The sequence below is a fragment of the Pinus tabuliformis genome, chromosome 8 (genome assembly GCF_031772625.1).
Source record: "Pinus tabuliformis cultivar Carrire ecotype Pingquan chromosome 8, CPIR1, whole genome shotgun sequence".
In the NCBI taxonomy this organism is placed as follows: domain Eukaryota; kingdom Viridiplantae; phylum Streptophyta; class Pinopsida; order Pinales; family Pinaceae; genus Pinus; species Pinus tabuliformis.
The window spans coordinates 93,368,892-93,513,070 of record NC_142294.1 but is presented as its reverse complement, the minus strand read 5'-3'; positions in this window follow the sequence as shown (position 1 = coordinate 93,513,070).

Below are 144,179 nucleotides of genomic sequence, written 5' to 3'. Positions count from 1 at the left end.
GCTCATCAGGCAGCAACCCGTTCACTCCAAAAACTATGCAAAGCTCTATGTTCCACGTCGAATAGTGTGCAAATCCTAAGTTCTGTTTGTTCCATGAAGAACATCACCCCAAGAACTCTCATTTAGATTGGAAGTGAGTCGCAAGCTCTGTATGCAGTCATACATTCGATGCGAAAAATAGTATGTAGGAGTATCCAGAAGACACTGATAATGATGAAGAGGTTGCACCTGATGAAGCATCAAGTTTTGGGCATGTGGTGAACACGTATCAGTGCTCGCAAGCAAGGCCCAAGATGAATACCGAGAAGCAGCCCCAAAATAAAAATGATCGTTACAATCTTAGGAGTAAAGGGGCTCCCCTTACACTTGGGGAAGCATACGAGAAGATGAGACTGTTGTTGAGGAAGGCTAGTCCACTGGCCACCCCAAAGCAGAAAACACAAAACAAGTCCACGAAGACAAAGGCGGACAAGAGTACGTCCATGAGAAGCAAGCTGCAGAACACTCCGTCGGACAACATGAACACCAATTCTACCCCAGACACCTCAGTGATTCTACCACCCCTAGACTACAAAATTGTAGATGACATGAAGAAAACTCAAGTGAACATCAGTTTGTTTGAGCTAGCTGAGATCTAGAGTCAGCGAGACATCCTGTTGCACACATTGGGATAACATCGCAGCCTCTACCAGCAAGGGAGGAAGAAAACCTCCCAGATCACTTTCCATTGTGCTTAACACACTCTAGATAGAAGAAGAAAACTTAGGCTTCCCTCCATTCCTACTATCATTTAAAATTTTTAACTACAATGTTCACAACTGCTTGGTTGATTGTGGCACGACAACCAATGTCATGCCACTCTTGTTATAGACATTTTTGTGCCTCACAGCATGGAGCATGAAATGTCGATAATTACAGGGATCTAAAGTCCCTAAACATGTTGTTCTTACCCCTAGAGGAACAAGGTCATCAAACCACAGCACTTCCTATCAGTTCTCCACCTGAAAACACTCAAAAACAGGCTATTTTTGGATCATGTCAGCTGCTCCACTGAGCATCTGCGCTGAATGTCAACTGCTCCTCCTTGTACCTGCGCTGAAAGTCAAATCCAATGAAGGCTACCTGCGCTGGGCGAGATTGGCCAAGTGGCACAGTCATTCTGCAAGGTGTCAACTGCCCAGGAAGCTTCCAAACTGACACTTGGTTCAAGGGATTCGCCCTGTGATGAGTACTTGATCTCCATGTGTAAGCAAGGATCTCCAAGTGGACTCAAGAACTGAAGTTTAACTGAAGAAGGAGAGGACACAAGGCAGCTTTATGTCAGTCTCAAGCTGACTCATCCTCTCTTCTTCTCTCCTATATATAGGGCTCTTCTATGAGGTCTGAGGAGGCTGGAATTTTGTGCAAAGCAAGGAAGTGCTGTTGGTTTACAGTTAGAGCTATTGGGTGATTGCTTTTATAGAGGTGAAGAGGAGATTTCTTGCTGCTGGGGAGGTGCTGCTGGATTGGAGCCATTGATGGTTGTAACCTTCTCAGAACCTTTTACTTCTATCAATAAAGCTTTGAATGTTCTCCTATATACTTGTATTGCATTGATGTATTGTATTTACTTGTATATCTGATTCACTCTAATCCATGCATCAGTTATGAGTACATGTTTCTTGTAGTTTCCCTCTCTTGTTTGTGCAGGATCTTTGTGTAGCTGGGCCGGCAAGGGAACAAGGAGCTGGGAGCAAGGGACGAAGAGAGAAGACAAGATCGACAAAAGCGAAGGATATTGGTTGGTCAATCTTTTCTTCCTTCTCTGTACTTTCATAAAGGAAAATATCAAAGCTTTACTTTCAGTTGTTGCTAAGGAACTATCGCCCTTAGAGTAGGGATAGGGTCATTCCGAGTCGGATACTTTTCCCCACAACAAACTGGCGACTCCACTGGGGAGCCTAGTATCTTGTTGGTGTTTGTAGTATCTTTGCTATTCATTTCCTGAACAAAAGAGTACCAAATCGAAAAGCTTTTGACTATATCAAAAGCGAAGTAGAGGGGTTGCTACTCTTGCTCATTTTCTGAGCAGATTCATGATTTGAAGAGCTGATCTACAAAAGACTCTTGTACTCTTTGTGATAGCTTTTCATCCTCTTGATCATCCCTTAGCTTGTACTTGACCTATAGCTTTTTATTTCAGCAAAAACAGTGAATTTTTGAGCTTTTTATGACCCAGAAATCCTTGTAAACGCAACTCTCGTGTCTCAGTGCAGGCTGTCCAAAGGCAGTCTGCATTTTAGCGTAGGTACTCCCTTTGGGAACTACGCTGAGAGTCAGTTTGACAGACCAGAGCCTGCGCTGAACCAGTTAGGCTATGTCTTCCTGAGGTTTCCCACTGAGTCTTGGCCCTGTTTTCACTGTTATTTTGCTGCTGATTGCTTGTCATTTGTACTTGCTGTAAACCAACTTTCCTTGACATTATTCCGCCTCAGTTGTGTGATGAAACTGTGATTTTTCTTTCAGTATTTCTTGTTTCAGTTGCAGTTTCCCATTGTGAAAAGCAAACCAGTATAGCTGTGGCCTCTTAGATCCTGAACTGCAAAAGTGTCTTTGTGATCTTAAGAGCTAGTTTTGTTACTGTTCATGGCTGTTTGAGTTTGTTTGTTTTTCATTTTGTGGTTTGAATCTATACATTTCCAGTGTCTAAACAAGTCGATCTTAAGGTGTCTTTTGATTTTGGACAAGCTTGTTTACTTTCGCTTGAAATTAGATTCAAAGTTATACAACAGTTTCCTTTTTGTCTTACATCAACATTAAGGATAAAGAAAAGAAATATCTGCATTGTGCATGTGCATTATTGATAGCTTGCATGTTGATTTAGGAAAAAGTGCATTTAGTGTGTGTTCTATGATCTGTGTGAAAAGTTGATGTCTTTCTTTTCCCTCAGTAGATTAAGGTTTTCAAAGTTGAAAGATTGAAAAGTTTTGCTTCTCATCTTAGATTGCATTTAGGAAGTTGTATATATACATCTCGTGGTGATCCTTAAAGGCAAACTGCTAAGCAAGATCAACATTAAAATAAATCCAATTTACATAACAACGCTTTGTAACATAACGCAAACATCTAGAGGTCTAGGTAGAGACGTGTTCCGGCGTCGTTAAACATAGTGACTGTCGATCTCTACGAAGGTGGGTGATTCCTCCTGAGAGTCGGTGGCACTAATACGGACTTGTGCTCCCACGTACCGTCGAGTATATATTGGGAGACCCCTATAGGAAATTATCCTTTATCCATAGGAAGCCGTGTCGACCACCCTACTGATCGCGATGCAGTGAACACAACATTCACGAAGATCGACCACCCGTACCGTAAAACGTATTCTGTGGTTTCGCGAAAGGTTTGGCACACCCTCTGCCTAGATCTCCAGAGCAGTTTCTTTTGGCCTTTTTCAAACTCTATAACTGAAAAAGTCCAACCGAGCATTTGTCACTTCGGGCTCGTTAAAACATCGAAGGCGACTAGAGTCATCCTTAGCTTTTTCTTGACTCTTAAAACATGAAAAAGCAAGTTTGTGTCTGAAAGCGTCGTTAATAAAATTTATTTTAAGCGGAACAAAATCACCTGTTATTCCCACGTTGATCTTTCAGTTGAAAAGTATGGAGCCCACCAACCAAGGAGGCAACCTTGGCGGAAGTCCAAATCCCTTCTCCTCTTGGGGAGATGTTGGTGCGCCTCATATGGCAACATTGTCACTTCCAGGATTGACAATCGGCCTCCCTGTATGGCTCTTTTCAACTAATGTAGTCCAGATCGCCACTAATCCTGAGCAGTCGAATCAATAGTCAGAACAGTCTAGAACTACCCACCAGCCTTCCACTTCTTACAATACTTCCTCTGATCCTTCATCTTCGCAAGGTAGAGTTGGCAAAAGTCAGCCTCCCAAGGAGAAGAAGGAAAAGAAGAAGAGAGAAAAGAAGAAGAAGGAGCCTAAGGCGACTGGGGGCAAGCAAAAGACATCTGACAAAAACCCACCCACTGCACAGACCGGGCCTAAATCGCCATGTGTCGTATGTAGAGGAGACCATTTCCACAGATATTGTCCCTGTATTCCCCGGATACTAAGGGACTGGTCCCCTCGTCTGCACAATTCGGGGGCATCAACCTCTGACAATCAGGTTGATGGCTTTCCGTCAACCAGCGAAAGTGAAGGATCAAGACAAAAAAGGGGAGTAAGATTCCCCTGTAAGTTGTGTGAAGGCAGTCATGCCATCCACCGTTGTCCCTTCTTAGACGAAGCGAAGAGAGTTTTGGAAGATCGTCCGGTTTCACCGGTAAAACTTCCTCCTGGATACAAAAAACTCGTGCCAAGTCCTTCGTTGGTTGAAAATACAGCTGGCCCGCTCAAGTGGTCGGCTGAAGCGTCAGTCACTGAAAATGAACCTACTGAATCCAGACCGGACGAAAGTCCTAAGGTCGATACGGCAGTTGACCCGGTTCTACCTTCAAAAGTTTCATCTTCAAATGACATCGTCGCCGAAGAGTCATCTTCATGCGACACCCTCACTGAAGAGAATAAGGATGACACCATCCAGGTTCTTTTCATCAGCACCGACTCTGATGAGCGTCAGGGCAATGCGCCCATTCCTTTATCGCAGGAAGGAACATCATCAGGGTCATATCCGGCCGTATATTCGGTCCCACCACCAAGCAACCTGGTTGTATCCTTTGATTGGAATCAACTAGGCAGACCTCGGTTACCAGCCAGTGTACCATTCAGAATCATTGTCCAGATCTATAGAATGATCATGGCTGGTACTATCATTGATGAAGGGGCGTCTGTGAGTATCCTTTCCTCTGTTGCTTGGAAAGCACTGGGTTCCCCGGCGCTTTTACCTGAGTTAAGAAATCTCTCAGGTTTTGATAAAGGAACCAGTCGACCATTAGGAATCCTCCCCAATGTGCCTGTTACATTGAAAGGGAAGACTGTTAATTTGAACGTGATGATCGTCCAAGGACCCTTGGATTATAACCTACTCCTTGGACGTGACTATATTTATTGCATGGGAGCGATAGTCTCCTCACTCTTTAGAGTAATGTGTTTTCCACACGAAGGAAGGATGGTCAAGCTCGTAGACCAACTTTCATTTCTGGGATCTCGCATCGCAAATAGTCAAATACCATTCCTAAATGGTCTGTTCACACAAGATTCGCCTCCACCCCCAGTCCTCCTTCCCGATGAGTGCGAGTGATTCGGAAAGAAAGACTGGAACCCAGGGGGCATGCACCCTAGTCTGCTTCGGGCAGAAGAAACCCTGGGTATAAGGTAGAATTTCCGCAGAAGAATATGACTAGTCCGTACCCCGTCCGTGGATGGAAGAGGGGTTGTTCTGGAATAGTATTCTTTTGTTAAAGTTATGTGTTTGGCAAAAGAGTCATTCACCTTTGTCTAAAGAGGTGGGCACTGCCCAAGTAGGAATTCCCTTATTGCAACAAGCAGTAACCATCTTTGGGGAAAAGCAAGCCTCACCCATCAAAACAAATGTTTTGAAGGATAAGTAGGGGCAGCCTCCAAAGAAGGAGATTCTGTTGTTGTGACAGAGGGTAACCATCTTTGAGTAACCCAATGATAGACATCGCCGAAGAAAGAGATTGATTTGCGGCAGCAAATAGAACCCTCTTCGGATAATAAGAAAGAGACAAGCCTCCCTCAATAATACCAATGTTTTGTCTTTGAGTAGTGTTCTTCTCTTGTCACAAATAGCTGTTCGTTAAAAGTTGGGCCGACGGGAAGACTGAGTACCGCGTAAGACCCCTTAAAATAACGAGAAGACTAGTATCGTTAACATTAGATTGGCAAGATGACAAGTAGCTGTGAACACCCAAAGAAAAGCAGAGGTAGGGGAGAGGAGGGGCAGCCTCGAAATTCTATCCTACGTCTGGGGGCATGCAAACTTTTGGAATGTGAGCGAGGGACGGCTATTTATTTTTTTAAATTTTTAGGTCCTCCCTTTAAACCTGTAGGTCTAACCCTTTAAACTCGTAGGATTAGCCGATTCCGACCTTGCATGAAGAAAGTCTGTGGGGCAAAAGTAAAAACTTGCCAAAATTGGAGCATAGCTTTGTGAGATAAAGCTCCTTAAAAAATAGCTATCTCACAGGAGGCGTTCTTATTCTATGACTGGTATATCGAGCAGTTTTAGCACATAGTTCATGCTCGTTAAAAAATAAACGCAAGATCCGAGCAGTTTTAGCGCATAGTTCATGCTCGTTAAAAAATAAACATAAGTTTATGAGCAAGCTTTCCTTTAGAGTTCAAGCTCATTCAGAAAAAATGAACCGGTAAATACCCTTTTGAGATCGTAAATTCATCAGCCATAAAAGCCTTGGTCGTGTTTGTGCACCGTCACCTCCACTTTTCATTTGACCGATCATTCACTTCCATTTGTGTGTTTACCTATTTTGAGGAACAGCTGCGAAGAGTGATTTCACCTAGCCATCCTTGTGACACTACCGTGATTGGAAAATTCCAACTTGTACCTGGAATCTGCTGTTATCCCTGTTTATCACTCGTTCCTCAAAAGACGAGTCTTCCTTGAGCTCTTTTCACTGACTCGTAAAATATGAAAAGTTTGCCGAGTTTTGGCCTTCCAGCTCGTTAAAGCGACCGGAGAGCTATCCCTCCTCTAGATTTTAATCTTTTTGGACCTGAGGGATTATTACACAAAAAGATCGAGCGCTTGTCTCGTTCGGCTCGTTAAAAGTACCGAACACCCATCCCTTCTGTATTGTTTTATACTTTTTCGGACTTAAGGGATTAGATGACGAAAAAGGAATTATGGAGTTAACTTTCTGTACCTTTTCAGACTCTCTAAAAATGAAAAGGACCGAGTTTTCCTTGTCGTTAGACTCGTTAAAATGATTAAATAGCGACAAACTTGTCTTTAGATGAGAACGAGTTTCCCTATCGCTAAGCTCGTTAAATCATAGCGATGGGCTTGCTCGAAGGGCAGGTTATAGAACAAGCATATGTTATCCTCCTCAAGCTTGACAAAAATAAAGAGGTACTGGTCAGAAATGACTGGGGAAAAATTGGGAGAACATCGAAGCTTAATGGTAGCAAGTCGCTCTTGAACATGACACTTTTCTTCCGTACCACATCGGGTTGGGTTGTTTCATTCACCGGTCTCATCACCATGGTCTTCGCCAAACCATCCACATTTTGGGGTAATGCTACCGATCCATCGCATCAGTGTCATTATATGTTCAAGAGAGGTCATTCTGAAAGTGTCAACCGTGTCCCATCCACTGCCATACATTATCTTTCATCCATTCATGATCGCCACCCTGAATCATATATCACAGTTTGTTTTCACCTCCACTAAAATCATTAGCTCCGTTCCGTGTCATTGATGTGGGATTCATTAAGGCCCTCCTTTGACGGATCGCTTCTTGTCGACTTCAGCTCATTATCCAAGAAGTTGGTCTAGGAACAACCCCATCAGTACTTTGAAGCTTGCATGCCTCAATGGAAAGTTTCTCACTTCCGGCGACAGGTATACATCAATGACCTTCGACCAGAAGATTTTGCGTGGCATTCGACGCCAAGTCCTTTATTCACGCCACGTGAATTGTACTGCAGTACCTTGAGGGTCATTATCATTATCGGTGATTCCTCTCGCGCTTGTTAACGGTTTTCATCATTGACCGGTAATCAAGCGATGTCTTTCCATGTTCGACTTCAGCGAAATTCTCACATGGATCGACTTGTACTTAGAGTGAAGATCGAACGAGTTTGAAGACCCCGGATCTAGTTTCATCCATCCGGGCTGCGATACATATTCAGGAAATATAAAAGCATTTGTCATGTACATCATTGCAGCAGATGATCATCCTACTCAAAGGATGATAATTTCAGCAGAGAATTATCAGTCTACCATCAGACGATCGTCTGTTCTATGTACCAAAATGTATTTATAAAGCTGAGCATGGGAATGCCCGCCTCAGCTAGATCATGAAAACAGAATGAAAAATAATGTATTGTATTGTATTGTATTACAGGGCACCTCTCAGCACTTGAATGAACTTCGGACCCTCTGGATAAAGCATTTCACCCGATAAACGACCTCATACTTTAGGGGGCAACTGTTATAGACATTTTTGTGCCTCACAGCATGGAGCATGAAATGTCGATAATTACAGGGATCCAAAGTCCCTAAACATGTTGTTCTTACCCCTAGAGGAACAAGGTCATCAAACCACAGCACTTCCTATCAGTTCTCCACCTGAAAACACTCAAAAACAGGCTATTTTTGGATCATGTCAGCTGCTCCACTGAGCATCTGCGCTGAATGTCAACTGCTCCTCCTTGTACCTGCGCTGAAAGTCAAATCCAATGAAGGCTACCTGCGCTGGGTGAGATTGGCCAAGTGGCACAGTCATTCTGCAAGGTGTCAACTGCCCAGGAAGCTTCCAAACTGACACTTGGTTCAAGGGATTCGCCCTGTGATGAGTACTTGATCTCCATGTGTAAGCAAGGATCTCCAAGTGGACTCAAGAACTGAAGTTTAACTGAAGAAGGAGAGGACACAAGGCAGCTTTATGTCAGTCTCAAGCTGACTCATCCTCTCTTCTTCTCTCCTATATATAGGGCTCTTCTATGAGGTCTGAGGAGGCTGGAATTTTGTGCAAAGCAAGGAAGTGCTGTTGGTTTACAGTTAGAGCTATTGGGTGATTGCTTTTATAGAGGTGAAGAGGAGATTTCTTGCTGCTGGGGAGGTGCTGCTGGATTGGAGCCATTGATGGTTGTAACCTTCTCAGAACCTTTTACTTCTATCAATAAAGCTTTGAATGTTCTCCTATATACTTGTATTGCATTGATGTATTGTATTTACTTGTATATCTGATTCACTCTAATCCATGCATCAGTTATGAGTACATGTTTCTTGTAGTTTCCCTCTCTTGTTTGTGCAGGATCTTTGTGTAGCTGGGCCGGCAAGGGAACAAGGAGCTGGGAGCAAGGGACAAAGAGAGAAGACAAGATCGACAAAAGCGAAGGATATCGGTTGGTCAATCTTTTCTTCCTTCTCTGTACTTTCATAAAGGAAAATATCAAAGCTTTACTTTCAGTTGTTGCTAAGGAACTATCGCCCTTAGAGTAGGGATAGGGTCATTCCGAGTCGGATACTTTTCCCCACAACAACTCTCCATTGTTAAAAAGATCAATGTAAAATGGAGCGAGACATCCGTGCAAATCATCCAACTTGATTGAACATCAGTATCAGCCATCGGTGAACTTCAAGACGTGATCATACGACTATCTCATGATAGTCGAGTCCACCAATGCATAAACATAGTGGTTGTGGACATACTGGAAGCATATGGTCTACTACTCAGTAGAGACTAGTCCAGAAAGCTGGATGGATATTTTGCTACAGACTGGTCGCACATGTGGCTTCTGTACAAGGGAAAATGCAACCAAATCCAAGTGTTATCCGAGAGGTATATGAAGCACAATGTCACCAGCCTTAACGGCGAGAATGAGTCACTGGCCTTCGCAGAACTCATGTTTGGCAACTGCCTCTTGGAACCAATGTTGGGGTGTTATCCTACATGGCTAGCTCCAACCCCCTGTTGCAGCTTCAGATTTCTACTACCCCAACATGGGGGATAACCACCTGGTCCGAACCTTAAGACAGCTCCTTTTCCATTTAAAGTGGTGGCTCCAACTGGGGATAATGGGACCAGTTTCCCAATGTGGGTTTTAAGATGAGAGTGGGTGGTTCATGAGTGATTGCAATAGAATAATGATAATCTAAATGATCTATTCTATTATGCAAATATCTAACTAACTTATTCTAATATAAAACCGGGAATTTCTGTATGGTAGGTGATCTACAAAGATATCTGCTTAACATCTGATAATAAAGATCAATCACGCATAAACAAAGATGATAACATATAACATAATTTATTTGACTAAATAGTTAGCCAAAGAAATTTATAAAATATATCGCACATATGATGAATTATATGAAAATCAACAATTTTAGCTGGGCATCATACAATAGTGAAATTGATGCTTAATCAGAAAGGATAAATCTCACATACAATTCATGAAAGTAAAGAGATGTCACTAATTAAATAAAAATAGAATCAATCATACAAGATAATAGTACCTTAAGTGCGAAGTTTTGCTCATTTGACTAATGACATGGATCAACTTCTTTCTTCCAATCAAATTATATCCCAAGAACACAATAGTGCATAAATAAAGGAAAGTAGTCTGATATCTAAAAGAAACGACCATGTTCCATAATTTCACCAAAGCATTCACAAACTTACAATAGTGCATTGTTTGCAAATTTTTTTGATAAAATTTTGGACCCTTCTCTAAATGCATGAGAAGGGTATAAATACTATTCTAACTAATGTGAAAAAATAGATTATACAAAATTTGAGGAGGTTTCAAATAACCTTCCTCCTAACAAGTTAACTAACTCTAAAAATAAACAGTTGGTTGATGAGAAAAAATAAGAAGATGATTTGCTGTCTTCCAGCTTGTCCTTCAAATCACATATATCGGTCACTGGTTTTTGTTGAGGAGGTGCCCTGAAATATGTCTTGAGCTATCCTGCGAAAATCACATCGGTGAGAGGTGGCAGCATTCGCTGAGATGACTGAATTGAGCAGTTAAGGGTCATGATTTGACTATGCAGCTTCATGAGGTATTGCCAATACGAATCCTAATCGATCTTGATCAATTTTGCAATTGCCTATATTTGAGCCTTTGCCTTTTCCTACCAGCTTTTATGCAAAGAACCTAAATCACGCATTTATTTTAGATTGCCTTCTTTTACTAGGTTGGTGGTAAACAGAGTATGGTTGACTACCTTGATTATATTCTTTGATACGCTGAATGCCCTTGCCACCGCTAGCTCAGCTTCCTTGATTCTTGCATCCCAATCCATGAAGAGAATGTCTTTGGGTGTCTCCTCTATCTCAGGTAGATTAGCTCTCCTTTCATCCTCTGTCTCCTGCTGTTATAGGGAAAAGTATCCGACTCGGATGACCCTATCCCACTCTAAGGGTGATAGTACCTCAGCAACAGCTGTAAAGAAAACTACTTAAGGTTTACTTCTTTATGAAAGCAAGAGAGAATGAAGAAATGCACTAACCGTTGCCTTGCGCTTAATGTTGAATCCAAACTCTTCTCTTTGCTTGCTTGCTCCCAGCTCCTTGCTCTTTTGCTGGCCCAGCTACAATGAGATCCTGCAAAATAACAAAGAAGGAAACTACAAGAAGCATGCAATCATAACTGATTCAAGGATTAGCATAAATCAAATATACAATTATCACAATATATCATTGAAACAAGTGCATATAGAAGAACCTCAATAGCTTTTATTAATAGAAGAAGTAAAGTTCTGAGAGTGTTACAACCATTGAAGGCCCCAATCCAGCAACACCTCCCAGCAGAAAGAATTTCTCCTCTTCACCTCCTTCAAGCAATCACCCAATAGCTCTATAGTGAAACCAACAGCATATCATTACTTTGCACAAAATTCTAGCCTCTTGAGCTCATAGGAGGGAGCTCAATATATAGATGAATTGAGAAAGGATGAGTCAGCTTGCAACTGATGTGTAGTTGCCTTGTGTCCTCTCTCTCTTCAGTTGATCTTCAGTTCTTGAGTCCACTTGGAGAACCTTGCTTCCACTTGGAGAAACAGAGCCTCTGATTCATCACAAGGCGAAATCCCTGATCCAAGTGTCATTTTTGGAAGATTCCAGAGCAATGACTCAGTGTGCCACTTGTCCCATCTCGCTCAGCGTAGGTGGGCTTTGTTCTACCTGCTTTTCAACGTAGGTACACCATGGAGGAGTTGGGTTTCAGCGCAGAAGCCTAGTGGAGCACCTTCTTTGATTTCAGGATTGCTTGTTTTTGAGTGTTTTCAGGTGGAGCACTGATCTGAGAGCTGTTGGTTTGCTGACCTTGTTCCTCTAGGGGTAGGAACATCATGTTTAGGGACTTTGGATCCCTTGGATTATTGACAATTCATGCCTGATACTGCAAGGCACAAAATTGTCTATAACAGATGCCCCCTAAAGTATGAGGTCGTTTATCGGGTGAAATGCTTTATTAGGAGGATCCGAAGTTCATTCAATCTGCTGAGAAGTGTCCTGTAATAAGATACAATACAATACATTATTTTTCATACTTTTTCATGATCTAGCTGAGGCGGGCATTCCCATGCTCAGCTTTATAAATTCATTTTGGTACATAGAACAGACGATCGTCTGATGTTAGACTAATAATTCTCTGCTGAAATTATCATCCTTTGAGAAGGATGATCATCTGCTGCAATGATGTACACATCAAATGTCTTTATATCCTGAATATATATCGCAGCCCGGATGGATGAAACTAGATCCGGGGTCTTCAATCTCTTCCGATCTTCACTCGATGTACAAGTCGATCCATGTGAGAATTTCTTGAAGTCGAACATGGAAAGACATCGCTTGATTACCGGTCAATGATGTAAACCGTTAACAAGCGTGAGAGGAATCACCGATAAGGATGATGACCCTCAAGGTACAGCAGTACAATTCACATGGTGGGAATAAAGGACTTGGCGTCGACCACCATGCAAAATCTTCTGGTCGAAGGTCATTGATGTATACCTGTCGCCGGAAGTGAGAAACTCGCCATTGAGGCATGCAAGCTTCAAAGTACTGAAGGGGTTGTTCCTAGATCAACTCCTTGGATAATGAGCTGATGTCGACAAGGAGCGATCCGTCAAAGGAGGGCCTTAATGAATCCCACATCATTGACACGGAACGGAGCTAGTGATTGTGATGAGGTGAAAACAAACTGTGATGTATGATTCAGGTTGGCGGTCATGAAATGGATGAAGGACAATGTATGGTAGTGGATGGGACACGGTTGACTCTTTGCAGAACAACATCTCTTGGACATATAACGACACTGATGTGATGGATCGGTAGCATTACCCCAAATATGGATGGTGTGGCGAGGACCATGGTGATGAGACTGGTGAATGAAACAACCCAACCCGATGTGGTACGGAGGACAAAGTGTCATGTTCAAGAGTGACTTGCTACCATTAAAGCTGTGAGGTTCTCCCAATTTTTTCCCCAGTCATTGCTGACCAGTACCTCTTTATTTTTGTCAAGCTTGAGGAGGATAACATATGCTTGTTCTATAACCTGCCCTTCGGGCAAGCCCATCGCTATGTTTTAACGAGCCTAGCGATAGGGAAACTCGTTCTCGTCTAAAGACAAGTTTGTCGCTATTTAATAAATTTAACGAGTCTAACGACAAGGATAACTCGGTCCTTTTCATTTTTAGAGAGTCTGAAAAGGTACATAAAGTCAACTCCAGAATTCCTTTTTCGTCATCTAATCCCTTAAGTCCGAAAAAGTATAAAACAATACAGAAGGGATGAGTTTTGGGTACTTTTAACGAGCCGAACAAGACAAGCGCTCGATCTTTTTGTGCAATAATCCCTCAGGTCCAAAAAGATTAAAATCTAGAGGAGGGATAGCTCTTCCAGTTGCTTTAACGAGCTGGAAGGCCAAAACTCGGCAAACTTTTCATATTTTACGAGTCAGTGAAAAGAGCTCAAAGAAGACTCGTCTTTTGAGGAACGAGTGATAAACAGGGTAGCAGCAGATTCCAGGTACAGGTTGGAATATTCCAATCACGGCAGTGTCACAAGGATGGCTTAGTGAAATCACTCTTCGCAGCTGTTCCTCAAAAGAAGGTAAACAATCACATGGAGATGAACGATTGGCCAAATGAACAGATGGAGGCGATGGCATATAAACACGACCAAGGGCTTTTAATATGGCAGTCAAAGGTTACATTTACCAAGGTTATTTACCGGTTCAATTTTTCTGGGTGAGCTTGAACTCTAGGGGAAGATTGCTCACAACTTATGTTTATTTTTTAACGAGCATGAACTATGCACTAAAACTGCTCGGATCTTGCGTCTATTTTTTAACGAGCATGAACATTGCTAAAACTGCTCGATGATGGCTTCATTTTTTAACGAGCTTGAAAGCGATCAAACCTTGCCCAATGATGGCTTCATTTTTTAACGAGCTTGAAAGAGATCAAACCTTGCTCAATGATGGCTTCATTTTTTAACGATCTTGAAAGCGATCAAACCTTGCTCAATCATATGGTTTACTTTTGATTTTTTACCATAACTAGCTTCTCTTTTTCACTGATAGCACTACATTTTCAAATTGCTGCAACAAACTAGTTAGAAATGAGTAATATTTACTTGAAAATGAGATTAACACATTAATATTTACCTTGAACTACGTAAAAAATCAAATAAAAAGGGTTTTTACCTCTCACTTTACCATTTCATTTGTATTTTGCTTGTTGGAGCTTTGGAGGAGCCTCTTTCCCCTTGATTTTCACCAGCTGATTCCGGAAGATTCTGTGGACGATTTTCGGCGCCGTTTGGACCAGGTAGGAGCTAAACCTTAGCTCTTCATTTTCATGGTTTCATTTTCCTGTTTTATGCTTGTTTTGCTGTTCTATTGAGCCTCTGGGGTTTTGCCAGGGCACCCTCTGATCAACGCAGGTTCCCCATTCGAAAACTGCGTTGGGATTCAAGCTGCTTGAAGGCAGCTTGTCCCCCAACGCAGGTAGTACACTGGGCACCTGCTTTGGGGCATAAAAACAACAATTTTTCACAGATTTTGATGAAATTTTCGCCAGTTTTTCATCAATTTCAGGAGCTGACTCATTCTCTTGTTTGTTTTGTAGGGATTCTTGATCAAGATGGCCCTCACATGGCGAGAACGAGAACATGAAGAAGAAGATATGATTGCCCTTCATGATCCTGTTACGGTCGGCGTGCTACGAGATTGTGGTATGCTGAAGTTTTTCCGTATCTCAAGCATGAGAGCACAGATTTCATTACTGCAGTATATGCTTGATGCTTGGGATCCTGTTAACCAAGTATTCCAGATCAGGAACAAACCTATTCCATTGACCGTGACAGACATTTACTTCTTGACTGGCTTGTCAAGGCGGGGTGCCCCCATTTCTTTATCTGGTACAGTTCGGGGGAATGATTCCGTGAGAGACTATGTCCGCCAGTATTGCAGGGAGGGGTCCCAGCCGAGCAGAGACGGCAAGGTAGTCATCCGTGATGTCACTAGCAGGCCTCTCAGGTCTATTCTATATACTCTTGGTAGGATGGCCGGCAGCGCATATTTACATGTTGCCAACAGGTCTCATATGCAGCACGCCTTGGAGTGTCTCCAACCGAAGATCTTCAACTAGAGTGATGTAGTGTTTACCCAGATGAAAAGTCAACTGAACAAGGTGAAGGACGGGAAGCTGAAGAAACTTGGTTTTGGTTCGATTCTGACTGCCTTCGCCTTGGAGAAGATCCCTCTGATGCAACCTCAGTACATTGATCTCGGAGTGCCTTTTCCTACCGAGCCACGTATGCAGCGCTGGGTTGATCACATGTCCAGACATGCAGGTTAATTCCAGATTTCTTTCAGTGCCGCTTTCTTCAGGTGGTTCGATCGCCAGGAGATGGCTTTTTCCGAGTACCCATATGTTGGTATGGATTTCCGGGGTGATCTGGATATGGTACTGCCAGACGGTGCTCAGTGGGATGCTACTGGTAAGAATTTCAACCATATTACTGTCCATTGTTTTCATTTATAATGCTCTTGTGCTTTATTCTATCAAGACTTTAATTGAACTCATGTGTGCTTGCAGATGTCGGTCCTGTTCGTCCGACAGTTCGTCTGAGACCACCTGTTGCTGCTCCGGCAGAGGAACCTGCTCGGAGAGTTATTATCCGTGATCTTAGCGATACCGAGACCCTTACAGCTGTGCAGGGGCAGGTTGAGAACCTTACCCGTGGTCTTCCGGATGTACAGATTGACGAGTTACCATTACCGATGCAGCAGCATACCATCGGCGTACCTAGACGATGGACCCGTCTTCTGCGTATGATAGCACAGACTGTGGCTTACTATCAGGAGCATCAATAGGCTAGGGTGCCCCCTAGCACTTTTTGGGTTTTTAGGTCGCATGACCAATTTTGTCTTGGTTACAGAACATTATGTATAAACTTTATAAACAGCTTATATGTATTTTGATTTTCGAGTTTCATTCTGGTTGATTTGGATGATTCATATGTACACTCTTTTATGAGGTGTCCCTTTTATAAATGTTGCAAATGTCTATCTAACACATAGTTTGCTAATGAGTCAGTTAATGTGTTTAAATTTCTTGAAATATGCTGATATTGAATTGAATCAAATCGTCTTTCCAAGATCTTTACTCTTAGGAACATGCGATAAATAGCTGGATTGCGAACAGAATATATACCATTGAGTTGTCGTATTACGAGCTGTGAGTCTAGCCTGACAATTAGTCGGCATATGCCACGTGTGATGGCATCAGAGAGTAGTTCTATCAACGCGCTATACTCAGCGATGTTATTCGTTGATTGCCCAATACATACACCTCTGAAACTTACTAACTCACCGCTTGGATCAAAAATGGCCCAGGCTGCGGAGGATAGGTTTCGTGAACTACGACTTGCTCCGTCGGCATATCCAACACATGTCTCCATAAGGTTTGACATCTGCAACGAATGGAAAAAGGGGAATCACTCAACCAGAACAAGAACTTTGGCGAAAACAAAATATAACAAAAGCATGCAGGTTACTATTTAAGCATAGTAACGCTTGAGGTACAGCCCGTTCCGGGGCTGCGCCAGTGGAATTACGTCGTAATCTATTAACTCGTAGGCTCCTTTTGCTAACACTCTTTTAACAATATAGGGGCCCATCCATAAGGAATTGAATTTACCCGCTCCTAATTTATCGGATTCTTGGTCATAAAGCAAGACCAAATCACCTTCTGAGAAGACACGGGGTTTGACATTTTTGTCGAACTGAGCCTTGACTCGTTTCTTATGGGCTTCGTTAGCCAAAGCGGCATCACGACGGGTTTCATCCAAGTGGATTAATTCCAAGAAACGAGCCTCTTCTTCCGAAGTTCCGGGGAGGAGATCAATTGCGAGTTTAAGCGACGAAATTTCGCACTGGATTGGTAAGGCTGCTTCCAGGCCATACACCAATTGAAAAGGTGTGAACCCAGTTGCATTCTTTACCGATGTTCGGTAAGCCCACAAGGCTGAGTACAGGATTAGGTGCCACCTTATTTTATGAACCCCGATCATCCTTTGCAACATACGCTTCAGGACTTTGTTGATTGCCTCAACTTGTCCGTTAGCTTGTGGATAATATGGGGTAGAGCTGTCGTGAGATAGCCCTAGTTTGGCAGCCAATTCGACCATCATGTGATTGAGAAAATGCGATCCATGATCCGTAACTATAGCCTGTGGTACGCCGAACCTGGCGACTACATGATTGAAAAAGAAAAGGGCAGCTGTTTCGCCAGTGTTATCCAATGTAGGCATCGCCTCGGCCCATTTGGTAAAATAGTCAACAGCGACTATAATATACCCATGCCCCCCGGTCGAGGTGGGGTTACATTGCATGAAATCGATGCCCCATTTGGCGAAAGGCCCAACTGCAACTATTGGTTGCAGTGGTGCGGGCGGTCTTCTGGTTTTGCTATCAAAGATTTGGCAGGAGTGGCAACTTCGGACTGCGATTATGCAATCTTTGAATATTGTTGGCCAAAAATATCCTGCTCTTAATATCTTTTGGGCTGTAGCGAAACCTGATTGATGCCCCCCACACGCGCCTGAATGACACTCATTCAGGGCTTTTTCGGCCTCTTCATGGGTGAGACACCTCCTCAGAACTGTATCGATACCACGACGGTAAAGAGTATCACCGACGATCATGTAATCTTTTGCTTGGTATCGTATACGTTTCTGTTCGGAGTGTGAGGTGTCTGGCCGAAACTTTTGGGTCTGGAGATAGATTATTATATCTCCATACCACTCATCGCTTGCAGATATCAGAAACAAAGTCTCGTCCACGATTGATTCCTTGGAGGTTTCATCGTTGGACGACGATGGGAGATCGCATAATAATTCTGCGAATACCAGAGCTTTCTTTGATTTGGATTTTACAAATTCCAAATCAAACTCTTGAAGGATCGCTATCCATTTGGAATACTTGCCCCCCAGCAACTGTCGCGACAGTATATAAGTCATGGGGTTGCAATCTGACAGAATGGTAGTTTTCCTAAAGAGGATATAATGTCGAAATCTCTGTACCGCTTGAACAGCAGCAAGCGCTAGCTTTTCAACGTAAGAATATTTACTTTCTGTATCATTTAAGTTTTTACTTAAATAATATACAGGATGTTCAACTCCATCGACTTCTTGAACTAAAACCATCGCAATGGTCGTATCCGCTGCAGCTAGATACAGGTTAAAATCCCTAAGATAATCCGGGGCGTACATTAATGATGCTTTTACTAGAGACTCTTTCAAAGCGTCAAAGGAAGCTTGCGCAACTTGGTCCCAGTCGAAGGGTACATCTTTTTTCAAAAGACGTGTATAACCTTTAGCAAGTTCTGTGTAATTTGGAATGAACCTCCTCAGAAAGTTTGCTTTCCCTTGGAGTTTCTGAATCTGAAGCAAATTCGAAGGTGGAGGCAAATTGATGATTGCCTGAACCTTACAGGGGTCGAGACGAATCCCATCTTTAGAGACTACAAAGCCAAGTAAACGACCAGAACCGACGCAAAACACACATTTGTGTGGATTGAGTCTTATCTTGTAGTGTCGGCAACGTAGAAATATCGCTCTTAGATGCTGCGGATGATCAGTCCGCTTTCGCGAATGAGCTGGAAGATCGTCGAGATATGGTTGAACAATGCTTTTGATGTCATGGAAGGCATAATTCATAGCCCTCTGAAAAGTCGCCCCTGCGTTCTTCAAACCAAAGGGTAATTTTCGATAAGCGAATGTGCCCCATGGACATATAAATGCAGTCTTAGACTGGTCCTGTGGGCGGATATTAATTTGATTATACCCGGAGAATCCGTCCATAAAGGAAAATATTTCACATCCGGCGCATTCATCAATTATCTGGTCGATGAAGGGTGTAGGGTAGTTGTCCTTTGGACAAGCTTGGTTTACATCCCTATAATCGACGCACACTCGTATTGTTCCTTGTTTTTTCATAACAGGAACAATATTCGATACCCAATCGGTTAGAGGAACCGGGTAGATGAATCCAGCATGGAGAAGTTTCTCAACTTCTGCTTTAATGGCAGCGGCTTTCTTAGGATGCACCTGTCGAAGCCGTTGTCTTACTGGTTTGACATCAGGATACATTTTAATTTCATGTTCAACGATACTCGAGTCGATGCCTGGCATTTCATCATATGACCAAGCAAAGACATCTCTAAATTCGCGAAAAAGAGCGTTATATATTTCCAGTTCTGAAGGGGAACAACCTTTGCCAACATGAATATTCTCTACAACATCTGTTTTGGTCGAGATATTTATGGCTATAGTCTCTTCAATATTGGATAAGTTCCGCTCGGAATCCACCGTGTTTACAGTATTTGTTAGGAATTCAAAGACTGAAGGGTGGTAAAGATCTTTTTGAGTATCTTCTTCGTATTCCGGAAGAAGGGAACGATGGTGGTGATCTTTCCATGGTGCCCCCTCAATCATCATTGATTGTAAGATTCCTTCGTCAGTCCCATGTACTTTCGACCAAGGATCTAATGGGGTACCATATTCTCTAGATCTATCTACCCAAACGCTCGAAGAGCGCTGATTAGGGTTCGCCTCCCAGGCATGAAACATTGATTGCTACAATATTTCAATGGGGCTTGGTGGCAAAACCATTGTATGATCCATAGCGACTCTGCCTTCTGTGACTTTCAAGGTGGATACCATATTGCATGTTGCTACAAACGGTACATTTCCTATGCAAATAGGAGGTGGTAGCGCGAAAGTTCCCATCATGGTGGGATCTTTCAACAGACCTACTCCAATATCTTGAATCGACCGGTCACTGCCATGGATCATAGGAACGCTTCCTGTAACTTGTGAACCATTAGGGAGGAAGTTTTTTTGATCGACGACCGTAATCCTTCCTTCAAAGGGGAATGCGATCTTCCTAAAATAAGTCGACACAACAGCTTGCATGGCATAAATCCATGGCCTTCCTAGTAGGATGTTATAGTCAAGATTGCCATCGATGACTTCAACATCTATTTCTACTGTTTTGCCCCCTAGTTCAACTTTCAGGTTACTAAGGATACCGTAAGGGGTATATATCCTTCCATCGAATGCTTTTAATGTTGTTGATGATCGCGACAAGGTTGGAGATCCTAAAGTTTTCCAGCAACTCATCGACATAATACATGTCGATGCTCCCTCATCAATAATCGTTCGATGAACTGTTTTGTTGAGGGCTTTCACTTGGACGAGGAAAGCTAGTTGAGCTGGTAACTGAGGATCATACCCTTTGTGATCAAAGGATACCAGATTGGAATCTTTAGGATCCACCCCATCAATTGCTGATAACAATGCCTGCCTTTGGGATGGGCAATGTTGTAGTACCTCAAGAGTCGACATAGCAGATGGCGATTGCGCCAAATCTTCCACTATGTTATAATGCTGGGCCGCTCTGGCACGAGGATTAAATGTCGACTTGTGTACTACTCCCTTCGGCGGTTTTATTGTTAATTCATGCGTGATGGGGGGTACAACTTCTGATGAAGTTGTTGTCGAACTGCCAAGCTGATCATTGCCTTTATCATTCGACACCTGTGGATTTCCGTAATCTTTGTTCCTTGTCGAAATCAAAGCATCATTTTGCTGTTTTGAAACCGACAACATAAGCACTTGAGACGGGGAAGTGTTTCTGCTATCAACCAGATTTTGACCTGGGTTAGGAAATGGATCATTTGACACAGCTGAGGTATGTGGACTTTTAAAGAACCTCTTTAGCTCAGCTTTGAATGGGCAATTCCTAGTGTTATGATCTTTGTCATCGCATATTTGACATGGATTCTGTTTCCTATTCCCAGGGGGGTTTGAAGAATTTTTTCTAGGCGATGACTCACCTTGTTTTTTCTTCTTCCCTTGATTTTGCTTCTTCTTGCTTCCTGGTTGATTGGTTTCTTTGCCCTTATCTGTCGATACGGCATTTACTTCCGAAGCAAGAATTTCCTCATGCGCATTTTGATTCGAATCCTTACGGGCTTTCTTTTGATTGGCCTTTTTCGGATTCGAGTTTGCTGTGCCAATCACGCCATCGCCGGCATGAGAGTCACTGTTCGATTTAGGAGGAGGAGGGATTGAAAACTCTGGTCTAGGGGCATCTGGTATCTTGTCATAGAGCGTGCCGGACTGAGTATATACTAAGTCCAAATATTGCGCACGAGCAATAACCTGCTCTTCTGTTACGACTCCCCCCTTCACCACATCTTCCGTTATGGCCAGAAGTAACGACTTTATAAACCACTCAGCTAGAAGCTGATCAGGAACGTATGTTTTAACCATTCTTCGTCGGCGTCGCCACTCATGTATATGATCTGATATATGAGTTGCGGTTGTCTGTTTGAAGTTGGTCAATATCTCTGTTCCCGTTTCATACCTTATCGGTAATTGAAAGTGGGTTAAGAATGTCGTGGCAAGGGAGCTAAAATTGTCGAACGAAGCTCTTGGCAATTCTATATACCATTTTGCCGCTGGACCTGTCAATGTCCTCTGAAAGAGGCGAAGTCTTATCGAATCGTCATTTAAGGTGTTCGATGAACACCATAGATGAAATGTCATCACATGATTCGACGGGTCTTCACCTGGATTTCCATTGAATTTAGGAATGTCGGATGGAAGTTTGTGCGGAATCACTGGCCACCATGGGGCGTAAGAAATTGGATCATTGGTTAACCGATGTAGATCAGGCAACTCTAAAGTCGCCACGAATGGTAACTGTTGATTCAAGTTAGGTGAAGCGTAACCAGGATACGATGGAATCGCTTGAACAGTTGGTCTTTGCATGCCAGCATAATGGAGTTGATGCTGGTATGACTGATACGGTTGGTGGACACTACCGCTATAAAGTGGTTGATTTTGACCATTTTGGATATATGGTTGTCCACTATTCGCAAAGATTTGCTGTTCAGAACCTTGGTACACTTGTTGGAATTGTGGTTGTTGGTACTGCACTAGCCACGGTTGTGAGACCATGGGTTGTTGTGCTATACTAACCATTGGACCAAGATGTGGGGTAATTGTACCCGATTGTACTTGTGTCGCCCCACCAGTAGGCGATTGAGGTTGGGTCGCAGGGTCAAGGGGCTGTTGCATGAGAACCTGAGAAATCTGAGGTTGACATACAACAGGCATCGTTTGAACTTGCGACACGGTTACAATAGCCGGTGTAGTTGGGATGTTCGTCACAGGTACACACTGTTGCATAGAATATACAACTCTTGGTTGTTGGGATAGCATGGTTATCCAACTACTTGTTGCAATTCCACCATAACTTGAATAAGGTTGAGAACTCCCGTATGGGTACCTTCCCGGAGGGGGTAATGAAAGGGCATACTGCCCCCCATACGGTGGTAATCCAGAACTCAAGGAAATTGATTGTCCTGGAGGACTGGATGGCCTAAATTGACCTCCAAAGGGGTCAATTTGTTGAGTCTCACTATAAGAGTTACCAGATATTACTCCGGAAGAACAAACAGGAACAGACCATACCGTCGCGATAGTCCCTGGGTGGACTCCTTCTAGCGGTTGAGAGCTAGATGGGACAGATGGTATGCCGGCGAACATTGTCAGATTTGCAGCAGGTAATTCTACTGTCGTCGTGTCATTTGACACAGTCCTAGATGTCGACGGTTGTTTAGACATTTTGAGTCTATCCAATTGATTGCCTAGTGATTCTACAGGAACTTCCACTGGTGATGGACAAACTTCTGTTGTAGCAGGAAATAGAGTGACCCCTACTCCAAAATGAGTTGGAGTGGATACTTGCGGTTCCTCTATAATTTCCTCTATCGCAATCAGACCAGGTGGAAGAGGAAGACCGTCAGGTCCGTAAAAGATTTCCGGTGCCGAAGAAGGGGTTGTATCGACAACGACAAATGTTTGAGGAGCAAAACTCTCCGGACCGGTTACAGGTGGAACTGGTTCAGTTATACAAGTATTTGCCCCCAGACTAGGATTAGTATTACTGTCCTTCTTCTGCGGTTGAACTTCTTCTATAGAGGCAGGGTTTTCGGAAATGTTTGGAGTCACCAGAATCTCAGATGTTGTTGGAACACTTGTTCTAACTTTTAAAGGAGATTTTGAACTGGTTCGACGAGCTCGCTTTGCCCCGATTGTTTTCGACTCCGGAGACAAAGACGGTTGACTCGCAAGCCTCCGCGAATGACGGATATTCAATTGACTTTCTTCCACAATTGCGGATTACTCGATCAACTAAAATATAAAGGGGAAAATTTGTGTTTCCGATTTGAATGAATTTTATTAGACGCTTTTAGACATAACTTTGCTTTTTCATGTTTTAAGAGTCGAGAAAAAGCTAAAGATGACTCTAGTCTCCTTCGATGTATTAACGAGCCCGAAGTGACAAATGCTCGGTTGGACTTTTTCAGTTATAGAGTTTGAAAAAGGCCAAAAGAAACTGCTCTGGAGATCTAGGCAGAGGGTGTGCCAAACCTTTCGCAAAACCATGGAATACGTTTTACGGTACATGTGGTCAATCTTCGTGAATGCTATGTTCACTGCATTGCGATCAGTAGGGCGGCCGACACGGCTTCCTAAGGATAAAGGATATATGCCTATAGGGGTCTCCCAATATATACTCGACGGTACGTGGGAGCACAAGTCCGTATTAGTGCCACCGACTCTCAGGAGGAATCACCCACCTTCGTAGAGATCGACAGTCACTAAGTTTAACGACGCCGGAACACGTCTCTAGCTTAGACCTCTATGTGTTTGCGTTATGTTTCAATGCGTTGTTAGGTTCATTCAGTATATTTTAAGTTGATCTTTTTAAAGTTTGCCTTTCAAGGTTCACCACGAGATGTATATGACAAATTCCTAAATGCAGCCTAAGATGAGAAGCAAGCTTTTTCAAATCTTTTTGACTGATGAAAATCTTAACTACTGAGGGAGAAGAAAGGCATATCTTTTCACACAGTTCATACAGCACAAACTAATGCACTTTCTCCTAAATCATCATGCAAACTTTTTCAAATGCAAAATGCACAATGCATGTATTTTCTTTTCCCTTTCTTAATGTTGATGTATTACAAAAAGAAAGTTGTTATATAACTTTTGATTTCGATTTAAAGCGAAAGTAAACAAGCTAGTCCAAAATCAAAAGACACCTTAAGATTTACTTGTTTAATCACTGGAAATACATGAAATCAAACCATAATGACGAAAGTAAAAAGACTAATCAGCTATGGACAGCAAACAAGCTAACTCTTTAGACCAGCAAAATGCCTAACACAGGTTCAGATCTAAGAGGCCAAAAGCAAGACTAGTTCACTTTCGTTATGGGAAATTGTAAATGATGTAAGAAATACAAAAGAACAAGTACAATTTCGTTATATAACAGAGGCGGAATGATGGCAAGTAAGGTTGGTTTCAGATAGGTACTAAGACTGACAACTGACTGCAAAACTATAGTGAAAACAGGCAGGAAAAAGGGAGGAAACCCCAACTGCACAAGGCAAAATTGGGCCAACGCAGGTGCTGCACAGCCAATCTGGCTCTCAGCGCAGGTAGCCCCTTCGGGACCTGCATTGCAAAGCAGGTAGCCTGTGTACTACCTGCTTTGGAAAACGAAAGTTTCGTTTTCTCAGTTTCCGGGTCACAATTTTCTCAAAAATTCACAGTTTTTGCTCAAATCAGAAGCTATCAGTCAAGCACACACTAAGGGATGACAAGGAAGGTGAAAAGCTATCACTAAGAGCTTACAAGGATCCTTGTAGATCAGCTCTTCAAATCATGAACACGCTCAGAAATGAGCTAGAGTAGCTGCCCTCTACTTCGCTTTTGATATAGTCAAAAGCTTTTCGATTTGGTACTCTTTTGTTCAGGAAATGAATAGCAAAATACTACAACCAATCAAACAGATACGATCCCCAGTGGAGTCGCCAGTTTGTTGTAGGGAAAAGTATCCGACTCGGATGACCCTATCCCACTCTAAGGGTGATAGTACCTCAGCAACAACTGTAAAAAAAACTACTTAAGGTTTACTTCTTTATGAAAGCAAGAGAGAATGAAGAAATGCACTAACCGTTGCCTTGCGCTTAATGTCGAATCCAAACTCTTCTCTTTGCTTGCTTGCTCCCAGCTCCTTGCTCTTTTGCTGGCCCAGCTACAATGAGATCCTGCAAAATAACAAAGAAGGAAACTACAAGAAGCATGCAATCATAACTGATTCAAGGATTAGCATAAATCAAATATACAATTATCAAAATATATCATTGAAACAAGTGCATATAGAAGAACCTCAATAGCTTTTATTAATAGAAGAAGTAAAGTTCTGAGAGTGTTACAACCATTGAAGGCCCCAATCCAGCAACACCTCCCAGCAGAAAGAATTTCTCCTCTTCACCTCCTTCAAGCAATCACCCAATAGCTCTATAGTGAAACCAACAGCATATCATTACTTTGCACAAAATTCCACCCTCTTGAGCTCATAGGAGAGAGCTCAATATATAGATGAATTGAGAAAGGATGAGTCAGCTTGCAACTGATGTGTAGCTGCCTTGTGTCCTCTCTCTCTTCAGTTGATCTTCAGTTCTTGAGTCCACTTGGAGAACCTTGCTTCCACTTGGAGAAACAGAGCCTCTGACTCATCACAAGGCGAAATCCCTGATCCAAGTGTCATTTTTGGAAGATTCCAGAGCAATGACTCAGTGTGCCACTTGTCCCATCTGGCTCAGCGCAGGTGGGCTTTGTTCTACCTGCTTTGCAACGCAGGTACACCATGGAGGAGTTGGGTTTCAGCGCAGAAGCCTAGTGGAGCACCTGCTTTGATTTCAGGATTGCTTGTTTTTGAGTGTTTTCAGGTGGAGAACTGATCTGAGAGCTGTTGGTTTGCTGACCTTGTTCCTCTAGGGGTAGGAACATCATGTTTAGGGACTTTGGATCCCTTGGATTATTGACAATTCATGCCTGATACTGCAAGGCACAAAATTGTCTATAACACCTGCCATTCAATGAACTCTGAGATTATGGTGTTTAGATCAGTGAACTTGGTTCTCTGGTCGATCACCTTTTCTGTTAGTTGATTGCTAGTAGCCAAATAAGGAGTAATACGTGACATCTTTTGACAAAAGTATTCTTGTTGTTTCATAATGAGGGAATTTAGTTTCAGCGCCTCTTTAATGAAATCCTCAGTAGTAGGGACATCCTTATATCTTTCCATGGCTTACTGTAATTCTTGGAGTTGGCTACTTTTAGTCGATATATCGGCTTCATGGCTTATTTTCAGGGCCTCCATGCTCTATTGCAATTGGGAAAGCTGCTCATCTGCTTGCCTATTCACAATGTCCTTCTCTTCTTTGAGTTTTTCCTCGAGCTGTGGAATCCTCTTCTCCTTTTCCCTTAATAAAGTAGAGACTTCAGTAGCTTTTTCCATGGTGGTCGTTCCATATACTCCTATGAACTGTGACAATCTAGTCAAGTTCTCAGCTAGGATGAAAGGAATGTCCCTCCAAACTGTATCCATTGGCTTGTTTCTAGGTGGGAGCTCTGGTGTTTCTACCATTTTCCTTTTCCTACGTCTTCTTATCACAACCTTATGGAGCAGGCTGTAGAACACATCAAGTGGCAGAATTCCAGTCACCTTCAAGACAATGTCTGATGTGGGCAGAGCAGGGATAATCTCAATTTGTTGGGATGTTGTTGCTTGCTCATCCATAGGCTGGGACTGTTCGTCCATAGACTTGGGCTCTGTAAGCTCTTGAACATGCAGAGGATTTTTACACTCCACTATTTCTTGGGTATTTGTCGTTTTGGGAGTGTCTTGCAGTTTTTTATTAAACTGATCCCACTCCTACTCCAAACTACTACCTTTGACCTTTGGACTAATTTCTTTAGACGGGGTGCTCATAACTTGTTTCTCAGCTGACATCCTACTGGACTCAGCTGTATTATCTATGTCTTGAGCCTTCCCTGTATCTGGTATTTTCTCAGTATTTACCTTAGATTCTACATGAGAACTAGGTCCTTCACTATTAACAGTCACATTGGGTGTGGGCTTATCTTCAACTTTCAACAAGTGCATTTGGATTACTTCGAGCCTCTCATTTCTAAATTCCCGAAACCTATCAAAACCTTTAGGACTCAGGTTCGCTTTAGCCCATTCGAACGCTTGTTCGAAGGATTCGACCAACTGTAACAAGTCTTCAAAATCGTTATCATCATGGTTGTATGGCTTGAGCTTTACTGTAGTAGTGATGTTATATGCCACCTTGTCTGGATCAAATTTCCTTTTCAGAAATGTATGAATCCTGACGGCTTCCATGTTTTCCGACTCCTTAGTAGCATGAAAAAAATTTGCTAAAGCAAAAGAACCACACTTGACAGGAAGAGAGGGCCATAATAACTTCTTGCTGTCTTTGATAAATTTAGTTAGGCCTTTTCCCACAGTCTGGTAGGCAATCTCTCTTGCCAATAATTTATTAGAAACATATAAAGGAAGGACATGTGGATTGGCTATGCTACCAAAAACCCTAATATAGGTGAACCATTCTTCAATAAAATATTTTCCGACAGCTAGCAGGTTTGTTGCGGCTTCTTGGGAAAACCTGGGGGCTTTCTTATTGAAAATTATTTGATGCAGGGGTAGAATAACAGCATGACATATTTTATAGAAGTGGGGTATATAATGCGATTCCCATATTTTCTTATGGCTGAGATGGATTGGGTAGGGATTCTGTAAGGTCCATTTCCAACCCACGGTCGGAAATGTCATGCAAAAGCAGATGGTGTCCATAACGTAGGCACTAAAATAGAATGGAGGAAGGTTGTCTGGAGAGGAGGCTCTTTTCTGTCGATATTCAGTAATGATGGTGGCTAGGTTATCAGATAGGATGGAGGCCCAATTCATGATGTGGGATTTAACGCAGGCATCAATCAGAGGGATCCATTCTATGGAAAACTTAGTATTATTGGGTAACCCATATAATCTACATAACATAGTTGTTGCATAGTTGTAGGGGTTTTCCAAAGAGGCTATAGCATACATACCCGATTTGTCATATTTGAATTTGTTGTCGAATACTCTCCAATCCTGAATCAGCTTGAAGGGGTCTGGGTTCTTCTTTGCGAAGTTGGCCATGAATGTCTTGTCATAGATATCTTGAGGGTCAGGTATGTGGTACATTTTCTTCAGGTCCTCTGCTCTGAATGACCCTATGAGTTCCATTCTTGAATTCCTGAATTGCCTATCTTCAATGGTGATATTTTCAATCACCCACCTAATCATATCTGTGTATGGGATGATTTTAGCCCTTGCTCCTATCCTATGAAGGAAAGAACAAGCAGCATCCCTGAATTGAAGTCTCGAAGGCCTTGTTGAGTCAGTTGTTTCTCTCGTGACAGTGATTTTAGGACATTCGTCCTCAAGCCTATTGTATATGACCTCCCAAGCTGTTGCATCTCCGGCAGCATCGTAGACTATATCAGAGAAAATAGGAGCCATCTATGTAAACTCGGATTCAACAATGCTCTACTTTCTCTATATCTGCATCACCTTCCTTAGTGACATGTCTTTTGTAGTGTTCTTGAAATGGACAAGATATATTAGCGTAGACGCTATCGGGCACTTAAGACTGAAATCTTCTCTGAAATATCTTTGGATCGTGAGAAAGGTTTAATGAGATACTCAACGTTAACTACCCATAACTTGGAAAATCATTATCTTTCCTGGGGCCGCTAAATATTTATTAACCTGTCAATTCGTTCGTTTTGATATTAAAACATAATTATTTCACATGCTTTACTGCTCTTAATCACACATCGTAATCTTTAAATGGATGCAATATAGCATTACCAGATCTATAAAGCAAAATGCAATTGCAAATATTGCAATATCGTATTTCGCAAATCACTAATGGACATTGTAAGGGCATAGTTGAATTACTTGCGAAGTTTGCGAAGTGTGAAGTGCAATTTGTGAAGTGACAAGGTGTTGTTGATCGGGATATCGCAGCAGGAGATTTAATCACTCATCGCAATTGTTTAAAGGTGTTTTATGACAGTCACACAGAAAAGTGCGATTTGCGATTTGCGATGAGGATTTCATCCTTCGTTCGTTTTGCAAGGATTTTTCTAGGTGTTTTCTTAGAGTTAGGTATTATTATCCTAAGCCTAAAAATTTAAAAAGGGTCCCTATTTATATCTCTATCCTTAGTTATTGTTATTCATAAATGGGGGGGTTGTTTCGTAGTAAAACACCCCCCCAAACATGTAGTTGGGACTCCTTCCTTGCCCAACTGATGGTAATGAAACATGTATGGTACATTGTACCAATAGTAGTAGTAGTAGTAGTAGTAGAAGCAGTAGTAGCAGCACTACTAGCATGACAAATGGTCTGTGTACAGACAAGTTGTGGACCATGTACTTTGACGGATCAAAGGCATAGGACGGCTCAGGAGCCAGGTGTGTCTTGATCGACCCATAGAACAGGAAGCATCTGGTTTCAAGTTGCCTGGAGTTTGAGTGCATGAAAAACGTTCTTGAGTATGAAGCACTCGTGTTGGGCTTGCAAAAAGCCATTAGCCTCAACGTGGTTGTGCTCAAGGTTGTAGGTGATTCAGAGATAGTGGTACGGTAGGTATGTAACACCATTCATTGTTTGTCAACGCATCTCAAAAGTTACCAGCAAGACGTATGGTGACTAATCTCTAACTTCCAAGCATTTAACATCATTGTTGTACCACCTACGCATAATGCAACTGCCAATGCTCTGGAAAACACAGCTTCACGAATGTCACCAATCAGGGATAGATTTACCATTGAAATTTTGTACAAACCATCTATCTTGGATAACATAACTAATCTACGTGTGTTTAATGATGATCAACATATACTTCCTTTCATGGCCAACACTGACGTCTTCAAAGATGTAGTGATAGATGATGACGAGCACGAGCGCTCTCTGCAAGCATAAGTTGGTAATAGGAAATGCCATCTTATTATAAAAGGTGTGGGAAAATTAGAAAAGCTTTATGACTTGCAAGAACATTTTCAGGGGCCAAGGAACAACAAGACTGATAGTTCCACCATGATGCACAAACTGATCAATCTGGGATCAAAACAAGATCCAAAGGTCGTCAATATTGGTACACCTTGCACATGGTAAGAGCAGAAACCCTTTGTTTGCTTGTTCAAATAGTACCGAGATGTGTTCGCGTGGACATATGATGATCTGAAAACCTATGACATGCAGATCATCCAACACATTATTCCGATCAAAGAAGGGGTCAAGCCATATCAATAGAAGCTGAGAAAAGTAGATCCGTCATTTGAACCCCTCATATAAAAATAGCTTATGAAGCCATTGGATGCACGAATCATATACAAAGTTTTCCATTCCACGAGAGTTTCAAATCTTGTTCCTGTACGCAAGAAGTTTGGGGAAATCCACTTGTGTGTTGATTTCCAGAACGTGAACCACGCCTTGGACAAAGACAACTACCCCATGCCATCTATGGACCACATTCTACAAAGACTTTTTGGGGCACAGATGTTCTCCCTTCTCGACGGTTTTTTAGGATACAATCAGATTCTGGTAGAAGAACTTGTCAGACTCAAGAATACCTTCCGTACCAAGTGGGGTAAATTCACTTATAGACGAATGCCATCTGGGCTTGTAAATGTAGGCACAACCTTTCAGCGTGCCATGGACACTGCTTTTCACGGACTCATAAGACAGAGCATAGTGGTATACCTCGACAACATGATTGTGTTCTCAAGAAGACGTGAGTACCACATATGTCATCTGAAGAAAATCTTTGAGAAATTCCAGAGATACGGGATTTCCTTGAATCTCAAAAAGAATGTATTCGCAGTGTCTGAGGGAAGACTTCTCGGACACATTGTTGCCAAAAGTGAGATCAAGGTGGATCCAGACTAGGTTCAGACTATTACACAGATCCCTCACCCAGCTAACAAGAAAACTATGCAATCCTTCTTGGGCAAGATAAACTTCCTCCAGAATTTCATCTCAGATTATGCACAGATAGTCAAGCCCATGCAGGACATGATCAAGAAAGATAAATTCTACAGTTGGGGCAAGAGGAAAATGTATGAATGCACCTGGAGCCAATAAGCTATTGAAGAATCTCTTGCACTCTATAGCCCAAACTTCAAGAAGAATTTCCTTCTATACACCTTTGCCTCCAATAACTCGCTCACTACAGTACTCACTCAGAAGGACGAGATGAACGATGAACGCCAAATCTCCTTCATGAGTACAAGCATGCAGGGACCAAAAATCAACTACCCCGCCATTGACAAGCAAGCATATGCAGTTTACAAGGCGGTGAAACACTTCAAGCCTTACTTGCTGAAGAACCACTGCATAGTCTTCGTCCCTCACCTAGTATTCCACACATCTCTTGAACAAAAAGAACTATGTGAACGACGTGCGAACTGGATGACAGCCTTGGAAGAGTATGATCTTGAAGTCAATCTATTTCACACAATCAAAGGACATGGGCTCTACAAACTTGCAGTCGAAGCAATATACATACCGAAGAGTGAAGAAGAGCTTGCTGTCTGGGAGTAGGAAATTGAGATGTATGATATAAGGCAAGCAACACCCACTGAAGACAGAACCTCTTGGTACGGAGATGTGCACCAATACCTTAAGCACGGAACCCTACCCTCTCTCGTTTCCATCAGACATAAGAAGGTATTGTGCCTCAAAGCCTTAGCATATCAATTAGTGCACGGAGTGCTTTACAGGAAGCACAGTAACAGAGTTTTGCTCAGGTGCCTGGAGGCACATGAATCAAAGAAGGTACTACAAGATCTGCATGATGGACCCGCTGGGGGTCACTTTGCGGGAAACACCACTGTGCACAAAGTTATGCGAGCTGGTTTCTATTGGCCCACATTATTCAAGGATGCACATGCTTATGCCTAAAAATTCTTGGTCTGTCAGTGATGCGCTGATAGGACACGAAGATCAGCAACCCCACTGTACCCTATTGTAGTGACTGAACCATTCCAACATTGGGGCTTGGACATCATAGGGGAAATCTTCCCACATTCATCAAAGCAATAATGCTACATTCTAAGAGCAACTGATTACTTCACGTGGTGGACAGAAGTAGTTCCGCTCAAACAAGTGAACGAACAGGAGGTCATCAGCTTCCCATAGTAGAACATCATCTCATGCTTCAACGTTCTTGTATCACTTGTTTTTTATAATGCAACATACTTTTCATATTTGAAACTTTATGATTTTTCATTACAGAATGTTATTGTTCCAAAACACTCATCTAACTATTACCAGCAAGGACACGGTCTCGCAGAATCCACGAATAAAAACCTCATTCGAATAATCAAAAAGACTGTTTTCTATGAACAGTGAAACTGGCATACTGCCCTAATGAATGCATTATGGGCTGACCGTGTAACACCCAAACCCTCTCTGAATACCTCACCGTACTTCCTGGTCTATGGTAAAGAAGCCATCCTTCCACCCAATATCTACTTGCCTGCACTTCAGCTTTCCCAAGAATCCCAAGGCAAGCCTTGCCAGCTAGTTCAACATAGGATGGATGCTCTCCATAAGATTCAGGAAGAAAGGATGAAAGCAAAAGAAAAATTTACACTCCACTAGAACCGTATCAAGAGATGGTTCGATAAGAAGTCTGTAGGGAAAGCTAACTTCGGTGTTGGTGACTTGGTTCTGAAATGGGATAAGTCCCATGAAGACAAAGGCAAACATACAAAGTTCCAATCCCTGTGGATTGGTCTGTACATAGTCCATGAGAAGCTTGGCCCACACACATACAATCTACAATCACTTGACAGGAGGGTTGACAACCTTCTTGTCAATGGCCAAGATCTCAAGCATTATTTCTAGTAGGTCGGGCCACACCCCGTGCCATGTACATAGTCTACTTGTTTCTTATTGTTTTCATTTTATTTTCTTTGCTTACTATCTTTGTTTTTATTTGTCTCGTTCTTCTTACTATTTTTGTTTACATTCATTTTGTTTGCTTGATACCTTACTATTTTTGTTTCCGAAAATAAATGTGACTGAGAATTGAAGAGACTTGTGACACTGCAACACTTGGATAGTCTTGTGTCCATCTTCTCTGTGCTTGGTTATAACGTTCGGTCGATGAAGTTGTGACAGATTCAAAACATTGTGATCAAGCTGAACTTTTGACTGTGTTTGACTGAGTTAGCAAAAGGTGGACCATGTATGTGTTGATTTGGGGTAGCATCAGATGTGCTCTAGCCATGAAAATTGGTGGAGAGGCTAAAGAACATGAGATCTCAAAGACCCCGAAATGGTTTGGATAGACTGTATCTGGTTTGGGAGATATTAAAACAATTAATATTTTTAATGGAGTTCCCAAGTCTAAACATAGGGAAAAAAATATTAATGGGTATTAATATAAAACTAGGTTAGAAGGTTACGAAAGTCATGGATCAAGCCAAATCTAATATTATCCTTTTATTAGAGATTTAATATCAGTCGTTGAAGGACCAACAAGAAAACTATAAGAGGAGGCTTGAGGGCCAGTTAGAGAACACACCAGACTGATCTGTCATTCAATTTGCTAGAGCGGGGATGCTAAGCATAGTCGAATCAGTGATCAGCAACGAGGGGCAATGAGTACTAGATAGAGAGGCAGAGATAGTGCTGAGAGACCAGCACAGATGCAGAGAGCGAGACACAGTAGACAAAGCAGGCCATGCAGATCCCAACAGAGACAGCGCAGAGGTGAGAGGGCCTTCGTCATCCACATAGAGGGCTGCAGGAGTGACACAAAGGGTCCTAGAGCCTACGCAGTGCCTAAGAGGGCTCACGCAAAGGGTTCTGAGGCTGACGCAGAGCAGCAGGAGGCTAACGAAGTGCTTCAGAGGTGCTGGAGATGGTTTCGAGAGACAGGTTTTCTAAATACCTATTTCCGAATAGAGAGGTATTATTGTCGTTGTTTTTCACTGTCAGGTGAGCTATTTTGGCACCCAGTTGTACTCAAGGAAATACTACATAATAATAAACCCTCAGAATAGCTGCACCGTGTTTCCTGCATTGAGTTTTTCCGGGGACGTTTGTCCAAAAATAATGGTGTCACTTTTGTGTTTGTTTTCTTTCAGCAGTTGATCTGTAGAAGTTGAGACTGTATTGTGTTTATTTCGTTATTTATATGTTTTAAATAACTTGTTTAGAATTAACAAGTAGAAGAAATAAACTAGAAGAATACAAATGAAATTTCTAACGGATAGACTTATAAATTTCAACATGCTATCAGAGCGTGGTTTCAGATCACATGAGAGCTGAAGGCATCAGCTAAGCAGAGTATTTGCAGCAAAATCAGCTGTCCCGAGTGACAGAAGCCAATCCTTGTAGAAAGCAACAGATTAAGGGTTGACGTAGAGGGACTGTGTCATCAGTCCGAGCCAGAGAAAGGCCAGCGTAGAGGCTAAGGATGGAAAAAAGAGGCTCATGCAGAGCCACACAGAGACTAGGAGGGTTGACGCAGTTGGATGAGGGAGCAGTTTTGCTAGTGTCGGGATTGCGCAGAGCCTAGAGGCTCAGTCCTTCAGTTGCTAGGGCACAGGAAGCTATGGGCAGTTTGCGGGAGCGAAGCTAGTAGGGTACTATGGGAAGAAGAATACCTAATAGGGAAAAACCAAGGTTGAGGGAGTTGCTACTGAGGCGAATTTCTAGAAAGGAATCTGGATCAGTGTTGTAGGTGCACAGAAGATCAGAGAGGTAAAACTTGACGATTGGCACGAGGATTTCCAGAAGGGAAATCATGAATCAGAGGGAGTCTTGTAGAGACCTTCCAGGTGGGAAGTAGAGAGACTCAGCGGGAGTCGAAGAGAGCACTTCTGGAGGGAAGTAGAGAGACTCGGAGGAGTTGACATAACAATAGAGAGATGGCCATGAATGGACTGAGGGATTAGAACAGGTTGGATGGAGCATCCAACTTTATGGTCTGGAAGGCCATGATCATGTCTATTCTATGTGCCATGAGTGCTCATGTACCTCTAGAGAAGAGGTGGGGAGAAATCGAGCTGTAGTTAGGAAGACTATAGGCAATGTGGGGCAGGATCCTTAATGTACCAAACCTCTTGGATTATACCTTGCTATGGGATCCCCTAAGAGAGAGTAGCAAGACTGGTGGATGTCTGTAGAACCGGATGTGGATGAAGCGACGGAGAGTGCTACAGTGCAGGACTCCCCAGGCAGCACCAGGATAATAGGCTGCAATAGTGCGAGAGGCACGAAGAGTGTTACACCAGTGCAGGATGGCACAAAGAGGTGTGCAATGTTGCGAGATGCAAGGAGTTTTTGCAGCAATGTAGAGGTCAGTAGAGGGAGCACTTGTTAGCGGCTGAGGGAGCTTCAACATCGGGAGTGTTTCTAGCCTGACAGGGATGTCAGAAGTTGGGAGCATTAGTTACTTATTTCTAAGTAACTGAGTTGCAGTGAGGTAGCAATATGCAGTAACATGATGCAGCATGATGAGAGTGGGTTGCAGTGCAGATGTAGTGTTGGGAGAAAGGACCAGTAGCAGCATGGATGTAGAAGGATTTTCCATACGGATGCAGTAGTGGCAGTGACAGGGCCATGGGTAGAAGTACAGGATCCAAAAATGCAGAGGATGTTGGGCAGGGAGGCCTAGCATTAGCACAAGTACTAGTGCTATACAATCAGAGTAATGCTCAGTGGGGAGTATTACTGAAGCACACTCCTTGCTAAGAGGGAGTGTTGATTTTGGGATAGCATCAGATGTACTCTAGCCATGAAAATTGGTAGAGAGGCTAAAGCACATGCGATCTCCAAGACCCAAAAATGGTTTGGACAGATTGTACCCGGTTTGGGAGCTATTAAAATAATTAATATTTTTAATGGAGTTCCCAAGTCTAAACTTAGGAAAAATAAACAATTAATGGGTATTAATATAAAACTGGTTAGAAGGTTCCAAAAGTCATAGATCAAGCCAAATCTAATCTTAGCAGTTAATTGGAGATTTAATCTTAGTCGTTGAAGGACCAACAAGCCTGAGTGATCAGTCATTCGATTTGCTAGAGTGGGGTTCCTAAGCAAAGTCAAATCAGTGATCAACAGTGAGGGGAAGTGAGTACTAGATAGAGAGGAAGAGATAGTTCCTAGAGACTAGCGTAGAGGCAGAGAGCAAGACACAACAACCAAAGCAGGCCATGCAAAGCCAAATAGAGATAGAGCAGAGGCCAGAGGGACTGTGTCATCCACACAAAGGGTTGTAGGAGTGACGCAGAGGCTCCCAGAGGCTGCATAATGCCTCAAAGGCTCATGGAGAGAAGTAGGAGCTGATGCGGTGCTTCAGAGTTGTTGGAGAGGGTTTCATGGGACAAGTTTTCTGAATACCTATTTGTTATAGACATTTTTGTGCCTTACAGCTCTAAGCATGAAATGTCCGTAAACCAAGGGATCCAAAGTCCCTAAAAGTGTTGTTCCTACCCCTAAAGGAACAAGGTCAGCAAACTACAGCTTCTCCCAGAAGTTCTCCACCAGAAACTACTCAGAATCAGTCAAATCAGGATCATTTCAGTGGCTCCACTAGCTACCTGCGTTGCATAGCACCCCAGTACACTAGCTAGGCGCGTTGCAACGCACCTAAATGCACTACCAGGGTGCGCTGAGTGGGAAATGACAAATGGTAGTGCCATTTTGCAAGGTGGAAAGACAATGGAAGCTTCCAGAATCTTCCTCCATGACACTTACCTCACTGAGTTCGACCAAGGATGAGTAAGAGGCTCTCAGCCTCCAAGTGGAAGCAAGAACTGACAGAGAAAAAGGACACTAGTAAGATGACAAGCTGACTCATCCTCTTTGCATACATCTATATATGGATCCCTCATCCCAGAGATCCAGAGGCTGGAATTTTGTACATTGCAGAGAATTGCTGTTGGTTTGAGATTGAGATCAGTGCATTGGGTGATTTATGCTTTGTTGGAGGTGAAGAAGGGATTCCTTTGCTGGGAGGTTGATGCTGGATCGGGACTCACTTGGTTGTATCTCCTCCTGGATCTTCTTGTTATATCAATAAAACTATTTAAGTTTCTCCTACATGCTTGTGTATTATTGATGTTTGTTGCATTAGTATGTTTAGCTTAAATCTGATCCTAAGCTATTTATGAATATGAATCCATGTCTTTGTGTAGTTTTCCTCTTCTGTGATCTTGCAGGAACTTGGTGAAGCTGGGCAAGTGAGGGAGCAGGTAGCTGGAAGCTGTCAAAGAGAAGAGAGATTGGATCAAAGGACTAGCGCAAGACACAGGTTGGTTCATCTTATTCCTCTTCATTCATAGTTCATAAAGAAGAATACAAAAGTAGTTTTCTCTGTTTGTTGCTAAGGCACTGTCACACCTTAGGTGGATAGGGTCGTCCTAAATAGGCACTTTTCCCCACAACAAAATGGCGACTCCGCTGGGGAGGATTGTCTAATTAGTTTATTTGTGCTTCTCTTACTGTTTGTTTCATAGACTTAGAAGTAGCAATCGAACTGCATTTGCCATTTTCAAATGCAAAGTAGACAACTGCTACTTCAATCCACTCACTGGATTTGTTTATGATTTGAACAGTGGATTCACAAATGATCTGATTGCCCTTTGTGATAGCTCTTAGTCCTCCTTTAAATCATCCCTCTGATTGTACCTTACTGATTGCTTTTACTTGGCCAAAAACCATAGATTAAACTGCAAACCGTGACCCAGAACCCGGATAGAAGTCTTGTTTCTGCCCCAGCGCAGGCTCTGTGAAGAGGTTCTTCATTTCAACGCAGGTCCCGAGAGGGCTACCTGCGCTGCAATTCAGTTTCTCTGTGCAACAGGTGCGCTGATCAGCCTTTGCCCTGTGCAGCTGAGGTTCTTTGTTCTATTTTGTCCAGTTTTGTCTCTGATTTTTGCAGCCTGTGACCAGTGAGTGTACCTATCTGAAAACTCCTTTTCTCTGCCTTAATTCCGCCTCCTTTGTACAAAAAGACTGTAGGTGTTTTTGTGTGTTTGTGGCATCATTTACAGTTTTCCATTGCAAAAGTGAAATAGTCATTGTTGTCGTCCTTTGATTTAGATCTATCGTAACTGTCGATTTTGGTCTTAGGAGAAAGTTTATTTGTTGTTGACAGTCGATTATGCTTTTACTTTTTCCTTTGGTTTGAATTTGTCACTTTCTAGTGTCGAAACAAGTGTTTATTTCAAAAATCGTAAAGTGTCGTAATCTTCTCTACCTTTTGATTTCGAAAAGAAGCTTGTTTGTGTTTGTCATTTGAAAGCGAATTCAGATTTGTACATCAACTTTCTTTCTAGGCATCAATATTAAGAAAGTGAAAAACAAATACATGCACTTTTGAATTTGCATATTGAAAATTTGTATGGTTTGATTTAGGAAAAAGTGCATTTACAGTGTGCTCTTTGCTCTTTGAGAAAAGATTGTGTCTTTCTTTTCCCCTTGTAGCTAGGATTTTCATTGTCGAAAAGAGATAAAAGATTTGCTTATCATCTTTAGATTGCATTTAGGAATTACATCTACATCTCGTGGTGAACCCAAAAGGCAAACTTCTAAGAAATATCAACATAAAATAAATTGAATGAATATAACAACGCTTTGGAACTTAACGCACAACATAGAGGTCTAGGCTAGAGACATGTTCCGGCGTCGTAAAACCTGGTAACTGTTGGCCTCACTAATGGTTGGGTGATTCCTCCACTGTGAGACGATAAGTGCCAGTACGGATTTGTGCTCCCGCGTACCGTCGAGTATATATTGGGAGACCCCTATAGGCTTAAAACCTTTTATCCATAGGAAGCCGTGTCGGCCGCCCTACTGATCGCAATGCACCGAACACAGCATTCGGGAAAATTGACTGTTGTACCGTAAAACGTATTCTGCAGTTTTGTGATTGGTTTGGCACACCCTCTACCTAGATCTCCAGAGCAGTCCCTTTCGTTCCTTTTCAGACTCCTTAACGGAAAAGGTCCATCTGAGCACTTGTCACTTCAGGCTCATTAAAAATCGAAGGAGACTAGAGTCATCTTTTGTTTTTTCTCGACTCTTTAAAACTGAAAAAACAAGTTGTGTCTAAAGCGTCTAAAATTCATTTAATTCGGAAACATACTTCCCCTTTTGTATTTTAGTTGATCGAGTAATCCAAAATCATGGAAGAAAGTCAATTGAAACCCCGTCGTTCGCGGAGGCTTACGAGTCAACCGTCTTTGTCTCCGGAATCGAAACCAGTACGGACAAAGCGAACTTGTTTAACCAGTTCCAAATCTCCTATTAAAGTTAGAATAAGTGTTCCAACAACATCAGAGATTCCAGTTACTCCAAACATTTCTGGGATCCCTGCCTCTACAGAAGAAGTTCAACAGCCACAGAGGGACAGTGATACTGATCCTAGTTTGAGAGTAAACACTTGTGTTACCGAACCAGTTCCATCTATAACCGGTTCGGAGAGTCTTGCTCTTCAAACATCTGTCGCTGTAGATTCCACACCTTCTTCGGCACCAGAAATATTTTACGGACCTGACGGTCTTCCCCTTCCACCTGGTTTGATTGCAATCGAAGAAATTGTAGAAGATCCTCAAACAAGTACTCCAACTCACTTTGGAGTCGGGGTCACTCTATATCCTTCTTCATCAGAAGTTAGTCTACCACCAGCGGAAGTTCCTGTAGAATCGCTAGGGAATATTTTGGATAGACTACAAATGTCTGAACAACCGTCAACATCTAGGACTGTGGCACCTGACACAGCGACAGCAGAACTCCCTGCTGTCACTCCGACAATGTTCGCCGGCATACCATCTGTCCCAACTAGCTCTCAGCCGCTAGAAGGAGCCCACTCAGGGGCTATTACGACAGTATGGTCCGTTCCTGTTTGTTCCTCCAGAATAATATCCGGCAACTCTTATGTTGGGTCTCAACAAATTGATCCATTTGGAGGTCAATTTGGGCAATCCAGTCCCCAAGGGCAGACAATCCCCTTGAGTTCCGGATTGCAACCGTATGGGGGGCAGTACGCCCTTTCATTACCCCCTCCGGGAGAATATCCATACGGGAGTTCACAACAATATTCAGGTTACACTGGAATTACTTCAAGTGGTTGGGTACCTATGCTACCTCAACAACCAAGAGTTGTGTATTCAATGCAACAATGTGTACCTATGTCGAACATCCCGACTACACCAGCTATTGTGACAGTGTCACAAGTTCAAACGCTGCCTGTTGTATGCCAACCTCAGATTTCTCAGGTTGTAATGCAACAGCCCCTTGACCCTGTGACTCAACCACAATCGCCAACTAGTGGGGCGACACAGGTCCAAACGGGTACAATTACCCCACACCTTGGTCCAACGGTTAGTATAGCGCAACAGCACATGGCCTCACAACCATGGCTGGTGCAATACCAACAACCACAATTCCAACAAGTATACCAAGGTTCTGAGCAGCAGATCTTTGCGAACAGTGGACAGCCGTACATTCAAAACGGTCAAAACCAACCATTTTACAATGGTCATGTCCACCAACCTTATCAGTCATACCAGCATCAAATGCATTATGCTGGCACACAAAGACCAACTGCTCAAGCGATTCCATCGTATCCTGGGTATGCTTCACCTAACCTGAATCAGCAGTTACCATTCGTGGCAACTTTAGAGTTACCTGATTTACACCGGTTAACAAACGATCCAATTGCTTATGCCCCTTGGTGGCTAGCAATTCCGCATAAACTTCCATCAGATATTCCTAAATTTAATGGAAATCTGGGTGAAGATCCATCGAATCACGTGATGACATTTCATCTATGGTGTTCGTCAAACACCCTAAATGATGATTCGATAAGGCTTCGCCTCTTTCAGAGGACATTAACGGGTCTAGCGGCAAAATGGTATATTGAATTTCCTAGAGCTTCGTTCGACAACTTCAGTACCTTAGCCACAACCTTTTTAACCCATTTTCAATTATCGATAAGGTATGAAACGGGAACGGAACTCCTTACCAACTTCAAACAGACAACGGCAACTCACATATCTGATCATATACATGAGTGGCGACGTCGTCGTAGGATGGTAAAAACGTACATCCCCGATCAGCTATTAGCTGAATGGTTTATCAAGTCATTACTTCCTACCATCACGGAAGATGTGGCAAAGGGGGGAGTCGTAATGGAAGAGCAAGTTATCGCTCGTGCGCAATATCTAGACTTGGTCTATACTCAGTCTGGCACGCTCTACGACAAAATACCTGACGCCCCTAGACCGGAATTCTCAATTCCTCCTCCTCCTAAATCAAACAATGACTCTCACGCCGGTGATGGCATGATTGGCACGACAAACGTGAAATCAACAAAGGCTACATCCAAGAAGGCCCGTAAGATTTCAGATCAAAATGCAAAAGACGAAATTCTTGCTTCGGAAGTAAATGCCGTATCAAAAGATAAGGGCAAAGAAACCAAACAACCAGGGAGCAAGAAGAAAGGCAAAGGGAAGAAGAAGAAACAAGATGAGTCATCACCTGTAAAATCTTCTTCAAACCCTCCTGGAAATAGGAAACCAAAAAATCCATGCTATCTATGCGATGGGGATCACTGGACCGCAGATTGTCCACATAGGGCTGAACTCAAGAAATTCTTCAAAAGTTCGAAAACCTTAGCAGTGTTAACTGATCCGTTTCCAAATCCAGGAACAAATCTAGTTGAAAGTGGAAATGCTTCCCCGTCTCAAGTGCTAATGTTGTCGGTTTCAAAACAGCAAAATGATGCTTTGATTTCGACAAGGAACAAAGATTACGAGAATTCGCTGCGGTCGAACAACAAGGATAAAGATCAACCAAGTAGTTCGACAACAACTTCGATAGAAGTTGTAACACCCACCATTCCTGAATTAACCATAGGACCGCCAAAGGGAGTAGTACACAAGTCGACATTTAATCCCCACGCTAGAGTGGCGCAGCATTATAATGTAGTGGAAGATTTGGCCCAATCGCTATCCGCTATGTCGACTCTTGAGGTACTACAAAATTGCCCATCCCAAAGGCAGGAGTTATTATCAGCCATTGGTGGGGTTGACCGAAAGGATTCCAATCTTGTATCCTTCGATCATAAAGGATATGATCCTCAGTTACCAGCTCAATTAGCCTTCCTTATTCAAGTGAAAGCCCTAAACAAAATTGTTCATCGAACAATTATTGATGAGGGGGCATCCACATGCATTATGTCGATGAGTTGCTGGAAAACTTTAGGATCTCCAACCTTGTCACGATCATCGACGACATTAAAAGCATTTGATGGACGGACATATACCCCGTATGGTATCCTAAATAACTTGAAAGTTGAACTAGGAGGGAAAACGGTAGAAATAGATGTTGAAGTCATTGATGGGAATCTTGATTACAACATCCTACTAGGAAGACCATGGATTTATGCCATGGCAGCTATTGTGTCGACCTATTTCAGAAAGATTGCATTCCCCTTTCAAGGAGGGATTACAATCGTCGATCAACAAGACTTCCTCCCCAATGGTTCTCAAGTTACGGGAAGCATTCCGATGATCCATGGAAGCACCCATTCGCTTCAAAATATCGGAGTAGGCTTGCTAAAAGACCCTATATTAATGGGGACTTTCACACTTCCACCACCAATCAATATGGGAGAAGTAGCGTCAGTAGGAACCTGCAATATGATATCTTCGACACGAAAGATCTCAGAAAACGATATTGACATGGGTCATGAAATGGTTTTACCCCCAAGCCCAACGGAAATATTGTAGCAATCAATGTTCCTAGCATGGGAGGCAAACCCAAGTCAATGCTCGTCAAGCGTTTGGGTGGATAGGTCTAGAGAATATGGTACCCCTTCAGATCCTTGGTCGCGAGTGCATGGAACCGACGAAGGAATTGTCGAATCAATGTTAATTGAAGGAGCACCATGGAATGATTCCCACCATCGTTCCCTTCTTCCGGATTGTGGAGAAGATACTCAAAATGACCTTTATCATCCTTCAGTCTTTGATTTCCTATCAAATACTGTAAATACGGTGGATTCCGAGCGAAACTTATCCAATATTGAAGAGACTATAGCCATAAATATCTCGACCAAAACAGATGTTGTAGAGAATATTTATGTTGGCAAATGTTGTTGTCCTTCAGAACTGGAAATATATAACGCTCTTTTTCGCGAATTCAAAGATGTCTTTGCTTGGTCATATGATGAAATTCCAGGCATTGACTCGAGTATCGTTGAACACGAAATTAAGATGTATCCAAATGTCAAACCGGTACGACAACGGCTAAGGCAGGTGCACCCTAAGAAAGCCGCTGCCATTAAGGCAGAAGTTGAAAAACTTCTCCATGCTGGTTTTATCTACCCGGTTCCTCTAACCGATTGGGTATCGAATATTGTCCCTGTTATGAAAAAACAAGGGACAGTTAGAGTGTGCGTCGATTATAGGGATGTAAATCAAGCTTGTCTAAAGGACAACTACCCTACACCCTTTATCGACCAAATAATTGATGAATGCGCCGGATGTGAGATCTTTTCATTCATGGATGGATTCTCCGGGTATAATCAAATAAATATCCGCCTACAGGACCAGTCAAAGACTGCATTTATTTGTCCGTGGGGCACATTTGCGTATCGAAAATTACCCTTTGGTTTAAAGAACGCAGGGGCGATGTTTTAGAGGGCAATGAATTATGCCTTCCATGACATCAAGAACATCGTTCAACCATACCTCGACGACCTTCCGGCTCATTCGTGAAAGCGGTCTGATCATCCACAGCATTTAAGAGCGATATTTCTATGTTGCCGACACTACAAGATACGACTCAATCCACACAAATGTGTATTTTGCGTCAGTTCTGGTCGTTTACTTGGCTTTGTAGTCTCCAAGGATGGGATTCATCTCGACCCCTGTAAGGTTTAGGCAATCATAAATTTGCCTCCACCTTCGAATTTGCTTCAGATTCAGAAACTCCAAGGGAAAGCGAACTTTCTGAGGAAGTTCATTCCAAATTACGCGGAACTTGCTAAAGGTTATACACGTCTTTTGAAAAAGGAAGTACCCTTTGTCTGGGATCAGGTTCTGCAAGCTTCCTTTGATGCTTTGAAAGATTCCCTAATAAAAGCATCATTAATGTACGCCCCTGATTATCAAAGAGACTTTAACCTGTATCTGGCTGCAGCAGATACGACCATTGCAATGGTTTTAGTTCAAGAAATCGATGGAATTGAACATACTATATATTATTTAAGTAAAAACTTAAATGATACAGAAAGCAAATATTCTTACGTTGAAAAGCTAGCACTCGCTGCTGTTCAAGCGATACAGAGATTTCGACACTATGTCCTTTTTCGGAAAACTACCATTTTATCAGATTGCAACCCCATGACTTATATATTGTCGCGATAGTTGCTGGGGGGGAATATTCAAAATGGATAGCAATCCTTCAAGAGTTTGATCTGGAATTTGTAAAATCCAAATCAAAGAAAGCTCTAGTTTTCGCAGAATTATTATGCGATCTCCCATCGTCGTCCAACGATGAAACATCCCAAGAATCAATCGTGGATGAAAGTTTGTTTCTGATATCTACAAGCAATGAGTGGTATGGAGATATAATCGTTTATCTCCAAACCCAAAAATTTCGGCCAAACACCTCCCACTCCGAACAAAATCGTATTCGATACCAAGCAAAAGACTACATGATCGTCGGTGATACACTTTACCGACGTGGTGTCGATACAGTTCTGAGAAGGTGCCTCACCCACGAGGAGGCCAAAAAAGCCCTGAATGAGTGTCATTCAGGCGCCTGTGGGGGGCATCAATCTGGATATGCTACAGCACAAAAAATCTTACGAGCAGGATACTTCTGGCCAACAATGTTCAAAGATTGCATAACTGCAGTCAGAAGTTGCCATGCTTGTCAAATTTTTGATAGCAAAACCAGAAGACCACTCGCACCGCTATAGCCAATAGTAGTGGTTGGGCCATTCGCCAAATGGGGCATCGATTTCATGACATGTAACCCCACCTCGACCGAGGGGCATGGGTATATCATAGTCGCAGTTGACTATTTTACCAAATGGGCCGAGGCGATGCCTACATTAGATAATACTGGTGAAACTGCTAACCCTTTTCTTTTTCAATCATGTAGTCGCCAGATTCGGCGTACCACAGGCCATAGTCACAGATCATGGATCACATTTTTGCAATCACATGATGGTCGAATTAGCTGCCAAACTAGGGTTGTCTCACGACAGCTCTACTCCATATTATCCGCAAGCCAATGGACAAGTTGAAGCGAGCAACAAGGTCCTGAAGCGCATGCTGCAAAGGATGATTGGGGTTCACAAAAGAAGATGGCACCTAATCCTATACTCAGCTTTGTGGGCCTACCGAACATCGGTAAGGAATGCAACCGGATTCACACCCTTCCAACTGGTGTATGGCCTAGAAGCAGTCTTACCAATCCAGTGTGAAATCTCGTCTCTCAAACTCGCAATTGATCTCCTCCCCGGAACTTCAGAAGAAGAGGCTCGTTTCTTGGAGTTAATCCAATTGGATGAAACCCGTCGTGACGCCACTTTGGCTAACGAAACCCATAAGAAACGAGTCAAGGCGCAGTTCGACAAAAATGTCAAACCCCGTGTCTTCTCGGAAGGTGACTTGGTCTTGCTTTACGACCAAGAATCCGATAAATTGGGAGCTGGTAAATTTAAGTCTTAATGGATGGGCCCCTATATTGTTAAACGAGTGTTAGCAAAAGGAGCCTACGAGTTAATGGATTATGACGGAATTCCACTGGCACAACCTCGTAATGGGTTGTACCTCAAGCGTTACTATGCCTAATAGTAACCTGCATGCTTTTGTTATATTTTTTTTTTCGCTAAAGTGTTTGTTTTGGTTGAGTAATCCACTTTTTATACATTTATTGCAGATGTCAGACCTATTGGAGCCATGTGTTGGATATGCCGACGGAGCGAGTCGGAGTTCGCGGAACCTGTCCTCCGCAGCCTGGGCCATTTTTGATCCAAGCAGAAAGTTAGTAAGTTTCAGAGGGGTATGTATTGGTCGATCAACGAATAACATCGCTGAGTATAGTGCGTTGATAGAACTACTCTCTGATGCCATCACTCATGGTATACGCCGACTAATTGTCAGGCTAGACTCACGACTCGTAATACTACAGCTCACTGGTATCTATTCTGTCTGAAATCCAGCTATTTATCGCATGTTCCTAAGGGTTAAGATTTTGGAAAGACAATTTGATCTTATTCAATATCAACATATTTCCAGAAACTTAAACACATTAACCGACTCATTAGCAAACTATGTGTTAGATAGACATTTGCAAAATTTATAAAAAGAAACACATCATCAATGTTTCACATGTGGATCATATAATTCAACCAAAATAAAACTCCGAAAATCAAAAATGTATATAGCTGTTTATGGTTTACATATAATGTTCTGTAACCAAGACAAAATCGGTCACATGACCCAAAAACTCAAAATGCTAGGGGGCACCCTAGTCTAATGATGCTCGTGATAGCAAGTCACAGCCTGTGCGATCATGCGTAAGAGACGAGTCCATCGTCTGGGCACACCAGTAGTATGCCGCTGTAACTGCAAAGGTAGCTCGTCGATCCTCACATCTGGAATACCGAGAGTAAGGCTCTCAACCTGCTCCTGCACAGCTGTAAGAGTCTCGGCCACATCGAGGTCGTGAAGAATAACTCTTCTGGCAGCCTCACCTGCTGGGGCGACAGCTGGCGCTCTCGGATGAACTACTGGACGAACAGGACCAACATCTGCATGTACACATGAGTTTGATTAAAGTATTGATAGAATAAAGCACAAGGACATTATAAACAAAAAAAAAGTAAACAGTGATATGGTCAGAGATTTTACCAATAGCACCCCATTGCTCGCCATCCGGCAGTACTAAATCTGGGTCACCCCGGAAATCCATGCCGGCATATGGGTACTCAGCATAAACCATCTCCTGACGATCAAACCACCTGAAGAAGGTATCAGAAAACGAAATCTGAGACTGGCCGGCATGCTTAGACATGTGGTCAACCCATCTCTGCATACGTGGTTCATTAGGAGAAGGTAAGTCGAGTGCAATGTACTGCGGCTGCATCAGTGGTATCTTCTCCAAGGCAAAGGGAGTCAAAATAGAACCGAACCCAAAGTTCTTCAACCTCCCGTTCTTTATCTTGGTCAACTGTTCTTTCATCACAAGAAGTACTGCGTCGCACCAGTTGAACACCTTCGGTTGGAGGCATTCCAAGGCATGCTGCATATAGGATCTGTTGGCTACATGAAGAGACGCACTACCGGCCATCCTACCAAAAGTAAACAGGATAGCCCTAAGGGGCCTGTCAGTGACATCACGGATGATGATCTTGCCGTATTTACTCGGCTGAGATCCTTCCCTACAATACTGGCGAACATAATCTCTCACAGAATCGCTTCCCCGGACCGAACCTGACAAAGAGATGGGGGCACCTCGCCTCGACAAGCCAGTCAAGAAATAGATGTCCACTACTCTCAAGGGGGTAGATTTGCCCCTAATCTGGAAAACTTGATTGATAGGATCCCAAGCATCGAGCAAATACTGCAGTAAGTTGATCTGCTGTCTCATGCTAGAGATGCGAAAGAACTTCAACAAGCCACAATTCCGCAGCGCGTTCACTGTAACTGGATCATGTAGGGTAATCATGTCCTCTTCTTCATGTTCTTGTTCTCGCCATGTAAGGGTCATCTTGCTCCGAGATCTCTGAAAAACAAACAAGAGAGGAGTTAGATCCTGATTTTGATGAGAAACAGGCAAAAATTTTCATCAAAAACTGTGCAACAAATTCCCTTTCTGCGCCCAACGCACCTGCAGCAGTGTTCCACCTGCGTTGAATGTCAAACTGCCTTCATACTGGCCAACATTCAGCACAGGTTTCGATGTACTCAGGGTGCGTTGATGGCAGAACGAACCCATCAAACCCCAGGGGCTCAGAAAAGCAGGAAATGAAGCACAGAATGCAAAAAGGAAACCATGAAATGAAAGAGCTCGGGTTTAGCTCCTACCTGGTCCAGACGGCGCCGAGAATCATCCACAGAATCTCCCGAAATCAGCTGATGAAAATCAAAGGGGAAAAGCACCTCCAAAGCTTCAACAAACCAAGTTCAAATGAAATGGTAAAATGAGAGGTACAAACACTTTTTGATTGCTTTTCACGTAGTTCAAAGTAAAATATTAGCGTTTTAATCTCATTTTCAAACAAATATTGTTCATTTCTGACTAGTTTGATGAAGCAGTTGAAAATACAGTACTATCTTTGAAAGGACAAAGCTATTTATGGTAAAAATCAAAACAAGACCATCTAATCGAGCAGTTTTAGCACGTAGTTCAAGCTCGTTAAAAAATAAACGCAAGATCGAGCAGTTTTAGCACATAGTTCAAGCTCGTTAAAAAATAAACATAAGATCGAGCAAGTGTTTCAATCCGCATTTAAGCTCGTTAAAAAATGAACTATCCTCCGGTAAATAACCACCGTGAACGTAGCATTATCAGCCATTAAAGCCTTGGTCGTGTTTGCACCGTCACCTCCACTTTTCCATTGGCCAATCATTCACCTCCATTTGATTGTTTACCCATTTTGAGGAACAGCTGCGAAGAGTGATTTCACTAGCCATCCTTGTGACACTGTCGTGATTGGAAAATTCCAAACCTTACCTGGAATCAACTGCTACCCATTTTATCACTCGTTCCTCAAAAGACGAGTCTTCTTTAAGCTCTTTTCATCTTACTCGTAAAATATGAAAAGATTGCCGAGTTTTGGCCTTCCAGCTTGTTAAAGCGACCGGAAGTGCTATCCCTCCTCTAGATTTTAATCTTTTTGGACCTGAGGGATTATTGCACAAAAAGATCGAGCGCTTGTTTTGTTCGGCTCGTTAAAACTATCGAAAATTCATCCCTTTTGTATTGTTTTATACTTTTTCGGGCTTAAGGGATTAGATGACGAAAAAGGAATTCCGGAGTTAACTTTACGTACCTTTTCAGACTCTCTAAAAATGAAAAGGACCGAGTTATCCTTATCGTTAGACTCGTTAAAAACATTAATAGCGACAAACTTGTCTTTAGGCGAGAACGAGTTTCACTATCGATAGGCTCGTTAAAACATAGCGATGGGTTTGCCCGAAGGGAAAATTATAGAACAAGCATATGTTATCCTCCTCAAGCTTGACAAAAATAAAGAGGTACTGGTCAGCAATGACTGGGGAAAAATTGGGAAAAACTCAAAGAATCTTTATTGGTAGCAAGTCGCTCTTGAACATGACACTTCCACTCCGTACCAGAATCGGGTTGGGTTGTTTCATTCACCGGTCACATCACCATGGTCACGCCATACCATCCACATTTGGGGTAAATGCTACCAATCCATCACATAAGTGTCGCCGATATGTTCAAGAGAAGTCATCCAGAGAAGTCACCTGTGTCCCATCCACTACCATACATTATACTTCATTCTTTCATGACCGCCACCCTGAACCATATATCATCAGATCGTTTTCACCTCCATCAAAATCATTTGCTCCGTTCCATGTCATTGATGTGGGATTCATCAAGGCCCTCCTTTGACGGGTCGCTTCTTGTCGACATCAGCTCATTATCCAAGAAGTTGATCTAGGAACACCCCCTTCAGTACTTTGAAGCTTGCATGCCTCAATGGCAAGTTTCTCACTTCCGGCGACAGGTATACATCAATGACCTTCGACTGAAAGATTTTGCGTGGTGTTCGACGCCAAGTCCTTTATTCACACCACGTGAATTGTACTGCAGTACCTTGAGGGTCATCATCATTATCGGTGATTCTTCTCGCGCTTGTTAACAGTTTACATCATTGACTGGTAATCAAGCGATGTCTTTCCATGTTCGACTTCAGAACATTTCTCACATGGATCGACTTGTACTTCAAGTGAAGATCAGACGAGATTGAAGACCCCGGATCTAGTTTCATCCATCTGGGCTGCGATATATATTCAGGAAAATAAAGACATGGAAATGTACAGCTTTGCAGCACAGATAATCATCCTACCAAAAGGATGATGGCTCTATCAGAATCATCAGTCTACCATCAGACGATTGTCTGTCCTATGTACATGAAAATGAATTTATAAAGCTGAGCATGGGAATGCCCGCCTCAGCTAGATCATGAAAACAGTATGAAAATAATGTATTGTATTGTATCTTATTACAGGTCTCCTCCCAGCATTGAAAGAACTTTGGATCCTCCTAATAAAGCATTTCACCTGATAAACGGCCTCATACTTTAGGGGGCAACTGTTATAGACATTTTTGTGCCTTACAGCTCTAAGCATGAAATGTCCGTAAACCAAGGGATCCAAAGTCCCTAAAAGTGTTGTTCCTGCCCCTAAAGGAACAAGGTCAGCAAACTACAGCTTCTCCCAGAAGTTCTCCACCAGAAACTACTTAGAATCAGTCAAATCAGGATCATTTCAGTGGCTCCACTAGCTACCCGCGTTGCATAGCACCCCAGTACACTAGCTAGGTGCGTTGCAATGCACCTAAATGCACTACCAGGGTGCACTGAGTGGGAAATGAAAAATGGCAGTGCCATTCTGCAAGGTGGAAAGACAATGGAAGCTTCCAGAATCTTCCTCCATGACACTTTCCTCACTAAGTTCGACCAAGGATGAGTAAGAGGCTCTCAGCCTCCAAGCGGAAGCAAGAACTGACAGAGAAAAAGGACACTAGTCAGATGACAAGCTGACTCATCCTCTTTGCATACATCTATATATGGATCCCTCATCCCAGAGATCCAGAGGCTGGAATTTTGTACATTGCAGAGAATTGCTGTTGGTTTGAGATTGAGATCAGTGCATTGGGTGATTTATGCTTTGTTGGAGGTGAAGAAGGGATTCCTTTGCTGGGAGGTTGATGCTAGATCGGGACTCACTTGGTTGTATCTTCTCCTGGATCTTCTTGTTATATCAATAAAACTATTTAAGTTTCTCCTACATGCTTGTGTATCATTGATGTTTGTTGCATTAGTATGTTTAGCTTAAATCTGATCCTAAGCTATTTATGAATATGAATCCATGTCTTTGTGTAGTTTTCCTCTTCTGTGATCTTGCAGGAACTTGGTGAAGCTGGGCAAGTGAGGGAGCAGGTAGCTGGAAGCTGTCAAAGAGAAGAGAGATTGGATCAAAGGACTAGCGCAAGACACAGGTTGGTTCATCTTATTCCTCTTCATTCATTGTTCATAAAGAAGAATACAAAAGTAGTTTTCTCTGTTTGTTGCTAAGGCACTGTCACACCTTAGGTGGATAGGGTCGTCCTGAATAGGCACTTTTCCCCACAACACTATTTCATAATAGAGAGGTATTACTGCCGGTTGTTTTTCTCTATCGGGTGAGTCAGTTTGGGACCCAGTTGTACTCAAGGAAATACTACATAATAATAAATCCTCACAACAGTTGCACTGGTTTTCCTGCATTGGGTTTTTCTAGGGACATTTTTCCAAAAATAACGGTGTCACTTGTGTGTTTGTTTTCTTTCAACTGTTGATCCGTAAATGTTGAGACTGTATTGTGTTTATTTTGTTATTTATATGTTTTAAATAACTTGTTTAGAATTAACGAGTAGAAGAAATAAACCATAAGAATATAGAATAAATTTCTAAAGGATAGACTTCGAAATCTCAACATGGTATCAGAGCGTGGTTGGAGATCACAGGAGAGCTGAAGGCATCAGCTAAGTAGAGCATTTGTAGCAGAATTGGTTGTCTCGAGTGACAGAAGTTTATCCTTGCAGAAAGCGACAGAAGAAGGGTTGACGGAAAGGGACTGTATCATCGTCTGGGCCAGAGAAAGGCCAGCATAGAGGCTAAGGAGGGCCAAAAGAGGCTTATGCATAGCCACATAGAGACCAGGATGGTTAATGCAGTTGGCTAAGGGAGCAATTTTTTCAGTGTCGGGATTGTGCAGAGCCTAGAGGCTCAGTCCTCTAGTTGTTGGGGCATAGGAAGCTATGGTAAGTTTGCAGGAGTGAAACTAGTAGGGTACTGTGGGAAGAACAATACCAAACAAGGAAAAACTAAAGTTGAGGGAGTTTCTACCAAGGCGGATTTCTAACCAAGGAATTTGGATCAGTGTTCCAGGTGCACAGACAATTGAAGAGGTATGACTTGACAATTGGAAAGATGATTTCCAGAAGGGAAATCATGACTCAGAGGGAGTCTAGCAGAGAACTTCTAGGCAGGAAGCAGAGAGACTCAGTAGGAATCGAAGAGAGAACTTCCGGAGGGAAGTAAAGAGACTAGGAGGAGTCGACAGAACAATAGAGAGATGGCCATGAATGAACTGAGGGATGAGAACAGGCTAGACAGGGCATCCAAATTTGTGGTCTAGAAGGCCAGGATCCTCTCTGTTCTATGTGACATGAGTGCTCATGTACCTCTAGAGAAGAGTTGGGGAGACATCAAGCTTTGTTCAGGAAGAATACAGGCGATGAGGGGTAGGATCCTTGAGGTACAAAACCTCTTGGATTATACCTTTCTATGGGAGCCCCAAGGAGAGAGTAGCAGGACTGGAAGATGTCGATAGAAACGGATGCGGATGAAGCGGCGGAGAGTGCTACAGTGTAGGAGTCCATGGGCAGCGCGAGGCTAGCAGGCTGCAACAATGCGAGAGGCACAGGGAATGTTGCACTAGGGTAGGATGGCACAAAGAATGTTGCACCAGTGCAAGATGCAGGGAGTTGTTTTAGTAGTTCAAAGATTAGTAGAGGGAGCACTTGTTAGTGGCAGAGGAAGCTTCAACATCGGGAGTGTTTCTAGCCTAACAGGGATGTTAGAAGTTGGGAGGATTAGTTACTTACTTCTCAGTAACCGATTTGCAGTGCAATAGCAGTATGCAGTAGCACTATGCAGCATGATGAGAGGGGGTTGCAGTGCAGATGTGGTGTTGGGAGAAAGGACTAGCAACAACACGGATGCAGAATGAGCTTTCATATGGATGCAACAGTGGCAGTGGAAGGGCCATGGGAAACAGTATAGTATGCAGCAATGCATAGGATGTTGGGCGGGGAGGCCTATAATCAACACAGTTACCAGTGCCATATAATCAGAGTAATGCTCAGTGAGGAGTATTGCAAGAGCACAATCCTCACTAAGAGGGTGTGTTGATTTGGGGTAGCATTGGATGCTCTCTAGCCATGCAAATTGGTGGAGAGGCTAAAGCACATGAGATCTCCAAGACCCAGAAATGGTTTGGATAGATTGTACATGGTTTGGGAGATATTAAAATAATTAATATTATTAATGGATTTCATAAGTCTAAACTTAGGAAAAATAAAATATTAATGGGTATTAATATAAAAATGGGTTAGAAGGTTCCAAAAGTCATGGATCAAGTGAAATCTAATAGTAGCCATTGATTAAAGATTTAACCTCCGTCGTTGAAGGACCTACATGAAAAGTATAAGAGGAGGCTTGAGGGTTAGTTGGAGAACACACCAGAGTGATCAGTCATTCGATTTTCTAGAGAGGGGTTGCTATGCAAAGTGGAACCAATGATCAACAGTGAGGGGAAGTGAGTACTGGACAGGGAGGCAGAGATAGTGTCAACAGACCAGCGTAGAGGCATAGAGCGAGATGCAGTAGCTAGAGCAGGCCACACAGAGCCCAGCAGAGATAGCACAGAGGCTAGAGGGCCAGCGTCATCCACGCAGAGGGCTGCAGGAGTGATGCAGAGGGTCACAGAGCCTGCACAGTGCCTCAGAGGGCTGATGTAGTGCTTCAGAGTTGTTGGAGAGGGTTTTGTGGGACAGGTTTTCTAAATACCTATTTCTGAATAGAAAGGTATTACTTCTGGTTGTTTTTCTTTGTTGGGTGAGCCAGTTTGGTACCCAGTTGTACTCAAGGAAATACTACATAATAATAAACCCTCAGAATAGCTACACCGATTTTCCCGCATTGGGTTTTTCTGGGGATATTTGTCCAAAAATAATGGTGTCACTTGTGTGTTTTTTTTCTTTCAGCAGTTGATCTATAGATGTTGAGACTAGATTATGTTTATTTTGTTATTTATATGTTTTAAATAACTTGTTCAGAATTAACAAGTAGAAGAAATAAACCATAAGAATACAGATTAAATTTCTAACGGATAGACTTCAAAATTTCAACATGGTATCAGAATGTGGTTGGAGATCATAGGAGAGCTGAAGGCATCAACTAAGTAGAGCATTTGCAGTAGAATCGGTTTTCCCAAGTGACAGAAGCTGATCCTTGGAGAAAGCGACAGAAGAAGGGTTGACGCAGAGGGACTGTGTCATCAGTGCAAGCCAGAGAAAGGCTAGGGCAGAGGCTAAGGAGGGCAGAAAGAGGCTCATGCAGAGACTAGGAGGGTTGATGCAGTTGGCTGAGGGAGCTGTTTTGCTAGCAATAAGATTGCGCAGAGCCTAGAGGCTCATTCCTTAGTTGCTGGGGCATAGGAAGCTGTGAGAAGTTTGCAGGAGTGAAGGTGGTAGGGTATTGTGGGCAGAACAATAACTAACAGGGAAAAATCAAGGTTGAGGGAGTTGCTTCTGAGGTGGATATCTAGCCAAGGAATCTGGATTAGTGTTGTAGGTGCATACAAGATCAGATATGTACGACTTGACGATTGGCAAGAGGATTTCTAGAAGGGAAATAGTGACTCAGAGGGAGTCTAGCAGAGAAATTCTAGGAGGGAAGTAGAGAGACTCAACAGGGGTCGAAGAGAGAACTTCCGGAGGGAAGTAGAGAGACTCAGAGGAGTCGATAGAACAATAGAGAGATGGCCATGAATGGACTAAGGGATCAGAACAGGTTGGACAAGGCATCCAACTTTGTGGTCTGGAAGGCCATGATCCTATCTATTCTGTGTGCCATGAGTGCTCATGTACCTCTAGAGAAGAGTTGGGGAGGCATCGAGCTATAGTTAGGAAGACTACAGGCGATGAGGGGTAGGATCCTTTACATAACAAACCTCTTGGATTATACCTTGCTACGGGATCCTCGAAGAGAGAGTAGCAGGACTGGCCGATGTCGGTAGAAACAGATGCATATGAAGCAGTAGAGAGGGCTATAATGCATGAGTCCCTAGGCAGCACGAGGCTAGCAGTCTGCAATAGTACAAGAGGCACAGAGAGTGTTTTACAAGTGCAAGATGGCACAAATAGGTGTGCAACAGTGCGAGATGCTGGGAGTTGTTGCAGAAGCACAGAGGTCAGTAGAGGCAATACTTGTTAGCGGCAAAGGGAGCTTCAGCATCTGGAGTGTTTCTAGCCTGACATGGATGTCAGAAGTTGGGAGGATCATTTACTTACTTCTAACTAACTGAGTTGCAGTGCAGTAGCAGTATGCAGTAGCATGATGTAACATGATGAGAGGGGGTTGCAGTGCAGATGCAGTGTTGGGAGAAAGGACCAACAATAGCACAGATGCAGAAGGAGTTGGTGTACGGATGCAGCAGTGGCAGTGGAAGGGCCATGGTTAGAAGTACAAGATTCAGTAGTGCAGAGGATGTTGGGTGGGGAGGCCTAGCATCAGCACAGATACCAGTGCCATATAATCAGAGTAATGCTCAGTGAGGAGTATTACTAGAGCACAGTCCTTGCTAAGAGGGAGTGTTGATTTTGGGTATCATCGGATGTGATCTAGCCATGAAAATTGGTCGAGAGGCTAAAGAACATGAGATATCTAAGACCCGGAAATGGTTTGGACAGATTGTACCTGATTTGGGAGATACTAAAATAATTAATATTTTTAATGGAGTTCCTAAGTCTAAACTTAGGAAAAATAAAATATTAATGGTATTAATATAAAACTAGGTTAGAAGGTTCCAAAATTCATGGATTAAGCCAAATCTAATCTTAGTCGTTGGTTATGGATTTAATCTCGGTTGTTCAAGGACCAACAAGAAAAGTATAAGAGGAGGCTTGAGGGTCAGTTGGAGAACACACCAGAGTCATCAGTCATTCGATTTGCTAGAGCAGGGTTGCTAATTAAAGTTGAATCAGTGATCAGCAGCGAGGGGTAGTGAGTACTGGACAGAGAGGCAAAGATAGTGTCGAAAGACCAGTGCAGAGGCAGAGAGTGAGACGTAGTAGCCAAAGCAGGCCATACAGAGGCTAAAGGGCCTATGTCATCCACACAAAGGGCTACAGGAGTGATGCAGAGGTTCCCAGAGTCTGCGCAGTGCCTCATAGAGCTGACACAGAGGGTTCTGAGGCTAATGCAGAGCAGTAGGAGGCTGATGCAGTGCTTTAGAGTTGTTGGAGAGGGTTTCCTGGGAGAGGTTCTCTGAATACCTGTTTCCGAGTAGAGAGGTATTTCTGTTGTTTTTTTTTCTATGTTGGGTGAGCTAGTTTAACACCCAGTTGTACTCAAGGAAATACTAAATAATAATAAACCCTCAGAATAGATGCATCGGTTTTCCCACATTAGGTTTTTCTGGGAAATTTCTCCAAAAATAACGTTATCACTTGTGTGTTTGTTTGCTTTTAGCAGTTCATCTATAGATGTTGAGACTGTATTGTGTTTATTTAGTTATTTATATGTTTTAAATAACTTGTTCAAAATTAACAAGTAGAAGAAATAAACTAGAAGAATACAGATTAAATTTCTAATGGATAGACTAAGAAATTTCAACATGTTGATTTGGGGTAGCATAGAATGTGCTCTAGCCATGAAAATTGGTGGGGAGGCTAAAGCATATGAGATCTCCATGACCCATAAATGGTTTGGGCAGATTCTACCTAGTTTAGGAGATATTAAAATAAGTCTAAACTTAGGAAAAATACAATATTAATGGGTATTAATATAAAACTTGGTTAGAAGGTTCTAAAGGACATGGGTCAAGTGAAACATAATCTTAGCCGTTGATTAGAGATGTAATCTCGGTCGTTGAAGTACCAACAGGAAAAGTATAATAGGAGGCTTGAGGGTCAGTTGGAGATACACTAGAGTTATCAGTCATTCATTTTGCTAGAGTGTGGTTGCTAACAAAATTTGAATCAGTGATCACCATTGAGGGGTAGTGAGTACAAGGTAGAGAGGTAGGGAAAATACTGGGAGACCAGTGCAAAAGCATAGAGGGAGAGAGAGATCAACAACCAGTCCAGGCTACACAGAGCCTAGTAGAGGCAACGCAGAGCCCAAAGGGACTGTGTCTTCCATGCAGAGGGCAGATGGATTGACACAAAGGGTCCTAGAGGATGCACAATGCCTCATAGCGCTGATGCACAGGGTTCTGGGGCTGATGCAGGTCAGTAGGAGGCTGACGGAATGGCCAGAAGGGCCAGTGCTGAGCTTCAGTTGTGCCGGAGAGGGTTTCGTCAGACAGGTTTTCTGAATACCTGTTTCTGAATATAGAGGTATTTTTGTTGTGTATTTCTCTCTGGCGGGTGAGCTGGTTAGGCACCCAGTTGTACTTAGAAGACTGCATAATAATATAACCCTCAGAATAGTTGTACCGATTTTCGCGCATTGGGTTTTTCCGAGGACATTTTTCCAAAAATAACGGTGTCACTTGTGTGCTTGTTTTCTTTCAGTTGCTGATCTATAGATGTTGTGACTGTCTTGTTTTTATTTTGGTATTTAAATGTATTAAATAACTTGTTCAAATTTAGACAAGTAGAAGAAATAAACCAGCAGAATACAGATTATATTCCTAACGGATAGACTTAGGAATTTCAACATCGTACCAGAGGGTGGTTGTAGATCACAGGAAAAATGAAAGCATAAGCTAAGTAGAGCATTTGCAGTAGAGACAGTTGTCCCAACTGATAGAAGTTGTTCCTTGCAGAAAGCAACAAAGAAGGGTTGACATAGAGGGATTGTGTCATCAAATCGGGCGACAGAAAGGCCAACGCAGAGGCTGAGGAGGGCAGAAAAAGGCTCATGAAGAGCCACGCAGAAACCAGGAAGGTTGATGCAGTTGGCCAGGGGATCATTTTAGCCAGTTTCGAGATTGCACAGAGCCTAGAGGCTCAGTCCTTCAGTTGCTGGGGCATGGGAAGCTGTGGGTAGATAGCGGGGAGTGAAGTTGGCATGGTGTTGTTGCTGTTGAGTCAAAACAATACCTAACGAGAAAAACCAAGGTAGACGGAGTCGCTACTTAGGTGAATTTCTAGCCAGGAAATCCAGATCAGTGTTGCAGGTGCATAGGGGATTGGAGAGGTGTGACTCAATGGCTGGTAGGTGGATTTCCAGGAGGTAAATTGAGACTCAGAGGGAGTCTAGTAGAGAGCTTCCAGACGGGATGTAGAGACTCAGAGAGAGTCAAAGAGAGAACTTCCAGAGGGATGTAGACACTCGGAGGAGTTGAAAGGAAGAGTAGAGAGATGGCTATGAATGGACTGAGGGATCAAGACAGGCTAGACGAGGCATCCAACTTTGTGGTCTGGAAGGCCAGGATCCTATCCATTCTAGATAGACATCACATCAAGTCCTTCACCTTGAGAACAATGGCTATCCCATTTGACCCGGCTGATAATGGAAAGTATGAGGAGGCAATGGCCAAGGCAAAGTGCATCATCCTTTATGGGGTCAAGGATAATGTGGTCTAGCATATCGCCGAGAAGGATACGATAAAGGAAATGTGGGACACCTTGAAGACATTTTACCATCATACTTCTGCGTAGAGGAAGATGTTACCTGAGAATCAACTATGGTCATACCAGATGAAGAAGGAGGAGCAGATAGATCACTTCCTCGATAGATTGAATGAGATATGGGACCACCTAACTTCCATAGGGCCCTTCCGGATCAGGAGTTGATGGTGAGGACCATTCTAAACGCAGTCTCCGAGGAGTGGGAAACATTCATCTAGAGTATTCTGGGCAGAGCGAATCTTTCAGATTAGGAAGAATTGTGGGCGGCTCATCGCCAAGAAGAGATCAGACAATTGTCCAAGATGGAAAGTAGCAGCAAAGGAGTATGGATCAAGAAGGAAGAGGAAGAGGATGCAACTCTGACATCTGTGGGGAAGCATGAGAAGAGGAAGGAAACTAACCTCTCCAAGATTAAGTGCTTCAACTATGGGGAATTGGGTCATTATGTGAACTAGTGTCCAAGGAAGAAGAATAAGGGAGATGCATATGACTCCAAGGCAGCACCAGCAAAGGAGAAAAAGAAGGTAGAGGAGGATGATGATTATGCCATGAGTGCTCATGTACCTCCAGAGAAGAGGTGGGAAGACATCGACCTGTAGTCAGGAGGACTACAAGCAATGAGGGGCAGGATCCTTGAGGTACCTAAACTCTTGGATTATACCTGGCTACGGGAGCCGTGAAGAGAGAGTAGCAGGATGACAGATGTCAGTAGAAATGGATGTGAATGAAGCGATACAGAGTGCTATAATGCAATAGTCTTAGGAAGTGCAAAGCTAGCAAGCTGCAGCAGCGCGAGAGGCACATAGTAGGTGCAAGATGGCACAAAGAGGTTTGCAACAGTGAGAGAGTCAGGGAGTTGTTGCAGCAGAGTAGAGGTAGTAGAGGGAGCACTTGATAGCGGCAGAGAGAGCTTCAACATTGGAAGTGTTTCTAGCCTGACAGGGATGTCAGTAGTTGGGTGGATCAACTAATTAATTCTCAGTAACTGAGTTGCAGTGCAGTAACAGTTAGCGGTAGCACAATGCAACATGATGAGAGGGGGTTGCAGTGCATATGCAGTGTTGGGAGAAAGGACCAACAACAACACAGATGCAGAGGGAGTTATCATACCGATGCAGCAGTGGTAGTGGTAGGGCCATGGGCAGCAGTACAGGATACAACAATGTAGATGATGTTGGGTGGGGAGGCCTAGCATCAGCACAGGTACTGGTGTCGTATAATTAGAGTGATGCTCAGTTGGAGTATTACTAGAGCACATTCCTCGCTAAGAGGGAGTGTCAATTTTGGGTAGAATTAGATGTTCTCTACCCATGAAAATTGGTGGAGAGGCTAAAGCACATGAGATCTCAAAGACCCAGAAATGGTTTGGGTAGATTCTACTCGATTTAGTAGATATTAAATTAATTAATATTTTTAATGGAGTTCCTAAGTCTAAACATAGGAAAAATAAAATATTAATGGGTATTAATATAAATTGGGTTAGAAGGTTCTAAATGACATGGATCAAGCCAAACCTAATCTTAGCCGTTGATTAGAGATGTAATCTCAGTTGTTGAAGGACCAACAGGAAAAGTATAAGAGAAGGATTGAGGGTTAGTTGGAGATACACCATAGTGATACCTTACTATTTTTGTTTCCGGAAATAAGTGCTGCCAACTACTACATTCTGGCTTTCGAATGAGTATGTGACTAAGAATTGAAGAGACTTGTGACACTGTAGCACTTGGCCAGTCTTGTGTCCGTCTTCTCTGTTCTTGGTTATAACCTTCGGCCGATGAAGTCTTGACAGAAAATAGGAGTCATCTGCAAGGGAATTTTTGGTCCAATTGTGAGCTTGTGTCCACACTGGGAAGCCCCATGCCTGCACTTAGCCTTCTCCTCTGTGTGTTCAACCTCATCCAACTAGTAGAAATCGAGAAGGGGAAAATCTAAATGAGAAAACCTACGTCAGAGGTATTACATGCTTCTCTGAACGAACAACCTCTTTTGCTCTCAATAAGTCGAGATCCCTCTCCCGCCCCAAAAATAGATAAGTGCCTATGCACAGTCCTCTTGAAAAAATACAAAGGTGAAAGGAGAGAAAGGCTTCCTGCACAGAGAGTTGAAGCCATGCAACTTTGCCGGGGTACTGACCAGGCTCGCTAGCAGTGGAGCAAAGTGTGTGTTCCTGTGTGACTCTGCCGGGGTATTGACCAGGCTCGCTGGCAGTGGAGCAAAGCATGTGCTCTTGCACGACTCCGCTGGGGTACTATCCTAGTATGCTGGCAGAGGAGCAACACTAGATATGAAAAATTATGCTCTGAAAATATTTAACTCGTGAGCTAAATTGCCCTTCACGGATTCAAAACAATGTGATCAAGCTGAACTTTTGACTGTGTTTGACTGAGTTAGAAAAATGTGAACCATGTATGTCCATGGGGTAAGTGGGGAAGCCAAAGTAACCCGTACAGTGATTCAATACTCCCTGAAAGACCAAGGCCCTGTGTTATCAATGGACCAAAACAGAGAAGCTAGAGTTCTAACAGTGTGTCGCCAAGTGTTGTAGTGGCTACAACCACCCTCCAAAATTTTGGCTTGCATCCAATTTTAGAGCCTCCTTTGAGAGTTTCACTTAATGACTGCATGCACTTGGTTTCACTCTGTGAGCTCATCTGAGTCCTTGCACCCAGCTTTCTTAATCATTCCACCCAAGCTTTTGCATGTTGGTGTCATTGTCATGCTTGTGACCATGTTATGTTCATACTCAAGGTCCTCGCTTCGTGTGTACATGTGTTCGCTATGAAATCATCTATCTCACTCACACACAGAGTCACATACACTTTCATGCTTGTCGCTTACACCGTCGGTCAGTCATGTTGAGCATGTGTGTCTCGATGGTTCGAGTCATCTTATCATCTAGTCATGTAAGTATGTGTTTGAAAGATCACATATGCATCTTTCACTCGTTCACACACTTTGTCACTTTCCTGAACTTCTAATGACTGGGTTACCCTCTAAAAGTTGAACCATCACCCTGCCATTGACTCGATCGATTGTCACCTAGAACAGCGTAGAAGCACCAAGCAAGCCATTTCAAGTTGCGCTACCTGCAAGTAGATCAATCAACCTTCATGCTGGTCAACCAGATAGTTTGACCCGCAGTCAGCCTGAGACTGACTCCCCCCAAAAATTGCTTGGTTTCCCCCTTGCTGAATTGCATTCTTCTTCTTCTCCTTCCCTTTCTTCTTCTTCTCAGCCACCTGGTTACTAGTATCACTACTTTCACCAAGCGAAGAGGAAGAAGGGGAGGGAGAAACAAACGAAGAGGAAGGCAAAGGGTCAACTTCAATATCAACTGGAGGTTAATTCTATTATGGAGGAATGATGACATTTTGAACCACAGAGGTTGAGAATAGCCATACTGGCAGGCCAATGGTAATTCCCAAGAGGGACAATGTGGCCATATACGGAGCACCAATATTTCCCCAAGAAGAAAAAGGACTAGGATTCCCCTCAAAAGGGATTCCTTGATTGGTGGATCCCGGATTTGTCTCCATATATCTCAACCTAAGATCAACTAAGGAACAGGGATGTTATTCCGAATTCAATTAATTTTAATGACGCTTTGACACAACTTTTATTTTTCAATTTTTAAGAGTCAAGAAAAAGCTAAATATGACTCTAGTCTCCTTCGATTTTTAATGAGCCTAAAGTGACAAGTGCTCAGATGGACCTTTTCTTTTAAAGAGTCGAAAAGGAATGAAAGTGACTACTCTGGAAAATCTAGACAGAGGGATTACCAAACCAATCACAAAACTGCAATATACACCTTGGTGATAAATTAAAGAGAAATTACCAAGGACTTATGTACGGCAGTCAATCTTCCCGAATGTTGTGTTTAGTGCATTGCGATCAATAAGGCGGCAGACTTGGCTTCCTATGGATAAAGGATATAAGCCTATTATGGTCTCCCAATATATACGTGATGGTACAGGGAGCACAAGTCCGTGCTAACACTTTTCGTATCAAGGATGAGGAATCACCTAACCTTCGATGAAAACAATAGTTACTAGTTTTTACAACACCGGAACACGTCTCTAGCCTAGACCTCTAGATGTGTTGCGTTAAGTTCCAAAGAGTTGTTAGGTTCATTGAAATTTATTTTAGAGTTGATCTTGTTTAAAGTTTTCCTTTCAATGGTTCACCGCGTGATGTTGATTTGAAATTCCTAAAATGAAATCTACAATGATAAAAAATCTTTGTTTATTTTAAGCAATGAAAATCCTAGCTACTAGGGAAAGAAGATTTCAATTCTTTCAACAAAGAGCAAATAGCACACACTAGTGAATCTTCCTAAATCATTTTTCGCACACAAACTTAATGAAAATGAAAATGCATGTATTTGTTTTGTGTTTTCCTTAATGTAAAAAGTGCCAAAAAGGAAAACTAAATGTAGCAAAGATCTGAAATATTTCTTTCAAAATGACATTTTCGACAATTTCTTTTTCAAAAGAGAAAGGAAGACTAAACGACACTTTTCAATTTTGAATAAAAAATTCTTTCGACATTTGAATATCAGCAAATAAAACCAAATACATGATGAAAAGTTCAATCAACTATCCAGGGAAGGAAGAATCCACGACACTTCTCTTTTTGACACAAAATGACAGTTACGACGCTTTTTGCACCAAAGTGACAGATCGATTTAAGCAACTTTTCGACAAAGGATTGTAAATGATGGAAAAATACATAAAAACATTTACTAATCCTAATCTAAGGGAGGCTAATCTATGTGATGCAAGTAGGCTTCAGTAATGAGGCACTATTCATAAGCAGCAAAACAACTAAACAAAACTGAAAACAAGGAAAAAAAACCCCCAATTTCTAGAATGGAAATAGGTTCAGTCAGTCATCGCACCTGGGCTTCACAGAAACAGGGATGCATCGCACTTTACGCACTTGGGAGGTGCAATGCATACTAGGTTACAGTGAGAGACAGTGTGATGGGCCAGGGAGCACAACTGAAGTGGGTTTTGGCTTAGATGTGCAGTTGTTTTCAATGAGTTAAGCTAAGATATGATGGATAGTAAAGAGAAAAGTATTAAGGAATATCTTGAGAGGTTACTGAGCTACCAAAAGGGCATCTATAATGCTTGTAAGTCAAATGTTTAATTCATAAACTAAATTAGAGGTTGACTGAAGCAACATTCATCTACTATGCAATTTCAAAGAAAGAGCAATTCGAAGGCTACCTGGCTGACTTTAGGCTCTGTCTATAGTTTATAAAACAAACAATAACAACAAACAAACATCTATTCGATCCCCAGTGGAGTTGCCAATTTGTTTCTAGGAAAACTAGTGTCTTTTCGAACGACTAGCCCTCTAGGTTTGGCAGCTACCCTAGAAACAACAGTTTAAAGCAATTCAATGATTTCTTCTATGTATAACAGATAAGAGAAAGATAATGGAACCAACCTGGAACTTCCACTTAATCCCTTGCTTGATCTCTCTCCCCCTTGATAGAGCTTGCAACTCCTCCCCGTACTTAACCCACTTGGAGAGTACCTGTAGAAACACAGTAACAAAGAACCGTCAAAGCATCTTGATCTATTATAACATAAACATTACAGAATCAGATATATAATGAACATACAATAGCATTTACAAATGATAACATTCACATTTGCACAATCATATGGAAGAAAACTTGAAAAACTTTATTGAATAGAAGGGAAAATTGCAACCCAGTTGTCTGATCCAGCATCATCCTCCCAGCATCAATCCCTCTTCACCTCATGAAATAGCAAGATCACACCAACAATACAATGCTCTTTCCTCAAATACAAACTATCAGCACTTCCTTGCAATTCACAATATTCCAGCCTCCAGATCTCTTAGATGAGGGATCCATTTATAGATGTGTGCAAGGGTGTGAGTCATCTCTGGGGTTTTGATTAGTGTCATTCCACTTGTTACATTTGGTTCCACTTGGAGATTTCTTGGATCTCTTACTCATCCCTGGGCAAATTCAAAGAGGAAAGTGTCATAGGAGAAGTTTCTATAAGATTCCATGAGCAACCACGTAGCAAACTGTCTCGGACATTTGTCCATCCTCGCCCATCACACCCTATAGAAGGCCTAATCAATATGCATCGCACCTGAGTAGTGTATCACTCAATATGCATCGTACCTGGCTAGTGTAGCAGTTAGTATTTGTCACACGGAATGAGTTGATCTTGCGGACAAGATAGACCTTCCTAGAATCTAAAGAAGACCTAATGACAAGCAAACCAACCAGACACTATCTCTCTCTAAATATGCTTTTAAAAACAATGGCAAAGAAGTGTTTTTGGGGCCTACCTTAAGTCCAACGCAAGCTTGTGGATGCCCTCGCTCCTTTGATCCAAATGAGCTCCTTTTCGCGAACCTGCAAACACAAACAAGGCAAACAAATTAAATAGCACCTGAAAAGCCAATTGCATAAAACATATTTAACATGAAAGTCAAGGAGTCCATGAAACAAATAACATAAGATACTTGCTGAGAAAAATGAGTTTGATTGTATTAATTCAAAAGAAGAAGAACTTTACAACCTTTGCCTTGACGTTGTACAAGCTCCTCCCAGGGTCCAACAAGAAGTCTCCTCTACTTTGAAAAGTTTCACTCACTCCCCAATGAAACCAAAAAGGTATGTGATCTCTCCTCTTAGGCTTAACTAGGAAGTCTTAATTTCACCAGCATTTACCCTCAAAATGTTCAGCTTCTAACCTCTCTAGTCCTCACCCCAATGCCTGTATTTATAGTGCAATGGAGGGAAGTTACTAGGTCCTCCTTCAAAGGGATAAATCCCTCCTTCAAAGGGATAGCTCCTTTAGTCAAGGGATTAGCTCCTTCTCTTTTGGGATGCATGAACCACCTTAGAGCGAACAATCCACGTCAAAATTCCTTCTAGAAACCTCTAGAATTAACCCAAAGTGAGTTTTTAAAGATAAACTTTGCACCTTTTGACTTTCACAAGGGTACACACCCACCCCTTTATAGACAGAGCGTGCAGATACGCAGTTGACACGAACAAAGGGTGCGGGCCCGCAGGTGACAGTGAGAGAAAGTGCGGAACCAGAGCTTTTATTGATTTTCAATGTCTTTCTCTTATTTTCAAAGCTTGATTTAAAGATCTGAGGTCTGAGACTTGCTTAGGAGGACAATACAAGTGATGATGGACCCATACTAACTGTAAATAATCATGGTGACGATATTTTTGTGTAACAGTATGGTTCAGTTTAGGCCATTTCTGGATGGTTTTTCAGGTGGAACTTTTGGGGAATGATGTAATCAGATGACCATGTTCTTTTAGGGTATGAAACAAATATTTTAGGGGTTGATGAGCCCTAGTTTATCGACATATAAGTTTGGGGTTGAAGTGCCCAAATATGTCTATAACAATTGCCCCCTAAAGCATGAAGTCATAAATCTTGATGTCAGGTGAAATGCTTTATCATGAGGATCCGAGGTTTCGAATTGGAAGGTGACCTGCATAAGTTACAATACAATACATCATCATAATATAATTTTTCATGATCTAGCTAAGGCGGGCATTCCCATGCTCAGCTTTATAAATTCATTTCATGTACATAGATCAGATAGTCGTCTGTAGATGCAGACTGGTGATTCTTCAAATGTAGAGTCATCATCCTTGGTTCGGATGACCATCTGTGCAGCATCTTTGTACATTTGATGTTTTTATATCCCTGAATATATCGTAGCCCAGATGGATGAAACTAGATCCGGGGTCTTCAAACTCATTCAATCTTCTCCTGATGTACAAGTCAATCCATGTGAAGAGATGTTATGAAGTTGAACATGGAAAGACATCGCCTGATTATCAGCCAATAATGTGATCTATTAACAGACGCGAGAGGAATCACCGATAATGATAATGACCCTCAAGTTACCACAGTACAATTCACGTGGTGTGAATATATGATCTGATGTCAAACACCACACAAAATCTTTCGATCGAAGGCCATTGATGTCAACCTATCGTTGGAAGTGAGAAACTTGCCATTGAGGCATGCAAGCTTCAAAGTACAGAAAGGGGTGTTTCTATGTGAACTTCTTGGATAATGAGTTGATGTCGACAGGAAGCGACTCGTCGTAGGAGGGCCTTGATGTATCCCACATCTACAACATGAAATGAAGCAAATGATTTCTGGAGGTGAAAACGATCTGACGACACAAGGTTAAGGAATGGCAACCATGAAAATAATGAAGGTTGGAGGTATTGCAGTGGATGAGGCATTAACTGGATTATGGCTTCTCAACTGAATGACTTCTCTTGAACATGTCGAAGACACTGAGATGGATTAGTAGTGTTAACCCCAAAATATGGATGGTGTGAAAGACCAATGGTTAGATGACCGGTGAACGGAATAACCCAACCCGAGTCAATAATTTTGATGGAATGAAAGTGTCATGTTCAAGAGCGACCTGCTACCATAAGTTTTTCAAGTTTTCTTCCCTTTTTCCCCAGTCATTGCTGACCAGTACCTCTTTATTTTTTTCAAGCTTGAGGAGGATAACATATGCTTGTTCTATAATTTTCCCTTCGGGCAAACCTGTCGCTATGTTTTAACGATCCTAGCGACAATGAAACTCGGTCTTGTCTAGAATGGACAAGTTTGTCGCTATTGTTTTAACAAGTTTAACAACAAGGATAACTCTGTCCTTTTCATTTTTAGAGAGTTTGAAAAGGGACAAAAAGGAAACTCTAGAAGTTATTTTTCATAGAATAATCCCTTAAGTCTGAAAAAGGATAAAATAATACAAAAGGGATGACTTTTCTGATCACTTTAACGAGCCGAAAAAGACAAGCGCTCGAAATTTTTCGTGAGATAATCCCTCGGGTCCGAAAAAGATTAAATGATACAGGAGGGATGACATTTCCAATCACTATAACGAGCTGAAAAAGGCCAATTTCTCGACAATCTTTTCATATTTAATGAGTCTAAAAATGGTTTAAAGGAGACTCGATTTTGAGGAAGGCGTGGTGTTTATGGTATCAATTGGTTCCGGGTAAGCTTGGAACTTCTCAAAACATGGTGATTTCTATGAAGAGGTTGGCTAACAAGACCACTCATCGCAATTGTTCCTCAAAAAGGGTAAACAACCGAGTGGAAGCATATGATCGGCCAAAGAATGGTGGTGATGAGAGGTACACAACCAAGGCTCAAAAGGCTGATAGAATGGCAATCACAAAGTTTAATTACCCTAAGGTGGGTTGATTTTTTAACGAGCTTGAACCATGGGGGACTATGCATGGTTTTAGTTTCATTTTACACAAGCTAGAAATGACAAAACTAAAAAGCTAGAAATGACAAAACTAAAAATCTAGAAGCGACAAAACTAAAAGTTGAAAATGAAAATTGAAAAGGGGAAAAAAATTCGCATGCCCCCAGCATGATGAAAAGGAGAGTCTCCTATAACCATATGGAAACTACTGAGGTTAGGTAGGATGGTTTCATCCAGAAGACAAAACACTTCCTTGCCTTTATCCACAAAATAGACAAAGGTGAATGGTGTGTCAGACCAATCACATAACCTACAGGGAAACTTGTCTTTTCAGTTGGGTGTGTCCGTAGAATAGACAAGGGTGCATGGCCCCTAAGCTTCATTACATTTACCAGACTACTCATGGCAATCAGATGGATGGAATGAAGGTTCAAGAGATATTTTTGATGTAAAAGGACCATTTAGGGATGATGATTGACTTGGAGGTATGTTTGGACCGGGAAATGAAAGCTGGTCAACGGTGACAATTTTGCCTTCATGCAGGAAACACATCACTCGAAAGAGTGTTGAAACAATAGCCTCCATGTTATAAACATAGTAACGTCCAAGGAGTAGATTGTAATCTAATGGTCCTGGGACTATCATCATGTTCATATGAATGGTTTTCCCTCCCAAAGTGATAGGTAACTTAGGAAGGATCCTTAACAGTCGACTGGTTCTTTTGATAAAGTCTAACAGATTCTCTGTAACAGGCATAAGCGATGGTGAACCAAGCGCTTTCCAAGCAGTTGAGGAAAGGATACTCACTGATGCACCCTCATCTATGATAGTGCCAGACATGAACATTTTGTAAACTTGTACTATGATCTGGAAAGGTACATAAGAAAGAAGGCAGGATCTTGGTAGTTGATCCCAATCAAAGGAAGTGACTAGACTACTTTGAGGGGGTACAAAATAAATGGGTGAATTAACCCCTTGAGTTACGAGAACTAGGGGATTTTCCTCCTGTTGTGAAGGAACGAGCAGATTGTCCCCAAGTTGATCAGAATCTGAAGTAACATAAAGAACTTGAATGGTATCATCTCCACTCTCTTCGGGAAAGGTACGATTTTCTAAAGGTAAAACTGGGTCAACTATCACCTCGACCTGTTGACTTTGGTCGGGTATGGACTCATGAGATTCACTTTTAGAGAGAGTGGTTTCGACCAACGGTTGATTTAAGTCAGTCGGCTTTTCAACTAGTAAAGGACTTGGCGAGAGTTTCCTATAGCCAGATGGAAGTCGCTACAATGAAGCAGGATGGTTATCCAACATTCTTTTGGCTTCATCTAAAAATGGACAAAGGTGAAGGGTATGGTTCCCTTCACATAACTTACATGGAAATCTAACCTTTCTCATCTATCCATGAACTTTACTATCACTAGTTGAAGGTGTGTTATCAACATGATCTCTAGAAGTTGATGACACAGGATGTCATGAACGGGGAGACCATTCTCTCAAGATCCGAGGAAAACAAGGACAGTCTCGAGAAAAATGGTCACCCGCACAAACTACCCATGGAAATTTGGCCTTGGAAAGTCTAGTGTGCAGATTTTCATCAGATGATGCATTCAAAGCAATGGTTGCTTGGTTGCCCCCTTGCTGAATTGGCTTCTTCTTCTCCTCCTTCCCTTTCTTCTTCTTCTCAGCCACCTGGTTATTAGTATCACTACTTTCACCAAGTGAAGAGGAAGAAGGGGAGGGAGAAACAAATGAAGAGGAAGGCGAAGGGTCAACTTCACTATCAACTGGAGGTTGATTCGATTGCATAGGAATGACGGAATTTTGAACCACAGAGGTTGAGAATAGCCATATTGGCAGGACAATGGTAATTCCCGGGAGGGACAATGTGGCCATATATGGAGCACCAATATTTCCCCAAGAAGAAAAAGGACAAGAATTCCCCTCAAAAGGGATTCCTTGATTGGTGGATCCCGGATTTGTCTCCATATATCTCAACCTAAGATCAACTAAGGAACAGGGATGTTATTCCGAATTCAATTAATTTTAATGACGCTTTGACACAAATTTTCTTTTTCATTTTTTAAGAGTCGAGAAAAAGCTAAAGATGACTCTAGTCTCCTTCGAATTTAATGAGCCTGAAGTGACAAGTACTCAAATGGACCTTTTCTTTTAAAGAGTTGAAAAAGAACGAAAGTGACTACTCTGGAAAATCTAGACAGAGGGATTACCAAATCAATCACAAAACTGCAATATACACCTTGGTGATAAATTAAAGAGAAATTACCAAGGACTTATGTATGGCAGTCGATCTTCGTGAATGTTGTGTTCAGTGCATTGCGATCAATAAGGCGGCAGACTCGGCTTCCTATGGATAAAGGATATAATCCTATTGTGGTCTCCCAATATATATGTGACGGTACGGGGAGCACAAGTCCATGCTAGCACTTGTCGTATCAAGGAGGAGGAATCACCCAACCTTCGATGAAAACGATAGTTACTAGTTTTTACGATGCCAGAACATGTCTCTAGCCTAGACCTCTAGATGTGTTGCGTTAAGTTCCAAAGCGTTGTTAGGTTCATTGAAATTTATTTTAGAGTTGATCTTGTTTAAATTTTTCCTTTCAATGGTTCACCGTGTGATGTTGATTTGAAATTCCTAAAATGCAATCTACAATGATAAACAATCTTTGTTTATTTTGAGCAATGAAAATCCTAGCTACTAGGGAAAGGAGATTTCAATTCTTTCAAATAAAGAGCAAAGAGCACACACTAGTGAATTTTCCTAAATCATTTTTCGCACACAAATAGAATGCAAATGCAAATGCATGTATTTGTTTTTCGTTCTCCTTAATGTAAAAAATTCCAAAAAGGAAAACTAAATGCAGTAAAGATCTGAAATATTTCTTTCAAAATGACATTTTCGACAATTTATTTTTAAAAAGAGAAAGGAAAACTAAATGACACTTTTCAATTTTCAATAAAAAATGCTTTCGACACTTTGAATATCAAAAAATCAAACCAAATACATGACGAAAAGTTCAATCAACTATCCAGGGAAGGAAGAATCCACGACACTTCTCTTTTTTGACTTAAAACGACAGTTTACGACACTTTTTGCACCAAAGCGACAGATCGATTTAAGTAACTTTGCGATAAAGGATTGTAAATGATCGACAAATACATAAAAAAATTTACTAATCCTAATCGAAGGGAGGCTGATCTATGCGATGCAAGTAGGCTTCAGTAACGAGGCACTGTTCATAAGCAGCAAAACAACTAAACAAAACTGAAAACAAGGAAAAAAACCCCCAATTTCTAGAATGGAAATAGGTTCAGTTAGTCATCACACCTGGGCTTCATAGAAACAGGAACGCATCGCACTTTACACACTCAGGAGGTGTGATGCATACTGGGTTATAGTGACAGACACTGTGATGGGCCATGGAGCGCAACTGAAGTGGATTTTGAGTCAGATGTGCAGCTGCTTTCAATGAGTTAAGCTGAGCTATGATGGACAGTAAAGAGCAAAGTATTAAGGAATTTCTTGAGAGGTTACTGAGCTACCAAAAGGGCATCTAGAATGCTTGTAAGTCAAATGTTTAATTCATAAACTAAACCAGAGATTGACTGAAGAGTAGTTCGAAGGCTACCTGGCTAACTTCAGGCTCTATCTATAGTTTATAAAACAAACAATAACAACAAACAAACATCAATTCAATCCCCAGTGGAGTCGCCAATTTGTTTCTTGGAAAACTAGTGTCTTTTCGAACAACTATCCCTCTAGGTTTGGTAGCTACCCTAGAAACAACAGTTTAAAGCAATTCAACGATTTCTTCTATGTATAACAGATAAGAGAAAGATAATGGAACCAACCTGGAACTTCCGCTTAATCCCTTGCTTGATCTCTCTCCCCCTTGACAGAGCTTGCAACTCCTCCTCATACTTAACCCACTTGGAGAGTACCTGTAGAAACACAGTAACAAAGAACCGTCAAAGCATCTTGATCTATTATAACATAAACATTACAGAATCAGATATATAATGAACATACAATAGCATTCACAAATGATAACATTCACAATTGCACAATCATATGGAAGAAAACTTGAAGAACTTTATTGAATATATGGGAGAATTACAACCCAGTTGTCTGATCCAGCATCATCCTCCCAGCATCAATCCCTCTTCACCTCATGAAATAGCAAGATCACACCAACAAAACAATGATCTTTCCTCAAATACAAACTATTAGCACTTCCTTGCAATTCACAATATTCCAGCCTCCAGATCTCTTAGATGAGGGATCCATTTATAGATGTGTGCAAGGGTGTGAGTCATCTCCGGGGTTTTGATTAGTGTGATTCCACTTGTTACATTTGGTTCCACTTGGAGATTTCTTGGATCTCTTGCTCATCCCTGGGCGAATACAGAGAGGCAAGTGTCATAGGAGAAGTTTCTAGAAGATTCCATGATCAACCACCTAACAAACTGTCGCGGACATTTGTCCATCCTCACCCATCGCACCCTATAGAAGGCCTAATTAGTATGCATTGCACCTGAGCAGTGTATCACTCGGTATGTATCGCACCTGGCCAGTGTAGCAGTCAGTATGGTTCAGTTTAGGCCATTTCTGGATGGTTTTTCAGGTGGAACTTTTGTGGAATAATGTAATCAAATGACCATGTTCTTTTAGGGTATGAAACAACTCTTTTAGGGGTTGATGAGCCCAAGTTTATCGACATATAAGTTTGGGGTTGAAGTGCCCAAATATGTCTATAATAGGGGGGGGCGAAGCCCCCCATTCGTTGCGCCGATTGCGTAGCAGGGGGGTCACAGGGTGGGCGGTAGCTGCCCCTATCTGGGGGATTTGAGGGGGGCGGGTAGCGCCCCTCTACAGGGTCTAGGGCAGTGCCCCAGGAAAAAAAAAATTGGACCCTATATTATGTTGGGCGAACCTACCTATGGTTTTAGGTCCATGGTTTTGGATGCGATGGTTTTTCGGTCCATGGTTTTGGAAGCGATGGTTTTCGGTCCATGGTATTGGATGCTTCGGCATGTATAAATATGTATTGTAACATTGAAAGGAACATAATGAAAAATCAAGCTGGTAGTCCCGGTTTTGGGATCCAAGGGAAAATCTCTGTGTATATGTGTTTTATGTGTTATGCTTTCGCATTATTTATTTTTCTGTGTTTTAGAATTCGTATGCAGGTAATTTCTATATGGGGTTAAAACCTACATTTGGTATCAAAGTTGTTTTGGCTTCAAGGGGACGCCTTTGTTGCTGAGGGGTTTCGCTCGAGCCTGTGGTAGACCCTGTTCAATGGGAGATCTCCGAGATTGATTCTGGTGGTGAAAGAAAATGGTGAGCAGTGGAAAGATAGAGATTGAGAAATTTAATGGTCAGAGTTTTGAGTTGTGGAAACTCAAGATGGAGGATCTGTTGGTGGATAAAGATCAGTGGATCGCAGTAGATCCGGGTACTAAACCAAGGAGGGTGTCCGATGAAGAATGGAAGAAGTTGGATCAGAAGGCAAAGAGCACAATACGATTATGTGTCTCATATTCAATATTGTTGAATGTATCAGGGGAAGCTACGGCGAAGGCTTTGTGGGACAAGTTAGGGACTTTGTACCAATCTAAGTCTCTGGTAAATAAACTGTTCCTATAGAAAAAGTTGTATAACTTGAGGATGAAAGATGGAGACTCAGTGACAGAGCATCTGAACGCATTTAATACTATGGTAAGTCAGTTAGCATCTGTTGATATTAAAATTTCAGATGAAGATAAGTGCATCAATTTGTTGTGTTCTCTACCAGATTCGTGGGATAGTCTGGTTATTACAATAGGTAACAATGTAACTGCCTTGCAGTTTGATGAAATAGTCTCATCCCTACTGACGGAGGAGATGAGACGGAAAAATATGGAGAGCCAGAATGGTGATGCCTTGTCTGTACGAGGACAGTCTCAGAACAGAAACAAGAATAAGTCATCGAGTGGGAGATCTAAATCTAGAGGGAGATCTAAATCTCCAGAAAAACCTGTAAAGGTGGTGTGCTGGAAATGCAGAAAGGAAGGGCACTACAAAAGGGACTGTAAATTTAAAGCTCCTGACAAAGGAAAGGGATTTGATGATGCTTCTTCTGCAGAGGCGAAATCCACCTCAGATGAAGGTGGGGATGTCTACTTGGCTTCTTCAAGTACACATGTAGATCATGAGGCATGGTTGATTGAATCAGGTGCATCCTTTCACTTCACTTCCCATAGAGAGTGGTTCTACAAGTATGATAAATATGATGGTGGTGATGTCTTCTTAGGGGATGATAAGAAGGCTAGAATCGTTGGTCACGGAAAAGTAAAGTTGAAGTTGTAAGGTGGAAGGGTTAGAACACTTCCGGGTGTTCTGCATATTCCTGCATTAGCTAGAAATCTGATTTTTGTAAGCAAGTTGGATGATGAAGGTGTAAAAACAGTGTTTGAGAAGGATACCTACAAGATGGTTTGAGGAGCACTGGTATTGATGCGGGGAGTTCGGACTGGAACTCTGTACAAGCTACAAGGTAGCACTGTTGTTGATGGGTGCAACAGTTCTGTGGTTCCTGAAAGTGGAGCAGAAAATCTAATGGTCTCTGGAGAGAAGACCATGCTATGGCATCAAAGGCTTAGACATATTGGAGAGAAGGGCCTTCGAATACTTCATGGTAAAGGTATGGTATAAGGTATGAGTAATAGCTCTCTAGATTTTTATTTCTGTGAAAATTGTGTATATGGGAAGCAAAATCGGGTGAGTTTCCCCTCTGGTGGTAAGAGGGCGAAACAGATATTAGAGCTTGTGCACAGTGATGTGTTTGGACCTGTGAAGGTTCCATCACTGGGTAAGTCTGTGTACTATGTATCATTTATAGATGACTTCTCAAGGAATACATGGATATATTTCCTTAAGAAGAAATTTGAAGTCTTTGACAGGTTTAAAAAATTGAAGGCTCTGGTGGAAAACCAGACAAAGAAGAAGATAAAGGTGTTGAGGACAGATAATGGTGGAGAGTTTGTTGGAAATAATACTGAGAGGGGGGGGGGTGAATGAGTATTATCACATTAATAAAACCTTTTCATTTCCAAACTCTGATTCATATATGCTACTTCCACAACTTCTTATGATTAAGTTAATTGATCTTCAATGAGTGCATTAGAACATTATCAACCATATTATCAGTTAACAGATTTAGTAACATAGAATAGATCATCACACATAAAGCACACACATGAACACCATGATATAAGGTGGAAACCCAATGCGGGAGAAAACCACCTGCTGCAAGTCATCTCAATCTTCTTCTTAATAAGAAAATCCTTTTACAATATTTGTACTGGTGCAGTCTTATACCAGTACGGGAGCTACAACCCCCTTTGCTCTTGTACTAGCCGATCCATTTACTAGTACGCAGGCTGCTACCTGCTACAATGCTCCAAAGATCTCCCTTAGCTTTTGTACTAGCTTAGATACTAGTACATAGGTGCCGGCCTACAATCTTCTCTCCTCCAGGTACCACGTTTCATCAATTTTCATACTGGATACACTGAAGCACAACACATAATCTGAAAGGCCACATTTCATCCAATTTTCTTACTGGACCTAATAACAACATTGAAGCTCATAATCAAACAACCTTCTGAATCACCCAATCACTAGATCAATACATATCAATCAGATCTAGTCCATTAGATCACATAAGGACGAGTCATTAAGAACCTGATCCATTCATCCATCAATTCTGAAGCTAATCATAATCATTCACTCAATCACTGCTGTTATCAGAACATAATACCAGAAACTAGACATCACTTCAAAACCCAAAACACATCAATGATAAACATGGACAGCTAAATAGATTTCAAGAGAAGTACGCAGCTTCACCCATGTAATGCCTGCGTACAAGTACGCACTGTTCCCAACTGCGCACCTGCGTACCCACGCACTGTGCCTCACAGACTTCCTGCGTACTTGCGCTCTGTGTCCACTAAATTGCCTGCACACCTACGCATCTGCAGCCCTTCTGAGCCTGCGTATCGGCGCACTTGCAACGCTTCTGTGCCTGCGTATCTACGCACTTTTCTTTCACTGTACCTGCGTGCCTTCGGGTATAGATAATTTCAAGACTTCAAGAATAACCCAGACTGTCAGATCTACAGATCTGATCATGCACCGAAGTGATCTCAACCCATCAGTAGATTCGCCTTATTTAGATCTAGACATTACTCCCAAGAGATCATAGTATTTCAGATCTAGCTCCCATAAGATGTTCAACCCAAAAGCATGCTCAAGCCAAATGATCTCCTTTGCTTTATATAGGCAAGCTCTTCCTCAAACCATGGATCAATACCACGGGCCAAAACCATAATAACACAATACCGTCGGCTAAATACCAAGGGTTAAACATAAGAAACCCCACGTGTGCTTTTCTCTGCCTTGAAGTAAGTGAACTGGGGGTACGCACCTCATGAATGGGATAACTGTGGGTATGTACGCACTTTATGTAAGACAGGCCTGCATGTACGCACCTTCTGTACGGTGTACCTGCGTACCCCTTATTTTCTTCAATATTTGAGAGCTGATCATCAATCTCTGCCACAGACCTGAAGTACTGTGATCCATCACCTTGTATAGGTTGCCATCAAGGACAACACTTTAGCCATAATGCCAACAATCTCCCCCTTTGGACTTGATGGCAAAGATTACTTGTGAACTGTCATCTGATCCCTTTGAGCTGTCCGGTAACCCATGCACTCTGTCACATCTGATATTTCTTCTGTAGATTCATCTGAATGTATACAAGTGAGATGATCTTCTATGAGAGGGTTGCCATCAAGTACAACACATGCATCGTAATGCCAACAATCTCCCCCTTTGGACTTGATGGCAACAACACCAAATCACTCTCCCCCTTTGACATCAAGGGCAAAGGGTTATGCACCCCCTAAGAACATGCTCCCCTTGACTATAAACTAGATCTGCTGAAGTCTCTGAATGAGCTCCCCCTTTGTATATGCCATGGTGCTTCAATCGGATAATGCTCTTTTTGAGAACAAGCTGAAATATCTGCTCTGCTATATAGTGTTGTTCATGCTCAAGCTCCCCCTGACTGTAAGCAAGGTCTGCAAAAAGATGTTCTACAAGAAGAACATGACTCTATATATCATAAATGACCTTCCTATCACCAAAAGACTCAATACATACATCCATCACCCATCAAAATGGTGATACATCAAAAGTTTACATATGATAACATCATTCATCCCAGGCATAGTGGGGAAACCAACATAGGTCGTTACATGACCTGAAGAGATGACTACAATAGAGACACACTATTACATCATGAGTAAAGACCAATCACCTAAGATAAACATCAGCAACAACACTGTATGATCTGCTTCATAGTATCTGTCAACAGCAATTTGTGCATGAATCATCAAGGTATGTCTGCATCAACAGAATTTCACATAGCCATCATGATCATCATTTGGGAATATCTGCATCAATCAACCTGTCTTCATATAGGTAGGAACTCATCATCATCAAGTCTCCATCAATGCAATAATAAACCATATAGCCAACAATCCATAGTAGGAATCCTGCATCATAGTTGAATTATATGATCTTTATGTACAGGATGACAGCAGCATATGAGTGACTCATTATCAAGAGAGGAAGATGTGTACTCAAGCTTTGTACTTCTCCTTATCCTTATGAAGATCACCATGTAAGCACCATAAAGAATCAACCATAAATCTGATCAGAATGTCAACTATGTAAGCCCAAGGACAACTTACATCATTTAGCCAAATAAGCATCATCACCAAGGACTAATAACCATAATGCCAACAATGTATTAAAAACATATGCTCCCCCTAAACTGGTGCCATCTGTCAGATCTTATTAACAAGAAAAGACAGCCAATAAATTCCTTAAGACGGGTACGCAGTTTCTCATTATACGACCTGCGTGGCTCCGCACCTCGTCTTTGGCTCCTCTGCGTATCCCCGCATCTGGCCTTCTGTGTTTCTGCGTATACACGCAGACAACCTTCTACTACATTCCGTACCCACGCACCTATTCCATCAGTTGTGCTGCGTACCATACGCACCCTTTGCTTCTATCGCGCTGCGTACTTCTATGTACCTCCGCAGGTTATCCTTCTATCGCGCCGCGTACCTCTGATCTTGCTACGCACCTCTTCTTCTGTCTTGCCGCGTCCGTCCGCATGCGCTCTTTTGTTACCCTGCGTACCTACGCACCAGGACCATTCCTGCGCTGCGTACGCCCGCAAATTCACAGTTAATTACCTGCGTACCTCTGATTAGGGCCAAATTGTCAGTCCACCAGTGTGCCACAGATGCCCAGATCTGATCTTGTGCTCGAGAGATCATACTTCATAGATCAACTTCACTTTCCCTACTGCCTTTCTTCAAATAATCATATACGCAATTGTGCAGTATCCAACTCGCGTATATATGCGACTTCCCTTTATGGAGTTTGCATATGAGATTCAGGACACTGAAGTTTTGTACTTTCAGCTCCCTCTGATTCTGGTATGTCTGTATGTTGTGCTGTGCCGCCTTTTTCTGACTGTACTTCCTTTCTCCTCCATATCTTCAAGCATGATGATGACATTTTCTCCTTTTGATATGGTGCCCACACTTTGTTCCTGCATTCATTAGCTATATGTCCAAGCTTGTTACATGCATAACATCTTACATGTTTCATATTCCTCTTGTAACAATCAGCAGTTTTGTGACCAAACATATTGCAAGCAAAGCAATATCCATAAAAGTACCTTGATTGAGATGACCTTTCTGCATAATGGTCTTGAACCCTTCTTCTTCTACATCTAGCTGCAACATGTCCAAGATTATGACATACATAACATTCAACATTATTCATAGGAGGAGTAAAGGATTCTCTTTGAGGAATCTCTTTCCTTGGTTGATGATGAGATTGATTTTTCATTTCTTCGTTGATCACTTTAGATTTCTCTTTAGAGTTCCTTGTCTCACCTTGTGAACTAGATTCACCTTCATCAGATTCATGGAAACCAAGACCAATCTTTATAGCAGGAGACCTTTGACTACTAAGAATATCATCCAAGACTTTAGAGCTATCTTGAAATCGTAAAAGCTTATCCTTTTCTTCTATTTTACCTTTCAAGATATTTACCTCAACCTGAAGCTGTTCTTCCTTTTCAAGAGATTGCTTTTTCAAATCTTCTTCAGCTTTTCTTCCTTCTTCCATTTGTTCCCTTAGTTTGAGAATCTCCTTTTCTTGTTCTTCATTCAGATCCTGCTGCATTTGACGAACTCGAAAGGCACATTCCAGCTGGGATTTTAAGCTGATGACTTCGTTGTCTTGTTTTTCAATTGCTTGATGTAGATCTTCATTCTGCTTCTTTGATTCTTCAAGATCTCCCTTTAGTGAGAGGATTGTAGCTTCAAGATTTTCATAGTAGTTGGATCTATCTTTGAGTTTCTTGATGGTTGTGCTTCTTTTGTTGACTTCTTTTCTTAATGATGTCACTTCATGCTGCAATTTTTGACATTGGTCTTCCTTGTCCTTGAGTAGTTTTCTTACCTTGTTTCCTTCTTCTAGTTGAGCCTTTAGTTTGGTAGCTTCTTCTTTGAAGTCACATTCCCTTTTGTTCAATAGATCTTGTTGATCTCTAATTTTTTCTGTCAGCCTTTTAAATTCTGCCTCTATTTGATATCTTTCTTGTTCACCCATAAGAGCAAGTTCTGTAGTTTCGCTATCACTTTCATCTCTTCCAAAAGGAAAGATAGCTGGAACATCAGAGGATAATATATTCATACCTGATAATGATTCTGAATCTGATTCTGAATCTGAAGAGCTTCTTATACCTAATCCCCAATCGATTCTCCCACTGTCATAGTTCTTTTGAGATGACTTCTTTTTCTTAGGTGCTTTCTTCTTAAGCTTCTTTCCAATTGTTCCACGGATCTCCTTCAAGTGATCAAGCTTCTATCAAAGGACTTGCTCTGATACCAATTGTCATCTGATCAAATAGAGGCAGAATTTAAAAGGCTCTGATACCAATTGTTGGAAATAATACTGAGAGGGGGGGGGTGAATCAGTATTATCACATTAATAAAACCTTTTCATTTCCAAACTCTGATTCATATATGCTACTTCCACAACTTCTTATGATTAAGTTAATTGATCTTCAATGAGTGCATTAGAACATTATCAACCATATTATCAGTTAACAGATGCAGTAACATAGAATAGATCATCACACATAAAGCAAACACATGAACACCATGATATAAGGTGGAAACCCAATGCGGGAGAAAACCACCTGCTGCAAGTCATCTCAATCTTCTTCTTAATAAGAAAAACCTTTTACAATATTTGTACTGGTGCAGTCTTATACCAGTACGGGAGCTACAACCCCCTTTGCTCTTGTACTAGCCGATCCATTTACTAGTACGCAGGCTGCTACCTGCTACAATGCTCCAAAGATCTCCCTTAGCTTTTGTACTAGCTTAGATACTAGTACGTAGGCGCCGGCCTACAATCTTCTCTCCTCCAGGTACCACGTTTCATCAATTTTCATACTGGATACACTGAAGCACAACACATAATCTGAAAGGCCACATTTCATCCAATTTTCATACTGGACCCAATAACAACATTGAAGCTCATAATCAAACAACCTTCTGAATCACCCAATCACTAGATCAATACATATCAATCAGATCTAGTCCATTAGATCACATAAGGATGAGTCATTAAGAACCTGATCCATTCATCCATCAATTCTAAAGCTAATCATAATCATTCACTCAATCACTGCTGTTATCAGAACATAATACCAGACATCACTTCAAAACCCAGAACACAGCAATGATAAACATGGACAGCTAAATAGATTTCAAGAGAAGTACGCAGCTTCACCCATGTAATGCCTACGTACAAGTACGCACTGTTCCCAACTGTGCACCTACGTACCCACGCACTGTGCCTCACAGACTTCCTGCGTACCTGCGCTCTGTGTCCACTGAACTGCCTGCGCACCTACGCATCTGCAGCCCTTCTGAGCCTGCATATCGGCGCACCTGCAACGCTTCTATGCCTGCGTATCTCCGCACTTTTCTTTCACTGTACCTGTGTACCTTCGGGTATAGATAATTTTAAGACTTCAAGAATAACCCAGACTGTCAGATCTACAGATCTGATCATGCACCGAGGTGATCTCAACCCATCAGTAGATTCGCCTTATTTAGATCTAGACATTACTCCCAAGAGATCATAGTATTTCAGATCTAGCTCCCATAAGATGTTCAACCCAAAAGCATGCTCAAGCCAAATGATCTCCTTTGCTTTATATAGGCAAGCTCTTCCTCAAATCATGGATCAATACCATGGGCCAAAACCATAATAACACAATACCGTCGGCTAAATACCAAGGGTTAAACATAAGAAACCCCACGTCTGCTTTTCTCTGCCTTGAAGTAAGTGAACTGGGGGTACGCACCTCATGAACGGGATAACTGCGGGTATGTACGCACTTTATGTAAGACAGGCCTGCGTGTACGCACCTTCTGTACGGTGTACCTGCGTACCCCTTATTTTCTTCAATATTTGAGAGCTGATCATCAATCTCTGCCACAGACCTGAAGTACTGTGATCCATCACCTTGTATAGGTTGCCATCAAGGACAACACTTTAGCCATAATGCCAACAGAGTTTTGCAGTAAGGAATTTGAAGAATTCTGTAAGAAGTTTCATATAGCACAGCAAAAGACTACTCCATATACACCTCAATAAAATGGAGTTGCAGAAAGAATGAACAAGACAATGATGGAAAGGGAAAGAAGCATGCTCAATGGTTCCGGGTTGGGAAAAGCATTCTGGGCAGAGGCGGTGGAGACAGCATGTTACCTAGTCAACAGATCACCTTCATCAGTGTTGGAGGATAAAACTCCACAAAAGGTATGTGTTATGCTCCTATACCAATAGGTGTCATTTTTCATGATTAACACTGATGAGCTCTGTAATATGTTCATACCTTCTTTGGTTGCAAAGGTTTTCCATATTCTCAAAAACAAAAAAATTAAAAAAATGAAAAGAGGGTATGCCCTAAAAGAAAAATCAAAGGGTAAGAAAAATAAGATGGTCAAAAAAGTGAAAGAAATGAACCTCAACGAAATAGACCAAGAAAGTGTGCAAGTCCAAAATGCCACTACTACTTTATTCTTGCAACAATCTGATTGTGTGTAGTTTGTTAACTCTTGCCACAATTGATGAATGGCCAAACAACTTAATCTTGGCTAGTTCATGTTTCAATTTCCTGTTTTAGAGATAGAAAATAAAATCTGACCAAACTGTTCAGTCTTGGCATATATGTAGATAGGTAGGGAAGAAAAGGAGCTCAACAGTTTAACCTGAGCCCTTGGAAGAAATAAGTGCAGACTTAGATAGGCTTATCATGTAAAGAAACGAAAATGGATAAGGGTTTCCCACTCTAAGTGCACCCAAAGAGAAGAAGAAAAAATGCTAGGCAAAGTAGGCTGGGTAGGCAGAATCGTGTTGCAAAGTGTGACTTGTGATGTATGGTGTAAATATGTTAAATTTCAGTCCCATCATAGGTGTAGAGCACATATTTTGATGCAACTCAAGCAAGGCAGAGTTTCATGACTAACTCCCCTTCAGACTTTTCCCAATCATTTACTAACTTCCCCAAGGATATTATGATCTGCTCAATATCCCTCATAAATCACTCATTCCATTTCATAACCCTTCCCTAAGTAAAAAATCCTTTTACTTAGGAAGTTGGTACAAATATCATATGAATCCCATTTGTTTACCCTAAGCCTAAGTTTTTTAAACATTATAACTTAGCACTAGTTTTCAAATCATTCTTTCATAATAACTCTAACTTTATTATATAATTCCCATATAAATTGTTCCCCTCCCCGTAGTATGTGAATATATGAAAAATCCCCAAATATTAATATCATACCAAGGGTTAACTATAACCATATCACTGTATATAATGCAGGGATTAAATAACCCCACGTTAATTAATAACCTGGCTATGAAACAACCAAATTCGCCTCGATATTATTAAAAACCATTATTTAAATATATCGGGCCCACTGCTTATAGTCCCGCCATCTCCGCTGAGCGCCCACTGTCCGATCTCGACCCATCCATCCGACGACCAATATTCATTTCGCGACCCCCTCCATTGCCGATGTTTAACTCCCGGGGAACTGGTGGTTTCTACGCTGTACCTAGGACACGCATCGACCGCCCGGCGTGATCGCTACCTCCCCGCCCAAAACCACTCGACCCCAAGAGCGGTGCGGGGGAAACCACTTACCACCGCCCGCTATGCGACAAGACATCCCATCATGCTGACATCATCCGTGCAATAAATGCCAAAAGCCTTGCCAAAGAGAAAACTTCGCTAAAACCACGAGAAAGGGTCATTTTCGTCATTTTTCTCTGCGAGCCAGTCTTCCATGCAAATTGTGTCCGGTTGATTGCACAAGCGTACAGTCCGCTACCCTACTAGAGAAACTACAGCGATGCACTCTACCATCATTCATTTCAACCTGCAATTGAACAATTCATCTCCTTGAGCCAGGTATTTATCCATTCGACCAGTTACCCTGTAATTTCGATTTTCCTCTGGGAATTTTACCTAAAAGTGCCAAATTCAAGCTGAAAACAGTCCACAGTTGCCATACCAGGACACCAAACCTACTGTTTAAATCATTGTTTCCACAGAAGCCTGAATTCCAGTTTGAAAACACAAGAACCAAACATGGAAGCTCCCGTAGCCCTAAACGTCGTGCCCCTCAACGCACCCCATAAGGACCTGAATTATTTGCCTTTAGCTGACAAAGATTTTCAGATAAAAGAGTTAGTTGGTGACATGAACCATCTCCAGGCTTTTTTCCAAGTCAGGGACAATCATCTAAATAACTCTGATATTTTTGGAATATGGGAATCCAACCTCCCCATATATTTCCTTCCCTCTGTCTATGTTTTCCCAGATATTATCCACCAATGTTGTGCCAAATATGACCCTGTCCACAGAGCAGTTATGTCTCCTTCCCAGACTATGCTTTTTTACATAACTGCTGAATCTATCAACCAAATGCTACAGTTTCACCCCACTCAGCCTCTTGCTCCTCTTACCATGGGATTTTTACTTGAACAGGCCTCTAAATTACCCAATTCTGAGATAACCCGTATTGCTCAAATGTTCATGCAACCAAACTGCCAGCCTACAAGCCCACCTCCCTATTTGTATGTCTGGTTCACAAAAACTGGAAAACTTATTGTTGACATGATATCCTTCATCTTGGGATTTAATACCAGTGAATATGTGGATGACATCACCCTAGTGATGTTGTCAATATTTACTCCAGGACAGCCCCTGCTGTCAAATATGACTATGCCACTTTTATTGCCAATAAAATCCATGAGCAATTCATAAATCTGGACAGAGAAGGAGTCTTCAAGTACACCTCATTCATATACCACCTTCTGCTATATCATCATCCAGACAACTTTTCTTTCCCCATCAGGAGGTTGGACTCAAAGGGAAATCAGAGGTCTATGATCTTTTGGAGCTCTGTATTCCATAGAACCTATCAATCCCCTTATACCTATATTGAGTTCATTGACCTATTTGTGCATCCAGCCTCCACCCTGTTGATAGGAGCTCCTCCTCCTAGAATTTCTGGTGACATAAAAAAGATTTTACAGCTTTCCAAGCAGTACAAGATAGGTGACTGGTACCTCTACCAGAATCACACAGAAATTAGAATATACGGCTATGAACTTAGCCCTTTCAAGTTGCCTAGATATGTGCCTATGAGGTTATTTGCATTAGAATACTTTAGACAGCTCATAAATGCAGATTTGACCCACATTTGTAATGTAAATAAAAAGGCTCAACTGAGAATAAAAAACCAGTTAGGCGCTTATATCATCCATGCTAGAGAGGCCTGGGAAGAAGCTGACAAGATTTTAGGAGAACAATTCAGATTGAAGAAAAGTTTTTGGTGGGTGCCATATGACCCATGTAGTTTCATAAGTGACAGAAGGGTGAGAAACAGGCTGTCAGTTTATATACATCATAGGATCCCAGAAATTGAACAATATGCAAGTCAAGATGAATGGGTAGAAGGGACCTTGATAGAAGAACTTACTGAGCAAGAAAAGATGGAAAAAGCTATGAAAGATTTAGAAAAAACCTTTGACTTGGACTCTATTGGACAGGTATCTTTCAAGCTACCTCAACAATCAGGAGTTGGTACATCCGATGCTGGAACTTCTCAGCAGCCTGCACAAAAAACCAGCACAGCAGTTATAGGGACTTCAAAGGGCAAGGAGGTAGATACTACAAAGCATCCTATAATGACAGACCAGCCAGCAATGTCAAAAGAACAGAGTCAGGGGCAAATTCCTCCATCCCAAACTATAGCACCAGAAATTCCTGCATTACAAAATCCTCTAAATGAGGAAAGAAACAAGAAGAGAGACAGGGAAGACCCCACACCTATCAGTGGACCTGCAGAATAGGCGGGTGAAAAGAGGCAAAGATTGAATCCTCTATCAGAGGATGAAATTATTTAGGAAACCACTGACAATCTAAGAAGTGAGAGGGTAACCAGCCAGCAGACTTCCCCAGTGATAGAGACATCAACTAGCTCACACAGGCAGGAGCTAGAAAGGCAGCAGAGTGTGGAAGTTTCATCCACTAGGCCACAAAGCAAATAGGCCTTGGACATCAAGAGAAAATTCACTGAGATGAAGGCCAGGAACTATCCACTAAGGCTTCAAATTTATAACCAATATCTTAAAATGGCCCCCACAAATCAGCGGAGATTAATGACGGCCTATGACATTAAAGAGGGAAAAATGATCATGAGTTACTTCAAGCCCAAGGTGCAACAACCACAATCAGCAGCTGATTACATCAGGACAAATTTGGAGGTCTTAGCAAAGGATATTCATCCCATGGACCAGATTGAGCTTCATAAACAGACTGGAGAGATGGTATACTCCACAATGGCTGATAAAGCTATGTTAGCTCATAAATTACAAAACTCCTTGAATAATACCTTTGCTCAGTTAGATTTGGAGAAAGCTTCGTCTCTAGCAAAGGACAACAGGATCAAATCCTTGGAAGAAATTATCATTGAACTGGGACATGATCCCGAAGATGCCAAAGGTATAAAGGCACTAATGAAGAAGAAAGAAGAGGATAATGTTGCCCTAAGGAAACAGCTTAAAATGCATCCTTCCATGCATCCACAGACTGCAGATGTTGTACAACAGAAATCAAAAGAAGACATGATGGACCTGCTTATGAAACTCAATGAAAGACTAACCGATACAGAGCAAGCACTGGAAAAGGCACTAAAGGAAAAGCAGGGAGAGTCGACCTCCCAGCCACCTGAAGTAATCCCGCAGTCACTACTACCCCCTCCACAGTTATAACAGCATTGCCTACCACTGTCCCGTCATCAATAGCAGAGGTCATCACAGATACATCAGCAACAGCAACAGCACCAAGCAACAGTACCAATATGAGTACAGAGGAACTGATAAGAGCCATGGAAGAATTAAAGCTACAAGTGTTAGAATTGAAACTGGTGAAGGAGAAATTGGCAAAGGTGGAAACGAATTATGATAAATCCAAGATGAATGTGGCAGAAAAAATAAGGGAGATTAAAACATTGGAGAACAAAGAGAGAGCATTAGAAAAGGATCTATCTCTGGATAAACCCCTGGCAGAAATCAAAGGAATTTTGTGGGCCAACATCAATCAATCCCTTAAAAATGTGTGGAGATCTATCCGAGTTATTTATGAGCAGATTGACTTAATAAGAGCGGGCCAAGTAGAGATTCAAAAGAAAAGAGCTTTATTGGGACAGATGCCTAAACAAGATAACCAGCTAATACATTTTTTAAACACCAAGACCAATGAAGAACTGGAAGCACTGGAAATCAGAGACAGGACATGCACCATTCTAGAAGTCAAGAGAGTTCTAACCAAGAGAACTCTGATACAAAATTTGGAAAGGAGATGCCAGGACATGTAGGTGGAGATTAATTCTTTCATAGAAAATTTTATAGTTTTGCACAAAAAAGGTTTGCCAAGTCCTTTGGGAAGTAATGGGCGCCTGATGAAACACATAGACTATGCACATAAATTGAATAAATATGTTGCTGATCAAATTACTTCATCAACGAGTGGTTCAGGAGTGAGAGCACTTCCATCTGGCCTGGTCCTCTACGACAGCTTGGAAAATTTATTCTACATTGGGCATGAGGTAAAGCATCTGTTCACCATCCCACCTAATTTCTTCAGATACACAGAGACTGAAGAAACTTTAAGGAAGCTTCAGAGACATAAATTACCAAAACAAGAGTGGTGGCAAAGTATGTTAGAGCTTCTATAAACTTATCTTTGGTATTTTTGATGCAATGAAAATTTTGGGCCATTTACAATGATGCGGCGAACAGAGATGAATAAGGGTAATACGGGTCAAAATGTATCACATCAAAGTTGAAGAACTTCTGACAAAGCCGAGATGGCCAGCACAGAGTATCAGTGGAAGACAGTTGTAAACTGACTCAGAGAGCCTACTTCCAGCACATCCGCAAAGACGGAGCAGCCCGCACAGCCGCAGTTGTTATTTTCTCTGTTTTCGAGACTATCTGTCTCTGTCTTTGTAAAAAACGATGAGTCATCACTATATATTATTTCCATGAGATATTTTGTACGATATTTTGTAAATATATTTTGTGTAAATACCCCCCATATCGAAGTTTTTGGGGTTGGTGAGGAATTCTTAGACTTTGCTGTAATACTGAAATTTTGGAATAAAAAGTTGTTGGAATCATTTTGTTGTCTCGCCTACTGGATGAGGAATTGAAGCTGAGGACTTGTTACAGAATTCTTGAATCAACCCATGGATCAATAAGTATTCTCAACTTTGTGTTTTACAGTTTTCCTGCTTGTTATATCATCTATGTTTCATGATCTGAATGATAAAGAGAAAGATTAATTCAGAATTTGCTTAACTACACTCTGTTTTCAGTCTTTATTATTCATTGTGTTTTCTTCAGAATTAGTATAAACAAAGAATTCTTAACTGCTCATGTTTTCCCTGATTCTTTCATGTTGATTATTTGCTAAGGAATCCTTAACTGCTCCTTATTAGTAATCATTCACTTTCCCCCTTTTCAATATGATGAAGGATTCTTAACTGCCCTTCACCAACTTGAGTCCATTCCATCTGATTCCAGCCTTCATTGTTCCATGTTTGACTACCTTGCTCTGTGATGCCATCCTCTGTTGTGAAACTAAATCCAGAAAAGCCTGCTGCTTTGACTCCATCATGCCCAATGGACTGAAATCTTCAGTTTCACCTCTGTTCTATTAAATCTCACTAGCCAAAAATCAAACAAAACCCCTGAGCCTCATAACTATCCTAATACCTTTCAAAACAAAGTTAAATCATAAAGAGAGAGTCCTCTCTGGATACAGATTGGCTAGATTCTGTATCTAAAAGATTGGTCTGTGGTTACCTCGGCTGTATTCCCTTTCTTACAACTTTTGGGAACAACCTGAGTGATAACATCATTGGTGACTCCACTGGGGACCATGAATAATTTGTTTGTTGCTACTGTCTACTTTACAAGCTACAGACAGAGCCTGAAGTTAGCCAGGTAGCCTTTGAAATGCTTTTGCTTTGCAGTGGTAGAAGTAAATGAATACTATTTCAATCTATCTCTGGTCTAGCTTATAGATTGGATCGTTGGTTTCAAATACTCGATCAGTTCCTCTTTTCAATAAATCTTTAGGATAATTCGAAACTCCCATATCTAAAATTTCCTAGAAGGGACTGGTAAAGTTGTATTGTCAAAACTATTTCAAGGAAAAAACCAAAAACATAGTTGGAAACTAGCTTCAGAAAGGATTCGTTACACCAGATCAAATCCTGATCCAAACCCACCACCTGCGTTTGAAAATCATAATCTGATTCCTAGGATTCTTAGAAGACAAGAGAGCCAAGAAAATTCTGCTATTTCTCGGCCTCTATTTAGATCAAAATCCTGTCCTGTGAGGTCAGTTCCCCTCGAGGACGAACTTGCTGCTCAGTATTTGGAAAGCTCTTCATTTGAGACTTTTTCAGAATATGAGTTAAGTCACACAGTTCAAGATTTAATATTCATCGAAAATTTACATCTTGAAGTTGTTTCTTCACACCTAGACAAACATCTGCAGAACTCTATCCAACCTGAGCTTACCTCTGAAAAAACACCAAATCGTGCTGTGATTACTACCCCTTCTCCAAGTTCACAATCAGCACCTCAGACTTCCCAACCTCAAGCCACCGTTTCCATTCATCCATCTGCTAGCCATATTCCCATTGTCATCCCCACCGCACCAGTTGTCACATATATCCCTGCTACCATGGCAAATAGATATGCTCCTTTGAATGTACCTGGCAATCTAGGGGCCATGCCCCAAGACTATCAAAGTAAAATCACTCCTTTTGATGGCATAGGCGCATACATAGCTCAACAACATACTAAAAAAATGGCAGATTACTTTGAAATATATGAAGTTGATGATGATGATGTTAGAATGAGAATTTTTGTTCAAAGTTTGATTGGAGATGTTAGAACATGGTTTAGAGCCCTCCCTGCAAATAGTATTAATGACTCACAAGCCCTTTATCAGACCTTCTTTAACAGATGGGAAAAGAAAAAAGATCCTCTTCACATCTTATCAAAATATGAAGGCTTGAAATGAGGTACCCAAGAAACTGTCCAAGATTACTGCACCAGATTCAATAATGTCTACAATGCTATTCCCCAAAATCTTAGACCTCCTCCAGACTTGGCTTTGATCAAATTCCCTGATGCATTTGATTCTGATATGGCATACCAACTTAGGGAAAGAGCTCCTAGAGACCTAGAAGAGATGCAGAGTATAGTTGTCAGTGTTGAGGCTAACTTGATTTCTAAGCGAGCTAGAGCCAGAGCTGAAAAAAGGACACCTTTCAAAGAAGAACCTTCTACCCTTGAGCAAAAATTAGATGCCATAATTAAAGGAATGGATAGACTGGGTGATAGGGTAGAAACAATTGAGAGGAAATCCTCTTGGGAGGGTCAACCAGGCAATACTAGGAGAAATCCTAATTTCAGGAAAAATCAAAACCCTAACAATGCAAAGACTGGGCCTGACCAAAACATTAGGCCCCCATTCCAGGAAAATTATGCTGAAACCTCAACTTCTAATGAACCACCATAGGACACTCAAATTAATTTAATGGGCCTCAACAATGAACAACAAGTTTTCTTGACCCAAGAGGACCAAGAAGCTCACACTCTTGAACAATTCCAATCTCAGTCAGGCGAATCAATTGATTTTAGGGAGGGATATGATACAGCCATTTATGAAGTCCACAAGCAATGCAATTTGAGGAGCAAAAGAATAGATGTCCCTAAAACCAGTAAATAGAATGATGCCAAGCAACCCAAGAAAGCTAAGACCAAAAACCCCCCTGTACAAATCCTTCCTGGAACAGGTCCTAACCCAGACATTCCAATAGTTGAAGATGTATCAGATAATCAACAAACTAACAAGCAACCTTCCACTTCCATTCCTCCCAAAGGAAATGTGGAAGAGCCTCCAGTATTTGATTTGAAAGTAACTTCAGCCCATAACACCACCCCTAAAAAACAAAAAAAACACAAAAAAGACAGCAGACAAAGAGAATCCCAATGCCTAAAATACAAAAACTCAAACTGAAAAGCCTTTCAATTTTGAGACTGAAATAGGCAAATTAAAGATAGCTATTCCATTGTCAGAATTGGCTAAACATGAGGTCTACAGAGGTCAAATTACTGGATCACTTCAAATTTCTGAGAATAAAGATTCAGTGAATGTTTTTGATGACCAGCCTGAATTAATTTTCGGCCCTGAGGTAAATGGAAAATCGGTAGATGGAAGTGTTCCTCCTTTCTACGTAAGTCTGAACATACATGATAAAACACTTCATAATGCCATGTTTGATTCTGGTGCTTCTCATAACTTAATGCCTAAATCTGTAATGGAGAAGTTAGACCTAGATATCACCAGGCCATACAAAGACTTATTCTCTTTTGATTCAAGCCAGGTCAGATGTCTAGGATTGATCAAAGATTTATGTGTATCACTAGTTCAATACCCTGCCAAAACCATTTTAATGGACATAGTGGTAGCTGATATTCCACCCAAATATGGCATGTTATTGTCTAGATCTTGGGGTGCAAAGCTTCAAGGATCATTACAGTTGGACATGTCCTATGCTACCATTTCTGTATTTGGTCAACCAAAGAAATTGTACCGAGAAACTTTAATGAAATATGTGGTAAGTAGCCAGGAGAAACCCCAAAATTTCCCTATCTACTCCATGCACTCTGACATGGACTCCTTCATTCTCTACAATGCTAAAATTGATCCTCCAACTGATGTCAAGGTTTTAGCATTTGAACAACAAGAAATTATAAACCAAAGGTCTAGTGTTCAAGTTCAAGAAATTTGTGAGAAAAATGATATATCAGAAACTCAAGGAAAACCAGATAAAGCTAGAGAACCATATCTTCCTATCAAACAGATTACTGAGGCTCCTAGTGCTAGCTATGAACATGAGATCCTTTGGTACTTGGAATTTGATGGTTCGGTTAATAAATTAGGGGTAGGAGCAGGAATTTGGGTGTATAATCTTGAAAATGATCATGCTAAAGGTCATGCTTACAGGTTAAACTTTAGATGCACCAATAATATGGCTGAACATGAAGCCCTGTTTCTAGGACTTAAAGTGATCAAAAGTTTAGCGGCAATCAGGGTATCAGTCTTGGGAGATTCTGATTTAGTCATTCAACAGATAAAGGGAAACTTCCTCACAAATGATTCCAGATTAAGATCTTACAGAGGAACGACAATTGAGATCCTCAATACATTTTTTGAAACACAGCTTGCCAAAATTCCAAGAAAACATCATTTGCATGCTCACAGCTTAGCAACCTTTGCCAGCACTTGTAAATTACCATTTGAACCCAATCATCAATTCACAGCTGAGATTAGACACAGGCCAACCATACCTGACAATGTAAAGAACTGGCAAGTGTTTGACAATGATATTCAGATCAATAATTTCTTAACCCTGGAGGAAGAGTTTTCTAGCACTAATATAGACATAGACACTGTTAGAAAGTCTGAGCAAATAGATAAAATAGAAATAGAAATTTCAGCAGAAAGTGCAACTCAAATGCTTCACCCAACAAAGTTTACTAATAAAGAGATGCAAGATCTTAAAGAAGTAAACATCGATGAGATTACCGAAGAAGAATTTGAAGTTATTGATCTAAAAGACAATCATTTGCCCCCAGGATTAACCCCTTTGGAAAATTTGTTCGATTCTAATGATATCCCAAAGAAACCCAAGATGCAACCTCTAAAAGCGGACATTGAAGACTGTAACATAGGGTCTGAAGAAAATCCGAAAATAATAAAACTATCCAAAACTTTGTCCCCTGATCAAAAACTTAAATATGTTGAACTGATCAAAGAATTCCACGATGTTTTTTCCTGGAGCTATGAAGATCTGAAATCTTATGACACCTATGTAATTCAACATACAATACTCCTGAAGGAAAATCAGAAACCATTTAAACAAAAGCTCAGAAGAATTAACCCTATACTACTCCCTTTAATTGAAAAAGAAATCAAACGAATGTATGAAGTAGGAATAATTGCTCCTATCAGGTTTTCAGAGTGGGTGTCCAATTTAGTACCTACTAGGAAGAAAACAGGAATGTAAATAAGGTTTCTTTAAAAGACAATTACCCGTTACCTAAGATGGACCATATTTTACAAAGGGTAGTAGGGGCCTCTAGGATTTCACTTTTGGATCGGTTCTCAGGTTTTAACCAGATTCTGGTCCATCCTGATGACCAGGAAAAAACGGCTTTCACAACACCATGGGGAAATTTCAGATATGTCAAAATGCCATTTGGACTTAAGAATGCAGGGGAAACCTTTCAACGAGCAATGGACATAGCCTTTGCAAAAAAAAATAATAAAAAAAAATCACGATTTTCTGGTCATATATCTGGATGACCTTACTATATTTTCTAAATCAGATCAGCAACATTTAGATCATTTGAGGCAAGTGTTTCTAAAATGCAGAAAATTCGGTATCTCATTAAATCCTAAAATGTCGTTGTTCAGTCTAGAGGAAGGCAAACTGTTAGGCCATATCATTTCCGAAGATGGCATCAAAATTGATCCTGCTAGAATAGAAGCCATTCTACAAATACCCCATCCCAGAAATGTTAATGAACTTCAAGCTTTCCTAGGAAAAATCAACTTTTTAAGAAGATTCATATATAATTTGGCTGAATTGATTAGATTGCTGAACAATATGTTAAAAAAGTATTCCAAGGTTAAATGGACATTAGAAGCCAAACAAGCATTTGAAATTTAAAATGGCTTTGACCAAAACACCAATCCTTACAAGTCCAAGGTTTGATAGAGATTTCATAATATTCTCATTTGCATCAGAACACACCATTGCTGCTATTTTACTAAAAAAGGATGACCAAGGATGTGAAAAACCCATAGGCTTTTTTAGTAAAGCAGTTAGAGATGCACCGCTGAAATACCAAATCATGGAAAAACAGGCTTATGCACTTGTGAAAGCTATTAAAGATTTCAGAGTCTATATATTGTACTCCCATGTAATAGCTTATGTACCAAGTGCTGTTGTCAAAGACATATTGACTCAGGAGGGAATTGAAGGCAAACAGGGTAAATGGATAGCTAACATATTGGAGTATGATATTGAAATAAAACCTACAAAGCATATAAAAGGACAGGGATTGGCTAAACTCATGACTGAAACAAAATTTCAGGCCCTTGATATCAATGAACTGGATAATGAAAAGGAGATGGCGACTCCACAGATCAGCGAGGCCTTCTTAGAATCACCTTGGTATGCTGATATAATTCACGTATTATTAAACCTGCAGGCTCCTCTAGGGTTATCCAGAACAAAGAAAATGTTTTTTAAAATGAAAGCTTCAAAATTTTGTATTTTAGATCATGTTCTTTTTTGGAAAAATCATGAAGGTATTCTATTGAATTGTCTAATAAAAGATGAAGCTGACAAAGTGCTCAAAGAATTTCATGCAGGGGACTATGGTGGGCATCTTTACTGGAAATCAACTGCAGATAAAATCCTAAGGGCTGGATTTTATTGGCCCACCTTGTTCGCTAATGTAAAGAAATTTTTCACCGCTTGCCATAAATGTCAAATTTTTGAAGGCAAGAGGAAGCTTTTACCTCTACCCCTTAAACCAATTTCCACAGAAAAGCCCTTCCAACAATGGGGTTTGGACTTCATTGGGGAAATCCATCCTCCCTCTTCTGGCCAACACAAATGGATCCTCACTGCCACAGATTATTTCACCAAGTGGATAGAAGCCATCCCTTCCAGACAAGCCAATGATACAGTCATTATAGGATTCTTAGAAACCAACATATTGTCTAGGTTTGGCTGTCCTGAAAAGATAATAACTAACAATGTTGTTGCTTTCAAATCCAAGAGAATGATAAATTTCTGTCACAAATACCACATCACTTTAGTCCATTCCACAGCCTATTACCCTCAAGGTAATGGTCTAGCTGAGTTTTCCAATAAAAGCCTGATTAATATTATTAAGAAAGTGTTGGAAGAGAACAAGAAAAACTGGCATAAGAAACTTACAAATGCACTGTGGGCAGACAGATTAACTACAAAGAGATCTATTGGACCCAGCCCTTATGAGATGGTTTATGGCATGGAGGCTGTATTTCCTTCATCTTTAGGCGTCCCTGTAATGAAATTACTGCAAGAAGCTCAGGTGGAACCCAATGACATTCAAAGAAGGATAAATCAGACCATACATTTGCAGCAGACCAGAGAAGAGGTTTATGAAAGATCCAAAGTCTTACAAGAAAAACTCAAGAAAATATTTGATAAGAGGACCAAGGCAGAAGATTTCTACCTTGGGGACAAATTCTTAAAATGGGATTACATGAGGGAAGACAAAGGAAAACATGGGAAGTTTGACTTCCTATGGAAGGGACCTTTTATTATCCAAGCATTGCAAGGAAATAGTACTTACTTTTTGAAAAACCCGGATGGTTCAGAAACAGAAGAGGGACCAGTTAATGGTTGAATGCTGAAACACTACTTTGATCCAACTGTTTGATGCATTCTTGCTCCAACATGTATATACTATATCCTTGGTAAATGTGGAAGTTGAAGCCCGAAGAGAAGGCCCTAAGCTTGACAAGTGTAACTGTTGTACATATAATAAAGCAACTAGCAGAAGGAGATTTTAGAGCACAGTCAAAGTAATGGAGAAGGCCATCTGACCTACTATTCTTGACTTTCCACCAGGGAAAACCATCCCCAAGTGGAGCCACTGTTATGCTGCTATACCAATAGGTGTCATTTTTCATGATTGACACTGATGAGCTCTGTAATATGTTCATACTTTCTCTGGTTGCAAAGGTTTTCCATATTCTCAAAAACAAAAAATTTAAAAAAATGAAAAGAGGGTATGCCCTAAAAGAAAAATCAAAGGGTAAGAAAAATAATATGGTCAAAAAAGTGAAAGAAATGAACCCCAAAGAAATAGACCAAGAAAGTGTGCAAGTCCAAAATGCCAATACTACTTTATTCTTGCAACAATCTGATTGTGTGCAGTTTGTTAACTCTTGCCACAATTAATGAATGGCCAAACAGCTTAATCTTGGCTAGTTCATGTTTCAATTTCCTGTTTTAGAGATAGAAAATAAAATCTGACCAAAATGTTCAATCTTGACAGATATGTAGATAGGTAGGGAAGAAAAGGAGCTCAACATTTTAATCTGAGCCCTTGGAAGAAATAAGTGTAGACTTAGATAGGCTTATCATGCAAAGAAAATAAAATGGATAAGAGTTTCCCACTCTAAGTGCACCCAAAGAGAAGAAGAAAAAATGTTAGGCAAAGTAGGCTGGGTAGGCAGAATGGTGTTGCAGAATGTGACGTGTGATGTATGGTGTAAATATGTTAAATTTCAGTCCCATCATAGGTGCAGAGCACATATTTTGATGCAGCTCAAGCAAGGCAGAGTTTCATGACTAACTCCCCTTCAAAATTTTCCCAATCATTTACTAACTTCCCCAAGCATATTATGATCTGCTCAATATCCCTCATAAATCACTCATTCCATTTCATAACCCTTCCCTAAGTAAAAACTCCTTTTACTTAGGAAGTTTGTACAAATATCATATGAATCCCTTTTGTTTACCCTAAGCCTAAGTTTTTTAAACATTATAACTTAGCGCTAGTTTTCAAATCATTCTTTCATAATAACTCTAAATTTATTATATAAATTCCCATATAAATTGTTCCCCTCCTCGTAGTATGTGAATATATGAAAAATCCCCAAATATTAATATCCTACCCCCGGTTAACTATAACCATATCACTGTATATAATGCATGGATTAATTAACCCCACGTTAATTAATAACCTGGCTAAGAAACAAACAAATCAGCCCCGATATTATTAAAAACCATTATTTAAATATATCGGGCCCGCTGCTTATAGTCCCACCATCTCCGCTGAACACCCGCCGTCCGATCTCGACCCATCCATCCGACGACCGATATTCATTTCGCGACCCCCTCCATCGCCGATGTTTAACTCCCGAGGAACTAGTGGTTTTTGCGCTGTACCTGGGACACGCGTCAACCGCCCGGCGTGATCGCTACCTCCCCGCCCAAAACCACTCGACCCCAAGAGCGGTGCGGGGGAAACCGCTTACCACCCGCTGCTATGTGATAAGACGTCCCGTCATGCTGACGTCATCCATGCAATAAATGCCAAAAGCCCCGCCAAAGCCAAATTTTTGCTAAAACCATAAGAAAGGGTCATTTTCATCATTTTCTCTGCGAGCCAGTCTTCCATGCAAATTGCGTCCGGTTGATTGCATGAGCGTACAGTCCGCCACCCTGCCAAAGAAACCACAGCAACGCGCTCTGCCATCATTCATTTCAACCTGCAATTGAACAATTTGTCTCCTTGAGTCAGGTATTTATCCATTCGACTAGTTACCCTATAATTTCGATTTTCCTTTGGGAATTTTACCTAAAAGTGCCAAATTCAAGCTGAAAACAGTCCACAGTTGCCATACCAGGACACCAGAACTACTGTTTAAATCATTGTTTCCACAGAAGCTCGAATTCCAGTTTGAAAACACAAGAACCAAACATGGAAGCTCCCGCAGCCCTGAACGTCATGCCCCTCAATGCACCCCATAAGTATCTGAATTATTTGCCTTTAGTTAACAAACATTTTCAGATAAAAGAGTTAGTTGGTGACATTAACCATCTCCAGGCTTTTTTCCAAGTCAGGGACAGTCATCTAAATAACTCTGATATTTTTGGAATATGGGAATCCAACCTCCCCATATACTTCCTTCACTCTGTTTGTGTTTTCCCAGATATTATCCACCAATGTTGTACCAACTATGACCCTGTCCACAGAGCAGTTATGTCTCCTTCCCGGACTGTCCTTTTTCATATAACTGCTGAATCTATCAACCAAATGCTACAGTTTCACCCCACTCAGTTTCTTGCTCCTCTTACCATGGGATTTTTACTTGAGTAGGCCTCTCAATTGCCCAATTCTGAGATGACCCGTATCGCTCAAATGTTCATGAAGCCAAACTGCCAACCTACAGGCCCACCTCCCTATTTGCATGTCCGGTTCACAGAAACTGGAAAACTTATTATTGACATGATATCCTTCATCTTGGGATTTAATACCAATGAATATGTGGATGACATCACCCTAGTGTTGTTGTCAATATTTACTCCAGGACAGCCCCCTGCTATCAAATATGACTATGCCACTTTTATTGCCAATAAAATCCATGAGCATTTCATAAATCTGGACAGAGAAGGAGTCTTCAAGTATGCCTCATTCATATACCACCTTCTAATATATCATCATCTAGACAACTTTCCTTTCCCCATCAGGAGGTTGGACTCAAAGGGAAATCAGAGGTCTGTGATCTTTTGGAGCTTTGTATTCCATAGAACCTATCAATCCCATTATACTTATATTGAGTTCATTGACCTATTTGTGCACCCAGCCTTCACCGTGTTGATAGGAACTCCTCCTCCTAGAATTTCTGGTGACATAAAAAAGATTTTATAGCTTTCCAAGCAGTACAAGATAGGTGACTGGTACCTTTACCAGAATCACACAGTAATTAGAATATACAGCTATGAACTTAGCCCTTTCAAGTTGCCTAGATATGTGCCTATGAGGTTTTTTGCATTAGAATACTTCAGACAGCTCATAAATGCAGATTTGACCCACTTTTGTAATGCAAAGAAAAAGGCTCAACTGAGAATAAAAAACCAGTTAGGCCCTTATATCGTCCATGCTAGAGAGGCCTGGGAAGAAGCTGACAAGATTTTAGGAGAACAATTCAGATTGAAGAAAAGTTTTTGGTGGGTGCCATATGACCCATGTAGTTTCATAAGTGACAGAAGGGTGAGAAATAGGCTATCAGTTTATATACATCATAGGATCACAGAAATTGAAAAATATTCAAATCAAGATGAATGGGTAGAAGGGACCTTGATAGAATAACTTACTGAGCAAGAAAAGATGGAAAAAGGTATGAAAGATTTAGAAAAAAGCCTTGACCTAGACTCTTTTGGACAGGTATCTTTTAAGCTGCCTCAACAATCAGGAGTTGGTACATCCGATCCTGGAACTTCTCAGCAGCCTGCACAAAAAACCAACACAGCAATCATAGGGACTTCAAAGGGAAAGGAGGTAGACACTACAAAGCATCCTATAATGGCAGACCAGCCAGCAATGTCAAAAGAATAGAGTGAAGGGAAAATTCCTCCAGTCCAAACTATAGCACCAGAAATTCCTGCATTACAAACTCCTCTAAATGAGGAAAGAAGCAAGAAGAGAGACAGGGAATACCCCACACCTGTCAGTGGACCTGCAGAACAGCTGGGTGCAAAGAGGCAAATATTGAATCCTATATCAGAGGATGAAATTATTGAGGAAACCATTGATAGTCTAAGAGGTGAGAGGGTAACCAGCCAGCAGACTTCCCCAGTGATAGAGACATCAACTAGCTCACACAGGCAGGAGCTAGAAAGGCAGCAGAGTGTGGAAGTTTCATCCACTAGGCCACAAAGCAAACAAGCCTCAAACATCAAGAGAACATTCACTGAGATAAAGGCCAGGAACGATCCACTAAGGCTTCAAATTTATAACCAATATCTTAAAATGGCCCCCACAAATCAGCAAAGATTAATGTCAGCCTATGACATTAAAGAGGGCAAAATGATCATGAGTTACTTCAAGCCCAAGGTGCAACAACCACAATCAGCAGTTGATTACATCAGGACAAATTTGGAGGTGTTAGCCAAGGATATTCATCCCATGGACCATATTGAGCTTCATAAACATACTGGAGAGATGGTACACTCCACACTAGCTGATAAAGCTATGTTAGCTCATAAATTACAAAACTCCTTGAATAATACCTCTGCTCAGTTAGATTTGGAGAAAGCTTCTTCTTTAGCAAAGGACAACAGGATCAAATCCTTGGAAGAAATTATCATTGAACTGGGACATGATCCCAAAGATGCCAAAGGCATAAAGGCACTAATGAAGAAGAAAGAAGAGGACAATGCTGCCCTGAGGAAACAGCTTAAAATGCCTCCTTCCATGCATCCACAGACTGCAGATGTTGTACAACAGAAATCATAAGAAGACATGATGGACCTGCTTATGAAACTCAATGAAAGACTAACCGATACAGAGCAAGCACTGGAAACGGCACTAAAGGAAAAGCAGGGAGAGTCGACCTCCTAGCCACCTGAAGTAATCCCTGCAGTCACTACTGCCCCCTCCACAATTATACCAGCATTGCCTCCCACTGTCCCGACATCAACAGCAGAGGTCATCACAGGTACATCAGCAACAGCAACAGCACTAGGCAGCAGTACCAATATGAGTACAGAGGAACTAATAAGAGCCATGGAAGAATTATAGCTACAAGTGTCAAAATTGAAACTGGTGAAGAAGCAATTGGCAAAGGTGGAAAAGAATTATGATAAATCCAAGATGAATGTGGCAGAAAAAATAAGGGAGGTTAAAACAATTGAGAACAAAGTGATAGCATTAGAAAAGGATCTATCTCTGGATAAACCCCTGGCAAAAATCAAAGAAATTTTGTGGGCCAACATCAATCAATCCCTTAAAAATGTGTGGATATCTATCCAAGTTATTTATGAGCAGATTGACTTAATAAGAGCGGCCCAAGTAGAGATTCAAAAGACGAGAGCTTTATTGGGACAGATGCCTGAACAAGCTAACCGGCTAATACATTTTTTAAACACCAAGACCAGCGAAGAACTGGAAGCACTGGAAATTAGAGATAGGACAGGCACCATTCTAGAAGTCAAGAGAGTTCTAGCCAAGAGAACTCTGATACAAAATTTGGAAAGGAGATGCCAGGACATGCAGGTGGAGATTAATTCTTTCACAGAAAAGTTTATAGTTTTGCACAAAAAAGGTTTGCCAAGTCCTTTGGGAAGTAATGACCGCCTGATGAAACACATAGACTATGCACATAAATTGAATAAATATGTTGCTGATCAAATTACTTCATCAACGAGTGCTTCAGGAGTGAGAGCACTTCCATCTGGCCGGGTCCTCTACGACAGCTTGGAAAATTTATTCTACATTGAGCACGAGGTAAAGCATCTGTTCACCATCCCACCTAATTTCTTCAGATACAAAGAGACTGAGAAAACTTTAAGGAAGCTTCAGAGACATAAATTACCAGAACAGGAGTGGTGGCACAGTATGTTATAACTTCTATAAACTTATCTTTGGTATCTTTGGTATTTTTGATGCAATGAAAATTTTGGGCCATTTACCATGATGCAGCGAACAGAGATGAATAAGGGTCATACGGGTCAAAATGTATCAGATCAGAGTTGAAGAACTTTCGACAAAGCCGGGACAGCCAGCACAGAGTATCAGTGGAAGACAGCTGTAAACTGACTCACAGAGCCTACTTCCAGCACATCCGCAAAGACGGAGCAGCCCACACAGCAGCAGTTGTTCTTTTCGCTGTTTTCGAGAGTATCTATCTCTGTCTTTGTAAAAAATGATGAGTCATCACCAGATATTATTTCCATGAGATATTTTGTAGGATATTTTGTAAAGATATTTTGTATAAATACCCCCCCCAATTGAAGTATTTGGGGTTGGTGAGGCATTCTTAGACTTTGTTGTAATACTGAAATTTTGGAATAAAAGGTTGTTGGAATCATTTTGTTGTCTGGCCTACTGGATGAGGAATTGAAGCTGAGGACTTGTTATAGAATTCTTGAATCAATCCATGGATCAATAAGTATTCTCTACTTTGTGTTTTACAGTTTTCCTGTCTGTTATCATCTATGTTTCATGATCTGAATGATAAAGAGAAAGATTAATTCAGAATTTGCTTAATTGCACTCTGTTTTCAATCTTTATTATTCTCTATGTTTTCTTCAGAATTAGTATAAATAGTGAATTCTTAACTACTCCTGTTTTCCCTGATTCTTTCATGTTGATTATTTTCTAAGGAATTCTTAACTACTCCTTATTAGTAATCATTCACTTTCCCCCTTTTCAATATGATGAAGGATTCTTAACTGCCCTTCACCAACTTGAGTCTATTCCATCTGATTCCAGCATTCATTGTTCCATGTTTGACTACCTTGCTCTATGATGCCATCCTCTGTTGTGAAACTAAATCCAGAAAATCCTGCTACTTTGACTCCATCATGCCCAATGGACTGAAATCTTCAGTTTCACCTCTGTTCTATTGAATCTCACCAGCCAAAAATCAAACAAAACCCCTGAGCCTCATAACTAGCCTAATACCTTTCAAAACAAAGTTAAATCATAAATAGAGAGCCCTCTCTGGATACAAATTGGCTAGATTCTGTATCTAAAAGATTGGTCTGTGGTTACCTCGGCCGTATTCCCTTTCTTACAACTTTTTGGAACAACCTGAGTGATAACAGTATGGACTGGTAAGAAACCCTCTCTTTCACATCTGAGGGTATTTGGATGTGATTCATATGTGCATGTTCCAAAGGAGAAATGAACCAAGTTGGATAGTAAATCTGAAAAGTGCATCTTTATTGGGTATAAGGATGGTTTAAAGGGTTATAAGCTTTGGAACCCAGTAACAAGGAAGGTTGTGTACAACCGAGATGTGGTGTTCAAAGAGGTGATAGATGTTATTAAACATGAATTCCAACCAAAGGAACCTGAGAAGATAGAGTTTGAGCTAAAGGAGGAAGAATCAGACTCTACAGCAGAGGAGGAATCAGAAGATGAAGAGCCACAAATTCTAGGTGTGAGAAGATCAGTTCGAGAAAGAAGGTAGCCAAAAGGGTATAGTACATATACTTTCTATTCAATTTTTTCTTTATCTATTACTGATGATGATCCCAGAACTGTGAAGGAAGCAGTAGATTCAGAGGAAGGAAAACTCTAGAAAGAGGCCATGGCTGATGAAATGGCATCTTTGAACAAAAATGAGATTTGGGATCTGGTGGAGTTGCCGGCTGGAAGGAAACCCATTGGCAGCAAATGGGTGTTCAAGAAGAAGACAAATGCAGAAGGAAAGGTGTAGAAATACAAAGCTTGGTTGGTAGCAAAAGGTTATTCCCAGGTGTTGGGAATTGATTTTGGTGATATTTTTTCTCCTGTTGCTAAGGTAACTTCTATTAGATTACTTTTATCTGTTGCTGCTGCTTTTGATTTTGAGGTAGAACAAATCGATGTGAAGACAACATTTCTTCACAGGGATCTAGAAGAGGAGATCTACATGAAGCAACCTGAAGGCTTTGCAGTGAAGGGTATGAAAGCACTGGTATGCAAGTTAAAGAAGTCTCTGTATGGGTTAAAACAGTCACCAAGGATGTGGTATCAGAAATTTGATACATTTATACAGGGATTTGGCTTCACCAAAAGCAAAGAAGATCACTGTGTGTATTTTAAATTAATTGGTGACCGTGTTATTTATCTGGTCTTGTATGTGGATGATATGTTGCTGGTTGGAAATGACAAAGAAATTATGCAGGATTTGAAGACCCAATTGTCCTCCAAATTTGACATGAAAGATCTTGGTGCTGCAAACTATATTTTGGGCATGGAAATTAAAAGAGATTAGGCAAAGAGGAAGCTCTGGTTAAACCAGAGGAAGTATTTCGAGACAATACTGCAGAGGTTTAATATGCAGGATAGTAAACTAGTGAAGGTTCCTATTCCTGTAGGTGTAAAGCTATCTGCTGAACAGTATCCCAAGACACAAGAAGAGGAAGAGGATATGTCTTGTGTTCCATATGAAAGTGCAGTCGGTAGCCTGATGTATGCAATGGTCTATACTAGACCAAACATTGCACATGCAGTGGGAGTATTGAGCAGGTTTATGTCAAAACCAGGGAAGGAGCATTGGACAACAGTGAAGCGGGTTTTCATGTATTTGCATGGCACTAGTGATTATGGTTTGTGCTACTAAGGAAGACGAGGATTGGACAGAGTTTTGGATATCCATGGCTTTGTTGATGCAGACTGGGCTAGAGATTTGGATCAGAGAAGATCTACAAGTGGGTATGTGTTTAACCTATTTGGAGGTGCAGTCAGTTGGATGAGTAAGAAATAATTTGTAGTGGCACTATCAAATATAGAGGTAGAATACATGGCAGCCACTCATGCAAGCAAGGAAGCAGTTTGGTTGCAAAAATTGTGTTCAGGTATGGGGTTAGTATAGGGAGCTATAAGGATAGACTGTGACAGCCAAAGTGCAATTTTCTTGGCAAAGAACCCTGCTTATCATTCAAAGACAAAGCACATTGATGTTCAGTATCACTTTGTGAGGGATATGATAGAAGACAAAAAGGTGTTGCTGGTAAAGGTGGACACTTTGAAGAATATTGCAGATGCATTGACAAAATCTGTGAGCTCTAAGAAGTTCTCCTGGTGTAGAGAAACAATGGGTGTTTCAGGGCTGGAAAAATGACCAAGCTCTCCTGTGGACCCCGTGGAAAGAAAACAACAAGTGGGAGATTGTTGGGGGGTTAGAGGGGGGGCAGAGCCCCCCCTTCGTTGCGTCGATTGCGCAGCGGGGGGGTGGCAGCCCCCCCTGTCCGAGGGGTTTGAGGGGGGCGGGTAGCTCCCCTCTATGGGGTCTGGGGCAACACCCCAGGAAAAAAAAAATTGGACCCTATATTAGGTTGGGTGAACCTACCTATGGTTTTTCGTCCATGGTTTTAGACGCGATGATTTTTCGGTCCATGGTTTTGGACGCAATGGTTTTCAGTCCATGGTATTGGATGCTTTGGCATGTATAAATATGTATTGTAACATTGAAAGGAACATAATGAAAAATCAAGCTGGTAGTCCTGGTTTTGGGATCCAGGGGAAAATCTTTGTGTATATGTGTTTGATGTGTTATGCTCTCGCATTGTTTATTTTTTGGTGTTTTAGAATTTGTATGCAGGTAATTTTTGTACGGGGTTAAAACCTACAGTTTCCTCCAGGAATTACATAGTTTCGGTTGCCAAGGTCTCGGTGCCCACTCCTTCTGAAAATTGCGTAGATTTTTCCTGCCTAGCCTTCCTGCAACCTGGACTGTTCCTCTCAAAAACTGCGCAGTTTTGTCCTCCAGCTGAGATAGACCCTGTAGACAATGATTTTCGATTCAGATTTCCCATCTCCATCACCCAGTGACTGTTGCGCAATTTTCATCAGCATTTCTCGGAGCCTCCATCCCACCTCACAACCTTGTCTCCTCTCCCGGTCACTTGCATCTGAAATGATCATACATCAAGGTAGACTAGGAGGTTTATGGATTTGATGTCGCCTCATCATGATTGACTGTAGATATAGGTACACAAACAAACATGGCGTGAAGACGGATGGGATGAATAAAGGGAGCACATGCAGAAGGACATGTTCGCCAATGGATGAACAAACGATGCATGCAAAGAGATGTGCCCTTGAATGGACGATCATGCAAATATGTGTTCGTGGATGGACGGATGAGAAAACATGAAAGATGTCATCATTGATGGACAGACGGACATGCACTTTTCGCGAACGGGTGAACCTGCTAAGCTTACCAACATACAAGCAAGGAGCAATGTGAAAATGCAACATCAAGTGAACCCAACGACCATCAAAGACTCTGTGCATGTTGCCATGCGGAGGTGAAGTTGTGACACACCATGAGGACATCCATCACCCAACAACACTACAACTCGAAATGCACACTAGCAACGACACGAATGTACCAACACTGTCATGTCAAGTCTTGTCATGAGTCATGTCGTCCACATCTCTATTGTGGGCCATACTATAAATCAATGTAATATAACGTGGAAGTCCAAGAGACCCACTTGTTGCATGAAGCGTCATGTAAAGTCAAAAATTTGTGGAAGTCAAACAGTCATGAGGGTAGTCGAACAGCCACATGGGTCAAGTTTACCCTTGGCTATAAATACCCCCTCATTTTTACATGCAAAGGACTTTTTCACCTCAGCTCCTCCCACATAGCCTTGAGAGTCTGTAATTTTTTTTTTTTTGAGGAGTTAATAGTGGCTCCAATTCCCTGCCCATGGGGTTAGTGATGTATGGTGTGACGATGTGTCTTGGAACTTTCGCTTAATTCAAAAGCCTGCTAATAGGCCAGCACGTTTTCACACATGTATTGTAACTGTTGTAAGACTAATCTTGAAAATTTGTAATGCATGTTGCTTTAACCTGTCTTTAACACTTGAACTCATTCACTTTTTGTAATACATATCTAATAGTGAAAATGTGTTGTATATGTTGTTAATGTTGTCTCGCTTGTGTTGGTTACCTCCCCGCACATAAGATAGATCTTTAACATAAAACTTGTTATAACAACCGTTGCACTCATGTGGACTCTTCTGTTGAGTGTTGTACGTGTTATCTTCCCTTGTGTGCTGTGACTACCGCATCCGTGTGGACTGTTCTTCCGGAAACTATGCACATCCTATTATGTTGTGTGTTCCTAACAGAGTTGGGGCTTCCTCCCAACTGACTTGGGACTCACTCCCACCCTCTTCCTCTATAGTGAAAGAAACATTGACACAAGTGACACTAGCAATAACCAGGCACGTGAAACTTACTTCTCGAAGACAAAGCAGACCACTCTCCTATGCTGACAAGAAAGAGTCGAGGAAAATCTTTAAGATAATGGCAACCGGGCCATCATACCGGATGGGAATCCCACACCAAACGGTGTGAGGTCTATTTGGGACTTGATACTAGGGTGATCCCCTGAATGTTGGCAGGTCCAGCACCGTCAACAGGTACAAGGAGCTTCGATGTTGACTAGCACTTGGTTGTGCAGCCCAAAGAAACAAGGGCATAGTGAAGGGATTAACACCCGAGTGCTATGGAGACACCACGTGGGTATATCAGAGGTCGAATATTTTGTAACTCCTTCGTAATTGATTTTTGAGAAAATTCTGATATAGGGAGCTTCGATGTTGATTGGAACTTGGTTGTGGAGCCCAAAGAACCAAGGGCATAGTGAAGGGCTTAGCACCTAAGTGCTATGGAGACACCATGTGGGTATATCGAAGGTTGGATATTTCATAACTCCTCTGTAATTAATTTTTGAGAAAGTTTTGATATAGGGAGCTCCCATGTTGATTGGAACTTGGTCATGGAGCTTAAAGAAACAAGGGTGTAGTGAAGGTATTAGCACCTAAGTGCTATGGATATTCCATGTAGGTATATTAGACGTCAGAGATTTCATAACTACTTCGTAATTTATTTTTTAGAAAGTTCTGATACAAGGAGCTCCGATGTTGATTGGATTTTTGACGTCGAGCTGAAAGAACCAAGGGAAAGTAGCAAGAACACAAGGAGATAGGACCCTCGCTAGATCCTGAAGGGCTTAGCACCAAAGTGCTATGCTGGTAGTCACAACACCTGGTCCTATGTTGAAAAATAATAAGAGGCACAGCAAAGGGGGCTAAAGGCCAATATCATAATCTCATGATTTCATAATATTCTTCCTTAATAAAGTTACAATATGTGGGGCTCCGAGATTGTAGCATAGAGGTGTATGAAGGATGAATGAGTCGGAAGCTGAGAGTAAATGAACATAGAAGAGTTGGTGTCGTAGGAGTAATGGCAACTACAGAGATCACTGAGTCAAGGCAACAAGGACCATGATTGCACATGATGATTTAAAGGAGTCTATTAAGCGCTTAGACAAGACATCCCTAATCTTGCTTCCATGCTACAAGAAATTGAATGAAGATCAGATTCTCGAGTATAGGAAATTTTTTCATAAAAAAACAAGAGCCTTGTTGGAGTGTGCAGGAATGACTGGGGATTTTTGTCTTAGTATGAGAACACTCAGGTTCACATTCTTATGTTTAATACAGTGGAATAATTCAAGAAAGAGACACAACACTAGGATGGATAAGCCATGCAGGAGTTCACTCGAGAATTTTGAATGATAGAGTAATGGCTAATAGAGACATCATCAATCATTGTGTTTCAATGAAACAAGACCCAGGATTGAAATAGAATAATGTAGGGGGGAGAAATGTTGTTTCCAATGAGTTGTGCGGAGAGCTTTATGGGTGTGTGTGCATTGATGAGGAAAGGCCAAGTCCACCAGTGCTGCAGATAGAGGTTGATAGTGCTTATGAAGAGGAGAGAGGTCGAGAGAGCTTGTGTTGTTGTGTGAGAGGTTGAGAGAGACTATGTCATTGGGAGAGGTCAAGAGAGGTTGTGTCATTGTGAGAGGCCGAGAGAGACTGTGGAGTATGTTATCCCCACCTAAATATTTTTCCAAAGTTGGGAATAAGGCTATGTGAATCAAATTCAAAAGGAGGAACCACACTCAAAGGAAAAGATTCAGGACTAGATGCATGTTTAAAAAAGAGTTTACAACAAAACATGTTACGCTGTCGATGGTCCAGACCAAAATATAGACAAAGCGACCAAGCAACCAGACAGTGTTTCAAGAGTAAAGTTAAAGGCCTTTCTTCTTTCACAGGAATCGTCATTCCTTCCAGACCAACGACACTCTAGAACCAGTTCCGTGGACGTGACTTACACGAGGGTTAACCTACGAGATTGCATCGGTGTTGAAAATTCAACTGTCAATCTGATGACTTGGATTAATTCTCAGGGTAGGGGGAAGGGCTCATCCTCCTACAGGCCTGCTCACCGAAGTACAATGGGTGCCACCCAGCAGGTGGGATACCCCTATTAGCCCCTTATGAACAGTGATCGCAGTGTAAAAGGTAAAGGTAATTTGTGGTCCCCTTCTTCCACTCTCCGTTTCTCCCTTCCCAACCCATCCTCAATCGCCACGTCCCCGCCCTTTTTTCTCCTGATATCATCATTTCACCGCATGTTCCATTCTTACTATAAATTAACCTTCCCCTAATTCCCTTTTTCACGATAGCTACTCTACATTTCCCAGTGTGAATATCCTAGTCTGGTCACCTGCACAGGACCTCCCGCTCAAAGTACCTGGACCACCTAAGGAATTCCTCCCAAGATCACTTTCAGCTGCTCCTACGGGCTCCAAGTAACCCATCACCAATGAAACAAACAAGACCCAAAACCCCTAAAACCTGTGAGGTTAAGTCCTCTTCTATACTCGAGATGTTAATGGATTATGAGGGCCAAGTTCGAGATGCAACTTGCTCATATCAGCTTGTCGACCTTCACTTTGATCTATTTTTCGACCATGTGAGGTGAGAATACACCTTTCAAGTTGTCGATTTCGGCTTATATTTCCAGATCAATCCCTCACTACATCACTTCCTGGAATTTATATCATGGCTCACTGTCGCATACCAAAATGAAAAAAAATTACTTCGTCCCCACCTTAAGAACGAAAATACTGGAGGTAACCCCAAGTTGATTTAGAAGGCCCTTATTTTCTGTTTCTCTCCTATTATTCAGTCGTTTACCGATTCTACCCTAGCCCACCACTTTGCTACTCTTCCTTCTCACGAGCAACAACCCTTCTTGGAGCAAATCGTTTCCCAAGGAGTTAAATCCCTGATCCGAGATGAGTCTTTCCTAGACACCCTCTTCATGGAGCCTGTTCAACCTATTATATCTGCAATTGCATGTTTATTTGGGGAAGACAAGTCCCACATGACCAATAATGCCATCCTGGGATGCCTACATAAAATAAAGAAACCTAGTTGTCTACTCGATATTCTACTCTATCGATCTACGACCATATGCTTCCAGATTCATTAATTCCCTGCCACTTCCTACTTTCTCTATTATTCCCTTATGTTCTACTTATTTATGTATACCCACATCGAAGAGTTCAAATTTTTGGTCCTTAATGTTATGTCCCACAACAAACAATGAAATTTCATCTTCGATTAGAATATATTTGTAAGAACAAGACCTGCCATTGGCGGGTACTCTCAATTCATCTCAACCTTCATGGCTATTATGTACATGATTATCCATGGAGCCTTGCCACCCATAATTTCCCCTCTGCAAAAAGAGCTCCTTCAAGATAGAAAAGATGTTATGGTAGGAAATTGGTACCTCTATGAGGATTACAGAAAGATTAGGGTTTATAGGTGCGATATTCATCCCTATCGTTTACAATTGTTCATGCCTATGAGAATATTTTCCCTTGAATTTATTCGACAACTCCTCAGTGTAGACCTACTTCACTTCATGCCTGAAAAGAAATGTTATACTGTTAAAATGGGACAGCCTGTGGGTCCTTTTGTGTTGAACACAAGATAGGGTTTTAAAATAGTTGATACTTTACTTGAAACCATGGATTTTGAAAAGGGAGACACTTAGTACTATGATTCGTAAGGCATCATTTGCTGAAGGAGAGAAAATACAAAAGCTTCAACTTACGTACATGAGACCAAGCCCGAAATTGAATGGAATGCTAATTTTGATTCATGGCCTCTTAATGCATAAATGGAGACGGAATCCCCAGTAATCACAAGAAAAGCATCAAAGAGGAACGTTGACCAAGCTAGGGATACTGAGATGGAAGAAGCACACATAAATAACAAGGCTAGGAATCAAGGCTCAGAAGAATAAGTGATTGTGATACAGCTAGTGGAAACAGAACCAGATCAGCCAGGTTTTCAGATTTCTTTTGAGGATCCACCCCCACTTACAACTTCATCCACTACATAAGTAACCATCCCAGACCTCGAGGATAATGTTGCGGCTACTAGATCTAGTTGGCCTATTTGAAATTCCATTGAGGAGAACAATAAAAATGTCAGGGAGAGAATGCAATGAATGATGGCTTCCCAATCAGCATCTCATCACACACAGTTGCTCGCTGCCATGGACCTAGAATGTGATCAGATGAAATTTTCATTACAACACCCATCAACATAGTCATTACCTTTAGAGCCTCAATTTAAAACCTTGGATGTGTCTCTGAACATAGCAAGCGTCCCTTTATCGAATAAAATAAAATTTCATAAGAAGGTGAGGGAGATGTTGTACAACGATTTTGGAAAAAATTCCATGACCATTAGCAAAGCTGAGACATTATTAGAAAAGGCTTCAAATAGGGTGAAAATATAGAAGGCTAATTTCAGAGCCCTGCATATTCAGAATGAAGGCTACAAGGAGTTGATAATCAAGCTGGGGGTGAACCCAGAAGGCAAGACAATAGTGGAAACTCTTCTTCAAAAATACCAGAAAGAGGTTGACAGATTAAGACACAGGTTAAAGATGTTGGGCAGTGAACATGTACAGACTAAGGAGTTGGTTCAGGTCAATTTGGAAAAGGAAAAGCTGATGAAGAGTTGGTAGACAGAAGTGATGAGATAGTGGGTCTTAAACAGACAGTGGCTAAACTGCAAACAAAAATCAATTCACGTGTGTGTGGTGGAAGTACCCAAAGATCCACAAAACCCTACTAAGCATCTCACCAAAGCTTTGAGTGAAGTGCAACTCACGGAAGGTGGGTTGAAGAGACTACAAAGAGACTTAGATTCTTCTAATGCAAGTCTAGCTCAGAAAGACAAATAGTTTCACATTTCAGTAATGAATGTTGAACTCGCCAACAAGAACCTACAGTCCGTAACACAGAAGATTACAGAGTTTAAGAACAAGTTGAAGGGGAATATGTCTCTTCTGGAAGTAAGGAAAATGGTATGGGATGAGATCATCAAAGAGATCAATCTCATCTAGGAGCATGTAACATTAATGCATGAGAAAAAAAATCAAGAAGGGATTACGAGTAGTCCATCATGAATGCTAAAGAAGAAGGTGTTAGAGTCCTATAGTGATAGGATTCATAATTTTGAATTGGCTGAGGTTAACTCTTGTAATCTTGTACATACCTTTGCTTTCTGCAAATGTTTTCCATATTAAAATTAAAAAATTTAAAGACGGTATGTCCTAAAAGAAATATAAAAAGACAAGAAAAATAAGAAAAGATCAAAAAATACAAAAATTGAAAAGATATGAACCCCAAACAAAAAACAGATCATGAAAGTGTGCAAGTCCAAGTGACACTACTTTTTACTTTACTTTCTTAAATAATGGTTGCGTTTAGGTTGTCATACATGCCACAACCCATGATAATCAAACTGCTTAATCTTGACTATTTCATGCTTTGAATTTCATGTTTATAGTTAGGGAATAAAAATCTGACCAAATAGTTTAATCTTGGTACATCATTAGATAGGTAGAGAAATAAAAGGAGCTCATCAGTTTAATCTGAGCCCTTAGAAGATATAAGGTTAGAAGTAGATAGTTTGTTTCATAAAAGAATAAAGGAAAGAAAATGGTTTGCTAGCTTAAGTGCACCCACCAAAGTGAAGAAAAAATGTTAGGGTAGGTAAAAGGGTAAGTAAAGAGAGATTGCAGAAATACAAGTTATTTGGAGCATAAGCACTACTATCATGCTTAACTATGTGTTTCAAGTGTGCAGGAGCAGTTATTAATGAAAAAAGCATGCTCATAAGCTGATTTGCCTAACTCCCCCTTCATTGCATTTCACCCCCTCTATATACTCACTAATTTCCCTTTTACCCCTTCATGGCTTATGAAAACCCCTTCCCCCTCATTTTTACTCCTACTCCTTAATTTCAGACATTTCCCTAGTCAATTACTTCTAAAATCCATTCCCCTAAGTGTAAAACCCCTTTCCCCCCCTTTTAAAATCATGTTTTCACTTCAATAATTACCCAAAAACCCCTCTAAACCCTTTATCCTAACTCTAAAAACCCCCGCCTCACTAACTCCGCCACTTAACCATTGTCTTGACTAAACTCGAGTTTAACTCGTCACCCTGGTGAGCTAAACTAACCCCGCTGCCCCTAAAACCCCGTAGTTTAATTAATCAGCAACTAAACATGGGTTAATACTCTAATACGTAATTAAAACCCAAGGGTCCCACTAACCTCCGCCCCATTGCCTGACCGTGCAACTTTCCCACGTGATGGTCATCCAATTATCCACCCCTAGATTTAATGGCCATCGCCCATATCGCGCTCGTGTGATGTCCGACCTTTAATGGCCCGAGAGCACGCGATATGGGCAGTTTTGCTTGGGGCCCATTTGCCTACGTGTCGGCCTCTGGCATAAATCGCGTTCCCCCAGCAAAATACCACCCAACCCCCATAAGCAGTGCGATGGCCTCCAAAACCACCTCCCCACCAAAATGAAAACTAGCACTGTTCATAAAACATTCATTCCCCGCCATTTTTAAAACCGGTCGTGGTTAAAAGCCTCCCAACCTCCATTTTCACCCTTTTTTGCTCAAATTGCATTGTTGAACCTCTGAAGCACCTGTGCATTATGAACTCCTACGACCAACTATCAACCATCAGAGCTTTCCAACACCACCACTGCGCAACATCCTAGCTGCCAAAGCCCTCTGGCAACCCCAATTGAAAACCAATTGCAGCCACGATTGTAAATTCCAGGTATTTAAGAAAAAAACCAAAATTGTCCTCTCTTTAATGAAAGAACATTAAATTCTTAAAAATAACTGAAAGAATTTGATTAATTTCAATTTAAATTGAGAGTCTACCATTCCCAAAGTACCAGAACCCCAACCTGCAACCTGCTAGTACCCTACCCTGGTTATTCAATTACTCAAGTTTCACTCCCAAAGCCATATAAAGCCCAATTATCCACACTTTATCATAGAAATGGTTGCCCCAAACTCTCTGGATGTCAGACCAGTGAAAACCCTTCATTTAGACATTAACCATTTGGCCCTAGCAGATAGGGATTTTCAAATCAAAGACACAGTCACTCAAGACAACCTTCTGAGAATCCATTTTTGGGCCAAGGATAGGTTCCTAAACCATGCTGGCGACATAAACCTATGGGAATAAAGTTTGCCAAATTATACATTCCAAGAAGCCCACCCATTCCCATACATTGTATATTTCTTCCATGCATGTTACATCCCTAGCCAAAGGGCTATAATTGCCCCAAACTAGGACTTCTTGTTTTCAATTACTGCTAAATCCATCAACAGATGCTTCAAATCCAGCTCAGCCACAATTTGGCTCCTTTGTCCATTGCACACCTATTGGACCTGTACACCACATTGGACCCAACTAAGATCAAAAACAAAATTCAAAATTTCATTATTGAGGAGCGCCATACTCCTAAAGACATTCCACCCTATGTTTTTGCTATTTTCTGAGAGACTGGCGGGAGAATAATCACCATGATCTCAAGCATCCTAGGATTCAAATTAGACGAGTTTGTGGATGAGATAATCATGGCTTTCTTGTCCATTTCCACTCCAAGCCAACCTCCTGCCATTATGTATGATTATGCCCAGTTCATTGCAGAAAAATGCATGAACAGTTCACTAGATTGCCCACTGAAAGAGTCTTCAAAAACTCTTCAGTGTTATTTCATATGTTCCTGTATTATCAAACAGACAAGTTCGTAGTGAAGATTCAGAAAACAAATACCAGGGGAAAGGAAAGATTAGTTATCCATCAGACACCCTTAGTCTAGAGGTATAACACAACATTCACATACAAAGACTTCATAGATTGTTTTGTTCACCCTGTCATAAACATGCTGACTTCTAGCACTCAACCTAGAATCAGTACTGAGATCAAGAGAGTACTGCAACTGGCAAAGAATAACATAGTAGGAGACTGGTACCTCTACCAGAATCATACTGAAATTAGGATCTATGGTTGTGAATTACCCCCCTACAAATTGCCTAAGTATCTCCCAATGAGAATATTTTCCCTTGAATACTTCAGGAAAATGATAGGTGCAGATGAGGTCAACTTCCTAGCTGCTAGGAAGAAAACACAGTTTAAGATGAAAAACCAAATGGGCCCTTTCATCTGCAACACCAGAGAGGCTGGGCCTGAAGCTGATAAGATACTCCAGCAATTCAAATTCAAGAATAGTTTCATTTGGCATTATGACCCTCATGGGGTTATAAACAAACTCAGGAAAAAGGTCAAGCTAGGACCTTACATCCACTACCCAAGACCTGACATTGAATAGTATGCTAATTAGTCAAAATGGGTAGAGAACACATTGATAGATATGGACAACACAGTGGTGGATGTGGAGAACACCATGATTGACTTGGAGAAACAATTTGACCAAAGCTCTTTCTTGCAGGTCCCAGAGTTGGAAGAGCCAATGAATATCCCTCCCATCATTCAGAATCCTGCCAATGAGTAAAAGAATCCCAAAAGAAATAGGGAGGAAACTTCAAGTTCTGCTATGGACACCACTAATCAGCAGTTCCTACTAAGCAAAAGGCCCAAATTGACTCCTGTGTCTAAACAGGAGGAAAACATTGCATCAGCAGAAATGATTGATACTGATGCAATGGGGCAAAGGAGTAGACAAACAACTAAGACTGCTGCATCAGCAGAAACACAACAACCCTCCTCTTCAAACACCCAGATTATACAAAGACAGAAGAGTGTGGAGGTGTCTTCCTTTGTCAGGCCATTTGACAAGGAAGCAGATATCAAGGAAAGATTCAAGGAGATTAAAATGAGGAATGAGAAGTTCGAGGTAGACACTTATGCCAAGTACATGAAAATAACACCACCAAACTAGAGAAGATTGATGTTAGAATTTGACATCAAAGAATGTAAAATGCAGGTGTATTTCTTACATCCTACTGTACAGAAGCCTAAAACCACAACAGACTACAAGAGGACCAACTTTGAGGCCTTAGCCAGGTATGTGCATCCCATAGATCAAATAGATTTTCACAATCAGGCTTGAGAGATGATCTACTCCACCCTCACAACAAAAGCAATGGCAACATTCAAGCTCAGGGACTCATTAGACAATGCGACAACCCAGTGTAAACTGGAAAAAGCATCTTCCAGTGCCAAAGACACAAGGATCAAATCCATAGAAGACCTGATCATTGAGCTGGGCCATGACCCAAAGGACATCAAGGCTGCTGAATAGTTAATTAAAAAGAAAAATGAACACATTGCAGCCCTTAAGAAACAGCTCAAGTTGCCTCAGTCGCAACACCCTCAAACAAAATAAGTCCGAGATAGCCAAACAAATCATGAAGAAATGATGGACTTGGTGCTGCAACTTGATGACCAGTTGAAGGAAATGGAAAAGGAACTAGATAGCTTGATCCAGCTCAAACAAGCTAGTCTAGACAATGCTCCTCCAACTATCATTCCTATAGTGACCATAGTTGTGCCTTCCACATTGGTAGCATCATTAGCTCCCACCGGTCTAATGGCCACTGTATTGCCAGTAGCATCAACAAAAACTACATCAGTAACGAAATCAACAGCAATAGGTACCACAGGGTGATGAAGAAAACAGGTTGGTCAAGGCAATGGAAGAAATTTCCATTCAAACCAGTGAAATGAACAAGTTAAAAGAGAAACTTACCAGCCTGGAGACAGATTGCAGGTTAGCCCAGATCATGCATAAGGAAGAACAACAGAAGGCTACCAGAATGAATGAGAGAGTGAAAAGCCTGGAGAAAGAGTTAACATTGAGTGAGCCTTTGGGAAAGGCCAAACAATTATTATGGGCCAATATCATTGACTCTGTCAATGATATTTGGCCATCTATCCAGGTCATTTTTTAGCAGATAGACTTAATCAAACAGGCTACAGAAGCCATCCAGAAGGTCAAAGAAGAACTTGGAGAAATGCCAGAGGAAGCAGTAAGAATTATCCAATTCCTCAACTCCAAGAACAAATATGAGCTACAAGAACTTGACATACCTGACAAGACAGGTACCATTTTGGAAGTCAAGAGGGTCCTAGCTAAGAGAAATTTAATGTTAAATTTAGAAGATAAGTGTCAAACCATGCAACTAGCCATTGACAGGTTTATGACCAAGTTTGAGCTTTTGAGAGAAAAGGGACTACCTAATCCCTTAGTCATAAATGATAAATTGATAACAAAAGAGGACTACAACAAGAAAATCATAGAAGTAGCCAGAGAACAGGCAAATACCTCATCAATGAGTGGTATACCAATTGGCAGAGTACTATACCAAACTTTTGAAAATCTGTTTTACCTTCAGCATGAGGTGAAACACTTATTTATTAATAAGCCTACTTTTGCCAAATATACAGAGTCTGATGAAATATCTAAGAAAATGCTCAACATCTAGTTACTAGATGAAGAACATGGAAAAAACTGAATGATTTACTATAGTAAAAACACAGTTAATTATAAACAGTAAATTATAAGTGTACAGTAAAAAGTAAATCAGCATGGTAAAAGGATGAAGACAGGTCACCACAGTCAAAGTGTCTCACTTGAAAGAGTATCAGATGAAAAATGAGAGCCAAATAGACTATCTAGTGGGAAAGCCAAACAGCGTGCCAGCATAAAGGGCTAAAAATCAAAGCATAACAGCCAACAGAACCAAAATAACAGGGACATCATGAAATAGCTCAATAGTTGTCTCTATCTTCTTGCAATAAGATATTTTCCTTTCCTATATTAATTCTCAAATTAGTTTGAGATATTTTGTAATAAAATTTCGTATAAATACTTCAAAATTCGAAGTATTATGGTGTATTATTTTACATTTGTAGAGTTATTGTGATTTTGAACCTAAGGGTGATTGTACTATTTTCAAGTCAATAGACTAGAGCAAGTAATAAAAGCATTTCGCTACAGTGTTCATGAGATGAGCCATTTGCAGTGAAGTACTTTCTTTATGTTATTGTGTTACCTTTCTTTTGTGTTTTCATAATCTTAAATGTGTTCTAAAATCTAAATGAATTAACTGGAAATATCATACAGAATTTGTTTAATTACACTCTGTTTTGCTCAATAATTTATTTACATGTTTTCTTCTGATACCCGAATCTGAGAATCCTTGATTGCTCTACCATCTTGGTTTACTTCTTTCATTCCTTCCAAAGTCCAGCCTAGGGAACCCTTAATTGCTCCCTGGATCTGATTTGAAGCCATTCACCATTTAGCCTTTGAGATCTGCAGTGAGTTATCTACCTTGCCCTGTAGACACTGTTTTTAGAACTGAATCCAGTCTTGTTCGTCAGACATCTGACTCCATAGTCCAATGGTAGAAGCCAATCCTCTTTCAAACTAAGTAAAGTGATCCCACCACCAAATTTTCAAAACAAAACTCGAGTGCAAGCAATAAATAGCCTAAAATTATCTTAACTAAAACAAAGTTAAATCTTAAAGAGAGAGCCCTCTCTGAGCATCTGGAAAGCTAGCTCCTAATCTCCAAGAGTGGTTTGTGGTTACCTTTGGCTTTTCTTTCTTCTTACTTCAAAAGAATTATCAGAGTGATAACATTTCCGGCGAACATACTGGGGAACTTCGATCCTCAATCTCATAAAACTTTAAGGAAAACTTTAATTAAATCTTGAGCCCCTTAAGGTCATTATCTAAAGTAAATTTTCAAAAATTTTACGAAAACAGTTTAAAAACTTAAAATTTTGGCTCCTAAGAAGATTCACTATACCAGGGCAAACCCAGACCCAAACCCTGCAACTATAGTTTATGACTTAGACATAATTCTAAGAAAACCAAAAGACCAAGAAACTCAGGCAAGTAGTAGCCAGCTAGCCAGAGCCAATTCACTCCCTAAGGAGTTGTCAACTTTAGAGGAAATCCCTTTTGATTTGTCATTTGACCTCTCATTATTTAGAGCTAAATCTGAGAATGCCATCCATGAAACAGTGTTAGACTCTGAGTTTACTCAACTCATTGAATAAAAAAGGGTTATCCATCTAGATTTAGATAAATTTGAGTTGGACACTTTTGACAAGTTAGAAGCCTTGACCTCTACGTTGATCAGCAATATAGATAGTGCTTACCTTCAACAATCTGTTAAGCTAGCTGTCCTTATTGCTGCAGCCTCTCAAATTTTTGCATAGTCTTTATTCACTGTAAATACCCCTTCTTTTACCACAACTTCACCAATTTTATCTACCACAATCCAATCACCTAAACCAGTTATTAATAAACCATCTTCATCATCATCTAGTTCACCTCCATTAGTTTCAAGTCCTTCCTCAAGCACCACAACTTTACCCCCTAGTCAAACCAGAATCATAGCAATGGAAAACCGATATGCTCCTCTTGTTTTACCTGCACAACTCCATGCCATGCCTGTAGATTATCAGAGTAAGATTTTCCTGTTTGATGCTACTGGTCATTACACTGCCCAACAACATGTAAACAAGATGTCTAAATTTTTTGAGTTGCATGAGATAGATTAATCAGACGTCCAAATAAGGTTGTTTTCCCAAACTTTAACTAGGGATGTCAAGAAATGGTTCAAAGCCTTTCCTGCCAACCATATTGCAAACTTAGCCAATTTTCAAAGGTTATTCATTAATAGATGGGAGAGAAAGAAAAACCCATTACAAATACTTTCTGAATATGACAATATTAGAAGAGCTCCTAATGAGTCAGTTCAGGACTATTGCACTAGGTTTAATAATATCTACAATGCAATTCCAGCCAACATTAAGCCTCCACCTGACCTAGCATTAATTAAGTTCCCTGATGGTTTTGATGCTGACATGTCATACCAATTAAGGGAAAGAAACCTTGAAACACTTAAACAAATGCAGAGCAATGTTGTTAGTGTAGAGGCCAACCTGTTAGCTAAGAAAGCATGAATGAGGAATGAAAAGAAAGTTGTATTTAAAGAGGAAGCTTCCACTTCAGATGGAAAAGTATATGTTTTAGCTAAGAGTTTAGAAAGAATCATGGATAGGTTAGAAAACATGGAGAGGAAAAATCAATGGGAGAATCAACAACAACAACCCCCAATAAGAAACCCAAATTTTAGGAAGAACCCTAATGCTGGAAAGAATGTTACACCAGACCAACAGATTAGGCCCCCCTTCCAAGAAAACTATGTTGAGGATTCACAGAACCAAGAAGTAGAAGATGATACCAAGATTAATTTACTATAAAAGAAAGAGGAAGACACTGTTTTTCTTACTTAAGAAGAACAGGAGTTATATATGTTGCAGCAATTGCAGTTAGAATCTGGTGAATCTTTTGATTTTAAACAGGGATATGAGTCAGCTATATATGAGGTACATAAACAATATAGCTTGAGAAGCAAGAAGAATAACAAGACTCCCATTAAAAGAACCATCCAAACCTAGACAAAGATAATAAAAGAAGCTCTAGTTAACAAAGTGTTACAAATCCTTCATAGGGGAACACCGGAGACTTCAACCCCTAGGATTGTAGATATAACATCCACTGAAACGCAAACAGAGACAATTACTAAAAACAATCAAAATAAGAGAAATCAAAGCAAAACATTAGAATCACAGACTAAAATGCCTAATACTGAGAAACTGAATAAGGATACTAAAACTGCACATATCAAGGAAGATCTAAATCAAACAAACAAACCCCAGCTCCCTTTCAACATCAAAAATGAAATAGAAAAATTAAAAATATCAGTTCCTTTGACCGAACTAGTAAAGAATGAATCTTATAGGTCACAAATAACTGAGACTTTGAACATAGGAGAGGGAGAGGATTCTGTTAATTTGAATGATGACCAGCCTGAATTATTGTTTGGCCCTGAGGCCAATGGTATTCATCAGCAAGGGGGAGTTCCTCCTTTTTACATCAGCCTAAACATTCATGATAAAATATTGCATAACGCTATGTTGGACTCAGGGGCATCCCACAATCTGATGCCAAAGGCAATAATGGAAAGACTGAACCTAGACATTACCAGGCCTTATAAGGATTTGTTTTCTTTTGACTCCAGCCAGGTTAAATGCCTTGGTCTAATCAAGGACTTATGTGTGACTCTTGTCTAGTGCCCTACAAAGAGCATTCTAATGGACATTGTATTTGTAGACATCCAACCAAAATATGGAATGCTGCTATATTGCTCATGGGGAGAAAAACTGCAAGGATCCTTGCAGTTGGATATGTCTTATGCCACTATATCTGTTTTTGGTCAACCAAGAAAATTATATAGGGAGACCTTGATGAAATACATGATCAGTAGTGAGAAAAATCCACAAAAATTTCCCATATACTCCATGCATTCAGATATGGACTCTTTCATCTTATAAAATGCAGAAAATGATAAAAAGGAAATCACAGCCAAAGACCTTAAATACAGAACAGTTGACAATGAGAACATATTCCATGAATGACTATTCCATCTAGACTTTGATGGGTCTATCAATAGGTTAGGGGCTGGTGCAGGAGTGTGGATCCATAATATGGAGAATAATCATGCTGAGGGACATGCTTTCAAATTGAACTTCAAGTGTACCAATAAAATGGTCGAATATGAAGCCCTAATTCTAGGGTTACAATTGGTTAGGAAATTGGGAGCCAAAAGAGTTTCCATCATGAGAGACTCAGAGCTGATTATTAAACAGATTAGTGGTAAATACTCTGTCAACAACCCTAGGCTTGGTCGATATAGGGATACTATTTTAGACTTGATCAAAGGCCTCACGGAATCAAACTTTGCTACCATTCCTAGAAAACAAAACATGCAGGCCCACAATCTGGCGACCTTTGCTAGTACTTTTAAATTTCCATTTCAACCAAACCACCAGTACACTGCAGAAGTCAGACATAGGCCTGTTATATCAGATAACCTCAAGTATTCGTAGATATTTTCCAAGGACTCTCTTATCTACGATTTCGTGAACAATGAAGGTGAATTTCATAATTGCAAGATAGATATTGATTGTGCAATAAACAATAATATAGAAAGTAGCTTAGATGTAAATATTTTTGATGTAACTAAACCAACTAAATTTACTAGAGTAGAAATAGATAGTTTAGAAAATGTAGAGATAGATGAAATAATGGATGATGATCCTGAGATTCTTAATTTGAAAAATAATTTCTTTCTTAAAGGATTAGTACTGTTGGAAGATTTGTTTGACTCTAATGATGTAGCTAGGAAACCCAAGATGGAACCTCTGAGAGCTGACATAGAAGAGGTCAACATAGGGACTGAGGATAAACCAAAACTCATCAAAATATCAAAAGCCTTACCTCTAGAGGAAAAGGTTAAATATATCAATCTGTTTAAAGAATTCTAGGATGTATTTGCCTGGAGTTATGAAGATTTAAAATCTTATGACACCAGCATAATCCAACACAAAATACCTCTAAAAGAAGATCATAAAACTTTCAAACAGAAACTTAGGAGGATAAACCCAGTTCTTATGCCATCCATAGAGAAAGAGGTTAAAATAATGTTTGATGCGCAAATAATAGCCCCCATTAGATACTCAAATTGGATTTCAAACTTAGTTACAACTAGGAAAAAGACAGGTGAAATTAGACTTTGTGTAGATTTTAGAAACTTAAACAATGTCTCTTTAAAAGACAACTACCCCTTACCAAAAATTGACAATATATTGCAGAGGGTAGTAGGCTCATCTAGGATTTCATTGTTAGATGGATTCTCTTGGTATAACCAGATCTTAGTCCAACCTGAGGACCAAACCAAAACTGCGTTTACTACTCCTTGGGGTACCTTCATGTATTTGAATATGCCCTTTGGATTAATGAATGCAACTGCCACATTTCAAATATATATGGATATAGATTTTGCCAAGGATATCCATGATTTCTTAGTAGTATACCAGGATGACATCACAGTCTTCTCTAAATCTGACAATGAACACTTAGACCACCTGAGAAGAGTATTTATCAAATGCAGGAAATTTGGGATTTCTTTAAATCCTAAAAAGACACTTTTTGATCTAAAAGAGGGAAAGTTGTTAGGAAACATCATATATAAAGAGGGGATTAGGATAGACCGTGCTAGAATAGAAGCCGTTTTGACCATTTCCCATCCCCGAAACATTAAAGAGCTACAATCATTTATAGGTAAGATTAATTTTCTTAGGAGATTCATCTCAAATCTAGCAGAATTAATTAGGGAGTTAAATAACATGCTAAGAAAGGACTCGACAATTAAATGGAGAGTGGACGCCAAACAATCCTTTGAAGCTATTAAGGAAGCCTTAACCAAAACTCCAGTCTTGATTAGTCTTGACTTTAACAAAGATTTTATTATTTTTTCTTTTTCTTCAGAGAACACCATTGCAGCAGTCTTGCTACAAAAGAACAACCAAGGATATGAGCAACCAATAGCATTCTTTGGTAAATCCTTAAGAGATGCCTCACTTAAATACAATATCATGGAAAAACAGGCATTAGCTTTAGTTAAGGCAATCAAAGACTTCAGAGTGTACATTCTGTACTCTCACATTATTGCTTATGTTCCAAACTTTGTAGTTAAGGACATTTTGACTCAAAATGGGCCTGAAGGAAAACGAGGCAAGTGAATTCCCACAATATCGGAATATGACATAGAGATAAAGCCCACCAAGCTCATCAAAGGCCAAATTTTAGCCAAACTCATGGCTGAATTAAACTGTCAGGCCCTTGATATCAACTTCATTAGTGCCCTTAATGATCAGGAGGAGATGGCGACTCCACAGATCAATGAACCTTTTACTTATTCACCTTGGTATGCAAATATTACATTTGTATTACTAAACCTACAAGCTCCTCCTGGATTGACAAGAACTAAAGCTAGATTCTTAAAAATGAAGTCATTAAGATATTATGTTATAGATTAAGCATTGTTTTGGAAGGACAATAGTGGTATTCTTTTAACCTGTTTATTGAAAGATGGAGATGACAAGATTTTACAAGAGTTTCATGCAGGGGATTGTGGAGGACACTTGTAGTGGAAGAGTACTGTTGACAAAATTCTAAGGGCTGGTTTCTATTGGCCTACTTCGTTTGCAGATGTTAGAAAACATGTGACCTCCTGTCATAAATGCTAGATTTTTTAGGGAAAGGGAAAACCTTTACCCTTGCCTCTTAAACCAATTTCCACTGAGATTCCATTTCAACAATTGGGGTTAGACTTCATTGGAGAAATACACCTAGCCTCCTCAGCTCAGCACAAGTGGATTCTGATAGCCACAAATTATTTTACCAAATGGATAGAGGCCATACCTTCTAGGCAAGCCATAGACACTGTCACAATCTCCTTCCTAGAGAGTAATATCCTGTTAAGATTTGGATGTCCCCAGAAGCTCATTATTGATAATGCAGTTGCCTTTAAATCCAAATGAATGATATATTTCTGTAACAAATACCACATCACCCTTGGCCATTCCACATCCTATTACCCTCAAGGTAATGGACTAGTAGAGTCATCAAACAAGAGCCTGGTCAATATTATTAAAAAGTTACTGGAAGATAACAAGAAGACTTGGAACAAGAAGTTAGTCAATGCCCTATGGGAAAATAGACTGACTACTAAGAAGTCCATTGGAACATCACCCTATCAGCTGGTTTATGGGATGGATGCAGTTTTCCCATCATCCTTGGGAGTGCCAGTGATGAAGATCATCCAGGAATTATAGGTGGAACCAAATGACATTCAAAGAAGAATAAATCAGACCATACACCTGCAACAGACTGGAGAATAAGTATATGTGAAATCACAGGCAATCCAGGAAAAGATCAAGAAAGTCTTTAATAAAAAGACTAAAGTAGATGATTTTTACATAGGAGAAAAAGTCCTTAAGTGCGATTCAAGGAGAGAAGACAAAGGCAAGCATGGAAAATTTGATTTTTTGTGGCATGGCCCTTATTTAATTTATGGCTACAGAGGCAACAATGCCTTTTCCTTAACAAACATAGATGGATCAGATCTACCGGGAGGACTTGTTAATGGTAGGATGCTGAAGCATTATTTTTCCACTGACTCACAATAGTTCACTTTAATTTGCATCATTGTACATAACATTGGAGAGTGTAGATTGGATTGGATGGTAATCCTTTGAAGTTGAAGCCCAGAGAGAAGGCCCTGAGGTTTGGAGGATTCACCGTCATCATTATCAATAAAGTAGAATCACAGAAGGACAACTCACAAGGTAACTACAGTCACAATTCAAAGGCTATTGATCTTCATAGTTATTTACATTTCACCAAAAAATTCCATCCCCATGAGGAGCCACTGTTAGAGTCCTATAGTGATAGGATTCATAATTTTGAATTGGCTGAGGTTAACTCTTGTAATATTGTACATACCTTTTCTTTCTACAAATGTTTTCCATATTAAAATTAAAAAATGTAAAGAGGGTATGTCCTAAAAGAAATATCAAAGGACAAGAAAAATAAGAAAAGATAAAAAAATAATAAAAATGAAAAGATATGAACCCCAAACAAAAAACAAATCATGAAAGTGTGCAAGTCCAAGTGCCACTACTTTTTACTTTACTGTCTTAAATAATAGTTGTGTGTAGCTTGTCATACATGCCACAACCCATGATAGTCAAACTGCTTAATCTTGACTATTTCATGCTTTGAATTTCATGTTTATAGTTAGAGAATAAAAATATGACCAAACAGTTTAATCTTGGCATATCATTAGATAGGTAGAGAAATAAAAGGAGCTCATCAGTTTAATCTGAGACCTTAGAAGATATAAGGTTAGAAGTAGATAGTTTGTTTCATAAAAGAATAAAGGAAAGAAAAGGGTTTGCTTGCTTAAGTGTACCCACCAAAGTGAAGAAAAAATGTTAGGGTAGGTAAAAGGGTAAGTAAATAAAGGTTGCAGAAATATAAGTTATTTGGAGCATAAGCACTACTATCATGCTTAACTATGTGTTTCAAGTGTGCAGGAGCAGTTATCAATGAAAAAAGCATGCTCATAATCTGATTTGCCTAACTCCCCCTTCATTGCATTTCAACCCCTCTATATACTCACTAATATCCCTTTTACCCCTTCATGTCTTATGAAAACCCCTTCCCCCTCATTTTTACTCCTACCCCTTACTTTCACACATTTCCCTAGTCAATTACTCCTAAAACCCATTCCCCTAAGTGTAAAACCCCTTTCCCCCCCTTTTAAAATCATGTTTTCACTTCAATAATTACCCAAAAACCCGTCTAAACCCTTTATCCAAACTCTAAAAACCCCCGCCTCATTAACTCCGCCACTTAACCATTTTCCCAACTAAACTTGAGTTTAACCCACCACCCTGGTGAGCTAAACTAACCCCACTGCCCCTAAAACCCTGCAGTTTAATTAATCTGCAACTAAACATGGGTTAATTACTCTAAACCGTAATTAAAACCCATGGTTCCCGCTAACCTCCAACCCATTTCCCAACCACACAACTTTCCGACATGATGGCCATTCGATCATCCACCCCCAGATCCAATGGCCATCACCCATATCGTGCTCACACGATGTCTGACCTTTAATGACCCAAGAGCACGCGATATGGGCGGTTTTGCTTGGGGCCCATTTGCCTACGTATCGACCTTTGGAATAGATCACGTTTCCTCGACAAAATATCGCCCGACCCAATAAGCGGTGCGATGGCCTCCAAAACCACCTCCCTACCAAAATGAAAACCAGCACTGTTCATAAAACATTCATTCCCCACCATTTTTCCAGTCGGTTGCAATTAAAAGCCTCTCGACCCCCTTTTTCACCATTTTTCGCTCAAATCACATTGCTGAACCTCTGAAGCACCTGCACATTATGAACTCCTGTGACCAGCTGTCAACCATCAGAGCCTTCCGACGCCACCACTGCACACCATCCTAGCTGCCAAAGCCCTCTACAAACCCTAATTGAAAACCAGTTGCAGCCTCGACTGTAAATTTGTTATAGATCTGACCTGAAAATATATGAAAATAATACCAATATACCCAATAACTGTAAATAAACACCAAAAATAACAAGATCTAAATATAGATAGAAATGCTTCACTTTATTAATCAAACCCTTAAGGTAGGGCAACACCATACATTCACTCCTTAAGGAAGGAGAACACTCCACAAGCCATATGCCTGTTCATACAATATTCCTTGACACCTCTCAATGGGGAGTCTCTAGCCTCTATATAGGCTTCATACATACAATACCATGGGTCATTACCATTGTTCCCTCAATACCATCTCTCTAATACCATGGGCTTATTACATTATTGCTAACTACTTGTGGTCCCTTACATGATACGAGTTAACCACCTTATTTATTACTATGTCCCATCTCATTATTACATTATTCCCTTGGGTACCTCCCTCTGTACCCCATATTACCCCCCCAGGTATACTACATTCCACCCCCCTTAAACATGTTTCATCCCCGAAACATAAGAAGAACACAAATAATAAGATCTAATCAAAAGAGTAGTCCACTGGTACCATGCACGTGCATCTAGCCCTCCCAGAGAAAGGTGAACGCTCGATCTAGTTGGTGCCTCGCTCGCTTGAGATGGAAGTTGACCCTAGCGGCTCTTCTGTGTTGATGTGTAGTAGGTGGATCGTCACCCCTCTCTATCTTTCATGCAAGGGTTGTTGTACTTGTGGCTAATTCGTTACCATCTTGTTGTTTGTTTTCTTGCGGGGTGATGTGGGTGGTGATACGCTGAAGTTTTAACCAACGGTGTCTTTTTCTTTAATTCACCGCCTAATGGAGCCTGATTGGTAGTTGGTACATGTTTTGGTATCTACTGTTGTTTCTTATCTTCCAATATTACTTCAACCACTAATTCCTCATCTAATGTATCAGTACCTGTAATATTTTCTGCTTCAGCCTCCTTGGATTCTCCCTGTTTTTTTGGTACCTAGTTTGATGTTTGTGTTTGGTTGTCGACCATTAAAGGCTCATCATCTGATGTGTCAGTGTCATTAGAGCTTTGCGCTTCTGCCTCCATAGTCTCTGCTTGGGTCTTAATGGAAATGTCCTGCAATGTTATTTTCTTCCTTTTATACCAGAGTTTCATGAATTTCTTCTGCACATTAATATTGATAGTACCCACAGATTCCATCCAAGGATATCCCAAAACAATATCCATGTTATCGATATCTGAAATATAAAAATAACAGTGCAACACATACTTATCCATAGAAAGCTTCAAATCTTTATAAACTTGCACCTCCTCATTATTAACCTGTGTGTGCTCCATTTGTTTTGCTGGAACTTGCAATTTTTTGCCAAATTGACATTTATAAGATTTTGCTTGCAACTAGGATTTATAGACACAATGATTTTCTCCTTCTAAATACATCCATGAACCTGAAATAAGGAGATACCAGTAGAAAATAACCCCTTACATGTCTCATTCCCCTGTTTTCTAGCATGAGACCATTTGTCCAAAAGGAGTTTTTCAAATTCTTTATCCGAAAGTTTGGACAACTGCTTGTTGTAAATTGAGTTCCACCATCTGTAAGCCTCATCTTGGAAACCAAGTGATAATAAAATTTTCCATTGTTTCCCATATGTGAACTTTTGACTCTGTATGAATTTTTCAATAGTAGGGCTATCATCTTTTCTTGTAAAAAACATCTTGCTAGATGGCACGAAAAAAAAATCACTTACTTGGTGAAAATTTAAAGTGGCCATAGTTTAGTCAATATTGCTCAGAATATTTATTATGACCTATTTTCGGAAATGGAATGACCATTCTACATCTTCCCATGTGATAGAAATCCTGATCTAGGCACTGGAATTTCAGATTCGCGCTGCAACTATCCCATTGTCACCAAAAATTTCTAAAAAAAGAGCTGATTTTAAATCAACGATATCTCCCTAATCCGGACTCCAATTTGGCTGATTTGTTTTTTTAAATAAGGTATTTTTTGCCAAGAACCTAGATCTGCAATGAGATTCTGCAAAATTTTCCCAAGAATATATATATATGATCTGCAAACTCTCCACCCCGAAAAATGTCTGCAACACAACTGATTTTTAAATCAGTGATATCTCCCTCGTCCGGACTCCGATTCGGCCGATTTGTTTTTTCAAATTGGGTATTTTTTTCCAAAAACCTAGATCTACAATTAGATTCAGTAGATTTTTCACCAGAATGTACATATCTGATCCGCAAACTCGTCGCCCCGAAAAATGTCTGCAACATAGCTGATTTTTAAATCAACAATATCTCCCTCATCCGGACTCCGGTTCGGCAGATTTTTTTTTCAAATTGGGTATTTTTTTGTGAGAAACCCAAATCTACAATTATATTCTACAATTTTTTCACCAGAACATACAGATCTGATCTGCAAACTCACCACCCCAAAAAGTTCCTGCAAAAATAATAAAATTCTCTGCTTTGCCCAAAAAAGTGCTCTGATACCACTTGTTATAGATTTGATCTGAAAATATATGGTAATGCAAATATACCCAAGAAATAATTAAATCTGAATATAGATAGAAATGCTCCACCTTTCAACCTATTATTCAAGCTAGGTATGTTGCCCTACATGTTCCCAACCAATTCAACAATTTTCCTAATGGGTATTTGAAACCCCTACCCAGGTTTAATGGGAAAACCGATTTGTCTACAAAAGATCATCTAGCTGCCTTTTTAGATTTTGGATATAATATGAACATAGAGCATGAGGATGTATACATGCGATTATTTGTTAAGTCTTTAGAGGAAAATGTTAGGATTTCGTTTAGACAACTGAGAGTTGATTCAATTCATTCTTGGAATTAATTAGCTACCATATTCAAGAATCAATGGGGTGTTAAAAAGGATCTAGTTTACTATCTTATAGAGTTTGAAGAGCTTAAAAGAAACCATGGAGAACCAGTGGAAGATTTCATTAAACGATTCAATAAACTTTACCATAAGATGCCTCCTGATTGTAAACCTCCATTTACAGCAGCAAAATTTAGGTTTTCCAAAGCCTTTGTTGATGACTTTGCAGTCATGCTTAGGGAAAGGACATACACTATCTTACAAGACATTCAACCAACACCATAGAAGTTGAATCCAATAGATCAACATAATCTAAACTCAAATCCAACGCTGAGAAGGCTGAAAGAAAAATGAAAGCTAAGGAAGAAGGATCTTCCTCAAAAGCCAAAAACGATGATCAAAAGATAGATGAGATAAAATCATTACTTAGAAACCTTTCTAATAGGATTTCTAAGATTGAAACTCAGCCTAGAACGATACAACAAACTGCTGCTAGAAAACAAACTCGGTTTAGAAGAGTCCCTCAAACTCAAATTTTGCAGAGATAAAGCACTAATCAACACATCCAACCCCCTCTAATGATTGATGACCAACAACCAGATGACATTGGACCTTTAATTTCTGAAGATATAAATAATCTAGATCATTCATTTGTACATAATGTTATTGTTTCTCACTCTTTAAATTAGCCTTCTCAAGATCAAGAAGACCATCAAATTTCTAAGTATTAGGCCTTTTCTGAATTCCTAATTGTATAATTGAATAGGAGATACGATCTAAGACCTAGTTCAACACCTGGTAGACCTCCAAAAGGTCCCCCTATAAATGAACCTCAAATGAAATATGGTGAAGCCCAGACAACAATAATTCAACCATTAAATCAAATAGCTGAAACAAGCCAAATTGATAAAAATATTTTGACAACTTTTAATGTTGAAAGAGAACTGGAAAGAGTTAAAATACCAATTCTCCTAGCTAAAATGTCAAAGAACCCAGGGTATAAGAACCAAGTTTCTAAATGGATTAATTCATCCAGTGTGGATGCTGAAGGGGATGTGATAAGCTTGCAGGATGAACAACCCTCAGTAGTTTTTGGTCCTAGCTCCGACATGATAGATGAGAATGTAGCACCTTTTTATGTGACTTTGAAAATTCATGATTTCCTGTTATATAATTGTATGTTAGATATTGGAGCTTCACATAATCTGATGCCTAAAGTAATCATGGACCAGTCGCAATTAGACACTAGAACTTACCATGATCTTTACACTTTTGACTCCAAGAAAGTACCTTGCCTTGGACTTATTAAAGATTTGGTGGTTACCTTAGCTCAAATCCCTATCAAAAGTGTGGTTTTAGACATTATAGTCAGTGACATGCCTCCAAAATTTAGCCTGTTGTTATCAAGATATTGCCATGCTAAATTAGGAGGAGGCCTACAAATGGATATGTCTTATGCCATAATTTCGGTATATGGGGGTCGGCATCGTAGGCTATATAGAGAAGTTAGATTTATGAATACTATTTGTAAATATGATCAAGCTAGGAATCATCCTATTTATGTTGTTGACCAAGACTTTGGGTGTTTTGAATTATCAGCTAATAATTCACAAAATACTCAACTTACTATTGAAAACATTGTTGATCAACCTAAAACCATTGAAACTGATATTTGGAAATTGTACTTTGATGGTTCTTGCTCAAAGGAAGGTGCAGGAGCTAGAATTGTATTAATTTCACCAGATAAAGAAAACATTACCCAATCATATAAACTTGAGTTCGATGTAACTAATAATGTAGCAAAGTATGAAGCTTTTCTGCTAGGATTGGAATTAGCAAGAAGTCTTAAGGTGCAGAATTTAAGTGTATATAGTGATTCTGAACTTATTGTCAAACAAGTTAGGAATCAGTGTCAAACTAAGCACCCCAAACTAAGATCTTATAGGAATGAGATTTGGGATTCAATTGAAAATTTCTTTTCAGCATTCAATATCACTATTATTCCTAGAGATCAAAACATGCATGCAGATTCCTTGGCTGTTTCTGCAAGTTCCTTTAAAGTTCCTGATAAAATGCTTGTCCAGTATCAAATTCAAGTCAAGTATAGACCATCTATTCCTGACAATCTTAAGCACTGGAAAATCTTTGATGATGACGAGCAACTAAAATCCTTTTTGCAAGTCATTGATGAATTCTCAAACCTGCAAGTTGAGGAAGAACAACTTGATAATCTTGAAGTTGACAACGAAAATCAAACACCACAATTTGACTCTAAAATTGCTGATCATAACATTATCCAATTATCTAACAATTTTATTCCAAAAGGGTTAATCCCTCTTGAGAAGCTCTTTTATAATGATGTCCCCAAAAATCCATTATTAGATTCACTTGAGGAAAACATTGAAATTTATAACATTGGAAGTTCTAAAGAGATTAGAAATGTTAAAATTTCTACATCCCTGTCAATGGAAGCCAAAGACAAATATCTAGCTCTCCTTAAATCCTACAAAGATGTTTTTTCCTTGTCTTATAATGGATTAAAAAGATATGATATATCTCTTATTGAACATAAAATTCCATTGAAACCAGAGGAAAAACATTTCAAACAAAAATTTAGGAGAATTAATCTTGTCTTTCTTCCTCTTATTGAAAAGGAACTTAAGAAGCTACCTGATGCTAAAATAATACTTCCATTGAGATATCCTGATTGGGTGGCCAATCTAGTTCCAGTGAGAAAAAATAATTGTGAAATTAGATTATCTGTGGATTTTAGGAATTTGAATAAATCTTCCCTGAAAGATAATTATCCATTACCTAAGATGGATCAATTACTTTAAAAAGTTGTAGGAGCCCATAGAATTTCCATGTTAGATGGTTTAGGGTTTAGGGTTTAGAATTTCCATGCAAATGGTGACAGACAATGCAACAACATTCAACAATACTAAGATGATTGAGTTCTGTCAGAAATATCAGATCTTATTGCATCATTCTACTCCATAATATCCACGGGGAAATGGACTGGAAGAGTCCTCAAATAAAAGTTTGGTTAAGGTTATAAAGAAAACATTGGAGGATCATAGGAGTTGGAACAATCATCTCATTTATGCTCTTTGGGCCAACAGGATTTCACCCAAAAGATCAACAGGTAAATCCACTTTTCATCTCATTTATGGTAAAGAAGCTATATTTCCCACACATTTAGCTTTTCCTGTCGTGAAGTTTTTATAAGAGTCAAAATAAGAGCCTGATGACTTCTCTCGAAGAATAAATCAGATCATAGAATTAAATGAGGATAGAGATGAAGTCCATTACAATCTTACGAAATATCAGAGTAAAATGAAAAGCTTGTTTGATATAAAATCTAGGGAAAGAGATTTCAGGGAAGGTGATTTGGTACTAAGATGGGATGCTAGAACAGAAGAGAAAGGGAAACATGGCAAGTTTGACAAGCTTTGGTTGGGACCTTTTAGCATTGCTGAGGTTTAGGGTAATAACACTTTCATTCATCAAAATTTGGAGGGCGAGTATTCCTTTCCTGTCAATGGGAAATACTTGAAGAAATACATTCAATATTTAGAGGTTTCCATTCATTCATCATTGTATTGTATCAGAGAGTTTATTTTACTCGCAGTGTGTATTTTCTTCAATAGAGACCCCATTAGCTCGAGGCGAAGGCACATGGACCTGCAAATTCTCTGCAACTTGCAAGAGGAAGCAGTCCCCAGTTGGAGCCGATGTTGTAACTTGCTTTATTTTTGATAATGTAATTCTTATTTTATAAAAGAGGGTATTAAAAAATAAAGAAAAAATGGAAATATGAAAAAATAGAAAATAAAAAAGTAAGATGAAATAAAATCCTATCAAAAGAAAATCAAATTTTATAAGTGCACCTATTTAAATGCCACTTCATAGAAATAAATTGCATTTGTAATAAATAAAGGTTTGTGTGCAACTTGTTTATATGCCACAACCTTTTCTTCTTATTTGGATCAAACAATTTAATCTTGATCAAATCATTTAAATTTAAGTTTTAGATTAGTGAATAAGTTCAGCAAACTGTTTAAACTTGGTTGAACATTAGAAGATAGGATAGAATAGGATAAATTAATGACCTAATATGCTCAAAATTTGGCCAAAGTTGTATTAGATTAGGATTAATTAGTGAATTAGGAAAATAATGGATGCTAGTGTAAATGCGCCAAAATAAGATTAGTTTTTAATTATCATTTATTTGCCTTTTAAATGGTGATTAATTTGTTGTAAATAAACATTTATATGTTTTGTAAGTCAAAGTCATATACGACAAAGGTGATTTGTCGTGAAGCGATAAAGTGCAACTACAAAGTGACGACAATCTGCTTCCCCACCCAGATCAACGGTGGGGGAGCCACTTCACACCCCCTCGCCATGATATGTGATAACGACAGCGAGTTTGTGAAAAGTTGTTTTACCTGCACGGTCTGCCCGCTAACGTGTCACAGCCTCCATGCTTCGCACCCCCCTCACGCATTACCGCTTACCGATACCCCCACCCACCCTACCCCCCCAAATATGCCTATCCATCTTCCCACTCCTCCCGATACCGTGTCAACAGTAACATCTCCCACGCCTTCCGCTTTCAACTGTTGTATGTTGCATGTCACCGATCTGTTGCCACCTATCCATTATCGCCAATTTATTGCCTCCGTTGTTGATCTCCCTCCATTAAATGCCCAATTTTCCGATCAGTAATGACTTTCCTGTAATGGTAAGCTAATCCGATTATAAATAATTCCCTCGCCCAATCATGCCTGCTTTCCTAAACTGCTTTTTCACTGTTTCAATTCATTGTTCCTATTTTTATAGTTTATGCCACTATCGAGCCTACAAATAGTACACATCATCTGAAGGTATCACTGTTCCTTTTCCTTTTATCCTTCATTACAGTTCTGTTATCATGGCTCCTAAGAAGAAAGACAAGCCATATGCTAGTTCTTTTGCATTACAAAAAACCCCAAAGGCCTCTGATGCCTTAAACCTGGACCACATCCCATTAGCTAACCAATATTTTAAAATCACAGACACAGAATGTGAATTCGACATGTTCGAATTGCACAATTGGCTTAAAAAGACCTACATTGACTCTGAAGATGACATAAACCTATGGGAATCCCTTCTGCCTCTGTACATGTTCCCTCAAACCTATTCTTTTCCTGATCTAGTCATGTGGTGCCAAGCTAAGTATAACCCCTTGCAGAGAACTGTGGTAGCTTAGAATGGAGACATTCTGATATCTATCACCCCATAAATCATCAACAAAATGCTTTTGATCCCTGAAAACAATTCCCTTATCTTTTTCTCCACTGCAGTATTAATGGACCTATATCAAAAGCTCACCTTCCCTCAAAGAGCTCAAATTTTTGAGATCTTTATCCCTAAAGATGTTGAGCTCCCTAAAAAGAATCCTCCTTATCCAGCATCCATGTTCCCTGAGAGAACTTAGCACATAATTTCCCAAGTTTCTTGCTTGTTAGGCTACCAAATAGATCAATGGGTAGATAAAGCTATCCTAGGTTATCTATCCATTTTATCTAAAGAAAGAAAACCTACTTTCAAGTATTATTACAGCCAATTCTTGGCTAAAGCTATGCATGAGCAATTGATGAATATAACTACTGAAGGAGTTTTTAAATACTCCTATGTGATAGTACATATATTTATTTTTTAGCAGGGAGACAGGTTACCTATTGTTATACACAAGAAGAATGACCAACAAGAGAATCAAGCAGTCACACAATGGACCTTATTGATTAGGAAGAACTCAATTGAGTTCAGATTTTTAGACTTCATTGATTATTTCATTCAATCTGTTGCTCAGCTTCTCAGAAGCTAGAGTGAACCCAGGATCAATGCATAAATCAAAAGGATCCTGCACCTCAGTGATCAAGTTAGAAAAAAAGACTAGTAACTTTACCAGAACTATACACAGATTAGAGTATATGGCTGCGAGTTGGCTCCATATAAACTTCCCAAATATGTGCCAATGAGAATCTTCTCTCTGGAATATATTAGGCAAATTACTAATATGGATGAACTTCATTTTATTTCAGGGAAGAGGATATCTCATTTCAAGATAAAGGCATGAGTAGGACTATTCATTTGTAATACTATATCAGCTGGTTTAGAACAGATGCAATACTCAAATAGATGGGTTTTCAACTGAGCTTCACATGGTTTTATGACCCATTTAGTATTATCTCAAACTTAAGGGTAGAACTCAAAACCACACCTTACAATCATACACCAAGACAAGAGATTGAGAAGTATAAAAATGAAGAACAATGGGAAGAGAATAGACTTCTAGAAGCAGAAGAATAGGTTTTACCTCCTTCTACTCTTCAAACTCCTACTTCTCAAACCAAGCAAGACAAGAGGCCCAAAGAAGGATCTTCATCATTAAGAATTGGAGAAAAGGAATTCATTCACTAGTAGAAGAAATCAAGGATTTCCTCCAAAGGCACTACTACTACTCAGGGCCGGGAGGAGCCTATCATCATCAATTTGGATGATTCACAAGTTTCTATAGAGACAGAAGAACCTGTAATCACTACTCCATCTTCCTCTTCAACTTCAGAGAATTTGCTAGAAATAACTCAATCTGCAGGAGAAAGTGAAACAAAGGAGCCAAACATCTTCACTAATTTCCTTGAAATTAAGTAGAAGAATGAAGCTTTAAAGGCAAATGTGTATGCACAGTTTTCGAAGTAGACTTGTACTTCACAGCATAGGTTCTTGACAAATTTTGACATTGAAAAGGGTACAATGAAAATGGGTACATAGTCTGGTGAGATGATTTTCTCTACCATGACCAATACTTCTATGGCATTGTCAAAACTCAGAACTGCTCTGTCAAATTTGCAGTCACAATTAAAGATTGAAAAGATATCATCTTTAGCAAAGGATAATAGGGAGAAGTCATTAGAAGCCTTAGTGATTAAAATTGGATATGACCCTACTAATGTTAAAGTTGCAGAAGATATTATCAAAAAAAAAAATGTAGATATTACAGCATTGAGGAAGCAACTCAAACTACCTTCTATAGAGGACCCTCAGACCAAGGAGATAGAATAAAGTAAACAACACAAGAAAGAAATGCTCAAGCTGATCATTGAGCAGAATGTACAGATAAAGACTATGGAGGAAAAAATTGAGAAATTTCTTAAGGAAAGAGAAATTTACTCAGTTAGCTATAGCTCCCATCACAACTATTCCTATTACAGTGTCAAGAACAGCAGAGGAATCAACATCAGCCACAAGAGAATCTACATCAACATGAGGATATTTTAATAAACTCTTAGAGGTGCTGACTCACCAGAAACAAGAAAATGAAAGGCTTCATAAGAAATTTTAAAATCTGGAAGCCTAGAAGATAAAAAATTACACTCTCTATGTTGAAAAAATGAAAAGGACCCACAGGTTAAACAAAAGAATAGAAGAGTTACAGAGTGAGTCATTAATGGCTCAAACCTTGGCCCAAGCCAAGGAAAGCATTTGGGCAGATATTAGTCAGGCCATAACTAAAGTATGGCCCTCCATTCAAATCATTTTTGAGCAGGAGGAACTTATAAATAGATGTCAGATAGTTATTGATGAAGTGAAGAAACTTCTTAAAGACAAACCAAGTGAAGCTACAGACATGATCAGAGTTCTTAATTCAAAAACTAGGGCCGAGTTAGAGAAGATTGAGATTTTGGACAGAACAAAAGCCATTTTGGAGATTAAGAATGTTTTGTAGAAAAAGAAACTTATGAATCAGTTAGAGACTAAGTGCCAAACTTTCAAGATTTCTATTCAAAGGTTTCATTTTAGGTTTAACTTACTCAATAAGAGAGGAATGCCAGGATTAGTGGCCCCAAATGACAGGCTGATTAGTTTGGAAGAATATTGCCAAAAGATTTATACTATAGCAACTCAGAAAGAAAATTTTGCAAGCATAAAGGGTCATATTACAAGAAAAAAAGTTAGAAGCTTTAGATTTTGACTTGACAATTAAGCATGAGATTAAACACATTTTTGTAAATAAGCCCACTTTTGAGAAATACACCGAGGTTGATGAAGTTTATAGGAAATTGGTAAATCTTGCTATATGAAGTGAAGGGTGATGTGATCACTTGTGTGAAGTTATCGATTAACTTTCATAAACAACTGAAAGATATCTCGACAACACTTTTTGGGGACCACATAATCAACAGATTCCTAAAGAATACTGCCAACATTTAGCGGTTTTGAAATTCCTATAGTTCTGTACTATTTTGTATTTTTGTTTTGAAAATATCTAGAAGAACTTTTTGTATAAATAACTCCTCCTTCGAGTTATTAAGGGTTGAACCCTTGGATGAGCTTTGAGAAAATAATTGTAACCGCGCTAGAGATTTTCTTCAAGTTAATGAAAGGATTCTAAATTTGCTTCATTATGTATTTCTTCATATATTTAAGTCTTTATGCAGAGATCTAGGTAAGATCATACTAAGTATCAGTCAATCTTAAATCCCCTATGAAGTTATAAACAATAATTAGGGACTAGTTTATAATACTATCTATTATTATAAACTCCTCTATATCAATTAATTGTCACACCCATCTGCTTTCGTTTAAATATATTTTGTTCTACAGGAAACGTTGTTTGTGTGTATTCTTTTCTGATAACAAATCAAATATCCTGTCTTAAAATTTAGCAAGTTATATTTCATCAAGATTTTGCTAATCACTAATTTTAAATCAATTAACTATAGCTAGAAAAATAGTACTCCTTTCATCCAACTTAGTAACTGTTAACGCTTAAGCACATGTTTTCAAATTATTCATAACATTGGTCATCCAAAAAATCTAAAAACAAACAAAACATTTTAGATGCTCTGGCATGACTAACTGACCTAGAGTCATCTCAGAGGACAACATCAGACTGGCACCGTTGTCGGGGATAAAAAATTGAACTATTTTCCTTGGGACAATGATTAAGACTTTTTTTTAAAGGTGAATAAATATATTGTAGGTTAAAATCATTCACCTGGCGACTCCACGACCAAGATGACTCCTTCAAAACATACCACATCTCACTCTGACTCTCAAATTGTTTCTCCTTTATCTCATCCAAAGAGACTGCTGAGAGAGGAGTCATTTAGAAGGAGACTTGAAGCTTTTGGTTCTTGTTCTATACCAGTACAACGTAAACATGTTTCAGCTTCTGATCCCTTTAGCTATGTTCCATCCCAATTAGATTTGGCTGATCTAACACCTAGGGTTTTAGAACTATTATCTAAAGGAGTTGATATGTAGTCAACTCTCTTAGTCCAATATTTGGAATCATACAAACTCCCTAAAATATTTTCAGATTCACCCAAGTCAGAGGAAGAACTAGATGTACATTTACCGAAGCTAAAAACAAATAATTTTATCTCCCCCACTCATTATACATTTCCATCTACTTTTGCCCAACCTGAAGAAACCTTCTCTGTATATTCAAACCCTTTGTTTGAAAATAAAGAACAGGTTGAAATAGAGGTTCAGAAGTTAGTTATTAAAACACCTTTTAAAACTTTTAGGGATCCTCCACTTTCCCATTCTCCTCCTCCTACTTTTACACCTCCATCTTCACCCACAGCTTCACCATCTTCCTCTTCATCCTCCACTACATCATCTCCTACCTCTTCTACTGAATCATCTTCTTCTTCATCTTCAAATATGGCCTTTCAACCTATTATTTAAGCTAGGTATGCTATCTGAATCTTCCCAACTAGCTCAATAATTTTCCTGATGGGTATTTGAAACACCTGCCCAGGGTTAATGGGGAAAATGGTTTGTGTCAGATGCACATTGAATGTGGACAACCAAATAATGTAAAGCATGAAATCCATTTTCTATTAACAAATGATACACATTTATAATACATGGGAGTGACCATTGGATTCCATATTCCAAGGTCTCTTGGACTCCCTTTGAAGGTTTATCTTGCACACCATAACCCTTATATGATTAGGTGTCCAACGTTCCCCCCCTTAATCCGAAGGGTTATGTATGAGTCCAAGAAGAGAGTTATAATACAAAACATGCAAAAATGCATGGCAACACTTGGATGAATGTGCTGTCTGAAATGTTGGTATCAAGGGTGGTCGTTTAAGGATGACCACCAACACTAGAATGTTTAGTGCAATTCCAAGAACTCTTCCAGGTCTAGAAAGAAGCTGAGATCTTCTACTAGAGGAAGTGCTCCTGATGTTTTGAAGAGGGAAACCTTCAACCATGAAAGGGAGGTCTCACCTCACTTAAAAGGGAGAACCTCAACCTAAAAAGGGAGGTCTCAACCTATGATGGTTTAAGGATGACCAACAACTTTTGAATGCTTAATGAGATTCTCGGATCTCTTCCAAAACTAGAAAGAAGTTGAAGTCTTCTACTAGAGGAAGAGTCCCTAATTCTTTGAAGAGGTATCACCGACTGAAGGCATGCTTAGGGGCATCTTTGTCTCTGGCTACAACTCTGAATCTAGTATGGTAGGTTGTGGCTCAGGCTCGCTTGATGTGTCTTTGAATCTTGTATATGACCATCATTTCCCCCCTATCAAATACAAAGTGAGATGATGGAGAAAACTCAACTGTAAAATTGTTCAATATTCGAGAACAAATCTTGTTGTATGAGCAAAATATCTTCTTGGTTGTTGAATCCCATTGCCAAGAAGCAATCCATCCAAGATGAATCTTTGTTCTTGCAGGAGGTTTGTTTTGGAAGCATCTGTTTGAAGAATGATTGGTTTTATGAAAGTGCTTACATGGATGAAGATCAAAACAATGATATTTCACATGGCCAACTCGGTCACAATGTTGGCATTTAACATTCTATTGTTGCTACTGTGGAAAAGGAACAGAATCTAAAACAGCTGAAGGTGAATTACCATGAATAAATCCAACACTCTAAAACTTGATGGGCTTTGAGTAATCTAGAATATGAAACGACACGTCCTTGTCATATCCAAGACTAGTTTTGTGCTTGTTGTGGACAAGCTCTTCCCAAGGTCTGATGATGGGCTTGGGAAGTACAGATTGAACTTCTGCATATGCATGTGACTTTGCTACTTCATTGGGCACTGGATCAACTTGCTGCTTATGGGAATTTGTTTCAATGTTTTGAACAGAAACAAGTTTAGAATGATGACTATACTTTTATAACTCCTCTTGTTGTAGTTGTGATTCAAGCTACAAAAATTCAATAGTTTCTTGTGCATGTTCTAAAGATGTCTGAATATCTTTGAGAGTGTCTTTGATGACTTTAATTGTGCTTCCACAAGTAGATAAGATTAGAGTGCTTAATAACTCTAATAATCCATGAATTTTCTCCATTATTCAAACAATCAAATCAACAAATGACCAAAAATTCACTTGTAGAAACAATAATTAATTTTCCAACTTTTCAACAGGAATCAAGGCAATTTTTTTTTTCTTCAAGCAGTGTTTGATTGCTTACAAGGAGATTTTTTACAGCAAATAAAAGTCACCTTATCTCTTCCCTTGAGGTTAGAACCTCTAAAATCCTATTTTAGTCTGAGTTCTGAACTGACAAATCTGACCCACGTTCAGCTTTCCTCGGACACATTTTTTCGTACCTCTGTCTTCTCCTTTTACACAAAAAATTAGTACACTGGACAATCACTTCACTGAATGTACACACCAAAAATACAAGTGCTTCATCCCTAAAAAATGCGCTGATACATGCTCAAGAACATGGTTTTTGTTGCAGGTAGACTGCTCCTTTCTAGGTTTACTCACCCAGAAATCTCGGTCTACTCCTACTGGAACCTTAGTTTGTACCCAAGCATCGAGAAACATGCTGAAAAAGACTTGAACTTCACATTGAGAAACCTAGAAATCTGAGCAGTGACAGGCCTCAGTTCCTATGAAAATTCCTGCCTTTTACCTCCATGATTTTAGCTAATAAATACACACAACTCACCTTTCATAAACAATAATATGATTCATCTATCATTTCAGCCTTCTATCCCTGAAACTCGGCCTGATGTTTCCTTAAATCTCGTGCTAAAAAGTTTAGAAACTAGTTTTGGTTGTTGGAAAATACTACGAGGGGGCGGGGGTGAATCAGTATTCCTTAGCAATTAGCACTTTTAAATCTTTTCAGAGCATTGGTTAATCTTCAATTATTATAAACGTTTATGTAGTAGTAACAGTAAATAAAAGAAACCAGGAGGCATAAATATTTTAGGTGGAAAACCCCTCCGGGTCAAAAATCATCGAACACTTTTCTATTAAATTCTTTAATCTTCAGCCCCAACTAAAATGAAAGCAACAACTTGCTAGAATTCTAGAAAAGCATTCTTCTCTATCTCCCACTAAATGGACGATCCAACGACCGAGATTCTTCAGTAGTCAACTGAACGGATGCCCCAACACTCAATGAGCTACAACTCACCCTAGCAACACCCTACCACCCTAAATTTTTCACAGGCTTGAACCTATTAGTGACTTCATGCACTAGCCTAGAACCAACCTACCACCCAATAGAAGAATAAAATAAGAATGGACACCCGTACCAGGGAAAATGGTCCACTTTACAATGATATAGAATGATGTAGAAGAATAAGACACACTAGACCATAACCCCAACTATGACACAACCCCAATGACATAAGATGCTTCACCCATATCCTTCATATCAAAATTTTTAGAGAGGAATTGTTTCACCTCATGTAGCAAACCCTTATCATTTGGTATCGGAGCTCTTTTATCTCTGCCTTGCTGTGTGTTGGCCAAGAAACGAATTCTTATTTTTGGGCATGGCCTATTAAGCATAACAGTCAATTTCAGTATATGCGTAGAGGGTTCCAGTTTTGTGCTGTTTAGAAACCCTGTGCGTACATTTCTTATATGTACATATTCCTGCTACGAATATATCCTGTCTGTCTAAGATCACGTGGAACTTCTCCCTCATAGCTAATCTTAATGCTTAACTACCATTGGTTTCCTACTCGATAATGGGAGATCAGATTAATTGAACGTGATTTTGTCTACTAAGCTGTGCGGTTGTTTGAGATTTTTGTATTCTTTTTGCTATTGGTTGTATTTATGGTTTAAGATGATGACAAATTTTAGGGTTCGAAAAATAAGTTGGGTTTATCATTCTGGCCAAATAATGTTAGTAGATCTTTAGATCGGGTTTAAACGTCTCGTTGTTTGTACATAGAAACGCTTGTTTGTCTGGAGGTTATGTGCGCTTTTTACGCTTGATACTTGAATAGCAAGAGCCTATGAATTCTCGTAGCTAGTATCACATGTTTTGAAATTTGGAAATCATATTTGTTTATGGGCGCACATTAAAATACACGGGCCTGATGCCCATTTGTTTACTTCCAATATAAATACACGGGCATCTGCGATTATATTCTGTGCCATAACAGCGAATGAGTGCCAAAGCAGTTTGGGCCTGATGTACATTAAAATACATTAAAATTTGACTTCCATTTGTTTACAAATTTTGCGTCATTGGCTTTGAAATTATACACAATATCGATTCCTAACAAGAGCCTTGAAAGTCATGTGTTTATTTTGCAACTAATTAGTCTGGGATAAAATCGTATCTCTTTCTTTTCAAGCTTTCCCTTCTGAATTGATCAAGTATATTATTTTACTTGTAACTTAGCCAAGGTATATTGGGGATTCATAACATGAAAGAGCACATGTTTTATAGAACAGTCATGAATGCTTATGACATAAAATTATCTTCTAATATTTTTATTTTTAATTTTTTAATTTTTAAAGGACATTTGTGTGCCATAGTTATAATATCGTGCAAATATCAGAGATTACATTCGGCATTGTTCTTGGCATTTTCTTTAAGGAATTTCAGTTTTATGATGCTGTAAATTTATCCCAGTTTGGAAAGCTTGTTTACTGGTCTATTTTTGTTTTGTTTATAAATTGAACAATCAATTTGCAGTCATTTACGGTAATGCTGACTGCTTTAATCTTAATTTAGATTTTGTGAAGAATTATTACAGTTATATGGAGTTTATTTAAAATGTCATTTTGACTTACTCCTTCAGTAAACATTATTTTTCTCTCTAGTTAAGTTTTGTTTATGCAACAAAAATAATGTCTAGTGATCCATATAATTTTAATTAATTAGAGAATAGCCACAACATCTTTAATTAATTAAAATTATATATTTTGATTGGTTAGATCACATAAAGATTGTTTAGACATTAAATTGTAATTAATTAGACTGAATATAATAAATTTTATCCCACAGGAATTTTTATTATATTTATGTAATTAATTAGGATAAAATTTCATAACCTACCCACAGGAGTTATGAATTAATAAGTTTTATCATAAAGTTTTATTGAACCTGTTTGAATTAAAAATTTAGCCCACAGGTAATTTTTATGTCATTAGATTCAATTTTTGAGCATGATTTACATTGGTAAAACATGAAAGTTTATTAAGCCTCAGTTTATTTAAAATGTCATTTTGACTTACTCCTTCAGTAAACATTATTTTTCTCTCTAGTTAAGTTTTGTTTATGCAACAAAATAATGTCTAGTGATCCATATAATTTTAATTAATTAGAGAATAGCCACAACATCTTTAATTAATTAAAATTATATATTTTGATTGGTTAGATCACATAAAGATTGTTTAGACATTAAATTGTAATTAATTAGACTGAATATAATAAATTTTATCCCACAGGAATTTTTATTATATTATGTAATTAATTAGGATAAAATTTCATAACCTACCCACAGGAGTTATGAATTAATAAGTTTTATC